We start from the raw sequence: 144,179 nt of genomic DNA, 5'->3' as shown, positions 1-144,179 counted from the left end.
ATTTTGGCATTTCCTTCTCCACAGTCTTTATCCAAACTCTGGCACCGTCATTTCCGAATGACATGCAAAATTTGCTTTCAACTGAAAAAATATTTCGGACGACTGAGCAACAGTCCAGTGCTGCTTCTCTGTAGCCCAGGTCAGGCGCTTCCGCCGCTGTTTTAGGTTCAAAAGTGGCTTGACCTGGGGAATGCGGCACCTGTAACCCATTTCCAGCACACGCCTGTGCACGGTGGCTCTGGATGTTTCTTCTCCAGACTCAGTCCACTGTTTCTGCAGGTACCCCAAGGACTGGAATCGGCCCTTCTCCACAGTCTTTCTCAGGGTTTGGGCACCTCTTCTGGTTGTGCAGCGTTTCCTGCCACACTTTTTCCTTCCCACAGACTTGGGAACCGCCTATCCGCTCAGAAATTTCTTTTTGTGTCTTAGCCTCTTGCTTGAGGGTGTCAATGATGGCCTTCTGGACAGCAGTCAGATCGACAGTCTTGCACATGATTGCGGTTTTGAGTAATGAACCAGGCTGAGAGATTTTAAAAGCCTCAGGAATCTTTTGCAGGGGTTTTAAATTAATTCATTGATTCAGATGATTAGGTTAGTACCTTCTTGAGAGTACCTCTTCATTGATATGCTAATTTTTTTAGATAGGGATTCTTGTTTTTTCTTGACTTTTTTGCCAAAATCACCAATATTAAAACAATAAAAGGCTTGAACTACTTCAGTTGTGTGTAATGAATCTAAAATTTATGAAAGTCTAATGTTTATCAGTACATTACAGAAAATAATGAACTGTATCACAATATACTATTTTTTTTAGAAGGACTAGTATATTCTTCATATGAAACTTACAATCCTTTTCAGAGATCTATTCTATGAACATCTGTTAACGTTTTTAAAAACATTAAATGGCAGTTGTGGAATAAAAGAACCTTTTCACGAATTGAACAATGTGTTTTCAATTGTTTTGCTTCAGTGAGTAACCATGTTTACAGTGTTTCCTTTTTTTAAAGCTTCGAGCTACTCTTTGGTGTAAAAGTTTGAGTTTTGGAATGAAAAGTGGTGTTTATGTACCTTTAGAAAACTATGTTGTGACATTGGGGAAAATGGAGGAGGCATTTGAGGAAAAACTGTAAATTTTGACACATCCTGAAAAATAACAGTATTGGAAATATGTAAATATAACTCATGAAACACTAGGTCTTAATCTTGGGGTGACTTGTAACTTGGGATGAGGAGGAAACAGAAGAGTTGTTAATGGAAATTGAGAAGTGTATTTTATATATAGTGGATTCAGTGCCAATTAAAAGAACTTCGGTTTTATTACAGTTGAGAACCAAATAATAGAGAACCAAGTACTTATTTCCTGTAAACAATCAGAGAGGTGAGTGGAAAGAAGGGTAGAATTACTGAAGGTTTAGTAGACAGGCAGAGCTGGGTGTCATTAATCCTTCTATTGATTATAATTTGATGTACAGTAGATGAGCTAAAAGAATTTCCTTATTTGTGAAACTGATTTTAAAAAACACAGATGTTATGGCAGGGCAGGCGAGTTTGAAGCGGACCAAATTGTGACCAGAAGGCAGATTGAGAGTGAAGAGATTTTATTGAAACAAAGAAAAGGTGCTCAGCGGTGGGCTGGGTGAGGAAGCAGGCAGTGTCTGTGGCAGGTGACGACTATAAAACAGAAGTCTTTTAGGTCCTGGCAGAGCGGGTGTCCTGATGGCAAAAAACAAGAATTAGTAAAAGGTAGTGATGCAACGAGATGCGCTGAGTCTTCGAAACATGTGTCGAGTAAAGAAGGCACGTTTCCCTGATGCGCGTACCGAGGCTCGCTTCATTTGAGGAGCTTCCGAAAACGATGATATCCGAAGCCTCGCTGGCCAGCTGTACCACGTGATTGCTTCATGGAGTGCTTGAGATTTTGCCGTGCAGTTTGACAGCTCGCTGCAGTAAATGAACATCTCTGCTCTGGCTGGATTAAAAAGGTAGGTGTTTGAAGGAAAGTTGTGATCAGGCAGGACTTTGAATGTAGTTTGGAGAGAGATTTAGGAGTGAGGAGAGAAGGATTAGTACAGTAGTTAATAGGATGGAGTCGGCAAGAAAGAGGACTTCCCCTATTTGACCCAATCAAGTACATCAATGTTTAAGTTACACAAGCGCTTTTACTCTTCTCTGCCTGACTAAACTCATGCCAATTTCAGGAAAAGCACTGCACAACTTGCCATATTATGATAATACCGTTTGGGGGATAATTTTCACACACACACTACACTCAATTTCCTACAGTGTTCCCTCACTACTTTGCTGCTCAACTTTCACACAGTCAGTGCATCCCTGATTTTTTAATCTTGTCAAAAGTATCTTGTTATAAGAATAGAAAAGTTCTAAAGACATACAGTGGGGAGAAGAAGTATTTGATAAACTGCCAATGGGTTTTCCCATTGGCAGTGTATCAAATACTTGTTCTCCCCACTGTATTTATGAACACTTTATTTTCCTCTATGTATTTATTTACGCTTACAAGCACCTCCACACATGTATGATATGAAAGAGTGAGAATGAATGTATAGTCTGTATTATTTATACATTACTTTATGTATGCTACTTGTATCATTAATATTCTATTTACGTTTCAAACTGTAATATTTTAATATTAACACATGCATTTTTAGGGTTTTATATATATTCAGCGGTACCTCTACATATGAAGTTAATTCGTTCCAGGACCTTGTTTGTAAGTCAAAATGGTCATATGTCGAGCAGGATTTTCCCATAAGCATACATTATAATTCCATTAATTCGTTCCACAGCCCGAAAACCTACACTAAATCCTTATCCTTAATAAATAATGCTGTTACTATTGCAAATAGCAATTACAAAGAGCAAAACAAATACATTATGAATAAAAATAGGAATAATAATATAATAATAGTAATACTAATAATAATACCTGTAATAATGTAACAAATCAAGTTCTAATGTGGCAATCGTATTTTGTGTGGTGTACCTGAACGCACCACGGGGCTGACAACAGAGTGAGAGTACAGCTGAGATAATCTTTTCACTTTTAACGTCCTATTGTTGCGGGCAGTTGGCGTGTTGTGTTGAACAAGTTCTGAAATAAATGATTAAAAACCTAACGAAGCAAGCGATCTCTTTGGCAATGGTTGTCACCGTTACTTATAAAGACTGGCAAACGGAGGTCGGAGGAGAATTGTCACTGACGCTCACCCCACGCTCATATTTTTCCATTGGTAAGCCTCACTTCTGTTTTTTGGAAAAGAGCCAATCTGATCCAGAGGAAGCTTTTTTATCGACACCTTTTACTTGTGTGCATTGCTTTACGCCACTGAAAATGACATCCTCCTGTTTCAACAGGCTATCCTTTACGACCATATGCCCTGTCTTTCCTATATATGGTATCCTCTGGTTGTCTTACGTCTCTGACCATTACATCTCTGACCGTTCTTGGGGGTAGTTTATACAGCTATTTTTGTGTAGCGATCGCAAATGCTACTCAGTGACAGCCAACGAACACTTTTACTTTTTTCATTAATAACAAATAATAATTTTATTAATCTATTTACAATTCCCCACACTAAAGTTGTTTCTTTACAACAGAAAATGTAACAACAGTGGCAGTCAGATACCATTTAAATTTTTTTCAGGGCATTCATTGTCAGACAGAAGCAGCACGGCAAAACGCCATGCTAAAAAAAAGGTAAAAATATTAACATGGCTTACCACTTCGGGGCAGGCAATGGATCAGCATTGGCATCTGTAGGACCATGGGCCCCAACAAAATGTTTACTGCATGTGAAGGTGAATTGCTACATCTTGCTGTTGTTAAACTGGTCTTTTGAACGTCCCCACAAGTTGATCCATTGTTCACATTTTTTTCCTCTGAGTTTTTGGCTTCGGGAAACGTATGAAGAAAACATCCTCCATATGTTGTAATGTGTAGAGTTATTTCTACAAGTTCCATAGCAGCAGAGTGAACTCGGCATGTTCTTTTTTGAAAGATTCCCGGCAGAAAACAGGCAGTACTAGCATGGGTTGTATGCGAGCGCGCTTCTATGTTGACCCCCTTCCGTTTTACAATGGTGATGTCACGCAGCCTTGCGGTCTAAAAATACCATTCGTGAGGTACGCTATTCTAGCTAAAAGACAGTTGTTCAAATAATTATTTGCAGCAGTATTATACAAATAAATTGTAAAAAAAAAAAAAAAAAAAAACATTCACTGTGATTTCTGGATTTTTTATATTGTTTCTCACAGTGGACAAGCACCTACCATGAAAATTTCAAAGCCCCCCATCATTTTAAGTAGGAGGCAGTAATACTCAAAATTTAAGTAGAAAAACACACTACAGGCTGATCAAACATACTACCGAGCCTCATACTGACTTGTTTAAAAGACATTGCATCAAGGTTGGATCAGCCTTTAGTGTGTTTTTCCGCTTTAATTTTGAATATACAGTAATTCCTAATCCAAACCTTCAAGGGTTGATACGTTTGAATTACATGATAAATTTTGTGTTATTTGTTGTCAGCATATTCAACTAAAGAAAGAAAATAGTATTTAATAAGAACATTTTATTCATTCAGATCTACAATGTGTTACTTTAGTGTTCCCTTCATTTTTTTGTTGCAGTGGATCCTCAGTGATCCCTCGTTTTTTCCGGGTTAATGGGGAAAAACCACAAAGTAAAAAAAAAAAATGTGTGTGTTCAATGTATTTATTCAGATTTAGCATCGGAAAGAGAAACATATAAGACATGTTTTTTTCACATTTCCCCCAAAGTATAATTAAAAAAAACTTTTATGTATATGTATAATTTAATAAATGTTTTTTAGGCACTTCAAACGTTTTAAACATGTTGCCATCCCACCTAATTATTTTTAAACAAGTACAAAAATGCTTGTCTTTATTAAATGCTTCATTGAGTGAGTCCACTCAAATCCGCTCCATCTCCTCACTTAAACACAATGAGTTGCCACAGTAACTGTTTAACAAGTTAAATGATGAATGACGCATGCGGCTGTTTGATGCTGAGGCTTACAGGGATCTGTGGCAAGATCAAACAGAAGACGTCTAGCAGTCATTGTTGACTTTAATAATCAACTCCAGTGCATTGTCTGAACAACAAAGAGCAGGGATGGAGGGTGAGACTACGCGATCTGCTCGGGACAGTTCATCTGTATTTATTTATTTTTTTTTTTTAATTGAAAAAAAATCTGCGATGGATTGAGGGCGCAGTTTGAAGCGCAAAGTAACGAGGGATCACTATGTACATACATACATATACTGTATATGTATATATTCACTGCTGGCCAAAAGTATTGGCACCCCTGTAATTATGTCAGATAATGCTCAATTTTTCCCGAAAATGATTGCAATTACAAATGGTTTGGTAGTAATATATTCATTTATTTTGCCTGCAATGAAAAAACACAAAAGACAATGAAAAAAAAAAAATCATTATCATTTACACAAAACTCCAAATGGGCCGGACAAAAGTATTGGCACCTTGAGCCTAATACTTGGGAGTACAACCTTTAGACAAAATAACTGCGAACAACCGCTTCCGATACCCATCAATTGCCACGTTTACATGGAGCCAAATATTCCAATTACAATCGGAATATTTGTTCAAACCGAATAAATGTGTTCCGTATAAACACCTCATTCGGAATGAACAGGCCCAAACCGAATGGAATTTCATTCCGATTCACAGGGGTGGAATATTCCTTTTCCCAAACCGATTAGAAGTAAAATTATATCATGTAAACAGGGAAGCGGAATGGTGTCTGGTTGCGTTCTTTCTGCACATGCTCCGTACTGACGTGGTGACGTCACTTTGTGACGTAAGTAACGTCACTTGCAACATGGCTTCCAAGCACAGCGCACCTAATTGGAGTCTGGCGGAAAGATTGTATTTAATTCAAACTTTAAAAGAAATGAATATAATTGCTCGCTTAGACGGGCGTAAAACGAGGAACAGTAAACTATTTAAAAAAGTTCACAAGAGGTTACACGAAGCCGGAATAGACCGGAGCGTTGACCAGATTAGAAACCGGTGGAAAACCGGCTACTACAAGGCAAAAGAGCAAAACAGCAGAAGCGGATACGACCCCACAAACGCAACAAGTGGGTTAAAGTTAAAACAGCAGCATTCCGACGATCGATCTCCATGTTTTGCAACGTGACGCTTTGTTTTGATTAATCTGCGCATGTCAGACGGCAGTTGTCAAATGTCCTTTCGGAATAAAGGCAGTCACATGTAAACGCTGGATCGGAATAGATGAAGTGACATGTAAACAGCTGATCTGAAATGTCCATTTGGAATGATTTGAATCGGTATGAATAAAAGTCAGCATGTAAACGTGGCTAATGACTTTCTTACAGTGCTCTGCTGGGATTTTAGACCATTTTCCTTTGGCCAACTGCTTCAGGTCTCTGAGATTTGAAGGGTGCCTTCTCCAAACTGCCATTTTCAGATCGCTTCACAGGTTTTCTATGGAATACAGGTCTGGACTCATTGCTGGCCACTTTAGAAGTCTCCAGTGCTTTCTCTCAAACCATTTTCTAGTGCTTTTTGAAGTGTGTTTTGGGTCATTGTCCTGCCGGAAGACCCATGACCTCTGAGGGAGAACCAGCTTTCTCACACTGGGCCCTACATTATGCCTCAAAATTTGTTGGTAGTCTTCAGACTTGCCATGCATACGGTCAAGCAGTCCAGTGCCGGAGGCAGCAAAGCAACCCCAAAACATCAGGGAACCTTCGCCATGTTTGACTGTTGGGACCGTGTTCTTGTCTTTGAAGGCCTCGGTTTTTTTTCCCTGTAAACTCTATGTTGATCCTTTTTCCCAAAAAGCTCTACTTTTGTCTCATCTGACCAGAGAACATTCTTCCAAAATGTTTTTGGCTTTCTCAGATAAGTTTTGGCAAACTCCAGCCTTGCTTTTTAATGTCTCTGGGTCAGAAGTGGGGTCTTCCTGGGTATCCTACCATAGAGTCCCTTTTCTTTCAGATGCCGAAGGATAGTACGGGTTTACACTGTTGTACCCTCGGACTGCAAGACAGCTTGAACTTGTTTGGATGTTAGTCGAGATTCTTTATCCACCATTCGCACAATCTTTCGTTGAAATCTCTTGTCAATTTGTCTTCTCCGTCCACATCTAGGGAGATTAGCCACAGTGCCATGGGCTTTACACTTGTTGATGACACTGCACACGGTAGACACAGGAACATTCAGGTCTTTGGAGATGGACTTGTAGCCTTGAGCTTGCCCAGGCTTCCTCACACTTTTCTCCTCAGGTCCTCAGACAGTCCTCAGTTCTTAGGTCTTCTTTCTTTTCTCGACGCTCAATGGGGTACACACAAGGATACAGGATAGAGGTTGAGTCAACTTTAATTCATTTTAACTGGCTGCAAGTGCAATTTAGTTATTGGCACCGCCTGTTATGTGTCACAGGTAAGTAACAGGTGCTGTTAATTACACAAATTACAGAAGCATCACATGATTTTTCAAAGGGTGCCAATACTTTAGTCTGGCCCATTTTTGGAGTTTTGTGTAAAATGATAATGATTTTTTTCCCCATTCTCTTTTCCTTGCTGTTTTTTTAATCGCAGGCAAAAATAAATGTAGATATTACTGCCAAAGCATTTGTAATTGCAATCATTTTCTGGGAGAAATTAGCATTATCTGACAGAATTACAGGGGGACCAATACTTTTGGCCAGCAGTGTATACGTAGATATATATATATATATATATATATAAGAGATGTGACCAAAAATTTGGCACCGAAAACCTTCGGGTGAAAATAGCTAAAATTGCATTTTCGATTTTCGTTTAAAAGGCTGAAAGTTTACCACCAAAAAGTGTGAAGAACCATAGTCCTCTTGTGATGACGCAATAAAAACACGGCGAGCCAACATGCCCGCCATTTGGAAGTATTTTGAGATATCAAAGAAATACTAGTATATAAATTATTAAATGAAGGAAAATAAAATAAATTGCCTAATCACTTCTACGCCCCTTGAACAAAAATGTTTGCATCATTTTGCTACATCGCTGGGGCAAAAATGTCTGTTTAGCTTCATTATTGTGGCAGCCAGTTGTTGTTTCGGCCTTGAAAACCATCTACATTGGACTGCTCTTGATAAAGAAGGGCACAATGGCGATCTTTTCATTGGGCTCAAATTCCAATCACGTGATGGGAAAGATTATCCTCACCACTTGTTAGTTGATAATTACGATTGTGTCCTGTTCATGTGCTTTTATTGTCCAAAAAAAAAAAAAAAAAACATGGCAGACACAGACTTTGTTTCAATTCGGTGCACGTCAACATGCATACTGTAAACAAGTGCATTTACGTGAATGTTTTACTCAGACTGCCAACCAAGTGGTTACCTGTGTCTTTCGCTATGTCAAACCAAAATTGGTTGCAAACTCGTGGTGAAAAAAAATGTTTTAAAAATGTGTGCGCTAAAAAAAAAAAATGACAGTAAATCATCTTTAAAAACATTGTTTCTTACCATTCACAAATTTTTGTTTGCATCATTTTGAAAAGTAAGGTCATCCCAAATTGGAAACCCGGGTATCATGGTAAAATCCCAGTTCTTTAGTAGAAATATGACTTTAGGGGCTATTCAAGTGGAATTTTCAACTCAACAAGTGGTATTAGAATAGAATAGAATAGAATAGAATAGAATAGAATAGAATAGAATAGAATAGAATAGAATAGAATCTTTAAAAAATTTAAAAAACATGCTGCCTTGACATTCTTCTTTCAAACATTTTTCCGATTGCATAGCCCCATACTTCAGATTATAAATACTTCTCTCCAAACAGGAGAGTTCCCACAGACTTTAAAAACTGCAGTAATAAAACCTCTTCTAAAAAAACCTAATCTGGATGCCTCAACCATGGGTAATTATAGGCCAATATCAAATCTGACATACCTGGGGAAAAATTATCGAGAGGGTTGTGTTTGAACAGATCCAGGTTTTTAATTAATCTTTTTAATTAATTTCAATCTGGATTTCTGCCACAACACAGCACCGAGACCATGCTTGTCAAAGTCCTAAATTATATTACCGTATTTTCCGAACTATAAATCGCAGTTTTTTTCATAGTTTGGCAGAGGGCGCGTCTTAAACTCTGGAGCGACTTATGTGTGAATATCTACAGTCGGGTCGGGCCGACTTCTCTCTCGCTAACTTTATTTAAAAAAATAAATATATATTCATATATTTATACTAAAACGATGTATGGATGTTAAATAAAATAAATAATTTGGAGAAACAGAGAAGACGCTGTGCATGCCTGTGCACGTGAACGGTCTCGCTCTCTTTTTAATCCCCCCCCCCCCCCCCCCCCCCCCCCCCCCCGCGAGCATCCTGGTGTTTCCTTTCGATATGGAGCAGCTATAGGAGTGAAAAACAAACTAAAGACAGGGGAATTGAAAAGAAAACAACTAGGAGTCGGATATGAAAAGGATTCAAATTGATTGTTGAAGATGCTATAGAGCCTACCCACGTACCACGTGCTCGCTGTATGGTTCCGCCCACTTGTCCGTCATTTTGACTCTGTATTAGCATTGTTTTCAATTGATGGCGGAATTTAAAATGCATTTCATGGAAGACCCGGTGCTTTCTGATGCCGCAAACTCACTGGATCTGTTGCATAAAAGGCGTTATGAGGAAAAGCTTCGTTCTATACAGTCGCCAGATCCATATTTGATGCCCAAATCGATGTTTGTCGACCCACTGTCTTCGCCCTGTCTGCCCGACATCTGCTATGCAGATATTTACAATTATCTTGTCCACACTAAATCAGCCTATTCTCACGAAAATATGAAAAACTTCAAGAGCTTGGAAGCATATAAATACTTCGTTGCTGGTTGGGTGAAGCAGGTCCTCGTCCACGAAAATTCGGCAGGAATCTATCTTGTGCTTGGAAAGGTGAGTTACAAAATTTTCAATTCAAAATATTTTGTCATTGATAACATCCACTGTCAAGTCTAATGTATTTCATGTCGTTTGTCAATGGAGTTAAGGCTTTTAATGTTTATATGGTTTAGCGATAGCACTCTCACTAAATACATACGTGTATGTTGTCGGCGATTAGCCTAGCAATGATCTTAATTGTGGTTATTTGTCAGCCCCGTAGACGAGGCCAGTTTCTTTCACTTGGTACCAGCTAAATATTATTCAAAAAATAACGATGGTGGAAGAAAGGGAAGTCACAAACATCTTGAATTTGAAACTATGTCGTACTACGTCGTATGTTGTCGGCGATTAGCCTAGCAATGATCTTAATTGTGGTTGTCAGGCCAAAACCCTCTAAATATATATTAAATGCATCTTACCGGATATAAAATGACTACTACATAGTCTGTGGTGATTTTTTGGTGTCCAGTTTTCACGTCGAATTGCAGCCGTCCATTTCGCTCTCCTCTTTGGATCCCTCGGAATACGGTAAAACTTCAAGTCTCTCCTTCCATCTTCTCTGTTAGTGCAACCGACCGCCACACACGCCGTCACCATTTTGATTATTAATGTTAAGGAGCAGAAAAACACGCCGTAAATAGGAGAAATGTACGTAGCCGTAACAGGTTAACACTATGTTTTGACGGACAAGTGGGCGGAACCATACAGTGAGCACGTGGTACGTGGGTAGGCTCTATAGGAAACCTGTGTCGGCTTCGCTGAATGTAAACGAATGTGGCGCTTTGGTCACATACGAGAAATATATTTAACAAACTTTTCCAGCATTATTTCGTTGTGTAAATGCATTTATAATGATCATAAAAATAGGTATACTACTGAAACATTGAGAAAACTTGCGTTTTTTTTTCTGCCAACTCGAGCAGATGAAAATAAATGTCAAATCCACTATCCGCCTGTTAGAACAGACACGCAAATATAAAAGATATAAATGCTTATTGAATATCCATCTTACAGTCTTGTCTAACTGGGAGAATTCATTACAAAAGACAGGCTTTAATTTGTTGTCATTATGCATGTACTGTATGCACCAGCATCGTCACAAACTTGATCACACAAAACGCAACCACGCATCGCATCCCCATATTTCCTCCTTCTCCTGAGTCCTCACAAATAAAACCTAAAATTTCGGGGGGGGGGGTTCAGCCTCGTGCCTACAAATAAAACATAAAATTAGGGTTTTTCGGGTTTGGGCAAGCAAATTAAGTTAATTGATCGGGCTCGGGCCGCGTCGTGTTAGGGCCTCCGCCCCTCCCTCCTTAGGCCTGACCTACCTGGGGCAGGTGTGCATGTTTTGGGTGGGTGGAGCGGCAACAGCTGAGAGCAGTTAACATCAGCCAGCTTTAAAAGCCCAGCAGACGCTCTACCTCACCGCCCGATCAACTTGTCTGCTTTACACGTCAGTTGTATCTCGCCTTGTATATTATATCTTTAATCTCCGGCTTACGACTACATTGTTTTCGTCCCAGGTCCTGCTTTCTGCGCACCCCTTATTGGATTCCATGCCTGCCTCCCTTCCGAGCCTCCTCAACTCCGTGCCAAGCAATCTAAACCCATGATCGTGTTGTGATCATCACTAAAAGATTGCTCATTTCACCACTGTGTGTCCACTCTGGGATCCTCTATAGACCCTACCCACGTGACGTCACAAGTCCGCCCTCCTGACTGGTGCCGCCCAATTGTCCGTCAACACATCGTGTTTACCTGTTACGGCTACGTACATTCCTCCTATTTACGGCGTGTTTTTCTGCTCGTTAACATTAATAATCAAAATGATGAAGGCGTGTGTGGCGGTCGGTTGCAATAACAGAGAAGATAGACGGAGAGACTTGAAGTTCTACCGGATTCCGAGAGACCCGGAGAGGAGAGCGAGATGGGCTGCTGCAATTCAACGAGAAAACTGGGCTCCAAACGATTACCACAGATTATGTAGTAGTCATTTTATATCTGGTAAGATGCATTTAATATATATTTAGAGGGTTTTGGGCTGACAACCACAATTAAGATCATTGCTAGGCTAATCGCCGACAACATACACGTATGTATGTAGTGAGAGTGCTATCGCTAAACCATATAAACATTAAAAGCCCTAGCTCCATTGACAAATGACATGAAATACATTAGACTTGACAGTGGATGTTAGCAAGAACAAAAGATTTTGAATTGAAAATTTCGTAACTCACCTTTCCAAGCACAAGATAGATTCCTGCCGAATTTTCGTGGACGAGGACCTGTTTCACCCAACCAGCAACGAAGTATTTATAAGCCTCCAAGCTCTTAAAGTTTTTCAAACTTTCGTGAGAATAGGCTGATTTTGTGTGGACAAGATAGTTGTAAATATCAGGGTAGCTAGCAGATGTCAGGCAAAGACGGCGAAGACAGCGGGTCGAAAAACATCGATTTAGGCATCAAATATGGATCTGGCGAATGGATAAACTGAAGCTTTTCCGCATAACGCCTTTTATGCAACGCATCCAGTGAGTTTACGGCATCCGAAAGCACCGGGTCTTCCATGAAATGCATTATAAATTGCTCGATCAATTGAGACCATTGATAATACAGACACAAAATGACGGACAATGGGGCGGAACAATACAGCGATCACGTGATTTTGTGACGTCGGTGGGTAGGGTCTAATGCTCTCGCACCCTTAACAGCGTCGGGCTTTAAAACTCGCGGGCCGGTCGGGTCGGGCTGGATTTTTTAGGCCCGATCTAACTTCTAGCTTCATGTAATGTTAGCATACTGTACACCTATTGAGCCTGTTGTTCTCTATTAAATTTTAAATTGCCTTTCAAGATGATATGTCTGTTCTTGGTGCTGGATTCTATCAAATAAATTTCCCCCCAAAAATACAATTTATACTCCGGTGCAACGTATATATGTTTTTTTCCTTTTCATTGCAGTTTTTGGGCTGGTGCGACTTACACTCAGGTGCGAGGTATAGTCTGAAAAATACAGTAGTTGGAATACTGATGCAGGCAAATCATCTGTTCTGATGCTACTATTGGAGCTCAGTGCCGCATCGACACGGCTGATCACAATATACCACTAAGCAGACTGGAACAGTGGGCAGGGCTCACTGACACTGTTCTTCAGTGGTTCACATCTTATTTACATAATAGGGATTTCTTTGTATCAATCGGAAACTATCAGTCAGAACGAACCAAATTCTCGTGTGGGGTCCTTCAAAGGTCCATTTTTGGCCCGCTCTCATTTAGCATCTACAGTGCCCTCCATAATTATTGGCACCCCTGAAAAAGATGTTTTTTTATATATTTTTTTAAATTCAAATAATATGGGACCTTAATGGGGAAAAAAAAGATATAAATCCAACCTTCAATACAAGTGCATTCATTCAGTGGGGGAAAAAATCCCACATAAAGAAAAAATTATTTGACATCAAATAATGTGTATCACAATTATTTGTTATGTTATTGTCTTGCTGAAAGACCCAGTGATGACCCATCTTCAGCTTTCGGGCAGAGGGCAACATATTTTGATTTAAACACAAAAATACACACGGTCCCAGGCTTCAACTGGGACCGTGTGCTTTAGTCAGATAAGACCAAGATTGAGCTTTTTGGCAACAAACACTGTAAGTGGGTCTGGCGTGCCACGAAAGATGCGCATGCTGAAAAGCACCTCATATCCACTGTGAAGTATGGGGGTGGGTCAGTGATGCTGTGGGGCTGTTTCACTTCCAAAGGCCGTGGGAACCTTGTTAGGGTGCATGGCATCATGAATGCTTTGAAATACCAGGACATTTTAAATCAAAATCTGTTGCCCTCTGCCCAAAGCTGAAGATGGGTCGTCACTGGGTCTTTCAGCAAGACAATGACCCTAAACATATGGCCAAATCTACACAGAAATGGTTCACCAGACACAAAATCAAGCTCCTCCCATGGCCATCTCAGTCCCCAGACCTTGTTTTGTTGGCAAAAGGTGGTTGTACAAAGTATTAACACCAGGGGTGCTAATAATTGTGACACACATTATTTGATGTCAAATAATTTTTTCTTTATGTGGGATTTTTCCCCACTGAATGAATGCACTTGTATTGAAGGTTGGATTTTTCTCTTTTTTCCATTAAGGTCCCATATTATTTGGATTTTTTTTTTTTTTAAATATTAGAAGCTAAAAAACACATCTTTTTCAGGGGTGCCAATAATTATGGAGGACACTGTATATGCTTCCCCTAGCTCAGATCATGGAACAGTGTGATATCTCTTATCATATCTATGCAAATAACACAACTCTACATTTCTGTGTCCCCATATGATTATAGTCTCTTAGTCTCCCTGAGTAAATGCATTCATCAAATCAATGATTTTCTCCAGCTAAATGTAGAGAAGACAGAATTCAATTCAGTTTCATTTGTATAGCCCTGCATCACAACAACGTTGTCTCAAAGGGCTTTGCAATATGATACACAATCAGAAACAGCAAACGAAGCAACAAAGATGAATAAATAAATTCAAGTCCTGGGTATCCCCCATCCTTAGACCCTCCATGTCGGCAAGGAAAAATTCCAAAAACTCCAGAATCTTCGGGAGAAAACGAGAAACCTTGGGGAGTACCACAGTCAGGAGGGATCCACTCCCAGGACGGATAGACAGGAAGCCCCAGGACCGCTAATGGGAATTAGCAGGCGAAGTTACAGTCCGTAAAAAATGCGGTAGAGTAAAGGAACAAGAAGAGGTCCATCTAGCCCAGGGGTGTCCAAACTTTTTGCAAAGGGGGCCAGAATCGGTGTGGTAAAAATGTGGGGGGCCGACCTTGACTGACATCCCTTACGTAGAACAATATATTTATGAAAATTTTAGCAAGCCATTCTGTGTGTTATATTTGCTTTATTATTTCTTTTTTAATTAATAATTTCCACAACATCTTGCAACTAGCCTTTGTGGTGTTCTCTTTCATCTCTTGAGCTCTTGTGAAATACTGCTGCTGTAAAATTAAACTAGCTTTAAGTTGCTTCAATTTCTCGCTACGTATCTTCCCTGTAATCTTGTCGTACATGTCAGCTTGTCTTGTTTAGTAATATCGCCTCACAGCGAACTCTTTAAAAACAGCGACTGTCTCTTTGCAAATGAGGCAGACACAGTTTTGCGTATTATAGTGAAGAAATAGTCCAATTTCCACCTATCCTTGAAGCGTCGGCCGTCACAGTCAACTTTCTTTTTTTTTGTTGATTGTCGTCATTTTAGAAAATTGGTAGTAAAGGGTCACGCGGGGTAATGTTGCTTAGAGTGCTGCTGCCTTTTAGTGGGTAAATGAGGAGCAGCATTTAGTGTGTAAGCTACTTCATATGCTGGTAGCAGTACTGCTGACCAATTTATTAGGTCTGTGTGCGGGTCAGACATTATTGATTTTATGACACAGGCTGGGGGCCGGATGAAATTTGACCACGGGCCGCATTCGGCCCCCGGGCCGCACTTTGGACATGTCTGATCTAGCCAGATGAGACGGGGGTAGCAACAAGGACGTCACTCCAGCTTGGGGTCCGGACAGTCAGGAGGCTGCAGCTGAAAAATAGACCCTCCCCAGAGGGGAGGGGGGAAAGGGGACACCGGGTGACTAGTGATGAAGAGACTAGACAACTAGATATTAACACTGGAAAATAGAAATAAAGTAAGATAAGTGGTAGGTAGAGTGAGAAAAAGGAGATAGAACTCAGCGGCTGTACTTCCCTCAGCTTTATAGCTTCTAGTGCAGCTTAGACTAAACTTTGAGTCTACTCCGACTTCAACTAGCCTGATCATAAGCTTTGTTGAATAGGAACGTTTTTAATCTAATCTTAAATGTGCAGACTGTCTCGGCTTCTTTAATATTAGCAGGAAGCTGATTCCATAAAACAGTGGCTTGGTGGCTAAAGGCTCTAGCTCCGACAGTACTTTTAGAAACCCTGGGAACTACCAATAGACCTGCATTCTAAGAGCGGAGTGTTCTGTTGGGGCGGTATGGAACCAGAGCATCGGAGAGATAAAATGGCCCCAACCCATTAATGGTCTTAAATGTAAGGAGGAGGATTTTAAATTTAATTCTAAACTCGACTGGAAGCCAGTGAAGGGCCTGGAGCACAGGGGTGATGTGCTCTCTTCTATTGGTTCCTGTTAAAAGTCTTGCTGCTGCGTTTTGGACAAGCTGAAGACCTTTTAGAGAACTTTTAGGACAAGCTGCAAGTAGGGAGTTACAGTAATCCAATCTCGATGTAACGAACGCGTGAATTAATTTTTCTGCATCGCTTTTAGATAAAATATTTCTAATTTGGGCTATGTTGCGCAGGTGAAAGAAGGCCGTTCTGCAGGTTTGTTTAATGTGAGCTTTAAACGATAAGTCAGGGTCGAATAAAACTCCTAGGTTTTTAACTGTGGTGCTGGAGGCTACACTTACATTGTCCAGAGTGACTATCTGGGCAGCTAAAGAGTCTCTCACACTTTTCGGGCCTATTATAAGGACTTCTGTCTTTTCAGGATTAAGTAGAAGATAGTTAGTGCTCATCCAGGTATTTATATCTCGGACGCAGGTGCTTAGTTTGTCCACTTGCCTGATCTGCTCAGGTTTAATTGATAAATACAGTTGTGTGTCGTCAGCGTAACAATGAAAGGTAATGCAATGTTTTCTGATGATATTACCTAGAGGAAGCATATACAGCGTAAACAAGATGGGCCCGAGGACCGATCCTTGCGGCACACCATAACTAACTCTAGAGTACGGTGATGATTGCTGGTTTACATTGACAAACTGGTACCTATTAGATAAATATGATTTAAACCAGCAGAGGGCTGCTCCTCTAATGCCTATGTCACATTCTAATCTCTGCAATAAGATATTATGGTCGATTGTGTCAAAGGCTGCACTCAGGTCCAACAGAACCTGGATCGAGACTAGTCCAACATCAGCGGCTAGTAACAAGTCATTAGTTACTTTGACTACTGCAGTTTCAGTGCTATGATGAGCTCGAAAGCCAGACTGGAAATGTTCAAATAAACTATTGTCCTGTAGGTGCTGACAGAGCTGTTTAATTACCACTCTTTCAAGGACTTACAGAAGTGATCATTTTGGGCCAAAAAAGGAAAGGTCAAAGACAAGCACGCACCTTAGCACAATGTCACTTCCAGCTACAAATCAAGTCAGAAATCTTGGCGTAATTATTGACTCAGTTCAAAGTTCGTCACTTAATCTGCTTATTACCACCTAAAAAATATTGCCAGAATTAAGGGGCTTCTGACTCAACAAGACATGGAAAAACGTATGCATACATTCATTTTCAGTAGATTGGACAATTGCAGTTGTATATTTACAGGTCTTTATAAAAAAATCAGTCAGGAAGCTGCAGATAGTACAGAATGCTGCTGCCAGAGTCCTTACAAATACAGGAAACTGGACCACATTACATCGGTTTCAAAATGTCATACTGGCTTCCAGTGAGTAAAAAAAATAGACTATAAAATACTACTGCTCGTCTATAAAACACTTAATGGCCTTGGACCAAAATACACGCTTGATTTGTTGGATTTCTATGAAACATCTAGATCCCTAAGGTCGTCTGGAACCGATCTCCTGTAGGTTCCAAGAACAAGAACCTGGCAGGGTGAGGCATTTAGTTTTTATGCTCCTCACCTCTGGAACAAATTTCCTGAAGGTCTGAAATGTGATCAAACTGTTAGCTCCTTTAAATCAGGGCTAAAAACGCTTTTATATAGCACAGCATAGCCATAACTGTCCATATATTTCAAGCTATTTGCTTTCTATTCCTCTTGTGCTTTATCTCCATTGCTGATTTCAAATTTTTTTTTTTTTTTTAATTCTATCCATTTTTAATGCGGTTTTTATGTATTATTTTATTTCCTCTTTCGATTGTCTTTGTTTTAACTTTCTTTTGATTTAAAATGATTATTATTTCCTGTTTCGATTGTCTTCGTTTTAACTTTCTTTTGATTGAATGTGATTTTTATGATCTTCATGTGATGTAAAGCACTTTAAACTGCCTTGTATTGAATTGTGTTATACAAATAAATTTGCCTTGCCTTGCCTATATACCACAATTACGACACTAACTGAAGGCAGCACTTAGATTACAATGTCATACGCTCTGTTTCGGCTTCTAGTTTTATTACATGTTACTGTATCCTGATAAAAATATGTAAAAGTTCACAGGAAATCCAGATGATTTGCTGCTAATGGCTTTATTTTTCAACAGGGGCAGCGCAAATTCAGGATACACAAGAATTTTAGCATGCTCAGTCTGCAAAAAATGAGGCATACATTTTTGACGACAGCTTTCTTTACAGAATGTAGCAAGGCTTGAAAATTACTCATTGAAGTTGTACATTACCTTTGTGTTATATATGCCTTTTCTGTGTGTGCAGATGAGTAATAATTTTCTGCATGGTTGAAACGTTGTGAAAAAAATCAATGGGAGAAATTAAACGCTACGGCATTGGCGCCATAATTCGCAATATTTACGTAAAAACAATGTTAACTGCCCGGTTTTTTGTTTTTAACCAAGAACCAAGACGTTTTTATGTTCATACCTATAAAGAATTCAGGGATTTATGCATTTATTCACAAGAATTTTTAACGTAAAAAGCTAATTGTGGTGATAAGGCGCTACAGTGGCTTAAAGACTAGCAGCACATTCGATATATTTACGTAAAATAAATGCTAACTGCCCGGTTCTTTGCTCTTTTAACAAAGAATTGAGACTGTTTTACGTCCATATCTATGTAGAATTCAGGGATTTAAGCATTTATTCACAATAATTTTTAACATAAAAAGCTCTTTGTAGTGATAAGGCGGAGCTACAGTGGCTTAAAGACTAGCAGCACATTCGACATATTGACGTAAAATAAATGCCAACTGCCCGGTTCTTTACTATTTTAACAAAGAATCGAGACTGTTTTACGTCCATATCGATAAAGAATTCAGGGAATTTGCGCATTTATTTACAAGAATTTTCAACGTAAAAAGCTCTTTGTCCGTGTTTCCACTCGGTCAGCTTTGACGGAGATAGGCCCCCTATTAATCGGCCCCGCACCCCATGTCCTGTCAATATATTATGAAGTCTATGGCTTGGTCATTTTTTTAGGTTCAAAATTGACTTCAGAATCAAAGAGTTGCATGCAGGAGCGGACTGAGGGGGATTGATTGGCCCAGGAGTCATTGAAAGACTGGCCCAGTTCACAGACAGTTTTGGAAGCCATCCAGCCAGCAACACAACTATCTGTACCTGTAACAAAAATTATATACTAAACAATAATCCGAGCCCTTAATTAACCTACAGTAAAATAATTACAACGGTGTAGTGATTTAAAATCATGTAGTGATTTTTTTTTTTTTGCAAACAGGTCATTAATACAGTTGGAGAACTGTAACCTGATCAAAGTACGCATGATTTTAATTCAAAATTTTTAAAAATGAATAGTTTTGATTTTTTTGAGTAGTCAGAGTTCCACTAGATACATGTACCATATATATATACTGGACTGTCTCAGGAAATTAGAATACACAATATTCTAATTTTTTGAGACAGTCCTGTGTATATATACACAATATTCTAATTTCCTACAGGACTGTCTCAGGAAATTAGAATACACAATATTCTAATTTCCTGAGACAGTCCTGTATATATACACAGGACTGTCTCAAAAAATTAGAATATTGTGTATTCTAATTTCCTGAGACAGTCCAGTATATATATAACAACTACTACTATATTTACCAACCTTGGCTAGAATTTATTCAGAGTAGTGGATTTACAGGACCACTAAAATGAGAACTATAACCTGTAACCAGTTCAAAGTTCCCATGTAGGACATCTAATTCATTTTTGTAAATACTGGTCCGTAGTTTAGTGGGAGTAGTTGAAGAGCAGGGCTGGGCATCGTTTGAATTTGAACAGTTCTGGTACCGATTTCGATTCCAAGTATGGATTCTGGTTCTAAACAATTCTTGATTCTGATTCATTTAATAGGCACGGTAAAAGAAAAGGCATAGTTCATACTAATTTCTTAATTATGTTTTAAATTACACAAACTTTCAATTAGTTATGAATTTCTCACGGGACTATTTTTAACTGGTATATAAATATCAGTTTTCAAACTTGAATTTGATGAAGTTTCTTTCCACGGGAGTGCACTTTCACAAAGATGTTTATTTTTCAAAAGCTCACAGAAAAAACATTTACCGGTGAACATATTCTTTTGCCTATATTTTAGAATGTCTTATGCTGCAGGCATTTTTACATGTTACTGAGCTCCCACTAATGGGCCAACCTGGTGCAGAATATGATATGAAATAAACAAACAAACAAACAAAAAACAACTTGTAAAACCCAGTCCAGATTAGCAGCGGATACAGTAAAAAATCAGAAAGTTTTTTTTGAGGAAAATGGTCATATCTGCTCTCTTAGGTGCAGTAAGCGTGAGCGTCCTGGATAGATAGTGTCTCCTGCAAATGAGAACACACGTTCACTGGGTGTAGATCGGGGGTGTCCAAAGCGTGAGCGTCCTGGATAGATAGTGTCTCCTGCAATGGAGAACACACGTTCACTGGGTGTAGATCAGGGGTGTCCAAAGTTTTTGCAAAGGGGGCCAGATTTGGTGTCGTAAAAATGTGGGGGGCCGACCTGGGCTGACGTTTTTTACGTAGAACAATTAGGGCTGTCAAAATTATCGTGTTAACGGGCGTTAATTAATTTTTTAAAAAATTAATCACGTTAAAATATTTGACGCATTTAACGCACATGCCCCGCTCAAACAGATTAAAATGACAGCAAAGTGTCATTTCCACTTGTTACTTGTGTTTTTTGGTGTTTTTCCGCCCTCTGCTGGCGCTTGGGTGCAACTGATTTTATGGGTTTCAGGCTTCAGAACGATAATTATTATTGACATCAACAATGGCGAGCTACTAGTTTACTTTTGATTGAAATTTTTGTGCTGCTGCCTTTTAGTGGGTAAATGAGGAGCAGCATTTAGTGTGTAAGCTACTTCATATGCTGGTAGCAGTACTGCTGACCAATTTATTAAGTCTGTGTGCGGGCCAGACGTTATTGATTTTAGGACAGAGGCTGGGGGCCGGATGAAATTTGACCACGGGCCGCATTTGGCCCCCGGGCCGGACTTTGGACATGTCTGGTGTAGATGAAGCTTGAACACATAAATATAAGAAAGCGAGAAAAAGCATAAAGCAAATACTACGTAGGAGTAAGGTAGCTTTGAGCCGCTACCCACTTTACATACATGTACCTTAGCTGGGAGCTACGACGAAGCATAAATATAAATTCTTCTATTGATTATAATTCGATGTAAATGAGGCAGATTATAAGGATTTTCTTATTTGTAAAACCGATTCTAAAACTAAAGATGCTTTTAATACTGTTGTTTTTAACGGAGACGGCAACACGCTACGTGAAGTAGGTAGCTGCTAAAAAAGCTACATTAGCCCGATGTAATAATACGACTTATTCTAATACTATTCCTTCCATCCATCCATCCATCCATCTACCACTTAACCCGGGGTCAGGTTGCGGTGGCAGAAGAAGACAGACGTAATTTATTATTTTACTTACCTGGTTCTGACTGGTTAGAGGACCGGTGTAGCGTGTCAAATATGCGGCACTCGTCTATGCACTACTCGGCACTTGTATTCCATGAAGACGGGGTGTTTGATCATATTGGTCATGCAGCCACCTTTGCATGATATACTGTAGCTGTGTTGCAAATGTTGCACTGAGCTGACTAGTCATTTTTCTTCGTGAAGTTGAACCAAACTTTTGAGCGCCGCTGCACCGTGTCCATGGTTGAAATCAAGTTGCAATGCACAAACACACACTTCATGTGGCTTCTCCTTCTGGGTATTCGGCAGCTTTTTTTTTTTTTTTCAATCGGCAGTCAGGGTACCGAAACATGGAATCCAAATTTTAAAATTTGAGCGGTTCCGGGATCATCGGCGTCTTGGTCCCGGATCCCATCGATCCTCGTTGCCCAACCCAATCTTAGAGGTCTGATATTAATATTCACCAGAACCTATTCAGATTTGTAGATTTACAGTGCCACAAAAATGAGAACTGTAACCTACCATCTACTAAAACGACCCGCTACTAAGGGGAGTCACATAGGCCTACTAGTAATATTGTACTGACGTGACAGCACACAGGTAACGCACATTTAGATGGAGTGGTTTGAAGATCAGGTGACTTTATTTCTTTAATTAAATGATGACAATGGTGGCGTTATGCAGTATATTTGAGAGTTTTGAGAGTGTTTTAAGAGTTGGGAACAAAGCTAGCACACAGAAGTCAAGTGCCTTGCCGCTCGGTTGGAATGCATTTACCGTAATGCTTGGATTATACGGGTGAGCTAATTTTAGGGTCCGCTTATTTGACCATGGGAACACGAATGGAGTGTGACCTTAGTCACCAATTCCTACTTATTTTTCCCGTGTACGTGTAAAATATGTAGGGTCGTAGTTCGCCCATGGGAAGTGACACCAAACTTTTTTTTAGAAATTATGACTACCTATTTCTGCCGACACCTGCCCATTGGCTCACCGGGCAAATCCCTGGCATTCCCAAATGCCTGTACGCCCTTGGTTTCATGTATCGGCTCTTTTTGCCTAACTTGCTGTTCCCAAGGAACTGAATGGCAAAACTGTTGGCCAAAACTATTGGCACCCCTGCAATTCTGTCAGATAATGCTCAATTTCTCCCAGAAAATTACAAATGCGTTGGTCGTAATATGTTAATTAATTTTGCTTGCAATGAAAAAACACAAAAGTGAATAACTCTATTTTTTAAATCATTATCATTATTATTATCAACTCCAAAAATGGGCCAGACAAAAGTATTGGCACCCTCAACCTAATACTTGGTAGCACAACCTTTATTTATTTATTTATTTATTTATTTATTTTATTTAAACCTGTCCTGTTCAGCTGTTTGACACGGAGAATGGAAATGGAATGGTTTTTTAGCTATCGTTAAACTTGCTAGTAGTGGACGGGCTTGATGGTTAGAGATATTCACTGTATTCAGATCACTAAGCAGACAAAGAGTTGTAGACAATGGAATCCTGCAGTTCAATAGGAAGGAGAGTTTCTTCGTTACCTGTGACCAAAATTCTTGCACTGGTTTACATTGCCAAAGAGCATGAAGGTGTATGTGTCTGAAGTATCTTCATTGCAGCTTGTACATTTATCTAATTGGGAGCACCCCATTTTGTACATTTTAGATTGAGTAATATGCCATCTGTGCAGTATTTTGAACTGTATAAGTTGAAGGTTCTTATTTTTTTTTCATTGTAAATGTATTTTTACAGATGTTGGACCAATAGTTATTATCTAATGTTACCGAGAGTTTGTTGTTCCATTTTTCGATTGGTAGACAAGTAAAGTTGCTACATCAGAAGGCTTTATATACTTTTGAGATTATTTCTTTTGTAATGTTTATTATTTTATTTTTTATTTTATTATTATTATTTTTTTTTTTATGTTTATTATTTCATATAGGTGGTGGGTCTAACGTACCAGTTAACAGGGGTGAAAGTGGGCCAGAACGGTCAGGAACGCAGTTCCGGAATAAGATTCAGGCCAGAACACAGTTCCGGTATAAGATTCAGGGCCGGAACGCTGTTCCTGTATACGGTGCTTTGATTCCGAAAATATGACGGCAACTGTCAAAACACTATGTAAAAATAAAAAAATACAAAGCTGCCACACATGCATTTCATCTCCAACAAGAAAATAATCTACCCACATCAGATTTACATACACAAGTATTAACAACAAGCATAATAAAGTGCTTGTGTAGCGTAATCCATTTCCACCGATATTTCTTATTTATTTTATTCCACGGACGGCATGAAGGTTTCCCCAGCTGCTGCAGTTATCTGAGTCTGACGATGACGAGTCACGTCAATGTGTGGATGCACGCAGCAACATCAATGTGCGGATGCACGCAGCAAAGCAAAACGCCCGGACTCGTTTATCCGTTCAATTGGCTGACATACTGACATGTGACCACCAGACACAGTTAGCTCTGATTGGTTCAAATGTGCATGTTTTCTGAAACAGAAAAAAAAAAAATCATTGCAACAGAAAATGGATCAAATCTTTAAGAGCTAGGAAAGAGTTGAGGAAGCTTATTTATCATATTTAGTTTTATTTGCTCTGATGGGGAGGTTCAGAACATCTTAGCTGTCAATGTGCACTTTGGTCTTATATTTGTTCATTTATGTTAAGCTAGTTATTCATTTCCTTATAATTTGAAAAAGTCAATGTTTGCACGATCTTCAAAATATATTCCATTTCACTCTGCATAATATAAGTCATTTGTACTTATTTTTCTTAATGTAGGTTACTTATATCCTTATTATTAACTAATTATTTTTAGGTGTAATACTGGATGAACAGTTGAATTGGAAGTCACAAATAAAGAGCATAAAAACAAAACTGGCAAAAAGTGTTGGACTACTGAACAAAACAAAACCCTTTTTAAATTATAAAGCACACCATATCTTGTTCTCTTAATTAGTAATGCCATACCTCAGCTACTGTGTGGAAGTTTGGGGCAATACATATCCCAGCAATTTACAGTCACTTGTGGAATTTCAAAAAAAGGCAATAAGAATAGTGCACAACGCTAAATACCTCGAACATACAAATAGACTGTTCTTGGAATCCAAGCAGTTAAAATTCCTGGAGCTAGTCAAAGTCAAAACGGCCATAATCATGTTTAAGGCACGGAAAAACGCATTATCTGGAAATATACAAGTTTTGTTTTCAAATAGACAAGGAGGGTATAATCTGAGAGGGGAGTTAAACTTCAAAAAGCAATATCACCGTACAACAAAAATGAGCTTTTGTCCTTCAATTTTAGGTGTGGACTTGTGGAACAAACTTACTGAGGACCTAAAGAAAAGCGCTAATTTGAGCGTGTTTAAGAGTAAATACAAAGATCTTGTTTTCTGTAATTATAGAAATGAATTATAGTATTTATGTTGAGAAAATGTTGAGTGATGCCAACCATTGTTCTTCAGGCATTATTGAACTGTTGTGAATTGTATTTGTTTTGTCTGATTCATGCTGATGAGTATGTAGCGGACAAAGGGGTAGGATTCATATAAGTTTTTTACTTCTTCCTACTCCTTTTCGAATCTTATGTTTTGTTTGTATTCTTGTATATCCATAATGTGATGCATGTTTTCGAAATAAATTCATTCAAAAAAAAAACAAAAAAAAAATTCTTCCCCAAAAATGTTTCTCTTGTAAGAGCATTCTATAAGTTCTTTTAAGAGTATTCTATAAGTTTCAATTGAGCTTAGTAGTCTATTTTTTTTCCTCTTATGAAATTCCATTTCAAAATCATTTTTGTTTTACCTGTTTTCCCAAATTTTTCCTCAGTTTTATCCTAAATAACATAAGGGAAAAGCTGGAATATTCCCAGCTGCAATTACAACCTTCCCCTATAATTAATTTGGGCAAAAACCCAGCGGATGCCGTCGAGGACCCCATGTTGCAAATAGGGGCCACCGAAGGGCCGCACTCCTCATGTTGAAAAACTTCTAGTTTTTTCCTATTTTGCCCAAAACTTTCTCAGCCCTACATTTTCAGCTCCTTCTTGTCACTCCGGACGTCCACCAAACAACCAAACACATTCGCCACCCATCTTTACTTAGACTTACGGTTACCTCTGTCCTCAATACAACCTACTCAGACTTTCAACAGCACAATTCACCAATTATCACTATAAACATGAAAAATCATGAAAGAAAGACACAACGCAGCCTCATAATCGGTCACATAACAACAACCATAATTATCCACAATGACTTATCATACAAGACAGTACAATTTCAAATACAAATCAAAGTCACCATACATTCTACCTAGTGGCTCACACCAGACCAAAAAATAAAAATATACAAACGATTTGAGTTCAATGACAACCTGTCAACACAGATCCACAGAAATTCCTTTTCACAACCGAATTCACCTTTCGTTTTTCCCGTTCTTTTCCGTTTCATCATTTTCCGGTCTATCTTTTATTGTTTTAGCGACATTTTGACCCATTTTCGCAAGTTTCATTGTTTCAACGACCTTTATTTCACGTGATTTCGATTTTATTTGCCGTGCACGGTCTTTGCGGGTTGTCTTTTGCCTATTTTAGTCGTTTTTGCAAGTTTTTATTTTTGATGTCATAGGCACTTCAAAATTGAATTTTTCGTTTTTCAGGCCCGCTTTGTTGTTTTACGTATTGGGCGGGAGCTCCCTTCATAAACCGTTTTAGCAGCGATTTTGGACGTTTTTACGATTTTTGGAGAATTTTCGTGTTTTTCTTATTTTTCGCTTATTTCTTGTACATGCGCAATTGAATCGACCGTTCGTTCGGTATTAATTGGTGTTACGAATTGTTTGTGCGGATCTTTTAAACCTTTTTGATACCCGGGTTTGTCCGGTCTCTGACTCCACTCGAATTTTACCTTTTGAGATATCTCTACGGGACACCCGTTAACCCGTTAACCTGTGTAAGTTTTTCGACTTACTGGAAACCTGCAAATTCAATTTCCTCTATTACCTTTACGGATTTACTCTCATCGGGTTTTCCGTTCCCAGTTAGATGTCGCTATACGGATTTACTCTCATCGGGTTTCCGTGTCCCGGCAAGATGTGGCTATACGGATTTACTCTCTTCGGGTTTCCGTGTCCCGGTAAGATGTGGCTATACGGATTTACTCTCTCCGGGTTTCCATGTCCCGGTATGATGTGGCTATACGAATTTACTCTCTTCGGGTTTCCGTGTCCCGGAATAATTACAATTCAAAACACATTAATTGCAATTCTTCCTACCTGAAGTCATTCGCCCTGGTTCATCGGGATCCGTCACCGGAGATCTGGGTAGCCGCAGGACCAAGACAGATGGGCCCGTCCTTCGATGGAGGACGCTGTCGACAGATTGAAGTGGCCCGTTGATCCCGCGTCGGTCCAGATGGCCGGGTTCTTGGATCCCGGGTTTCGGCACCAAAAATGTTGGGTCTAAAACTCGTTCTTTAACTTAGTTATTTACCCAAGGCAAGCTGACAAAAGGCAGGGCATGGTGAGACAGAGTCAGAGAGTTGACATTTTTCAACCTGCAGGTTGGGAGAGCCAGGAGACATGTTCCGCGACCAATGTCTCATCGAAGTCTCTCTCCGAACTCCCCCGCGCTGCTAACTTTTATCGAGGGCTTGTTGATGGGCGGAATACAGTTACAACACTGTTGTCCAACGTGGCAGTATTCTAGTCATTGATTGAACAATCACGACTCTTGAGTGAATTAACAGTCACACTCCTGAGCATGCAAGATATCTTTGTTTTGAACACACATTTGCACTCAAAGTACTGTAGCTTGGTGGAAAAGTACTGAGACGTTGTGTGATGAATCAACATATATGTGTGTGTATCTATTTATCAGCAGAATGTGAGCAATCACCGGTAAGCACATGATTATGGGGTAAAACTGTATTCCTCATAATAGCTTGGGAGTGCGCATATAATAGCTGTGGGAGAGCAAACTGGCATAATATATTTGGCATACAACTTATCTTACAAGTGAGTTTAAAGGGGATCATTGAGAGCAAATAATTTATTTGTGGTAATATTTTCATTTTGACTGTCACTATCCGGCCCAAATGTGAGACGGGTAAATTATTCCAGTGTGTCAAATCTTCACATATTTTTGCTAAGAGAGGAGTATGATTTAGCTTAGTTAATTCTGTAAGTTTTGGTGAAATGTTGATTCCAAGATACTTTATATTCCCTATTGGAATATTGCAATATAGATTTTGATCTGCAGGATTCCACGAGTTTGTTGATAAGGGCATTATAATTGATTTTGACCAATATATGGCATAATATGATATTTGTGAAAAAAATTTTATTAGTTCAAAAACCTCATGAAGGGAGGATTCTGTTTTTTTCTAGATATAATAGTATATCGTCTGTGTATAAGTTCATTTTGTGTTTTGATGTTTGCGAGCGGATCCTTTTGATATTAGAATTTTGTCTTATTGCAATTGCTAATAGTTCAATAAATAGAGCGAATAATAGGGGTGAGAGTGGACAGCCTTGTCGGGTTCCCCTTTGATGACAGAAACTTTGTGAAATGACCCCGTTTGAGTTGACAGTGGCTTTTGGGGCGTTTTAGAATGTTTTTATCCAACGGATAAATGGTTCACCAAAGCCAAAATTTTTCAAGATTTTAAGAGAAAAAAACAGTTGACTTTGTCAAATGCTTTTTCTGCATCCAAAGAGAGGATAATTGCTTTTCTTTGTAATTCTGTACTCTATTAATGAGATTTAACAGCCGTCTTATATTGTTTGTAGAGTAGCATAACCTTTAGACAAAGTAACTGCGAATAACTGCTTCCTGTATTCATCAATTAGTTTCTTACAATGTTCTGCTGGAATTTTTGACCATTCTTCTTCGGCCAACTGCTCCAGGTCTCTGAGATTTGAAGGGTGCCTTCTCCAATTTTCAGATCTCTCCACAGGTGTTCTATGGGATTCAGATCTGGACTCATTGCTGGCCACTTTAGAAGTCTACAGTCCTTTCTCTCAAACCATTTTCTAGTGCTTTTTGAAGTGTGTTTTGGGTCGTTGTCCTGCTGGAACACCCATGACTTCTGAGGGAGACCTAGCTTTCTCACACTGGGCCCTACATTATGCTGCAAAATTTGTTTGTAGTTTTCAAACTTCATAAATCCATGCACACGGTCATGCAGTCCAGGGGCGGAGGCAGCAATGCAACCCCAAAACATCAGGGAGCCTCCGCCATGTTTGACTGTGGGGACCGTGTTATTTTCATTGAAGGCCTCGTTTTTTTCCCCTGTAAACTCTATGTTGATGCCTTTTCCCAAAAAGCTCTACTTTTGTCTCATCTGACCAGAGAACATTCTTCCAAAGCGTTTTTGGCTTTCTCAGGTAAGTTTTGGCAAACTCCAGCCTGGCTTTTTTATGTCTGTGGATCAGAAATTGGGTCTTCCTGTTTATCCTATCGTATAGTCCCTTTTCATTGAGACGCCGACGGATAGTATGGGTTGACACTGTTGTACCCTCAAACTGCAGGACAGCTTGAACTTGTTTGGATGTTAGTCAAGGTTCTTTATCCACCATCCACATGATCTTTCGTTGAAATCGCTCATCAATTTTTTATTTCCGTCCACATCTAGGGAGGTAAGCCACAGTGCCATGGGCTTTACACTTATTGATGACACTGCGCACAGTAGACACAGGAATATTCAGGTCTTTGGAGATGGACTTGTAGCCTTAAGATTGCCCATGCTTCCTCAAAATTTTGCTTCTCAAGTCCTCAGTTCTTTGGTCTTCTTTCTTATCTCCATGCTCAATGTGGTACACACAAGGACACAGTACAGAGGTTGGGTGCCAATACTTTTGTCCGGCCCACTGTTGAAGTTTTGTGTAAAATGATAATCATTTCATTTTTTTTCTCCATTCTCTTTTGTGTTTTTTCATTGCAAGCAAAATAAATGAAGATATTACTACCAAAGCATTTGTAATCATTTTCTGGGAGAAATTGAGCATTATCTGACAGAATTGGAGGGGGTGCCAAAACTTTTGGCCAGCAGTGTATATACATTTTTAGTCTTCTTTGTATAATAGCCACATTTATTCAAAATGTAATTTCCATTCCATGGTCTCAAGAGCTATTTTCAAACGCTATTTTTCTTAATTGTTGTTCTTCACTGTTTTTTTTTTTTTTCATTGTATTCTGAAAAGTCTCTTTTCTAGCCTTAGACAGACTGTGCTGTCTTTCTCTTATTTATCTGAGCCATTTGTTGCTTTCTTTTCAAATCAGAAATCATGGAAATGATCGACTGGTCAATCAACCAAATTGCGAAAAGATAACTTTGATGGCAGCCTGCTTGACCCGACAGAACTTTTTCCACTGAGACGGGGAAGATGTCTACATACATAATTGAACCCTCATAGTAGGTTATCTACTGATTGGGGCTGGCGGACTTCTGACCTTTCATGAATTTCACAGGGCATTGGCATCAGGCTCAGAATTTGATAAACTGCTCATTTTATTGGAAGGATCGGGATGGCCCGCCAATGCTCAGACTCTGGACCTAAACCGTACGCTGGTTGTGGCACATGCATGAACTCCCTTACACATGATTGCATCTAGGAGAAGTGGACAGCTTGACCCTATTTTGCTGGGCAAGGAAGCCACTTTTAATTTAGATTAATTGATGACCATTGTGAATAGGCAGACTTGCAGCAGAGGGGAAAACTAGCGCTAATCCAAAACAATGCTAATCAGTTGGCCTTGTATTATCTTATGAAGGGAACATAACCTGGACCCCTCAGATCCTCTTACTTTACGCCACGACCTTCACTTTCGTCCCTAATTCCTCACTGGAAACTGTTATCTTGGCAATTGTCGTGTCCCGTCGTATAGCCACCTGACAGACAATTTGGTTGAATGAAGCGCAAATTGTCTGATTTTGTCATACATCAGCTGCCTGGAATCGGAGAGAACAGAGCGGGATTGGGGAGGAAGGACAGAGGAGGTGACGCCCTTTCAAACGCGATCATGATTGGCTAGGCGGGCGAAACATGCCCTCATCCACACGCTGTCTCACTACACGTGTAACATCTATGAAGTAATTACAGTCAATATAACTATGGACCAGTGCTAGGTTTGACTACTGAAGCAGTAATGGCTTACTGCGCGCAAAACGTCACTTTTGCCCATTAATATTCATGACATTAGCAATTATTGCTAGGCGGGCCAAGCTCGTGTTTGTACCTAATACTAAATGCATGGAAATAGTGCACGAACGAGATGTTTACTGAGCTAAACCTACCTATTCTGTCCGAAAATGATGTCCCTGGTGCCAAATTCACTGGTAAAGATGTGGAAGAACATACTAATGTTCAGTTTAAGAGATGACTTGAGTGTCGAGGGCTGAAAAAGACGGGAAAAAGAACCGACCTGATCCAGAGGTAGCTTTTTTATCGACACTTTTTTCTTATGTGCATGGCTTTACGCCTCTGACAATGACATTCTCCTGTTTCAACAATCTATCCTTTACCACCATATGCCCTGTCTTTCTTACATATTATATCCTCTGGTTGTTTTACATCTCTGACCGGTCTTGGGAAAAATTTACATTGCTATTTTTATGTAGCGATCGCAAATGCTACTCAGTGACAGCCAAAGAACACTTATAATTTATTAATTCATAACAAATCTTAATTCTATAATTTATTAAAAATTCCCCTCATTAAAGTTGTTTTTTTTACAACAGAAAAGGTAACAACAGTGGCAGTCTGATACCGTTTTTTCATTCATTCATTCATTCATTGTAAGACAGAAGCAGCACGGCAAAACGCTACTCTAAAAAATAAGTAAAAATATCAAAATGGCTTACCTTTTTGTCGTCTGTAGGACCATGGCCCCCAACAAAATGTTTACTGCATATGAAGGTGAATGGCTTCATCTGGCTGGCGTTAAAGTGCCTAAACCCGGGTTTAAAAAGTCTTAAATAGCATTATTATGTGAATTGGAATAATATTTTGCGACGACTCGACTATATACAACAATCTGGCAAAGCGCAGATGACGAGAAATTAGTCTTTTAATCCACCGTTTAGCCATGGCAACCATTATAGGGCTCTAGCGTCCCCAACAGGAGGATGACGTCAGCTGGGTCATTATTTCTTCTGATATGGAATTCAGCCCATTTAGGGGGAATTATTCAGAATGAGGAAAATGTGACCAAGAGAGCCGCAAAATGTCATTGTCTCAGTCTCTCTACTCCAATATTTTTACAGGATATTCTTTTCATCGAAGTATATTTCCCCAATTGCTAAATGAATGGTATGGTCATTAAAAATAACAATCTTGTGCTAAATGGAATATGAAATATTAAAAATGCATTTATTTAGTAGGACATGGCAAAATTACTCCATAATATTCAAAACTGTCGACTTCACCTTTACTGTCGCACCTCCTTAACGATATTTTATGCCACCGTAGTTAGTCCGGCTTTTGTCATTTCCCTGCCCCGGCTTCGAAGAGTGTAGACAAACCAGGAGGCATGACAGCTAGCAGACATGCTAACCCGAACCAAGTCTATTCTCGGCTTTCGAAGCGAAAAATAACTCAAAACTACCCGGAATCATGTCACACGGCAGCGGGGTTATCGATTGTCTTCGCCGATCAGCAACCCGCCCGGCGGCGAGCAAGTTACAACTCGTCCCCTGCTGCGTGCAAGAGAGCATGTTTGCTGGGGAAGCAGCTGGAGAATTCCCGCCGGACAAATCGGCCGGTGTCGGAAAAGCTCGTAGCTGTCACGTGGTCAACACGAATATGGCAAAAATTAATGCTTAACTACACGGCGAAGACAAACAATAAGAGAGGGGATTGCAGTTTTTGTGCAGCTAACATGGCAGGATGCGTCTGAGGAGAACTTTTCTACATGGAACCCAAAAAGGCTCACACGCCTGTCCCTGGTACAGCAACAATTTTCTGCACCACATTAGGCTGGTGTGATACGAAAAATAAACGAATTAATCCGCAAAATCAGCTGCATCTGCAGTCCATCTGAATGCTATAAAGCAATGCTGTATTGTGAGATGCTGACCCGGGTGACGTCACATTCTCATTCGTCCTAAACCCGAGACTGGAGCTGGAAGTTACTCATTTTCATGGCGCGGGATTAAAAAATGTAATAGATAAAAGGATCGCTTCCACGCACATCCAAGTGGTCCATTTCATTCAGGAGCATAAAACACCGCATGAAATATGAAATAAACATGCTTTTGCATGCATATGACACCAAAAAGCATGCAATATCGGACAATCATTGGAAGCGGATTTGTAGAATGGTCCATTCTTCCTCCATCTGTGCTAGACATTTTCTATTGCAGTGCAAAGTAGTTTTTAGAGTACATTACACCAACGCTCGTCTCGCAAAAATTTACCCCACTATCATTGACAGGCACAATAGATGTAAACAATCACCTGCCAATTATACGCATATGTCTTGATCGTGTCCCAATCTCGCTGGTTTTTGGCGGCAGATCTTTGATACTCTGGCACAAACTTGGGGAGTAACCCATGCATGCATGGTTGGCCTCCTCTATCACCTGTTTTATCTGCACCAATATGCCAATCACTTTCACGAAACCTACTAGCGGGACGTCTTATTTTATTCAAGTGGAAACATGCACCTTCCCCATCATATAATAGTTGGCTAGAAGAGGTTCTGACTCATTTTATGCTAGAGAGGATTAGATTCTCACTCTCAGGTAGGGGAAGTACTTTCCACAAAACCTGGCAGCCCTTTAAAGACTACCTGGATGGCCTCAAAATCTCCCAAGAAAGCAACTAGAATCCCTCCTCCTTCCTTCCAGCCCTTCCCCTTTTATTTTGTTAAATTTAGTTAGTTTAGTTAATAATTTTACTTTTTGTTCATTAAAATATCAATGTTACCTAATGTACTATTGAACTGTGTGCTTTCTGTGTTTTTTGCTTTATTTTATTGATTTTTCTGTGTATTTTGTTTCATTAGTGATGTATGTGTGGTTTGTGTAAAATAGATGGAGGATTTGTTCACGATACAGTGGATCATAACTTTGTCTTCCCTTGGAATTATGGTAAAGACTATTCACCCTTTTTATTCAAGTTCACCCTTTTCTTCTTACACCAAATAGACCATGAAAAAGATTAATTGAATTGTTACTTCGGGACTGGCTGAGATCTATTTATTCGAGTTCATGTATCAAAAAGCTAAAATAAAAAGATGTATTCCAAAAAGAAAGGAAAACGGATTCCCGTTTTGGTAATGTTTAAATTTCTATTTGACCTTTACTACCTTTTAATCAGTTAGTTTTGATTATTTGTAGGATCGATTTATCAACCCAAGTTGTTTTTTCCCCCAGATTTCTATTTTTTTAATCAATTGTTTTTTTTTTCTTTCAATTTCCTTAATTTTATATACAACGTATGGTTTCTATTTTGAGTTTTAATATTCAAATTTTCGATTCAAATGTTTTTTTTGTTGTTGTTGATCAACAAAATTTTAAGTCAATAACACTTCAAATATTAAAGACAAATGCACAAAAAAATAAAAATGACAAGAAGAGTATACTCAAAACCAATTCAGCAAAAGGCTGAACAGCTCCAATAGAAAGGAGTATAGACAAGTTTCCGAGGTACTTCCGCTTTACTTCTGCATTTCTGCTCGCGACTTCCATTTTACACTTTCTCCATCCAAAACAACAGTGAAGCTGAAGTAATAATACTCATCAAAATCCCTTATAAAGACAATTTGGAAATACTGCAATTATCTGCCATCATCACGACACGTGAGGACAACATGTTCATGAAGGCAGATGTAGAACCAAGCCCGTGCCACCACAAAGACCGGGTGTTTATGTAGCCATGTTGCCGATGGTGTTATGTATGTATGTTCTTCCTATCCCTGCATTTTCATGTGTCTGGTGCTCAAAAAATACTAAAGCTAAATAAAAAATATAATAAAATAAAATATACTAATACTTAAATACTTAAAACCAATGCTAAAATATTGCGCATGAAAAGACTTGTTGTCTTTGATACTGTTACTACGATGATAATGGTAATTATGATGATATTTAGTATTATTTACTACTACTACTGTGCTGTGGCTGCAACACATGCTATCTGCTGCTAGCCTGTTGCTAATCACTACGTGTAGGATGTCACAATTATGTAAACGCATAAATGCAAGTGTTTCAAGTTTTTTGCTCATTTTTTTTTTTTTTTTTCAAAGGGAAGACCGAACAACACTAACTGTACGTCGATGGACATAAACTGTATCGCGACAATGTACTTTCTACTTTGATGATGAAAGGCTCGACTTATGCACCACTTTCGTTAATATTTTCTAAGAATTTTTATAAATTGTGACAGGCCCGGATCTAGGTGTACCCACCAGAGTGGGCACTAAGAAATCTTGAGGGGGGCCCCCCCAATGCAGGCTTTTTTTCACCCTTTGCATTTCTTCGGGCTTGGGACCGGCACAAGTAGGACACTGGCTTGTGTCCCGTTGAGGGGGTTGTTTTGGGGGTTTGTTTATTTATTTATTCATTTTTTATTTTTTTCATCTACTTATTCTCGCAGTCGGCGTGATGTCACGATGATGTCATCTCACATAGCAACGTGTCGCCATTTTGAGATGGGGGCACGTACAGGTAAACATCCGTAGACAAACGTCTGAAATTGATATATTTCAGCTGTGTTTTGCGTCTTTTTTTCCATAAAAACGTCTTAAACATGACTTATTATTATCACGAGTCACTGCCGACAGACGCGAGGAGGCGATACAACTTAAAATTAGCGTGTATTGGCCTGCAAATCTGCCCATACAAAGTCGCACCCGATAGCTGGATAAACAATCCAATTGCCTGCAGTGGAGTACGGAAACATCTACAACTACCTCATAAAGTCACCCAGTAAGTTGACCTTTATCAATTACGTGGAATATGTACTGTGTGGAACTAAGAAAGCGGGTAGTATATACGGAGTGATTATTTCTGCCGTAACCGGTAATTCGGCTCCAAGCGTTATTTAGCCGTGAACACGTCACGGCAAAATAACCAATTCCCACCAGGCCAATAATATACCACCACCTGGCTGACTGCTGGTACTGTAGCTGGCCCCCAATCCGGGTGGCGCTCACCCTGACCAGCTGCTGCCATGGTAGCAGCCTCCTGCCTCGGCTTGGCTGGCTGTCAGTGAACCTGGCTTGCTGCTGCGGCGCTAGCATCCTGCTGCACCTGGTCCTGCCTGTTACCATGATCGCTGCAGCTGCCCTCATCGCCGGTTGTTGCCTTTCTGACTAGTTTTGAACCGTCGTCCTTATTTTTGAAAAAATACATAACTGCAACTGTCATTTTGGCATGTTGAAATGCCGTTTGATCCTGGCTGCTTGCTCCACAGATACCGCAATTTTATCTTTTTTTTTTTTTTCATGTCAGGGGCTTGATTTCTTGGTCCAGCTTTTCAGAGGCATCAACAAATCGCCGACTCTTTCAAATGACGTTAAATTTTTATAAACAACATGCAGTTCTTGGGATTTGTTCTGTAAATGAATTTATGCATATTATTATTTTATTTTATACTGTAATGTCCGTAACTATGCAGGGTCCCTTTCAGAGACGCTGGGACTGGAAGCTGTGAGGTAGTAGGAAGCGAGGGGAAGATGTAAGAGAAGCAAAAGTTTACACTCGAATATGGCGGCAGTCCACTGTTATTTCATTGTTTTCTTATTGTTGCCACAATAAAGTGGAGAAAACCATCAAGGACTCCTCTCCTTAATCACCCCCCCCGCCCCCCCCATTCGGGGCTATTCCAATACATTTTTTAAAAACGTTTATATATTATTATTATTTTCTATACACAAGAGGTGCCGGATCTGCCCAAATAAGTCCCAGAACACAGGGAGGTCAAAATGAAGAGTTGCCGGATCTTGCCGGAAGATCAGGCACAAATTAACCCCTGCCGTTACTATGGTGATGATATCATAGGACATATGAAAAATTAATGAATGAATACATCAGGTCTGACTACCAGACCCGTGCCGCTCATAAGGCGATTTAGGCAACTGCCTCAGGGCGCAGCAGCATCCTAAGGGCGTCAAGAAAAATATTCAAATAATATTTGATGATAGCAGTATTCAAAAAATTAAACAAAACAATAAAAAAAAAAACAACAACAAAACCGTTCATAATAAGTCTTTCAATAATAATGAAATCATTTTTCTAGTGTGCCTTCTGCCCGTTTCACTTTTTCCTGTGATGCGATAATTTCACCACAGACCCTAGTCTACGTAGACGAGCGAGCTTCCTGAAGGTGCTATTTTTAGCCTCTGCAATTGAGCGACGTTACGGTGACAAGTCAACTTCATGAAAAGACAAAAGCCCTCTAGGTCGGAAGAAAAAGAAAGAAGAGACTATAAACGTGAAGAAGAACAGAGGTTTGTTGTGATGATTTTTTTTCAACAGCATAAGCACGTAGACTTAGCGCAACTGCAAGCTAGCGGTTATTTACATAGAGTTTATATGACTTAGTGCCAGGAGTGAAGGTGGGCCAGAACAGTCAGGAACGCAGTTCCGGTATAAGATTCAGGGCCGGAATGCTGTTCCTGTATACGGTGCTTTGATTCCGAAAATATGACGGCAACTGTCAAAACACTACGTAAAAAAAAATAAAAAATACAAAGCTGCCACACATGCATTTCATCTCCAAGAAGAAAACAATCTACCAACATCAGATTTACATACACAAGTGTTAGCAACAAGCATACTAAATTGCTTGTGTAGCGTAATCCGTTTCCACCGATATGTATTATTTATTTTATTCCACGGACGGCATGGAGGTTTCCCCAGCTGCTGCAGTTATCTGAGTCTGACGATGACGAGTCACGTCAATGTGCGGATGCACGCAGCAAAGCAAAACGCCTGGACTCATTTATCCGTTCAATTGGCTGACATACTGACATACCAGACCAACCAGACATAGTTAGCTCTGATTGGTTCAAATGTGCATGTTTTCTGAAACAGCAAAAAAAAAAAAAAGTGCATTTCAACAGAAAATGGATCGAATCTTTAAGAGCTAGGAAAGAGTTGAGGAGGCTTATTTATCATATTTAGTTTTATTTGCTCTGATGGGGAGGTTCAAAACATCTTAGCTGTCAATGTGCACTTTGGTCTTATATTTGTTCATTTATGTTAGGCTAGTTATTCATTTCCTTATAATTTAAAAAAGTCAATGTTTGCACGATCTTCAAAATATATTCCATTTCAATCACATAATATAAGTCATTAGTACTTATTTTTCTTAATGTAGGTTACTTATATCCTTATTATTAATTAATTATTTTTAGGTGTAATACTGGATGAAAAGTTGAATTGAAAGTCACAAATAAAGAATATAAAGACAAAACTGGCAAAAAGTATTGTACTACTGAATAAAACAAAACCCTCTTTAAATTATAAAGCAAGCCATATCTTGTTCTCTTCATTAGTAATGCCATACCTCAGCTACTATGTGGAGGTTTGGGGCAACACATATCCCAGCAATTTACAGTCACTTGTGGTACTTCAAAAAAAGGCAATAAGAATAGTGCACAACGCTAACTACCTCAAACAAACAAACAGACTGTTCTTGGAATCCAAGCAGTTAAAATTCCTGGAGCTAGTCAAATTCAAAACAGCCATAATCATGTTTAAGGCACGGAAAAACGCATTACCTGGAAATATAAAAGTTTTGTTTTCAACTAGACAAGGAGGGTATAATCTGAGAGGGGAGTTAAACTTCAAAAAGCAATATCACCGTACAACAAAAAAGAGCTTTTGTCCTTCAATTTTTGGTGTGGACTTGTGGAACAAACTTACTGAGGACCTAAAGAAAAGCGCTAGTTTGAGCGTGTTTATGAGAAAATACAAAGATCTTGTTTTCTTTAATTACAGAAATGAATTATAGTATTTATGTTGAGAAAATGTTGAGTGATGCCAACCATTGTTCTTCAGGCATTATTGAACTGTTGTGAATTGTATTTGTTTTGTCTGATCCATGCTGATGAGTATGTAGCGGACAAAGGGGTAGGATTCATATAAGTTTTTTACTTCTTCCCACTCCTTTTCGAGTCTTATGTTTTGTTTGTATTCCTGTATATCCATAATGTGATGCATGTTTTCGAAATAAATTCAATCAATAAATCAAAAAATTAAAAAAAAAAAAAAAGTACATGTTTACATTATCTTTAATTTTAATATACATCCTATGTTGTTAAGTAGTTAAAATTGAGATTTGGCATTTAGTATGTGAGTAAATGAGGGAAAATAAAAATTAGGAGATGGAGGTTGGGGTTATAGCTGTTTTTGTTGACTTTTATTTTGCAAATCATTGAAAAAATACAATTTTGAATGAAAATCAGTTTTTGTATTTCTTATAGAAATAACTGACCAAAACAGTTGCATTTGAGTGGTTTTGACACCCCCCCCAAAATAAAAATAAAATAAATAAATAAATACATAGATAAATAAATAAATAAATAAATAAATAAATAAATAAATAAGTTCCGGCAAGAAATTCTAACCACTTTCACCCCTGCTTAGTGCTAAATAAAGCAAAATTATACTGTATCATTAGTCAGGCTATTGTTTTAGAAATATTTTAGGTATTCAGCCAGCTGTTGATTACTTTCAGTAATATGTTGCAGCTCCACACATGGAAGTCTGCCAGTGTATCTTTTGAGATTTCAACTTTTATTTTCCTTCGTTGTTGCGTCCACAAGTTCACAACCACACTTTCATTTTCTCTCCCCTCCAAACACACGAGGTGCGTTTTTGTGCCTTCGGAAATTTCACTCTAACAAACGATGACTTCAATTGCAATGCGGAAACACAAAAGAATTAGACAGAACTCAAAAATGTATTAACACTTGTGAAAATCCAATACACAGACCATGTCGGCAGCATGTCAAACCAATCACTATCTCCTACATAAATTTACTCCCCCTCCAATTTTTAAGAAATTTGGACAAGGTCTATGGGCGACTAAAACTGTCTTGCTTACTTTCATGTGATGTGAACCACTTTTACCTTGTGTTAGATTGTGCCTTTCAAATAAATTTGCCTTGTCTAAAAGTCCCAAGGTTAATTTGATAAATACACCATTAAATATGCAATTAATAATGTCAAAGTTCTGTGGTATGGGGGGACTAAAAGTGCCATGGATTTAAATGCAAACATTTGTTTTTAAATGTGTCATTAATTCATTAAAATGGCGATCACGTTCATGTAAAAAAAGATTCAATTTATTTATTTTTTTGCTATCGTTTATTATTTAATTCATTATTATTGGATAGTCCTGTGTAGTTGCAGTGCTTGAAGAATTTATTTTCTTTCAACTACGCCCATCAAAGATAGTGACCGAATCCAATAGACAGATACAGTAGGCTGCAAGAATTTAGGTGCTATTATGGTTATGTCATGCTGGTTTCACAATCAGCAGCTATTTGACTAATATAATGTAACTTTCCACTTTCTTCTCTTTGTAGATGCTCTTCTGATATATTTTCCTTCTACTGTACCTCTCCACATCCTGGGCCATCTTTTACAGTAAACCTATCCACATCAGCACCAAGTCCAAGCCCACCAAGTCCAGGAAAGAAGTGCACCTTCCAAAACAACTGTCATATGAAAGCGCAATAGATGCTTTTGCATCAGTGAAGACAATGTGAGTAAGGTTATAGGTCAAGGTGAAAAAAAAAGTTGCATTTTAAAGTGTTCTGTCTGTCTTTATATAGGTTTGTGTTGGTGGGTGTTAATCATATTGTAATAACAATTCTAATTTATTTAATGCATTTGTTTTTGAAGTGTTTTTTATTGGTACTTTTGAATAGTTACTAGCAGTGTTGTTAATAACGGCGTTACAATATTTTTCAGTAGTGGGTAATCAAATTAATTACTTTTCTCATCTTGGCAACGCCGTTACAGTTACTGAGGATGGAAAGGCTTGCGTTACTATGCGTAGTATATTGGTTGAATGACGCGATAAAAGTCTGAGGGAGACGGACTCACCGAGACGACAGCAGAGCAGGAGTGGGAAGGAGGCAAAAAAGTTGTGACGCCGACCAAACGCGATGCTAGGTGGGTCCAATAAAACCTGACTATTGCCGATAGCCTACAAACTATGCACGCATGATATGGTAGATATGGTAGACATGGTAGATATCGCATATATATAGAACTAGATGCGAAATGACAGACACGGGGGCGTTCGCAACATGTACAGTATAGGAACTAGATGCATTAGTAAACAGCTGCCATCTTAAAGCAGTAGACTTCTTAGGAAGGCTCTGTTGTAGAGAACCTTCCTAGCGAACCAAAGTAACTTATCTAAAATACTCCTAAATCGGCAAAATCTTGACTTGAATCTATCTTTAAATGATGAAACAGTTTTAAAACTTCCACATATCAAAAGTACACAGAAGGGAACTAATGCAATAATGGGAGCAATTTTAACTACTTTTAACGGTTGATTCAGGGTAAAGGGTAAATTAGGGTAAAGAATTGGGCTAGGGCCAAGTGTCCCAAAAACCTTTTAAACTTTACATAGTGTGACCTATATATTTTTTTTATATACTTATACTTTTTTTTTTTTTTTTTTTTTTGAGGAAGAAAAAAAAAACATGAAAATTATCACCAGTTACTTTGCCAAGTAACCAATTACTCTTACATTCAGGTAATTGAGTTACTAACACAATTACTTTTTGGGAGAAGTAATTTGTAACTATAATTAATTACTTTTTTAAAGTAAGGTTAACAACACTGGTTATTAGAGCATTTTTCTTTTAATTTCTGCACTTGTTCGCTCTTTTTTTTTTTGTATTATAAATTACAAAGTGACAACGTGCTTTTTCAGTGTGAGTGTTTAAGTATATGTGGTTGAAAATAGGGGAGGGGGGGGCAACAAATATGTTGCTTAGGGCACTGTGGTGGCTACCATTACCACTACAAGTTAGTGTTTCAAGATTTAGTTAATTATGTGATATTTTTTTGGACATGTATTTTCTAATGGGTGCACACTTTAGTTAATATTTGTCTGAATGCCTATTAGATTTTATTTGCCAATTTGAGTTAATGACCACAGCTGGGTAAGATCTGGCACCTACCATACTGAAGGGGGTTATTTAAGTTGATTTAATTTTGATTGTTTGGAGTAAAGTTTTCACTGTTTGTTTAAATGCACATTAGTTATTGTTTGAATATATGTATATTTTCCATCTGTTGTTGTTTAGTAAGTTGAAAATGTTTGGTTAATTTGGCATACCTCCTTCAGGTGGTCGTTAGTGGAGTCCGCCCTGATTTAAACAGCCACACAGATGTGTCTAGAGGTCAGGTCAGTTTGGTTGAAGCCTTTTGTTATGTTGGCCTCTGTTATGTTGGGCCCAAGGTTTGTGTTAAACTGTTTATTTTGTGACTTTATTAAATGGAATTTTTACCTAAGTTAAACACCAGTGTCCGCGTGTATGTCGGTCCACTACAGGCACCAAATCAGTCAGGAACGGCCCTGCTGACTACAATACTGTATCTTTCGACACATCATTTAATTTTACACTTGATGTTTCACACTTTTTTCACAAAACACACACGTTTTGTTGAATTTTTTTTTATTCGCAGAATACATTTCAAAAATGTTTATGGGAGCCACTCTGTAACTTGACAAAATTTGTTTTGCAGTAGTTAAGACATCGTATATGCACTAAGGCATAAAATGATGGCGTTCAGGGTTATGACTGCAGACAAGTCCGTGCAGCATCCCCCCAACCTCTTACTTAACACCTTTCTATTGTGTGCACAGCGTGGTTGATTTCGGTCTTGTTAAACTTAGCATGTGTAAGCAAATGCTATGTAAGAAAATGTATTTTATGTACTGTATACATGTCAAAGTACAAATATATGTTTGGACTAAAAAAAAAAGAAACATTTCTATCACAATGATCAATGGATGTTCTTAAAACAACAAAATAAAAACAAGATGTAAGACGAATTCAGAAACATTGGATGACATATTGCTGAGGGTAGCAAGAGACATTAACACTATGTTGTCAGTAAACATTTTTAAAAAGGCAGAAATATGTAGAATTAATGGGTTAATTTGTAATTAAGAAAAGATGAACATTTTCACGTTTCTATGCAACAAGCATTATTCAAATTTTGATTCAGCAATTCTGCCACTTTTTATTATACAAAAAGTATGAATTCATGTATCAAAATCTGTCCATCAAATTCCCCTAAAATCTGTATCTTAAAGAATAAGAAGTCTAACATGCTGATATGTTCAAGGCAAAATGTGCCAATTTTTTGTATCTTTAAAAAATAGGCGGGTCTAGACCAGTGTTTTTCAACCGGTGTGCCGCGGCACACTAGTGTGCCATGAGAGATCATCAGGTGAGCCGTGAGAAATTTTCCAATATCGTATTTTTTTGTTTGTTTTTTATGTCGTCGGGCGGAGTTGCAGTAGGATGGAAGGAGTAGATAGAAGGTTTCAGTTTCGCTCGTGTGCAGATGAGCGAGATATTGCGCGGGTCACGTTCAAGAACTGCTAGGATTTCTAGCCACCAGCCACCTTGTTGTCCGCGACAATGTGGACCCCAGCACGTCTACTGTCCATCATTTGATTAAACTCGTCAAGTTTCGAAATACATGAAAGTGTCCTTTCCATTTAATCCATATGTGACAACCGTCAATCCTCCCCCTGTGTTTTATTCCAACACATTGTCGAAAACAGCAAGGTAGCTGAAGGCAGGAAATCCGAGCAGTTCTTGAACGCGACACAAGCAGCTATACAGCAGCGCCATGGTGCCAAGCAAGCTTAAACTTCATCTTCAAAAGAAACAACCGTCGCTTCAAAACAAGTCGATGGACTGTCAATGTAAAAACGTGCCGTGACTCAGAAAAGGTTGAAAAACACTGGTCTAGACTATGGCCTGCGGGCCAACTGTGGCCCGTCTGGTTGTTATTGGCCAGTAGCAAATTATGAAAATATCATTGAATGTGGCCTGCACAAGCTTAAATTCAACCTACATTGTGTTGCATTTCTCAGCTTTAACCCTAGATAGAGCTGGTCAGTTAAATAGTGCCTCTCCATTAGCTCAAGAGTCAAAACCTGACAACACAGGGGCGTTGGAAGTCACTCACAGCAGAGGGGTGCTGAGGATTTTATTTAGTTTTTCCCATCTAAAAACAGCCTTTTCTATCCAAATTTGTCATACTTGCGCTTTTTCTCCACACAAGGCGTGCACAATGGCAGTAGCTACACGTGCATGCTGGATAGTTTACGTACAACTACTAGACTACTACAAAGACAACGTTCTATTTCACCTACAGTGTGTGGTGGAGTTTTTGCATTGGAAATAAAAGCGCCTGTGTATTATAATGCAAATCCCCGCAGCTAGATGGCGCAATGACACACACATTTGAAAACTTAAAGGTCCAAAAAGCATCAGTTTTACAACACTAAAATAGATTGCACACGAATATCCAACATTGCTCTGCATGGCTGCAGCTCAACAGCAACAACAAACAAAAATATGGCTACAATGCAAACGTGTCGTATCTATTTGAAGTTCTCAACGGTCTAAATCTGCAACGAACCTTTCCTCGCTGGGCACTATTATAAACGACCATCATCATCTTCATTTTCGACTTCGAATTCAATTTTAGAAAATTTTGCAGTTTTTGTAAAGAAATTGGTGTTCGTTTTTGCGCTATGTCAACACATCCTCCGTCAAGTTAACTTTTCCATTCCAATAGCGTCTTTTCCAACGCCACCCGGTAGCAAGCAAGGTGTCAGGTGGTGACTATGTTATTGACAAAAAAAATTTTTTTTTCAAAATACAGTGAATCACAAAAGTGAGTACATGGGACAACACTGACAAAATGACACTTTGACACAATGAAACGTAGTCTGTGTGCAGCTTATATAATAGAGTTAATTTATTTTCCCCTCAAAATATAGCCATTAATATCTAAACCCCTGGCAACAAAAGTGAGTACACCCCTTTGAAAAAACTTACATCCCTAAATGTTCAAATTGCGACTGCTTGTCACTTTACCTCCAAAATGTCATGTGACTTGTTACAGGAGTGCTGTCAGCATTGCTGCAGAGATTGAGGAGGTGGGGGTCAGCCTGTTAGTGCTCAGACCATACGCCGCACTCTACATCAAACTGAAGACAGTACACAAGAAAGCCCGCCCATCTCATCAGACCATAGGACATGGTTCCAGTAATCCATGTGCTTTGTTTACATGTCTTCAGCAAACTGTTTGCGGGCTTTCTTGTGCACCGTCTTCAGAAGAGGCTTCCTCCTGGTCTGACAGCCAAGCACACCAAATTGACCCTCCACCTCTTCAATCTCTGCAGCAATGCTAACAACACTCCTGTAACCAGTCACATGACATTTTTGAGGGAAAATGACAAGCAGTACTCAATTTGGACATATGGATGTACGCTTTTTCAAAGGGGTGTACTCACTTGTGTTGCCAGAGGTTTAAATATTAATGGCTATATTTTGAGTTATTTTGAGAGGAAAATAAATTAACTCTATTATATAGGCTGCACACAGACTACTTTTCATTGTGTCAAAGTGTCATTTTGTCAGTGTTGTCCCATGAAAAGATATACTTTAATTATCTGCAGAAATGCAAGGGCTGTACTCACTTTTGTGACACACTTTAACTAATAATCCACCAAAACACAACAACACCAAGGGGCGCTGCAGCACCCTCAGCACCCCACTGTGACGACATGTTGAAATCAATGTAGGAAACCATGTAGAATTTATTTTGTTTCACATAAATAAACTTACATAAAAAATAATTCAATCTGATTAATTGAGGCAATCTTAATTGCAATTCTTTTTAACTTTATTGCTGTTACTTTGTCCGTCAGTAGCATTGACTGAGCATGTTTCACTGCCACTGTTGACGATAGACATCCAATCCAAATTGAGTCCTAGTCAAAATGGATTGTGTATCACTGTCAATAGCAACCAATGAATTAAAACTTGAAAAAATAAATACCAATATATCTTAAAAACCCAGTCTTTTTTTTTTTTTTTTTTACATCCGATTCCGATCCTCTGTTTAACAAATGAAGTGGAACGATTTCACTTCGGCCCTTGCAAATTTTTGCGAAGCAGCTCTCAGAGAAAAAAATGTGGACATCCCTGCTTTAAAAGAACACAATGGCAGGGATGACATGTGCTGGATAAACAAAACCGTCATTGTGGAGTTAAGCCTGTTATCACATGAATTGTTAAATGTTGAGTGAAAATGAAGTAGTAAAAACACAATTTAGGAGTTAGTTAAATGAGCCAAAATATTTTCTATTCATGTCATAAACTGCCATAAAACAGGCAAAATAGTGATTTGTTGCAAAATCTAGTATTTTAGAGTTTGCACAGCTGCACTAGAGCTTACAAAGGTATATATGATGTGTCGTATTCCTGTTAAACATGATATTGTGTTTAGATTTTGGTTTCGTTATAAATTCTTATGAAAACATTACAGCAGCACCACGATGCTCACACCGAAAATGTTCCCACCTGCTTGTTGGCAAACTGACAAATGAAAATGATTAAAGTGAACTGTATCTATTGAAATGCAATAACCACTAAGTAATAACTGGAGACATATTAAGAGACGTCTCATCTAGTGGCACAAGAACTTAAAACCACACAGCTTGCAAAACTTTAAAATGTTCATGGTCTCATACTTGCGCCTCCATTTCAACTCCACCGCTTCCCTTGCACTCATTGGCAGCAGGAGCGAGAGCTTTGTTGGGGTTCAGTGGGCATTGCTCAGGTTGCTTTGCAGAGTCGAGGGACTTGTTTTCTGGACGACAAAGCTGTTTGAGATTCTGCGAAGAGACGTCGCCAAGGATTAGAAACAAAAACATACATGCATTTCTCTATGTTACTAAATTAATGCCTAAAGTATTGTAGTTTGACAAAAAGAAACAATTGAAAAAAAAATAAAACTGAATGTTTTTTTATTCAAAATCTTTCAAAAGCGAAAAAAAAAAAATGTTTTGTTTGTTCAGTTACAAAGTTGATATTTTCCGGTTCAAAGATTTTTTTTCACTTTCAGATCTTATTTTTTCAATTGCAAATCTTTTTTTCACTCTCAGATCTTCTTTTTCATTTTCAAATTATTTCTTCACATTCAAAATATTTTTCTCACTTTTTAGATCTTTTTTTTTTTCAGTTTGAAAAATTTTGGTCGTGTTTTAATTAGTGTTGCACGGATACCATTTTTGGGCCCCGATACCGATACCTGGCTGTGCAGTATCGGCCGATTCCGATACCACTTCTTTGAAATGATATATATATATATATATATATATATATATACACACACACAAAGTGAATCCAGTAGACTTTTTATTGCATACCTGGTATGGGTGACAATAGTTAAATAAACCTTTGGCTCTCAAAGGCCAAAATAGTGCTAAATTTTTAAAATTAAAACATGTATAATTGCAGCCCCACAGTGAAAAAGTAAAAATACAATGAATGAACTGAATGAACTTTTTTAAACCCTGAGTTTTGGCTCTCAAAGGCCAAACAGTGCAGCTTTCATGAAATTATAAGTAACAATAATTGACCACAGCATCCCGTCTCTCTATTAGCCTCCCTCTCTGTGCACCAGCTGCAACATACACTTAGCCACTTAGCTTAGCTTACTTCTACAGCACTTTTGAATAGGCTTGCCACCTGTCCTTTGAAATACGGAATCGTTCCACATTGGGAATTAAAAATTGTGTTCTGTATTGAACCAATACGGAATAGATACATTTCTATGCATTTTAGGAGTTTGGGGATGTCCCTTTTAATCGTCCCCTGCACGGTTTTGGGCAGGAGGGTGGAGTGAGTCCCTAGTCTGAAAGGTGGCGACTCTACTTTGGAAACACGTCTCAAATTACTGCAGCATTTCTTTCAGTAAAAGACTCTTTGTTTTCGTTCATCATTTGTCTTCAAATGTTTTATCAGATTATAGTTATTGAAACTGAACGATTTAACTCCACCTCTCGAAACTTTCAGGCCGCAAATGCTGGATGCAGTTATTGTACTCGACGGAGATTATAAACTGAAATATGTCCAAACCGCCGACATTTTACTCTTGTAGTTTGTTTTTCCTACATATGAAAAAGCTGCCCCGTGATTGGTTAAGAGCGGCTACTGGCCTCTCATTGGTCTGGAGCAGGTCAATAGCGATAGCTGATGGCATGCAAAGCGATCACATGTCATCACATAACAAAGAGACAGAGTGTAGTGAGCATCAGGAGAAAAAAAAGGCTGCGGAAAAATGTTATAATACTGGACCAGTAAAGGGTATCGGTGCCCTCTTTGTTGATAGTCGCAGATACCACCATTTCGGGCCAGATCGGCCCCCCCTTCCGGTATCGGTGCATCTTTAGTTTTAATGGGAGGCGGGGGACCGTGGCCTTGACGAGAGGCGTGTTGGCTTGTGAAAGAGCCTATCAAAGCAACCCCAAATGATGCTGCCTTCAGGAAACGTGGGTACGACATTTCGTTTCTTTTTTTCAGATTACAATACTTTTGGCGTTGATTTAGCACTATATTTCTCCACATAGGACGACATGATCGAGATACGACAATTTACTACAGCGTCGCAATTTCATTGTTTTCCCGCAAGACGGCAGCATGTCGGATTTTCTTGGGAGATAAATCATCATGTGTTCCAAAAAGGTGGCAGTAGTGGTGAAAAAAAATAAAAGATCCGTACCATTGAAATGAAGAAAGAAATCATAGAAAAATATGAGCCTTGTGTGCGTGTGAGTGGACTGGCTAGACGATATGACCGGAATATGTCTCCTGCTGTCTCATCTGAGCTCCATTTGCCAGTGAGTTATGGTGACAAAAAAACAACCTTTTTTTCTTACTTACATCATTTACTTGTTTTTATATGTGTCTAATTGAATGCATTTGGTAAATTTGGTCAAAACACAGAACCTCTGTTCGCCAGTCTTGATAAGTTAAGGTAACAATAAAACCACTAAAAGTCACAGCTGAAAGTATTTTGCGTTGAGGAGAGGGGCAAACTTTCTTCAGACCGATGTCAAAGACTCGTAGTTGGCTACAAAAAGCGTCTCACTGAAGTTATTTCAGCCAAAGGGAGTAACATTAGCAATGAGGTGATAGGGTGTTCTAACTTTTTCCTCAGTTAGAATATGCATTTTTGTTGATAAATTTGGTTTAATGAGTTAAACGATGTTAATTTTTGTTGTTTACTTGCAATGAAATCACTTTCTTTTCCAGAGATAAAGAAAAACAAGATCAGACATTGATGTGTGAACATTTATTAATAAAGAACTGAATATGTAATGGGGTGTCCTAATTTTTGCATACATGACAGTATGCAACGTGATTAAATTAAATAAAATGCTTAAAAAGGTGTTTTTCATTGTACATGCATATAAGCTTTGTGTTTTTACAAATGAATGAACCTAGTGTTGTATTGATGAAAAAGTATTGCCTTAGACTTCATAATATATTGACGTGACACATTCCCTATTCACTGCGTCACGCCTTCCCGAAGGGGGCCGTTCCACACTCTGCTTCATTTACCAGCAGTCGGTCACATGCAGCTATCTAACACCGGATTTAGGTTGAAAAAGTATAGGAAATATATTTCATTATATATTATATTTTTGTACCATGCATGCATTTTGAAATGTTGTGAAAAGAATTAATGGGAGAAATTACTCGCTACAGCGTTGTCATTATGCTTCGCAATACTTACATAAAATAAATGCTAACTGCCCGTTCTTTTTTTTTGGCTATTAACCAAGAATCGAGACTGTTTTACGTCCATTTCTATAAAGAATACAGGGATTTAAGCATTTATTCATAAGAATTTGAAAACGGAAAACGCTCTTTGTCTGTGTTTTCACTCGGTCAGCCTTGACGGAGATAGGCCCCCTATGAATCGGCCCCATGCTCCGTGTCCCATCAATACATTATGAAGTCTATGGCATTGCTTAATATACATGTAACATGATTGCACAAATTGTATGACTTTTGTCCCTCTGAGGTTGCTGTACACAGCAAAGTCTACGGAGTTGATTTTTTGGTTTCAATTATTTTTCAGTTGATTGGTGTTGATTTGGGTGTCGTTTTAACACTAGCAATATCAAGATCTCTGTTGGCGCAGTGTCAATTAAGCGAGTTGAACACAGACACGCCTGGCAGAGTTAAATGTATTAATTTAAGTGCACGTGTCAGGAAACAAAGCTGGCGCAAAGACTTGTGGGTGAAGTGCCACCTTGACTATAAGTAGTGTTGTCTGTAAATAGCTGGAGTGTGTTCGGTTGAAAAAACACATAATAGTGAGTCTGACTTCTGTGCTTACTTAAAGTGCCTATGACAGGATGAAAAAAAAAGTCTTCAATAGCGTTAATATATAAATTAGAATCATATTTTGAGACGATTCAACTACATACAACAATTTGGCAAAGCGCAGATGAACAGAAATTAGTCTTTTATTCTGCCCTTTAGCCACGCCTACCATTATAGGGCTCTAGCGTCAACAGGAGAATGACGCCGGCAGGGTCATGGTTTCATCTGATTTACAAATTAGCCCACTGAGGGGGAATTATTCAGAACGAGGAAAATGCGACAAAGGGAGCCACAAAATGTCATTGTTTCAGTCTCTCTACTCCAATATTTTTACAGGATATTCTTTTTATCGAAGTACTATATTTCCCCAATTGCTAAATAAATGGTATGGTCATGACAAATAGCAGTCTTGTGCTAAATGGAATATGAAATATTAAAAATGCATTTATTCAGTACATGGCAAAATTACTCCATAATGGTCAAAACTGTCCACTTCTTGCACCTCCCAAACTATATTTTATCCCACCAGAGTTAGTTCGGCTTTTGTCATTTCCCTGCCCCGGCTTCGGAGAGCGTAAACAAACCAGTAGGCGTGACACCTAGCCGACATGCTAACGCGAACCGAGTGATGTTTCAAAGTCTATTCTTGGCTTTAGAAAGCGAAAAATCACTCATAACTACCCGAGATCATGCCACACGGCGGCGGGGTTGTCAATTGTCTTCGCCGATCGGCAACCAGCACAGCGGCGAGCAAGTTACAGCTCGTCGGACTCGTTTCCCTGCTGCGGGCAGGAGAGGTTGTTTGCCGGGGAAGCAGCTGGAAAATGACCGCTGGACAAACCGGCCGACGTCGGAGGAGCGCAAAGCTACCACATGGTCAACACGAATATGGCGTAAATTAATGCTTAAAAACACGGCGAAGATGTAAACAGTGAGAGAGCAGTGTGCAGTTGTTGTGTGCAGCAACAAGGCAGGATGTGTCTAAGGAGACCTTTCCTACATGTCTGTCCATGATCAACCGTAAGTAAATATTCCTTTATTTAAAGAAATTTTGTAGTGTTCACTTTGTAATCGCTGTATTCGCGGCCATTTTTAACACAAATTTGCACATTTCTGATGGGGTGGAAAATTTGACAGAACACAGGGCACACGAAGAGGGTAATAAGCAGTGTATGGAGCTCTCTTGGTGGGGGCGGGGGGGTGTGACAAGCCGCCGGTTGTCGGCCGAGTGGATACGGAGCATGTCAGCCACAAAATGCAAGCCACCTCTGTATTGAAACGTGTGCCATGATCCCAGAAATTGACATATTACAAAACACGATGTTTACTCACTTCCTCGTAAGTCCAATGGTCCCACAGTTGTCGCACACTTGTTTTGGCCGATATCGGGGTGAACGGGAACTTTCTGAAATCCAAAAAGGCTCACATGCCTCTCCCTGGTGGGGCTACAAAAGCCTGCAGCCGTTTGGCTGGCTTGATGCGATAAATAAACGAATTAATCTGCAAAATCAGATGAATCCGCAGTCAATCTGCATGCTTCAAAGCAATGCTGTATTGTGAGATGCTGATCCGGGTGACGTCACATTAGCATTCGTCCTAAACCTGACACTGGAACCGGTAGTCACTCATTTTCATGACGCGGAATTCAAAAATTGAATAAATAAAACGATCACTTCCACACACATCCAAGCGGTCCATTTCATTCAGGAGCATAAAACACCGCCTGACAAATGAAATAAACATGCTTTTTGGTGTCATACGCACTTTAATTAAGAGATGCAATGTCCCTCAGGTACCTCTTGCGAAGCAACAGTAGGGTATAATTGCCAGTTAGGCCCATGTTCTGCACTAGTGTCTCCGACTCATCCAGAATATTAACAACACTACAATCACTATTTCAAATTAACACTCCTATTGTAAGAAAACAAAAGGTTGTTACACATTTTGCATGTAAAAGGTCTGAATAGGAATTGCTTAACTTGTTCAAGTACTTTATTAAGTTTTACCTAAATCACTGAGGCATTTTTCATTCAACTACATAACTTAATAGTTACTTTACGCAGTTGTGTGAAACCACTTGAAATAAGGTTCTTACAAAAATATCATGTTTCTATTTTTTTAATTAACAGTTTCACAGTTATCTGGGTAAAAAAAAAATGCCACAGTCAAGCTGACAAAGCACACAACATTTTTGATTGGAAAAGCAGAAAAACAAATGTTGTTTATCAAATGAAATGCTGTACATTGACGGGCAGGGTGTGGTGGAGCACCTGTTCAGTACATTCCCCAACTGACTCTTCTGCTCTCTCGTTCTCACCCCCTGCGTGCATTTGTCCAATATTTTTATTGTGAGCACAAAGAGAGGTGCGGCCGGATTTTGCGAGAATAGCACACGCTTTGCTCATAAGATGAGTTCAATAGACAAGTTTGAACTTGACATTTACAAAACTCTTTTCATAACAGCTTTTCATAACAGCATTGAAACTTTAATATGATCATGAATATTCTAACCCCAAAGTAGCTATGAAACCAAGTTTTGGGTGTTTATTTTACACCTGAGTGTGTGTACAGTAAGTGTGTATGCACACACAGAGAAACTGTTCAGCTTTTACTACAGTTTGATTAGGTTTCAGTTCCTTATCATTCATTATTTACTTAGTTTGAGCAGTTTTCCCTTGGTTTCCTCATTATTCTTCATTTATTTTGGACAATAATTTTCATTTTGTTGCATCTCTAGAAAATTGGAACTTCACTTTTGCTCTTCATGGTGCGTATGTATTGAAATAGGCATTGGAAATGGAACACATTTGCAATTCATAAATGAGTGTGTGGGGAGGGTTTTTAAAAAAAAAAAAAAAAAAAAAAAAAAAAAAAAAAAAAGCTACAATGCTCAAGTAGGTCCAAATCCAGCGTAGGGCTACTGCACCTTAAAACATGTTTTGTTTTCTCCTTGAGATATGTTGTTGTGCTTTGGTCTAAACAAATAAAAGTTGATTTGATTTTATTTGGCTTAGAACACATCCATAACTGAACAGTATGGACATGCAGGTGACAAGGTTTTTTTTAGGTAACCTATTATGGTTCCTCGGTTTTATCATTATTATTATTATTATTATTAGTTATTCTTTGTTCCGCAGCCACTTTGAGCTTAATTTGACCCCCTTACAATGCTTCAAAATGGACCAAAATCGGCAGGCAGGTCAAGATGGGTGCAATCTTTGATACCGTGTAAAGACAAATTCCTACTTTGACCCCCTCAGAATGCTTCAAAACTCACCAAACTCAACAGCCAGGTGAACACTGGTGAAAACTTTGATAAAATGTAAACAAAACAAAAAAAAATTCAAAATATGCCTAAATGTGTGTAGCGCCCCCGAGGAACAAAACCAAGTTTATTTCTTTTTTTTTTTTTTTAATTGGAAGCGGAAGTAACGCAAAGGTTAAAACTTAATACACATCAATACTATATGAATGGGATACCATACGCAGTGGCCAGACTGCCATTAGTACTACGTCCAGTTTTCTTTGGGTGGGCAGAGCGTGTCCGTGGGTGGGCACTGCCCCCCCCCATCAGTGGCTTTCCGTCTGGCACAATTGCAGCTTCCACATTTACTGAATTTGCCGTCGAGTTGTGCCGCCGGGTTGCAGTCCACGATTCCCCAAATACATCCTCTTTCGCATGTTTATGTCTTTTATTTTACTTGGGCTTTGTCTAGATTTGACAAACAGCCGGCCGTGAACATTTATGCAATGTGGCTGGCAGACAACGGTGTCTTGTGCAGCACCGGCTTCAGTTCTGTCTAGCGTCCACTAAATTCCTAGCATAAAAAATTACGAACTTATTAGACCTTATTAATTAGCTTTTAAAAAAATTTTTTTTTTTTTTTTAATTCAAACTTCTTTGACCCAATTAAATACTTTATTAATGCTGACTTCTACCTATAACACCTTTCAAACATACGCTGAACTCTGGTTAAATTCCGGCATTTAAACGGCTAGCCTTTAAGTCGGAAAGCAATTTCGCAGTTCAACTGACACAGACATTAACCGGGTCGCATCCTACCATAATGTCCGGGACTTACCCGGGAAACAGCATGAGTGAAAGAAGCCGTTTAATTCCCGGGTCACAGTGCAACGCTGATGACGTTAATATCATGGCGGGCACACATTCCATCCTTTCTTCGCAGTAAGACGTAAAGCGGTAAACAAACATCGCAGTTATCAACATGGAAAACTGGAAAGATAGCAAAATTATACTGGAAACAAAACGAAATTAAATTGCTACTGGATCTTAGAGCCGAGGAACAGACAGTCCATTGTTCAGCGTTGGAAATGTGTGTTTTATTTTGTTGCCGACGACAACCAAAAGCTATGTAACGGGTTATAAAATGCCTTCCTCCGCCTTCCCTGCAAAGAGCTCCGAGTTGCCAACACGGGACAAGTCTGAAAGTGTCCAACCAGGGTAATTCCCGGTACATCTCTCTATGTCTGAAAACCATGTTGCGGGTAAACCCCGTTTCACCTTACACAGAAATTTAGATGGATATGCAGTGCTGGCCAAAAGTATTGGCACCCCTGCAATTCTGTCAGATATTGCTGAATTTCTCCCAGAAAATGATGGCAATTACAAATGCATTGGTAGTAATATCTTCATTTATTTTGCTTGCAATAAAAAAAACACAAAAGAGAATTTTAAAAAAAAATGTAATCATTATCATTTTACACAAAACTCCAAAAATGGGCCGGACAAAACTATTGGCACCCTTTGAAAAATCATGATGCTTCTCTAATTTGTATAATTAACAGTGCCTGTTACTTACCTGTGGCACGTAACAGGTGGTTGCAATAACTAAATAACACTTGCAGCCAGTGTTTTTATATACATATGCCCAAATTTGTTATAAAACAACTTGCTCTTTCCATTCCATTATCAGTTTATCTGATCATCATGAAAGAAAGTGCAATGTAGACATTTTTTTAAATAAACTGTAAATCCATTTCCTCATCGATCTAGGAATCAACACAAGTTTGTGATTCATCAGAACGTGCAAATTAATGTGTGAACTTTTCATCTTTTTTCTTGTTCCCGACTCTTGTAAATGTGTACGTAAAATAAATATGATGTAGGGCTGTGATTTTAAGTGATTTTCACAGTTTACAGTTTATGTTCTCAACATTCAGACTCCTGATGCAGAGTTTTTATTTCTTTTGCCATGTTATTTGCTGTTGTGCTTTTGAAATTGCCGTTGTGTTTTTTGATTTGCTGTTGTGTTTTGCACTTCAGGGCCACCGTACCTTTCAAACTTACAGTGCTGGCCAAAAGTATTGGCACCCCTGCAATTCTGTCAGATAATGCTCAATCTCTCCCAGAAACGATTGCAATTACACATGCTTTGGTAGTAATATCTTCATTGATTTTGATTGCAATGAAAAAACACAAAAGAGAATGACAAAAATCATTATCATTTTACACAAAACTCCAAAAATGTGACGGACAAAAGTATTGGCACCCTCAGCCTAATACTTGGTAGCACAACCTTTAGACAAAATAACTGCAAACAACCACTTCTGGAATCCAATAATGAGATTCTTACAATGCTCTGCCTGAATTTTAGACCATTATTCTTTGGCAAACTGCTCCAGGTCTCTGAGATTTGAAGGGTGCCTTCTCCAAACTGCTATTTTCAAATCTCTCCACAGGTGTTCTATGGGATTCAGGTTTGGACTCAATGCTGGCCACTTTAGAATTCTCCAGTGCTTTCTCTCAAACTTCTCTTTTTGAAGTGTGTTTTGAGTCATTGTCCTGCTGGAAGAACCATGACCTCTGAGGGAGACCCAGCTTTCTTACACTGGGCCCTACATTATGCTGCAAAATTTGTTGGTAGTCTTCAGACTTCAATATGCCATGCACACAGTCAAGCAGTCTAGTGCCAGAGAAACATCAGGGAACCTCAGCCATGTTTGACTGTGGGGACCGTGTTCTTTTCTTTGAAGGCCTCGTTTTTTCCCCCCTGTAAACTCTATGTTGATGCCTTTCCCCATTAAAGCTCTAATTCTGTCTTCCATCTACTTCTGTCTGTTTTTGGCTTTCTCCACTATCTGCACAATCTTTAGTTGAAATCTTTCGTCAGTTTTTCTTTTCCGTCCACATCTAGGGAGGTTAACTACAGTGCCATGGGCTTTGCACTTATTGATGACACTGCGCACAGTAGACACAGGAACATTCAGGTCTTTGGAGATGGACTTGTAGCCTTGAGATTGCCCATGCTTCCTCACAATTTTGCTTCGCAAGTCTTCAGACAGTTCTTTGGTCTTGTTTCTTTTCTCCATGCTCAATGTGGTACACACAAGGACACAGGACAGAGGTTGAGTCAACTTTAATCCATTTTAACTGGCTGCAAGTGTGATTTAGTTATTGCCACCACCTCCACCACCATGTACCACAGGTATGTAACAGGTGCTGTTAATTACACAAATTAGAGAAGCATCACATGATTTGTCTAAGGGTGCCAATACTTTTGTCCGGCCCATTTTTTGAGTTTTGTGTAAAAAATAAATAAATAAATAAATAAATAAAATCATTCTCTTTTGTGTTATTTCATTGCATGCAAAATAAATGAAGATATAGTAACTACCAAAACATTTGTAATTGCAATCATTTTCTGGGAGAAATTGAGCATTATCTGACAGAATTGCAGGATATTTATTTGAATTGCAGCATATCTATAGTTGTATAGTAATAAAGTGTTATTAAGACACTTGCCTGTAGCAACATACACATTCCATAGCAGTTCACACCTGCAACTTCTCACCTGTAAGTTTTGTTTGGTAAGCCTCTTTGATTGACTTAGTCAGGCAAGGTGCCAATTTAAGCTATATGTCTGAACCTCCTTGAGTATTTACGAACCACCCGTAAGCCCAAAACGCAGGTGTTAAGTTTTTGTAATTTTTTTTTTCCTGTTACGATTTATCACAACCTATTACTGCACTGCATTCTTGAAGTGTAGGGGTTGCTGACCCACATTATAGTTTTCCTGCACTCCTTGAAGGAAAACAGCATGTTCTCTCCAGGCCGAACACATTCTGATGGGGTCACTCTTGTATCTCATAGTCGGTTAAGGCTTTCCGCATGGACGCCAGGCAGTATTGTACTTGAATGAGTTCGAAAAACAAAAGTTTGTGTTCGTGGACGAGCTTGTAAATTAGTTTATTCTGTTGCCAATGACGTGATATTGAACTGCAGTTGATTTTCATTCAAAAGTGCCAGGTTTCGCTAGGTGAAAAAATGCCTAAACACCCTGTAACCGGCCTCAATATATAGGGGGAAAAAACACAGCTCCTGGCAACTCGCGGCCATCAACAGTGTCATGGCTCACGCATCACCAAAATTTAACTCATGCTTGGAGGAGGGGGAAAGCACAATGAAGCGCTTTTGAGAGCATTATTAGCAGCTCCTAATGATAATATATGAGGGTAAGTCAATAAGTATCTGCACTAGGGGTGTGACAAAATATCGAAATGGTGATATATCGTAATACTTTGTAACCCAAAAGGTTATCGATATGCTCCTGCCAAGAATCGAGATATCGTTTTTAAAAGGTGTCAATGTTTAAAAAAATAAAAATAAAAAGGAACCAACAAGTTGCTACCAAAATCTTCTATCATAATAGTTTCTCAGTTAACTCTAAGGCTGCATTGACGGTGCACGACGCCCAATTGTTTTAGAATGGGGGTTTTCAGGGCATTTACTTGCGGTTCATTTTAGGGCATTTATAGGTCATTTCCTGTTGAGTTTGAGTCACTGCCTATTCATTTGGGTGATTCCCAGGTCACGTCCTGTTCTGTAACTCAAAATCAACAGGAAGTGACCCATAGAATACTCCAAAATCAACAGGAAGTAACTGAAGTTCAACAGGTAAATGACCTTAAATGGCCCCAAATTACTTTAATTAATCATTGCCTGGCATTGGCTGCCACTGACAGCCATAGACGTTCTATCCATTTGAAGTGGCGAATGAATTCGCTGCCATCCCTCCCACTTCAAATGGATTGGACGTCTACTAGTGATAAACTCACTCCATTCATAGCAGGAGCTTGTTTTTCTGTTTATTAGTTGTTGCTCAGAAAATCATTCTAGGATATTCTACAAATGTATCGATAATCGTTGTATCACCACATCGTCAGATAATCGTTATCGTGAGCTTTGTATCGCAAATCGTATCATATCGTGAAGTACCAAGAGGTTCCCACTCCTAATCTGCACTCCATTTTTTTTCATTTGATCATTGTTGTTTTCGTCACCAACTATTAAAAAAAATACAACAGAAGAAAAAGAAGGTAGACGAGGGTAATGTGTGGCGAGGGTTAAAATTGGGGTAGCGGCAAAACAATGGCGAAAACGACAATAAGTGACTAATTTCTTTCCAACAAACCTGCCGGCACTGTTTCAAAGGAGGCTTACGGGGAGAATAATTCCGATTCAGGGGCTCAACACACAGGAGACGATGAGCAATGGCGAAATGTGAAAGTCATCGCCATTAAAGCTGAAAGCCAACACAAGGGGCATGATGCGACTGCAGTGGCAAGCGACCTGCACTGCCCTCTACCTGTGCGTCATCGCTCGATTTTAAATTTTCCGGTCTTTTCTAAGCGGCAACAACTTCCCATTCTGCTGTTTTTTTTTTTTTTTAATTATTAATGTCCCGGAAATCATCCTCCATGTTGACTAAGTATCGCGTGTGGGTGTCAATTTCCGGGTTGGCCAGTGTCCTCGCAGGTGATTTGTCGATCAATAAATTTGTTGCTGATTGGTTGTAGTGCCAGGTGACAGCAACAGAAATAGAACAAAATTCTAACCTAATTTCTAAGCAGTATACTGGTTGATATCAAAACTGATAGAGAATAAAATATACAGTGCTATGAAAAAGTATCTTAACCTTTTGGAATTTCTCACATTTCTGCATAAAATCACCATCAAATGTGATCTGAACTTTGTCAATATCACACAGATGTAAAAACAATGTCTGCTTTAACTAAAACCACACAAACAGTTATAGGTTTTCATATTCTAATGAGCATAGCATGCAAACAATGACAGAAGGGGGAAAAATAAGTAAGTGAACCCTCTGTCTAAGGAGACTTAAAGAGCAATTGAAACCAATTTTTACCAAACAATTTAAGTCAGGTCTCGTCTGTGCCCAATCACCGATGAGAGGTTTAAACCTGCCCTGGGCACTACAAAACACACACCTGGTAAGAAATGTCTTGATGAGAAGCATTGTCTGATGTGCATCATGGCTCTGCCAAAAGAGCTGTCTGCGATCAAGGATTGTTGATTTGTATAAAGCTGGGAAAGGATACAAAACCATCTCTAAAAGCCTGGATGTTTATCAGTCGACAGTCAGAGAAGTTGTCTACTAATGGAGAGAGTTTGGAACTGTTGCTTCTCTCCCAAGGAGTGGCCGTCCTCCAAAGAAGACGCCAAGAGATCAGCGCAGAATACTCAGAGAGGTAAAAAAAGAACCCTAGCGTGTCTGCTGAAGACTTACAGAAATCACTGGAATAGTCCAATATCTCTGTGCACACATCGGCTATATGTAAAACTATGGCCAAGAATGGTGTTCATGGGAGGACTTCACAGAGGATTCCACTGCTGTCTAAAAAAAACATTGCTGCTTGTTTAATGTTTGCAGAATTTTGTGGACTGATTAAGACTGATTAAAAAAAAAAAGTTGAATTGTTTGGGAGTAACACACATCGTCATGTGTGGTGGAAAAATGGAACAGCTCACCAACTTCAACACCTCATCCCCACTGTGAAGTATGGTGGAGGGAGCATCATGATTTGGGGCTGTTTTGCTACCTCAGGGCCTGGACAACATGCAATCATTAATGGAAGAATGAATTCAAAGGTTTCTCAAGATGTTTTGGAGGAAAACCCGAGGCTGTCTGTCAGACAGTTGAAGCTAAAAAGAGGAGGGATGCTGCAACAAGACAATGATCCAAAACAGAGACGTAAAAAAAACTTCTGAATGGTTTCAGAAGAACAAAATACACTTTCTGGAATGGCCAAGTCAAAGTCCAGACTTGAACACTATTGAGATGCTGTCGCATGACCTAAAGACAGCGATTCATGCCAGACATCCCAAGAATCGGACTGATCTACAGCAGTTTTGTAGAGAAGAATGGGCCAAGATTAGTCCTGATCGGCAGCTGCAGGAAGCGTCTGGTTGAAGTTATTGCTGCCAAAGAGGGGAGCCACAAAATATTAAATGTGATGGTTCACTTACCTATTTTTCCCCCTTCTGTCATTGTTTGCATACTATTAGAATGTGAAAACCTATAAATGTTTGGGTGGTTTTAGTTAAAGCAGACATTGGTTTTTCAACTGTGTGATTCTGACAAAGATCAGATCACATTTAATGGTGATTTTATGCAGAAATGTTAGAAATTCCAAAAGGTTCAGATACTTTTTCATACCACTGTAGATTGATAAGTTGTAGTTTTATGCATTTATGATGAAGGTATTTATCAGTTAAAATTGGAGGAAAACTTTGCATGTCCATTTACAGTGTAAGCCCCTGAAGTTTGAAGTTAGGGGCCACTGGGCTACTAGTAAAAAATGTTAGTTTGAAGCCCTGTAGTAGGTTACGGTATTTAGTTGTGGTTTTACTTACTAATCCACTTAATATTACCACTATTGTACCTTTATGGCCCAAGTTCTGAAAGGCTTGGGTTCTTTGGACAAATACGTACAAATGAAATTGCAATATTGGGAGCAACAATTGGGAGAAAAGCATCATGAACTACTTGATTTTTGGAACAATGAACTTAAGAGTAAATTTGCTAGGAGTTGAAAGTTTTTTTATTACCTGGAAAATACTACATGATTGAGCAGCTTCCTATCTTGCTCACTTAGTAGTACCTTACTTGGCCATAGCGGAGAATGTTCGACACGATGCCTTCTTTGTCGCTAATTGTGGAGTCGAATGGCTTGCATTTGGCGTTTCTGCATTTTGAATGTAATTCTAAAAGTAAAGTAGAGAACTGTTGAAGAACTAGACATGATGTATGCTCTGAGTTTTCCAACTCAGCTGGTCTCAGTCGAGTCGAGTTGGACCCCCCGTGCCTGACCTAGTCAGTCTGCAGTTTTTACCTTCAAGCCCGAGTGGAGTTGCAAGTCGTTAAATTTGTGACTTTAGTTGACTTGAGTTCGAGTCCTTATGACTCAAGTTCAATTTTCCATGATAAGGCAAATTTCATTTTAACACACTATTGCGATAGGTTATCATGGTAACAATAACAATTAAATGCTGAATTTGCATGTTGCAGTGAGTTGGCAAGCACCATGTGGATAAAGTCCTGCACCGTGTTGATGAATTCCTGCTGGGACAGCTTATTTTGAAACTCAGCAACTATTCCGTCATCTTTGTCACTTTTGTCTTTATTAAATTCTCACCATATTGTAATCATTAAAGGCTCAGACTGGTGAAAAAAAAACAACATAAATATGCTTAGCATTTTAGTAATATGCGTTTAAAGAGGGATGAGGCCTTCATGTTCCTTTAGTTTCTTTTTTAACAAAAGAAAAAAAATACTCATGATGCTAGAAAGATAGTGTATCTTAGCAAGTCTAAAAGGATCAAGTGCATGGAATAACTCAATGGAATTTAGGCAGGGCTATTTTCCTAGTAACCCATTTGAGTTTGGTGCTTTGTTTTGTTTCTGGCGCTGTGCAGCACTGAGGCCAGAGGAGTTAATGTTCTTTGGTTTAGTCGTCAAGCTGGGCCACAATAGGCCTGGTGGAGCTTTAATCATTTCTCTGTCACCAGTGATAGAGATGCCAAACCCAGGGGGTGTAGGGTCACTTTTGGCCAGCCTTGATGTTGCCAAGGCAACAGTGCTGCTCATTCAAACCCAGGGGTCTGCAACCTGCGGCTCTAGAGCCACATGTGGCTTTATGATCTTTATGCCATGGCTCTTTGTGAAATTGGAAAATAAATGAGTATTTCATTTAAAATAGATCATTCATTTATACATCAAATTCTTACATCATTAAAATAAAACCATATATTTTGGCCACTTAAAATATGCATCATAAGCCCCATTATGTGACACATGGCACCAAAGTCTGAGTCAGCTGACCAATTTGGCAAACCATGGATAAATCCAAATAAAGACAGATTTAGTTTATTGCGAAAGCATGTGCTATATGAACTACAGTAGATCGAGAACTAATAGGGTTGACTGCTTACAATTATGTGTGAAAATTAAGGTGATGTCCACAATCCTGGTTCATTAAAATTAAAATGATCTGGACTAGTTTTACTCATAAGGTGGTGGAGCCTATCCCAGCTGACAATTAGCTATTACTAGCTGACTGCCTATCGCGGGGCACTAATAGACAAATAACTTTTTCACAACTTTTCAATCAACCAAAGATGCACGTTGTTGGGAAATGGGTGGAAATAAGAGTACCCGGAGAAAACCTACATAGGCATGTAGAGAACATGCTAAATCCACAAAGGAAAGCTAAGGCAGAGGAGAATGCTAACCGGAGGTGGGTACCAAAACTCAAGTAAGAGTAGAATGACTTCTTAATAATATTAATCAAGTCAAAGTAGTCATTCAAAAATTTACAGAAGTACAATTAAAAAAGTATTCGTTGAAAAGAATACTCGAGTAATGAGTAGGGTTGGGCATCTTTTGAAATGGAACGATTCCAGCTCCGATTCCGGTTCCATGTTTCGATTACTGTTCCAAATGATTCTCGATTCAGATTATTTTAAGAGGCAGGGATAAAAAAATAAATGAATAAATAAATAAATAAAGGCAGGGTAAAAAAAAAATCGATAGTTTAAAAATTTATTAGTTATTATTAGGGCTGTCAAAATTATCGCGTTAACAGGCGGTAATTAATTTTTATAATTATTCATTGTTAAAATATTTGACGCAATTAACACACATGCCCCGCTCAAACATTAAACTGACAGCACAGTGAAATGTGTACTTGTTGTGTTTTTCGGAGTTTTGTCGCGCTCTGCTGGCGCTTGGGTGCGACTGATTTTATAGGCTTCAGCACCCACGAGCATTGTGTAAGTAATTATTGGCATCAACAATGGGGGGCTACTAGTTTATTTTTGATTGAAAATTTTACAAATTTTATTAAAACGAAAACATTAAGAGGGGTTTTAATATAAAATTTCTATAACTTGTACTAACATTTATCTTTTAAGAACTACTGTGGTGGTCCTAGCCCACACTCCCCTCTACTGGCTTTTATTGTTGTTACACTTCCTGTTTTATGTGGAATGAGTTCAACCTTGGCAGACCTGGGAGCGCACCTGCACCTCATCACAATCAACACTACTTTTAAGGAGTGGCATGGGCAGCAAGCAGGTGCCAGATGATTCCGCCAGTCACCATTGGTACATCGGCCAACTAAGCCTGTAGTTTGTAACTCTCGTCTTGGAACTCTTAACTAATTCTGTTTTTTGCCATCAGGACATCCACCCATCACAGCCCTCGCCACCGCCACAGCCACAGCCATTGACCATTCAACCCACCAGCTGCTCAACACCTTGCCCTTGTACAATAAATATCACTTCACACTCCATCTGTTTCCGGCTCGCATTTTGGTCCACATCAACTTTACCTACCTTGCCGTAACAACTACAAGTCTTTCTATCCATGGATCGCTTTAACAGAATGTTAATAATGGTAATGCCATCTTGTTGATATATTGTTATAATAAGCAAATACAGTACTTATGTACCGTATGTTGAATGTATATATCCATCTTGTGTCTCATCTTTCCATTCCAACAATAATCTACAGAAAAATATGGCATATTTTCTAGATGGTTTGGATTGCGATTAATTGCAATTAATTACGATTAATTAATTTTTAAGCTGTAATTAACTCGATTAAAAATTTTAATCGTTTGACACCCCTAGTTTATATCAATGTCTTCACTTCTCGATTTTTTTTATAACTGTATGAATTTAACATTTATTATTATTCATTTGAATTTAAAAATTATTATTATTATTTATTATGAATACAATTAATATGAAATTTATGACTTATGTGAACTTCTCACAGGGTTATTTTTAACTTGTATATAAATATCAGTCTTTGAACTCATGTGATGAAGTTTCTTTACACAGGAATGCACTTTCACAAAGTTTTTTTTTCAAAAGCTCACAGAGAAAAAAAATCCGTATATTCTTTTGCCACACATGCACCTTAGCTGGGAGCTACAACGAAGCACTAGTATAAATTCTTCTATTGATTATAATTTGATGTAGATGAGGCAAAATAATAAGGTTTCCTTATTTGTAAAACCGATTCTTTTGTGTTTACAGACACATGCAATGTTTATGTTGTGACAATACCAGTTAGGCCAGTGAGTGGCGCTGTAGGAGTGTGTACGTATAATGCGGAGAAGAAGAGATGAGAGCGTCTGGCTAGGATGCTTTGTGATGTGATGCTATGTTTTCATTGCTACGAGTTCATTAAAAAAACTAATCGAATGCTTCATATGGCTGCTTCTTTCTAAATAAGCAACACAACAGATTCTAAAAGAAAAATCCTTTTAATACTGTTGATTTTAACAGAGGCGTCTACTGCTTTAGGTTGGCGGCCGTTTACTAACGCCAGCGTGTCTGTCATTTTGCATCTAGTTCTGTTTACATGTGATATCGACCATAGCCCGACGTAATAAAATTTATTCTCATACTATTCAATCCATCCATCATCTACTGCTTAATCCGGGCTCTGGTCAGACGAAGACAAACGTATTGTATTGTTTTACTTACCTGGTTGTGATGCATCAACGTGTCAACTACGTAGCACTCAGCTAGCTTTGCACTTGGCACTTAGGCTATATTCCATGAAGCTGGTCGTTCATAATTGGTCGAGCAGCCACCTCTGCATGATATAGTTGTGTTGCAAATGTTGCACTGAGCTAACTGGTCTTTTTTTGCAAAATAAGCTAAACTTTTGAGTGCCGCCGTCGCCGCATGGTGTCCATGATTGTAGTCAAGTTCCAATTCACAAACATGCGCTTCATTGTGAGTAACTGCTTACAATGTGTGATTTTTTTTCTTTTTTAAATTGTTTTTTTTTTTTTTTTCCTCAGAACAACTTAATCTATAAGAACTGTTATTAATCTACTGTACTATAACATATAACATCACCTCATTAGGCCAAAAGGATGACACAAAAATCATCGAATTCAGAACCAGAACAACATTATGAAACACCTGTCCAAAGAGCATGAGTGCCCTCTGGTGGAGAAAAAACATTGTTACCTATGATTGGTACAATGGAGTCATGGTTATGATTGAAGCGTTTCATTGGTGAAACTGAGACAGCCACTGTTGGCATCTCTGGCATAAAATAAAGTCAATATGAAGAATAAAGAGGAAAAATGTAATGACTCTAGTGTGGCCCAAAGCAGCAGAGTAAGAGTAGCGTTTGTTCTTCACTAATCTACTCAAGTTAAAAAAAAATGCATGGTAAAACTACTCTAAGAAGTAGGTTTTTCTCAAAAGGTTGCTCAAGTAAATGTAACGGAGTACATGTAACGCATTGCTACCCACTTGTGGTGCTTACCAGTCATCCACCATGCCACCCTCTTATGAATTATAACTTGTAGACGGACAGTGCAGCACAATAAACTGCGCTTCACCTAGACGGCAATAGGCATAATTAGATCATCATTATTTCAGTATACAGAATATACTTTGGGTGACATTGTAGCTTTTCTATTTTGAAGTATTGAAGTATAAAAGCCTTGGCTCACCCAATTTTCATGTTTCTAGTTTAAGGACGTTAAATGCTGCTAAAAGTCTGGCAAGTTTGTATTGTATATTCATTGCATTGAGTATTCATGTTAAAATCGCATGGGACAGTCAGCAGTGTCATGTACACGAGTGATTTAAGGTTACAGATTAGACTCTATGGAGCAGGATGTTCGTGTAAGAGGGATGGGTAATACATTGCAGTGTATATCCTAGGTCGGCAATTTACTTATGGTGGTCAGGCAGTGCAGGGTGGCACATAAAGAGCTTTACCTGTACACAATGCTGTTTTGGTAACATGAAGAATTTATTCTATTACTTATCATTTTGATATTTTGATATTATATATGAATGTACACAAGTGATTAAAGTAATATGAACAAGTACAAAAACATATAACACTAGGGATCAATTGAAAAATTGGGGGTGGTGGTGGGGGGGGGGGGGTTTACAAATTTTGGATTAAAGAACAAAGCGGTTACTGAGGCATCCGTGAGGCATCATTTGATTAAATCTGAGTGTTTTATTTCATCCTCTCAGCAGGCCTGTAAAAACAGCATGTTAATTCTGCTTTTGTTTTGCTGCTGTTGTTGACAAACTGACAAACCCACAAGCATCAGTACCTCAGGAACTGGCATCTGAGGTGTCCTGTAATGATTCATTAATCAAGTACTAAAGATTAGACTAAAGACTGTGTGCAACTCCAGATCAACAATTGTTACACTAAATGCCTCCCAAAATGTCCCCCACATCAATCTTAGACAGTTTAGCCTCCTGGACTATGCCACTTTAATAGAAATTGTGTCAAAATTAAAGCCCAGAAAATACTGCCTTGACATCCTTCCTTCAAACTTTTTCAAAACTGTTTTTCATTGCATAACCCCAGACATATGTACATCAGATTATAAATCCTACTCTTCATAATGCATTTGTAGCGGCCGATAGTTTTGTGCGCCAAATTTTCGGTCACATCTCTACTTTTAACATTGAACAAGATGAACCAAATGAACCAGATGTTATTTAATTATTTGACCAATTACAATATTTTCTCGGATTTTGGCATGAGATGAATTAAGATGTGATTGGCCATGTCAGAGCAGACACTACTCTTTCTTACAATGAAAGAATCTTGAAAACCCAAAATGAGCAATTGCAGACTGGAAGGAGATCAAATTGAGAAATATTTCTGACAGGCTAAATATAAATATTGCTGGAATATCCTGGAAAAAGTAAATTTCACATGAAGACTCAATTCAAAAATCACGATCCTCCTTTCACATAAATTTAAACACATTTTGCATTGCTAAAGCACAAGTTGCAAAAGAACTTTGCTGATCTTCTTACATTAAAGCTCATGCAATGCAAAATGCTTGCCAGAGTAAGCAAAACCTGAACACACTTGGCTTCATTTGTTAAACAAAATGGCTAAAAGTTGAAGACACTAGCCCCAAATGATGTGATCACACCTATAAAGTCAGTTTAGAGTGCAGTTTGCTAAAAGGTTCCAAATGAACACAATGGATGGTGGCAGAGTCGGGGGATTACTGCAATAGATTTGCAGACTCTTTTAAACAACAAACCTTTGCAAAACAATTTGCCACGGTGCAATACAAACCCAGCATCCCATGTGCAATACAACTGTTGTGCAATACAACTGTCATATTCAATAAATCATTTATATGTATCCATGCCGTTCTCTTTATACTTAGACCTGTACGTTCTTTAATTTTTATTCATTCATTCATTTCATTCATTCATTTTTTTTTTTGTATTTGTATTTTTATATTTAAATTTTGTATTCTTTTTACTAACATGGAGAAGCTGCAATTTAATTCTGCATCTTGTGAAATGACGATAAAGGGTGTTCTGATTCTGTAATGTGCGTGTGCACTTGTGTGAGAGTATGTGCACATGCGTGCATGTCTGTAGGCGCGTCTGCTTGTCCGTGTGTTGTACATGTGCATGTGAGTACGTGCACATGCATGCATGTTTGCAGGTGTTCTACACGTGCGTGTGTGTGTGTGTGTGTACTGCCATAGGCCCAAATACAGTAAATCACAAACTTCACACCCTGAACATGTTTTCGTTGAGTGCTGTTGTGTCTAATGGGCCTATCAAAAAACCACGCCCCCAAATCAGAAAACTCTGACACCAAATGCAGAGGTGTATAGGAGTGCACTGTGTGGTCATGACTGAAAACATATTGTTTGTAACTATAAAATGACAAAAACACGAGGATTTAACACTGTACCTGTAATTCTGACACCAGTTACCCTGAAAGATTGAGGGGAGGAAAGCTCACCAAATGCAGGCTATGGATAAGGCTCTGTCGTCGACCACATAAACAACTCATTGTCAAGACAGTCAACAAAGACTTGCTGAAAGCTAAGTTAATTATTGATTTGTACAAAAAAAAAATAATAATAATGATAATTGCTAGCATGTAGTAGAAACGTAGACTTAACTATTAACGTTTGCTAACATTTGACTGCTGACTTATTTACTAGCCTCTCACTACACAAATAGAATAAAATGGAACTAATCTAAGCTGTCAAGACCCCAGCACTAAAAGGTCCACAGTAAACACCGCAAACTTTCTGAAGAGAAAGGAATATGTACTTACATTTGGTCACGGACGCACATGAAGGAAAGTTCCCCTCACACACACCTAGCATGTGGCTGCGGTCAATTCGACAGCACACCGCTCTCTCAACGTTGAGCATTTATTTAAGCATTTATTCATGTTGCACATGTATGTTTATGATTTAAGTTGTTTATTTAGCACGTCTGGATAATATTGAAAATCCAAATGAATGTAAAAAACTGCTTATTCATCCTCACAGAATATTTGAGAGAAAAAAATCTGACAGAACATATGAGATTTGTATATGTCGCCCTCTAGTTGTTGGCCGCCATTATTGGGGTGTTTGCACGCCTATTGCAGCCCAGCGTTAGGCAATGTAAATACTAACGTTAACTGATGTTGGCTGTGTGCTGCGGGCGGCACACTTTAGCAATGGCGGACGGGGTACTTCCAGTCGTTTTGCTTGGATTAGTCACTTACTTGATAGATATTCGGCCTGTGGGGTTTCTCGTTTTAAAGTTGCGAGGAGTAGCATTTTGCTTTGATTATAATAATGTTCTCCTCTCTGTAAAGTTTAATGCCATTGACATACCGCTCCACTGCATACAACAACTCTCCCTGCTTCAAGACGAATTCAGTTAAAAACAAAAAACAAACAAAAAAAACATTTAATTAAAAAAAAAAAAAAACTGGTCTATTGCCATCTGTGGTAGTACAAATTCAGAAATTTGAACTCCCGCCACCATCCATAAATCGTTTACTTTGTCACTGTCACTGAAAGAATTTAACACAGCCTTGGGTTGTCAGAGTTTACCTATGGGTTGGGCCTTTGCAATAGGTCCATTGATTCCCTGTTTTTGCATAAAGTTGTGTAATTTGTTACAGTTCAGCAGTGCACATACAGCATTTTCTTCAGAATTACACTCTTACAGTATCTGTAACTCACAAATCTAAATGCCCGATCCTCAACGGAGATGTATTCTAAGAACATCAGTTAAGTTTCTAACATTATGCATTGGAAGTTGTGAAACAAAGAACCTTCTCACACATTGGATATTGGGTTTTTGTAATTGTTTTGCTTGCTGTATTGTGTATTGATGTGTTTACACTTTTGAAAGCTTTGAGCTGCTCTTTTTGTGTGAAACAGAGTTTTGAAAAGACTGTGGTTTTGTTCACATAGCTTTAGAAAATTGTTTTGTGTTTAAAGTATGGAGTAAATGAGGAAAATTTTGGGTTTAGCAATTGAGAAGAACTGTAAAGAAAAACAAGCTCAAATATCAGAATTTATATCGATACTGACAGATATCCTGATTTAGGTATATATTTCAAATTGGAAATGAAAAAATCGGTGCACCCCTAGTGACACTATACTGTAAACATACCTGCCACACTGTGCCTTTCATCTGAGTAACTTTAAAGAGGATCCACAGAGGCACCAGCAGAACACAGAACAGTCCAAGGCACCAGCCCAGAGCGTAGGCCCAGGTTGGGTAGACGTAGGTTTTGTTGAATTTGAGAGGCTTGTATCTCACCAAGGAGAAGACAAAGGTACCCTAGCAAATAACAAAACAGATTTAAGCGCTCGTCGGTCATCTTGCTTTCATCATTACTCCAGTTATGTGGGGCTCAGGGCTGCAGTTTCCTGTAAATTTGGAGACGTTTTCCTTGAGATTTCAGGATGATGAGCAAAGGAAACATTGCGGTAAGCTCATCCAAGTAGTTGGAAACTTTGTATAGGAATAATTTTTAAAATAATTTTGGACAATTTTGATTTGCTGAATCCAAATATTATATTGGTTTTGCTCAATTTTTTATCAAAGGCTAGAATTTTCACATTTTCGTTTACTTGTGAAGGTGTTTTTGGTAACAGGGGTTGTCAATTACAGTAACATTTGGAAAGTAGGGAAGAATGAAAATCAGATTTTTAAGAAATGGAATTAACAAGACAATTGGGGTGCCATTTTCAGATTCAGCAATGCAAAACGGTCTTAATAGAAGTGGAAAAAACACACACAAAAAACCCTATTGGACAGTATGTTTTTTATCGTCAGAAATTAATTTAAATGTAAACTGTATTTCAAAACATGTATAATATTAGTGTTTAGTATTTAGATGTATTGGTTGATGTGCTTAAGACAACAAATATCTACATTTGGCTAATCAGTATACTTAATTACAGAAAAATGTTTTGTTCTATGTTCTGTTACGAGGAAGACTACAGAACATCCATGAAAAGTTTCCAAATTCTTGGATTTTTCAAGTGTTGGGTGTTAACAAGTCATTCCCTTAAATGACATGACAGCATGACCGCACACATGAATGACAAGACACAACTGCTATAGCTTTTTTAAGCTGTGTTTTGTTAACCTAAATTTTAAAGGAGCTACCCAGAAGGTTGTAAAACCATGTGGTTGCTCCGGGCCAATTTAAATCATGAAAAATTTTGACACTATGGATCCAAGGGGTTCTCAGTTCACGACAGTTTCAACATGTTGGGATGTTACGAATGTCGTTGAATAAGTAAGGAGTAAGTGTGGAGTAAGTTTCTGAACATGTACTAGTAGTTTTTAGTTTTCAGTGCTTTAAATGATCTCCTCTGAATGGAATGCCCTCCTGGGGCTCCATGCAAGGCGGACTATGGACTATTATTATTCAATTCTTTTATTTATTTATTTATTTATTTTACTTTTTTCAGAAAACAGTAGAGACAAATTACAATCACAATCAGACACAACAAATTCATCAAGAAAATGTATAGTTGCCTGAATGTATCTTTTGCAGATTACCATGACCTGTATACGGCTGTTTTTTTTCCTTAGGATTTTTTGTTTTATGGCTTGGCCAACAGATGAGATTGAGGTTGTCAGAGATGACGTGATCCGCAGTGAGAGCACGAAGCTGTTCTTAAATTCACCTCCAGGTGCTACTTGGACACATCATCAGTAATGAACCAGAGGGTTTTTTTGGGTCTTTGATCATCATCAACACTCGCTCTGGCGACCCAGCCAGGGTTGATCAGCCCCCGACTTGTGTCCAAGCGGCCTGCTACTCCAAGGATCCCCCCTCTGGATCCAGCGTTCGTGACTGGCCAGCAAAACCTCGACACCCCACCTCAACTGGTTCGCAGCGGGCTTTCCAGCCATTGCTCCGGCACTCGGTCACCAACTCCACATATTTAGCCTTTTTACGTTTGTTGGCCTCCTCCAGTCTGTCTTCCCAGGGGACATTAAGCTCAACCAGGACCTCATGCTTTGTCGACTTTGATATTAACACCATGTCTGGACAGAGCAAAGTGGCCAGGATGTTCCCTGGGAACTTGAGCTGTCTCCCCAGGTCAACTTGGAGTTTCCAGTCCTGTGCGGTGGTGAGAAGCCCCCCAGCGATACTTGGCTTATGTTGTGCCTGTTCCCAAGCTCTGACAAAGCAAGTACAGTGGGGCAAATAAGTATTTAGTCAACCACCAATTGTGCAAGTTCTCCTACTTGAAAAGATTATAGACGCCTGTAATTGTCAACGTGGGTAAACCTTAACCATGAGAGACAGAATGTGGTAAAAAAAAAAAAACTGAAAATCACATTGTTTGATTTTTAAAGAATTTATTTCCAAATTAGAGTGGAAAATAAGTATTGGGTCACCTACAAACAAGCAAGATTTCTGACTGTCAAAGAGGTCTAACTTCTTCTAACGAGGTCTAACGAGGCTCCACTCGTTACCTGCATTAATAGCACCTGTTTTAACTCTTTATCGGTATAAAAGACACCTGTCCACAAGCTCAGTCAGTCACACTCCAAACTCCACTAGGACACCAGAGACAAAATTGTAGACCTGCACCAGGCTGGGAAGACTGAATCTGCAATAGGTAAAACGCTTGGTGTAAAGAAATCAACTGTGGGTGCAATTATTAGAAAATGACATACAAGACCACTGATCATCTCCCTCAATCTGGGGCTCCATGCAAGATCTCACCCTGTGGCGTCAAAAGGATAACAAGAACGGTGAGCAAAAATCTCAGAACCACACGGGGGGACCTAGTGAATGACCTACAGAGAGCTGGGACCACAGTAAAAAAGGCTACTATCCTGCACTGCCAGACGTGTCCCCCTGCTGAAGAAAGTACACGTCCAGGCCCGTCTGCGGTTGGCTAGAGAGCATTTGGATGATCCAGAAGAGGACTGGGAGAATGTGTTATGGTCAGATGAAACCAAAAAAGAACATTTTGGTAGAAACACAGGTTCTCATGTTTGGAGGAGAAAGAAGCATTTAAAAGTCCTGGAGTGGCCTAGCCAGTCTCCAGATCTCAACCCCATAGAAAATCTGTGGAGGGAGTTGAAAGTCCGTGCTGCCAGACGACAGCCCCAAAACATCACTGTTCTTGAGGAGATTTGCATGGAGGAATGGGCCAAAATACCAGCAACAGTATGTGAAAAGCTTGTGAAGAGTTACAGAAAACGTTTGGCTTCCATCATTGCCAACAAAGGGTACATAACAAAGTATTGAGATGAACTTTTGGTATTGACCAAATACTTATTTTCCACCATTATTTGCAAATAAATTCTTTAAAAATCAAACAATGTGATTTTCTGTTTTTTTTTCCCACATTCTGTCTCTCATTGTTGAGGTTTACCCATGTTGACAATTACAGGCCTCTCTAATATTTTCAAGTGGGAGAACTTGCACGATTAGTGGTTGAATAAATACTGATTTGTCCCACTGTACATGTAGAGGCAAATGCACTAAAATGCTTAGGGCTAAACATCCTGAGTAATGGCCAGAGCAATATATCTGGATGTCCCAGATTCCCTTCCTCGTGACATCAGTAAGACCCATTGTCCCATTCACCTACAAAATTTTATTATTATATATATTAAAATTTATTATAATAATATATATTCTACATAATCTAAAATGTTTTTTAACACGTAAAAAAAAGAGTGAGTCTTAGAACATATATTTATATATACTGTATATACGTATGTATTTAAGATATTTATCAGTAAAATAATGACTAGAGGATTGTCAATTGGGAGATATTTGGCTGAATTTATTAAGTTCTATGTGCGTTTTCGTTAACATTCCTTTTAAAGGCCTCAGCTTGTTTTTTTTCAACCCTTCAGATGTAGTTTTTTAAGCTACATATATCTTGAATTGTCTTATATGAGACCTGACCGGAAAAAAGGATGATGCACGCATGCTACAAGGGCAAGCTGGATGACAACTGGTCACTGGAAACTAGTACCCAAAGCTGGGAGCTAATGTACAGAATTCAAAGCTGCTATAACTTAGTTAGCCAAATGGGAAAGTCAGTGAGCAGACGATTACCCCAAACTATGAGTAAAAGGCTGTGTACATGCTTCGAAAGTTGAAAAATAACGTGACAAAGTGGCCGTTGTCAAGCTGAAGTTATGTAACATTGTAGCTTTCCAAAATGAAGGGTGCTTCTGTTAACACTAAAGGACTGTGCAACGCTGCTGGCTGTGAAGGTGGTTTTGAAACAACGTAAGGTTGCCAACAGTTCCTTGAAAAACTGAATCGTTCTATTGCCAGAAACAAAAGTATGCTTCCTCATTGAACTTACAAGAGCTTTGTCCTGTATTATCCTGAAACCCGAAAACAGTGTTTTATTTGTAGAATGAACGAATACTGTTCGGGTGAATTTTAAGAATATGTACGAAACGTAGTCCCTGCCACTCCTGCTTTGTGATCATTGAGCTGACAGAACACTCACATTCGAGTATGACAATACAAAAATCCTACACATCTTACTGGTCGAAGTACTGTCGCTTGTCATGAAGATAACGGAAGACATCATTGCAAGTTTACGTTGGCACTTTTTTGTAGTTTTTATTTACCTTAGTTTAATGTTTGCACTTTTCTTACTACACAATATCGTCTGCCTTTGAGTCCCATGATAACGCCAGCCTAATTAGTAACTTGGTGTCTCGAAAACGCTGTAATTTTTTTTTTTAACAATTACTTATTTTTAGAGCTGCCATTATTACTCCAGAGTGCGGACTTCAAAGTCCAAAAAGTTTTTATTTGGCACTGATAGGCAACAGAAAACCAGAAATATGATATTTATCCATGCCTTTGTGCGCACGAGACACTCGAGGGCAATTATGCTCTTGGGATTGGATGACTATCTCTTCACATCTGTATACCTTTCTAGTCGGAATTGGAGGATTTTGGTAAGAAAAAAATGACCTAATATGGTAATGCAATAGGTTATAGTGTAATAAAAAAGTTTATATAAATGACTTTTAGCTGAGCAAAATATACCAAGTAGGATACCCAGGGCATTCTAAACATTTTACAATGGTATATAGATAGAGATCATAGACTTCATAATGATATTCACAGGGCACACTCCCCAGTCACTATGCCACGCCTTCAAGAAGGGGGCCGCCCCAAACGCTGCTTCAGTCGGTCGCAGTTATTCTCAAACACACGCAGCGATCCAACACTGGATTTAGGTTGAAAAAGAACGAAAGCTGTACATACAAACAGGAAGAATTGTCTCAGGAGGGATTTGTTTTCAAGGTGATTATTATATTTTTCGTACCATGCATGCATTTTAAAACGTTGTGAAAAAAAAATCAATGGGAGAAGGTAACCGCTACGGCATTGGCATCATAATTCGCAACATTTACGCAACATAAATGCTAACTGCCCGTTTTTTTGCTTTTAACCAAGAATCGAGACTGTTTTACGTCCATATCTCTAAAGAATTCAGGGATTTAAACATTTATTCACAAGAATTTTCAACGTAAAAAGCTCTTTGTGGTGATAAGGTGGCACTACAGTGGCTTAAAAAATAGCAGCACAGTCGACATATTTACGTAAAATAAATGATAACTGCCCGGTTCATTGCTCTTTTATCAATGAATCGAGACTGTTTTACGTCCATATCTATAAAGAATTCAGGGATTTGAGCATTTATTCACAAGAATTTTCAATGTAAAAAGCTCTTTGTGTTGATAAGGCAGTGCCACAGTGGCTTAAAGACTAGCAGCACATTCGACATTTACGTAAAATAAATGCTAAAACCCGGTTCTTTGCTCTTTTAACAAAGAATTGAGACTGTTTTATATCATATATTTTATATCATATCATATTTACAAAGAATCCAGGGATTAAAGCATTTATTCACAAGAATTTTCAACGTAAAAAGCTCTTTGTCTGTGTTTCCACTCGGTCAGCTTTAACGGAGATAGGCCCCCAATTAATCGGCCCCGCGCCCTGTGTCCCGTTAATGTATTATGAAGTCTATGTAGAGACATAAAAAAAAAAAAAAAACGCTCAGGATCTTAAGGGTTGCAATTATCCCATTTAAATATACTGTATATATAAACAGGGCAGATATTTGATTGTCGTCATTTAAAAACAAAATGTATTGACCCTTTGATGCATGCATTATGAAATCCTTGGGGTTTTTATTCTTCCTAGGACATTAGAAAAATATTTTTAGTAGCTGTCCACTGTAGTGTCCGCTATGCACTAGAGTGTGAAAAATACATTGCAGATAATTTTTGCTTTTCGATGTGCTAATATCACTCAAATGTGCTCCTACCCATATTTTTTGGACTATTAAGTCGCACTAGCCAAAAATGCGCGATGAAAAGGAAAAGAAACATATATAAGTCGCACCGGAGTATAAATTGCATTTTTGGGGGAAATGTATTTGGCAGAATCCAGCACCAAGAACAGACATTATCTTGAAAGACAATTTACAATAAAAATACAAAAGAGAACAAAAAGGTGAATAAGTGTACGGTATGCTAACATTACATCACGCATAAACAACAAACTGAGAACCTGCCTGGTATGTTAATGTAACATAGAGTTAATGAGATAACTATAGCATACAGAACATGCCAAGAAGCAACGATTATATAATAATGTGTTAATAATTTCACACATAAGTCGCTCCAGAGTATAAGACGCACTCTCTGCCAACCTATGAAAAAAAAACTGCGACTCATAGTCCGAAAAATACGGTACTTACTTCAGGTTTGAATCAATCTAGGAAAAAAATCACTTTCGGTGTCAGTTATTGGGCCAGCCGGCTCTACTAATGAGGCGTCTTTTTTTTTTTGACAACCCTAACGCCAAGTAAGACAACTACAGTATTCATTTCTTCTGCAGTAACACTATTGTGTATATCTACTTGGTGAACAAGATACAGTACATTCACTGGCCAAAAATGTGAATTATACTCCGTTGCGACCTGTATGTGTGTGTTTTTTTTTTTTTGCCATCATGAGGAATTTTTTGAGGAATGTCCCAATCACATGATCGAAAATCGGGCCGATCGCCCCATTTTTCAGAGGATGTAAATCAGGTGAAAAGGATCATGTTTTTAATTTAAAATATATATTTATGTTTTTCTGCTTCATGCTCATACAACGCCACACCTTCCCTCCTGCAAAGTAGTGCGGCCAAATTGCCCAGTGCAGCTTGCGTTTGGTACTTAAAGTAAATGATGATTGACAGGTTTGTAGCTTTGATCTTGCCAGAAAAGCTTGGTAGAGCTACAATCAAAGGCAGAAATGTGTCAATCATTGTTATCTTGCAGCCCGGTCGTAAGTGTGCTGTGGCAACTCATTAGTTAAGTGAGAGGCTGTTCTCTGCAGCGTGAGTGAATTTGCATGGACTCACTCAATGAAGCATTTAATAAAGAAAAGCATTTTTCAACATTATTCTTGTTTGAAAATAATTCAGACAGGGACAGTCCTGTAACACGTTTGGAATGTTTGTTCAAAATAAAAATAAAAATTTAAATTAAAAAAGTACTGTTTTAAACTAAAAAATAACATATGGTAACATTATTTTTCAAAATAATACTCATTATCGTATTTTTTTTAAATTAAAAATGAATGTATAAATTAATACAGTGGAAATAAAACTTAATAAATGAAGTTATAACAAATAAAAATAGAAATACACACTGCTTATTGTCCCAAGTAACACTCTGACAATATATATTTTTTTCATAGTATTTGTAGTAGTATATTCATAGTAGGGGTGTAACAAAATAAAATATTGAAATGGTGATATATCTTGATACTTCTCCGATACTTCTCCGATACGTGATACGTCTCCCAAAAGGTTATCGATATGCACCTGCCAAGAATCGCTGTATCATTTTTAAAAAAAGGTTTAAAAACCTTTTAAAAAATAAAAAGGAACCAACAAGATGCTACCAAAATCTTCCACGAGAAAAATGTTTTTCAACTCGATGGCTGCCATTGACTGTGATAGACATCCAATCAAGTTAGACTGGGAGGGGCGGATGAACGTTGGCTCAATCGGACTTTCACAGGCTATTTTCTGTTCATTTTAGGGCATTTACAGGTCACTTCCTGTTGAGTTTGAGTGACTGCCTATCCATTTGTAGAGATTCCTGGGTCACTTCCTGTTCTGTAACCCAAAATCAACAGGAAGAGACCCAGAAATGCCCCCAAATCAACAGGAAGAAACTGAAAATCAACAGCAAAATAGCTGAAATCATCCAAAATTAAACTCATTGGCTGCCATTAACCGCCACAGACGTCCAATCTGTTTGAACTGGGAGCTCCCAGTTCAAAAGAATTGAACGTCTACTAGTGAAAACCTCAATTCAATTAACAGGAGAAGGATGAAACAAGTTTACTTTTCTGTTTATTTTTTTGTTTTGTAGACTATACTCTGATGATTTCCTGACGCATTTATCGATAATTGTTAAATCGTCATATTGCGAGATAATCGTGAGCCTTTTATCGCAAATCATATCTTATCGTGAGGTACCCAGAGTTTCGCACCCCTAATTCATAGTATAGCATGCCATTGATGGTGATAAGACGTCCAAATCATTTGGACCAGGAAGGACTAGCTGAAAATGCTTGTGTTTCAGTGTTATTGACGGCAATAGACGTCCTTTACATTTTGACTCCCAGTCAATATGGATTGGACGTCTACCGCCGTCAGTGGCGGCCATAGAGTTAAATGAATGTCATGCAAGGTATAAAAAAATCTAATTTGTGCATGAAATGGTTAAACTAGTGTGCATCAGCAGTGGACTGCATTTTATCAAGTTACAGTGGGGCAAATAAGTATTTAGTCAACCACCAATTGTGCAGGTTCTTCTACTTGAAAAAATTAGAGAGGCCTGTAATTGTCAACATGGGTAAACCTCAACCATGAGAGACAGAATGTGGAAAAAAAAACAGAAAATCACATTGTTTGATTTTTAAAGGATTTATTTGCAAATCATGGTGGAAAATAAGTATTTGGTCAATACCAAAAGTCCATCTCAATACTTTGTTATGTACCCTTTGTTGGCAATAACGGAGGCCAAACATTTTCTGTAACTCTTCACTCTTCGCTTGGTGTAAAGAAATCAACTGTGGGAGCAATTATTAGAAAATGGAAGACATACAAGACCACTGATAATCTCCCTCGATCCATGCAAGATCTCACCCCGTGGCGTCAAAATGATAACAAGAACGGTGAGCAAAAATCCCAGAACCACACGAGAGCAGAGAGCTGGGACCACAGTCACAAAGGCTACTATCAGTAACACAATGCGCCGCCAGGGACTCAAATCCTGCACTGCCAGACGTGTCCCCCTGCTGAAGAAAGTACACGTCCAGGCCCGCCTGCGGTTCGCTAGAGAGCATTTGGATGATCCAGAAGAGGACTGGGAAAATGTGTTATGGTCAGATGAAACCAAAAAAGAACTTTTTGGTAGAAACACAGGTTCCCGTGTTTGGAGGAGAAAGAATACTAAATTGCATCCGAAGAACATCATACCCACTGTGAAGCATGGGGGTGGAAACATCATGCTTTGGGGCTGTTTTTCTGCAAAGGGACCAGGACGACTGATCTGTGTAAAGGAAAGAATAAATGGGGCCATGTATTGAGAGATTTTGAGTGAAAATCTCCTTACATCAGCAAGGGCATTGAAGATGAGACAGGGCTGGGTCTTTCAGCATGACAATGATCCCAAACACACAGCCAGGGCAACAAAGGAGTGGCTTCGTAAGAAGCATTTAAAGGTCCTGGAGTGGCCTTGCCAGTCTCCAGATCTCAACCCCATATAAAATCTGTGGAGGGAGTTGAAAGTCTGTGTTGCCAGACAACAGCCCCAAAACATCACTGTTCTAGAGGAGAGCTGCATGGAGGAATGGGCCAAAATAGCAGCAACAGTGTGTGAAAAGCTTGTGAAGACTTACAGAAAACGTTTGGCTTCCGTTATTGCCTGTTACGTGCCAAAGATGGCTCGCGAAAGGCGTAACATAAAACAATCCACACAAATGTACAAGTGGACACAAATTTATTTACACAATAATCAAACTCACAATGAATATGTACAAAATGCAGAGGAAGCGTGACTTCAGGGTAAGCCCAGGCCAAAACAACAAACAAAAGGAATTACACTCAAACCCCACCCGCTAACTAAGCCCTGATCATTTAAAAGGAACAAAGAAAAGACAGCTTCTAACCTAACTTCCTATTCTATACAAAACAGGAGAAAACGGGTTGAACAGAAATGGCGACATACCCTTACTTGCTTCAGTGCTCTTATTTACAGTGGTGAACAAAAACGATCCAATAATGAATAAACACAAAAGACCTCACCGAAAAAGCGGGAGTGTATCAAACTAGCGATCAAAATGCAAACGAGCGTGAATGGCGAGCAAACAGCTAGCGAGGAGGAACGCGACAGAATGCTGCCAAATTGCGACCTCCCAGAACGTTGACAGTGGCAGGTTTAAGAAGCTTGGCGCCTTTTTCCGTGGCCAATCAGCGGCGGTGACGTCGTCTGTCCGTCCTGCGTCGATCAGCTGTCGTCACAGTGGGAAGGGAAGCAGCCAGCTGGTGGAGGTGACGATCAGCTGACTGGAAGAATCTCAGAAAATTAACTATTAAACGGCCAGGGCCGTCACATTGCCAACAAAGGGTACATAACAAAGTTTTGACATGAACTTTTGGTATTGACCAAATACTTATTTTCCACCATGATTTGCAAATAAATTCTTTAAAAATCAAACAATGTGATATCCTGGGGGGGTGGGGGGGGGGGTGTTCCACATTCTGTCTCTCATGGTTGGGGTTTACCCATGTTGACAATTACAGGCCTCTCTAATATTTTCAAGTGGGAGAACTTGCACAATTAGAGGTTGACTAAATACTTATTTGCCCCACTGTATGTAGCCGCCAAAGAACAAAACTGTCAAAAACCGAGGACCCCGGGTGTGCAATATGATTTTCTGGGGGTTAAGGCTTCTCAGTCCGCTCTCATGCTGAGTGACAAATTAAAGGGAATTCGTTGTTGCTAAGCGTTTATGTCTGAATTTTCAACAATTAGCACAGTATACCACAAATGATGTGCAGCAACAGTTACAGTACATGATTCTTACCCACTTACAGCAGACAGTATGCATACGTTTCTCTGTGTTCTCTGTGTTCCCTTCACTCTAAACCCACCTGGCACTGACACCAGCACCTTTCTCAAATTCCTGACGTCACAAAGTTTAAATCCTTAATTTCTTCTCATGCACCTCTTCCTTGCTCCTCTTCTCATGTCATTTCAAGCATGTCATTTCAAGCTTGAGAGAAGAACAATGACAAGATGAAGCTTTGTGAGAAATAAAAAACTCCAGACATACATACTGTTCATAAATTGGATTTTTGAGCTGGGAGGTACAATGTTCACCATATGTGAATTCATTCTGGTTGTCATGGAAATCACTCGCAACTTCAACGTGATTTATGGCACTCACCATACAAACAGCGGGGGTAATGTAAAGCCAGCAAATCTTCATAAGTGGCCATGGACGATAGCCTATCATTTCTTCAATGTTGTCATAGAGACGATCTGCACCTGTTCAACAAATAGTAAATTATAAGTCTGTTCTGTCAATTGGTAGAATTTAAAAGGCGTACACATTTCATGAAAAACGTAATCCAATCAAAAATGTATTTACAGTTTGCATGTGCATTTTTTGTATTACAATTCACAAACACAGTTTCTAACTTCTAATTAAAATAAATTCTACATGAATGTAAACAGCCACAATTAAAAAAAAAAAAATAATTAACTCAAAAATGAAAACTGTTATCCTGGTAAAGATCAACTTCTAATACAACCGATGTTTTGCATCTCGTTATGTTGACCTAATTAAGTGGCAGATGACTGAATTCGTGTTGTTTTTTTCCCAGTGTGACGCTCCCACCACTGCCTAAAAAAGAATCCTAAATAAATTCTACTCCAAACTTTAAAACCCTCTGGGTTTTTAACAAATCCCTGTTAACAAAAGGGTAGAACAAAGTATGAATGCATGTCAAGTAAAGAGCGCAAAGTCCTCCTTGGAATCTAATGGCCCCTCAGATTTGGATAAGCTTAACCAGGAGTGATGGGAAGAACAATAGAGGACAAAATATTTGGCAGCTGAAGTGCATAATAGCCACAGGACTGTGATACTTGGATAGCACTCCACGCCAAGTTTTCCAGGCCAAGATACATTAAAGGAATGTGGGCAAAGTAAAGGGTCTTAATACCCTCTGCTCATGAGTTCATGTATGTATGTTGTATGTATAATTATAATAAATACATTTAATTTATACCTTACCAAATGTATTTTTGCTGTAGCATACACACTAATAGATTAAATGCATTGTTAAGTGTTTTCCATACAGAGTACTTCTCAAATAAATAGTGCGGCGTTCCCCCCTGGGGTTCGCAGAGCGATGGCAGGGGTGGCGCATATGACCTCGGGGAACATACTTGGCAGTGCGAGTGGGAGACGAGGAAGGACCAGTCTTTTTGCTGTGTCTAAAAATGTTTGCAGCGGACAGCAGGAAGTCAAATCAATAAAGACATTAGACCTCAATCACATTGATAAGCCGCTTGATTATTTTTAGTTGTTAGTATCATATAAGGTAGAATAGCAAGTTGCCATGTGCAAAGCAACCCTATGCCGATCGGGTCCAATCACGTCATTTTCAAAGTATCGGAATTGGCAAAAAAATATCGGCCATGCCTTTTTTTAATATACATATATATTTTTTAATTAATTCAATTTCAATTCAATTCAATTTTATTTGTATAGCCCTCAATCACAACAATTAAATCGTTTCCTAATTGTATTTAACATTACAAACATAATATGTTACACTCATCCCGAGTCATTAGTTTAGGCTTAAGGTAGGGTTATCAAATTTATCCTGATAACGGCGGTAATTACATTTTTTAAAAATGTATCACGTTAAAATATTTAACACAATTAATGCATGCGCTGCACGACCCACTCACGCATTGTCGCGCTCAATCTGTAATGGCGACGTTTTACCTATATAGAGAGATAAAAGGCAGCTTAAAAGGAGTAGAGTGAATTTTGGCAGCCTTTGGGGCCTTTTTTTAATTGGCTAAAGCCTTACAATACCTCCCCCTACGATTAGAAATATCATGGGAAGCAATGTGGGGAAGCAAAGTAGCAATTGATCTTTTTCTTAACAACTTATGTTATTTCCCAACGCAGAGAAGATATATCAATTGGTAGCACTACGCAGAGTCATGGTTCCACTTCCCATCATGCCTTTGGGCATGGCTACAGTATCACTTAATGAAAGCTCAACAAATACACTAGATGGCAATATTTAGTCACAATATACAGTCACAAGTCTTTCTATCCGTGGATCCCTCTCACAGAAAGAATGTTAATAATGTAAATGCCATCTTGAGGATTTATTGTCATAATAAACAAATACAGTACTTACAGTATGTACTGTATGTTGAATGTATATATTCGTCCAAGTTTTATTCATTTTTTTCTTAATGCATTGCCAAAATGTATATGATCGGGAAAAATTATCGGGAATGATTGGAATTGACTCGGAAGCAATAAAAACCGGATTGGGAAATATCGGGATCGGCAGATACTCAAACTAAAACGATTGGGATCGGATCGGGAGCAAAAAAACATGATCGGAACAAACCTACCCCACACCATATCCTGATAAAGCCTGCAGCGAAAATAAAAACTGTCCCTCTTTCCAAGCAGTGAGTGAGTGAGTGACAGCAATGAGAGAGGATGTATCCGCAAGTCAATGGAAATTAAATACGCCGAGTTTTGGCTAAAAGACAACTTATTCTCCGTGAATTCTTCCTACGAATGCAACGTTAAGCTGCAAACACCTCAACAGGTTATGGGCCCAGGAGTCATTCGAAGGTAAAGTCAGTTTCCACCGTGTAGAAGGTCGCGAAGGACAGCGTGCTCACGGACTGCTGATTAGCGGAAAAAGCTAACAAGCAACATGGATCCACGAGGAACAAGTAGGTTACCTCGACTGGCATTTGACGGAGATGAAGCTAAATATGAACTCTGGGAAACTAAAATGTTGTGACATTTTCATCTAATCGGGCTAAAGAAGACAGTGCTGGTAGGACCAACCACTGAAGCCGAAAGAGAAAATGATGAAATGAAAAATGCGGACGCGTATGCTGAAATGATACAACTTCTTGATGATAAAAGCCTCTCGTTAATAATGAGAGATACGCCAAATGACGGAAGAAAAGCTCTGAAAATATTAAGAGAATATTATGCTGGGAAGGGAAAACCCAGGATTATAAATTTGTACACCATGCTAACATCTCTTCAAAAGGGAACCGAAGAAAGCATAGTGGACTACATAATAAGAGCTGAGACCGCCATCACAGCATTGCGAAATGCAGGTGAAACAATGGGAGATGGTCTACTTATCGCAATGGTCTTGAAGGGGCTGCCAGAAAGTTACAAGCCATTTACTATTCATGTGGCGTATAGCGATGAGAACATGACATTTGCAGAATTCAAAACCAAACTCCGAAGTTTTGAAGAAACGGAAAAATTAAATGCAGCAGAATCAAGCGACAGAGTGATGAAGACTCAAGCAAGAGCTTAAAAGCAAACCATAAAAGCAAACGCTCGTGATCGGATCAAAGACGACACACAGTTGGTGTGCTTCAAATGTGGGATCAAAGGCCACCGTGCAAAATCATGTCGAGAAAAGACATGGTGTAGTCAGTGCAAAACGGACACGCACAAAGACGCCACTTGTAGACGCAAGGACAAACCGGACGGAGCGAGGAAAATTGCTGAAGATGGAGATCCTGACTTCGCGTTCAAGGTGAGAGATGAACAGCCCGACACCAGGCAGCAGGATACACACAGCATCCGGGAACGAGGCCTGATGGTGGACACGGGAGCGACTCTCATATCATCACCGACGTGACCAAGTTCAAAAGCTTCCAGGAGACATTCAAACCAGAGAACCACACCGTCGAGTTGGCAGATGGTACTCGGTGCAGTGGAGTCGCACTCAAAAGAGGAGATGCAGAGTGCTACCTGATTGACAACAGAGGACAGCAGCGCAAGGCAACACTCAGAAACGCACTCTTCATACCATCGTACCCACAAGACATCTTTTCGGTGAAAGCAGCAACATCGAGTGGAGCCACGGTACTTTTCAAAGATGGTGAAGACGCACTGATAACCAAAGACGGTACGAAATTCAATATTCATGTGTATGGCAAGCTGTATTTTTTGCATACAAATGGTGAGTCTGACAAGTGCAATGCATGTTATGATATCCACACATGGCACCAAATATTAGGCCACTGTAATTATGAGGATTTGATCAAATTACAGAAAGTAGTTGATGGAAAGCAGATTAAGGGAAAAGAAACAAGACCTGAACAAACGTTTGAGATATGCATACAAGGAAACTTTATCCAGACTCGAAATAGAGACCCAGATACTCGAGCAGATACACCCTTAAAAATGGTACACTCAGATCTTGCGGGTCCTATAACTCAAGAATCGATTGATGGTTACAAATATGTGCAGTTATTCACAGATGATTACTCTGGTGCAATTTTCGCATATTTCCTGAAAAAGAAAAGTGACACTGTTCTAGCAACAGAAAAATTTCTCGCAAATATAGCTCCTTATGGGAAAGTTAGGTGCATCCGATCTGATAACGGGACTGAATATACTTGCAATGAGTTCCAAACATTGTTGAGAAAAAGTGAAATAAGACACGAAACATCAGCGCCGTATTCCCCACACCAGAGCGGGACAGCTGAAAGAGGATGGCGTACACTATTTGAAATGTGTAGGTGCATGCTAGTCGAAAGTGGGCTACCAAAATACCTATGGCACTATGCAGTACAAACCGCAGCAATGGTACGCAACAGATGTTATAATAGACGTACAGGGCAAACTCCTTACCAGATGTTGACAAACAAGAAACCAAATATTTCCAGAATGAAAAAAATTGGGTCTGTATGTTACACATACAAACAAGACAAGGGAAAATTGGATTCTAAGTGTGGCCAAGGACAGTTTGTTGGCTATGACAAAAACAGTCCAGCATATCTAGTCTACTATCCAGACACAAAGAAAGTACAAAAACATAGGCTGGTAAAGTTTGTGAACAAGGAAGTCATAGAAAAACAAACACAGACATGTGACATGGATCAAGATGAAGATTACAACATGATAGGGTTGCCAAGGGCTGATCGAGCAAGTGTAGAGGTGAAAAACAGAACTGAAGATCCTGTACAACCAAGTGCACATAGTGAGAGTCCAAAGGAAGTGACACAATGTGAACTTGAGAGAAGATATCCCTCAAGAGGGAGGAGTAAACCGAGTCATTTAGAAGACTTCATAACAGAAGTCAAAGATAGTGATGGAGTTCATACCACTGTAGACTACTGCTACAGGATGGTAGTTGGTATACCTCAAACATACCAGGAGGCCATGAGTTCCAATAATTCAAAAGATTGGTGAAAAGCCATGGATGAAGAAATTCAGTCACTAAACTAAAATAAAACATTTACCTTGACAACATTGACAAAAAGGCAAGAAAACAGTGGGGGTTAAATGGGTTTACACACTCAAAAAGGATGAAGATGGGAGAGATAATGGTACTTCCAAAAAGAGCCTTAGTTTCAAAAGAGACGACAATGCAAAACTTGGTATTCAGGCATATAGTGATGCTGACTGGGCAGCTGATACTAGCGACAGGCGCAGTACTTCAGGATACTGTGTTTTCTTGAGCAAGAAGAGTTCTCCAATTTCTTGGAAAACAAAGAAACAACCTACAGTCACACTATCTACCTGTGAAGCTGAATATATTGCACTGGCTTCAACCATACAAGAATGCCTATATTTAGAGCAACTACTAGGTAGCATTGATCATTATCAGTACACTCCAACAACTGTACATGAAGACAACCAGGGGACAATCGCTGTTGCCAAAAATCCTGTTAACAGACAGAGATGCAAGCACGTAGACATAAAATATAATTTTATTAGATCTACTGTAAATCAGGGAAGAGTCACATTGATGTATTGTCCAACGGATGACATGATAGCTGATATCATGACAAAACCTGTAACAAAGTTAAAATGGAAGAAGTTTGACAGTGTTATTTTTGGAATTTGAAATGTAAAGTTTATTTGGTTGTTAAAAAGGCCATCAACATGAGAACAAGTGGGGGTGTTGAGAGAAATGGTGGAGGAAATGTTTTGTATTCATAAATGTGTCCTCAGTTGATGTGGAAATAATGCTCCTATTGCTTGTTATTATTGACATATTAACTTTTCGCCACAAGATGGCAGGATGGGACTTAACTGTCTAAAGTGCTACTTTTATTACTTCTTTGTGTTTGACTTTGATTACTTTGATTTGTGGGATTGCCTGTGAAGACAGCAATGAGAAAGGATGTATCCGCATGTCAATGGAAATTAAATACGGCGAGTTTTGGCAAAAAGACAACTTATTCTCCGTCAATTCTTCCTACGAATGCAACGTTAAGCTGCAAACACCTCAACAACTAGTCTTTAACACTCAAAACAAGATGGAGAAAATTATTTGGCTAGATTTAAGAAAATTAATATGATTAAGACGTTATAAATTTGCAGTGTATGCAATTTCATGTCTGAGCCCATAATAATGTATTTAGGAAGCACTCCCGTTTTGAAAGTTGTTGAATGGATGAGTAAAAATGAAAGTGGAATGTTAGAACAAGAAAGAGAAATTTCAAATTTGAGTCATTATCATTTAAACAATAACCATATTGGATTTTATTTATTTTTCATTTACGGTTAGTGAAACATTGCTCTTCATTGTAAATTCTTAATCAAAATTATTATTTATTGACACTAGAATATTATATCAACAAACGTTAATAAATCGTACAACTATGGCACGTGCAGTGGGAGAGTTAAGTTACACGGATAATGTGTGCATGTGGATATGAAGAATGTACATTACTTGCAGTTATGCTACCACAAATGTTCTTTTTGACTCGGTAACGCTACCCAGATAGCAGACTGACATTGAATAATTGTTGATTTTCCATTAAAATAATCAGTATGGTTGACATCGAAACTTTCGACAATAAACAATGTAGAATCAATGTTGCAAATACCGATGACACATGGTAGTGACGTTGAAACAACGTTGTTCTATGGTATGTAAGGTGATGGTTGGGTTAACGTTTTATTGTTGATGAACTAATGTTGACAAATAGTTGATTTATAATTGACTGATAATTGATTGATTGAATATGATTGAAAAGTCATTTAATTATGGATGAGCGGGAGTTTTGGTCGACAAATATTTGTGTTCTTGGTTGACCGGGAAGACAGTGAATCACCTCAAATGAACTCCACTGGAAACGCCTCATTTAAGGATAGCCACATTTAAAGGTAAGCCTGCTGCGCTTTTTCAAAGCCTTTAAAAACAGTGATGTCTTACCGGAGAAACAACCTAATTTGTCATTATTACTTGTATTTGTAACCCACCCTTAAATTACCAGATAATACTTTTTTAATCAATGTGTTATTTCGCTATGCACCTGAATGCACCACAGCGTAATGAACGCCATCTCTTCTCTGAGAGCAGGAACGTCAGATGTTAGCGAACTTTTCAATGCGTTTTTTTAGCATTAGCACATGAGCTGTTGCTTGTAATAGGAATAATGGTGTTGACTATATCAGAGTCCAATATACATACGGCGGAAAACACAGACAAGACTGAAAAAGCAGTTTCTGCTCTTGCACTCCTCTGTAAAAGAAACTGCTGTATTTTAACCCAAAACAACTTTTGTGTTTGATAGAACATTATGTCTATATGCTCCCATAGCAGATTCATGGCGCATTAAGCCCCCAAACTATTTTTAATTTGTCCGTTTCACCCTGGAAACCCAGTTTACAGACGTCACACAACCGCTTTTGTTTCAACCCAGCCATAAAACGAAGGTCATTAATTTTCTTCATTATTCAAAATGTCATTTTTAGCTTTGAATCATGAATTGCTAATATTTCGTTCAAAAAAGAAAAACAACTTTTAAAAATTATTCACACGCATATGTGATTCACTCAAGGATTTGTTGCTACCTGCGGTGTGGCCTGGACTGAACCCCACCAACAAGACGCCACCAGAGGCGTTGGGAAAAAAATGCCGAGGTGAACACTCACGTTCCACAACTACCTACATTCCTTGTGAATGCTGTTTTGTTTGGATTCTGCTGATTCACTGAAGCGGCAGATGGGAATGGACGTGTCAGAATATGCATTCGCTGCTGTTGTGCAGAAGTGGCTATGCTATGCCCCAGATTCCGTTGGTTGCAAGGTTCGCAGCGAAGCTCGTCAGACTGAAGATGAGTCTTAAGTTTTAAATGTTTACTGAACGTTGTTAAAAATTATTTGAAATCTACACAAGTTTCGATCTTAATTATTTATTCAGTATACTATTTTATTAGTCAGCCTAGCTGTTTCTTCTGTCTGTAAATAAAGCAGGACCTCTAAATAAAGGCACAATTGAAAGCAATGATAGCATCATTGTTGAAATTGAAGGAAAACATAACATTGATTTAGCGATGTTCCAATATTATTAATAATTGAAATGACGTTTGGGTTTTGTCAGGATTTCAACGTTGAAACAAAATTAATTGAGGGTGCAAAATTATTATTTATTCCATCCATCCATCCATTATCTTCCGCTTGTTCCGGGGTCGGGTCGCGGGGGCAGCAGCTTTAACAGGGAAGCCCAGACTTCCCTCTCCCCAGCCACTTCAACCAGCTCCTCCGGCGGGATCCCAAGGCGTTCCCAGGCCAGCCGAGAGACATTGTCTCTCCAGCGTGTCCTGGGTCGTCCCCGGGGCCTCCCGCCGGTGGGACATGCCCGGAACACCTCTCCAGGGAGGCGTCCGGGAGGCATCCGAACCAGATGCCCGAGCCACCTCAGCTGGCTCCTCTCTACGCGGAGGAGTAGCGGCTCGACACCGAGTCCCTCCCGGATGACCGAGCTTCTCACCCTATCTCTAAGGGAGAGCCCGGACACCCTGCGGAGGAAACTCATTTCGGCCGCTTGTATCCGGGATCTTGTTCTTTCGGTCACGACCCAAAGCTCGTGATCATAGGTGAGGGTAGGAACGTAGATCGACTGGTAAATCGAGAGCTTTGCCTTTCGGCTCAGCTCCTTCTTCACCACTACGGACCGGTGCAGAGTCCGCATTACTGCAGACGCCGCACCGATTCGCCTGTCGATCTCCCGCTCCCTCCTACCGTCACTCGTGAACAAGACCCCAAGATACTTGAACTCCTCCACTTGGGGCAGGATCTCATCCCCGACCCGGAGAGGGCACTCCACCCTTTTCTGACTGAGGACCATGGTCTCGGATTTGGAGGTGCTGATCTTCATCCCAACCGCTTCACACTCAGCTGCGAACTGCTCCAGTGAGAGTTGGAGGTCACGGCTTGATGAAGCCAACAGCACTAAATCATCTGCAAAAAGCAGAGATTCAATGCTGAGGTCACCAAACCGGACCCCCTCAACGCTTCGGCTGCGCCTAGAAATTCTGTCCATAAAAGTTATGAACAAAATCGGTGACAAAGGGCAGCCTTGGCGGAGTCCAACCCTCACTGGGAACGAATTTGACTTACTGCCGGCAATGCGGACCAGACTCTGACACCGGTCGTACAGGGACCGAACAGCCCTTACCAAGGGGCTCGGTACCCCGTACTCCCGGAGCACCCTCCACAGGATTCCCCTAGGCACACGGTCGAACGCCTTCTCCAAATCCACAAAACACATGTAGACTGGTTGGGCGAACTCCCATGCACCCTCGAGGACCCTGCTGAGGGTGTAGAGCTGGTCCACTGTTCCACGGCCGGGACGAAAACGACACTGCTCCTCCTGAATCCGAGATTCGACTTCCCGACGGACCCTCCTCTCCAGTACCCCTGAATAGACTTTACCGGGGAGGCTGAGGAGTGTGATTCCTCTATAATTGGAACACACCCTCCGGTCCCCCTTTTTAAAAAGGGGGACCACCACCCCGGTCTGCCAATCCAGAGGCACTGTCCCCGATGTCCACGCGATGTTGTAGAGGCGTGTCAGCCATGACAGCCCTACAACATCCAGAGCCTTTAGGAACTCCGGGCGGATCTCATCCACCCCCGAGGCCTTGCCACCGAGGAGCTTACCAACCGCCTCAGTGACTTCAACCCCAGAGATCGAAGAGCCCACCTCAGAGTCCCCAGACTCTGCTTCCTCAAAGGAAGTTATTTGATTATTATTTATTGACACTTGAATATTATATCAACAAACGTTTATAAATTGTACAACTATGACATGTGCAGTGGGAGAGTAAAGTTACACTAATAACGTGTGCATGTCAATATGAAGAATGTACATTACTTGCAGTTATGCTATCACAAATGTTCTTTTTGACTCGGTAAAGCTACCCAGATAGCAGACTGACATTGAATAAATGTTGATTTTCCATCAAAATCATTAGTATGGTTGACATCGAAATTTTCGACGATAAACAATGTAGAATCAATGTTGCAAATACCGATGACACATTGTAGTGACGTTGAAACAACGTCCTATCCTATGGTATGTCAGGCGATGGTTGGGTTAACACTGTTTTATAGTTGATGAACTAATGGTGACAAATAGTTGATTTATATTTGACCGGGAAATATGACTGAAAAGTCATTTAATTATGGGTGAGCAGGAGTTTTGGTCGAAAAATATTTGTGTTCTTGGTTGACCGGGAAGACAGCGAATCACCTCAAACGAACTCCACTGGCTCATTTAAGGATAGCCACATTTAATGGTAAGCCTGCTGTGCTTTTTCAGACCCTTTAACAACAGTGATGTCTTACGGTAGAAACAACCTCATTTGTCATTATTACTTGAATTTGTAGCCCAGTGTTAAATTACCAGATTATATTTCTTAATCAATTTGTTATTTCGCTATGCACCTGAATGCACCACAGCGCATTGAAAGCCATCTCTTCTCTGAGAGCGAGAATGTCAGATGTTAAAAAAACATTCCAGAAGTTTCCACGTAAGTTGTACAAAAAAAATAACACTGTGATACTTTAAAGTTTGTCATTCACATTTCATTTTAAGCTAAAAGGTGTTGGAGACGAGTCCAGTGCATACTGAGCCAAGGAGAGGAAATTGTGTTAAACCAAACCTATCCAGGTGAGTTTCCTTATGTGCCAATTTGGGCTAGTTGTTGATGTTTGCTAGAATCAATGTTGATAAATAAATCCAGACAGAATTATAAAACCGGCCAGGACAATACTGTTATTATGGACAAAGATTTGTGATACGAGTTCAATTGTTATGTCAGGTATGTTGAAGACTGGTGAAAAAAAGAGTTTAAGCGAACTTTTCAATGCGTTTTTTTAGCTTTAGCACATGAGCTGTGCTTGTAATAGGAATAACAGTGTTGACTACAGTGGGACAAATAAGTATTTAGTCAACCACTAATTGTGCAAGTTCTCCCACTTGAAAATATTACAGAGGCCTGCAATTGTCAACATGGGTAAACCTCAATCATGAGAGACAGAATGTGGGGGACAAAAAACCCAGAAAAACACATTGTTTGATTTTTAAAGTATTTATTTGCAAATCATGGTGGAAAATAAGTATTTGGTCAATACTAAAAGTTCATCTCAATACTTTGCTATGTACCCTTTGTTGGCAATAACGGAGGCCAAACGTTTTCTGTAACTCTTCACAAGCTTTTCACACACTGTTGCTGGTATTTTGGCCCATTCCTCCATGCAGATCTCCTCTAGAGCAGTGATGTTTTGGGGCTGTCGTTGGGCAACATGGACTTTCAACTCCCTCCACAGATTTTCTATGGGGTTGAGATCTGGAGACTGGCTAGGCCACTCCAGGACCTTGAAATGCTTCTTACGAAGCCACTCCTTTGTTACCCTGGCTGTGTGTTTGGGATCATTGTCAAGCTGAAAGACCCAGCCACGTCTCATCTTCAATGCCCTTGCTGATGGAAGGAGATTTTCACTCAAAATCTCTCAATACGTGGCCCCATTCATTCTTTCCTTTACACAAATCAGTCGTCCTGGTCCCTTTGCAGAAAAACAGCCCCAAAGCATGCTGTTTCCACCCCCATGCTTCACAGTGGGTATGGTGTTCTTCGGATGCAATTAGTTATTCTTTCTCCTCCAAACACGAGAACCTGTGTTTCTACCAAAAAGTTCTATTTTGGTTTCATCTGACCATAACACATTTTCCCAGTCCTCTTCTGGATCATCCAAATGCTCTCTAGCCAACCGCAGACGGGCCTGGACGTGTACTTTCTTCAGCAGGGGGACACGTCTGGCAGTGCAGTATAGTAGCCTTTGTTACTGTGGTCCCAGCTCTCTGTAGGTCATTCACTAGGTCCCCCCGTGTGGTTCTGGGATTTTTGCTCACCGTTCTTGTTATCATTTTGACGCCACGGGGTGAGATCTTGCATGGAGCCCCAGATCGAGGGAGATTATCAGTGGACTTGTATGTCTTCCATTTTCTAATAATTGCTCCCACAGTTGATTTCTTTACACCAAGCGTTTTACCTATTGCAGATTCAGTCTTCCCAGCCTGGCGCAGGTCTACAATTTTGTCTCTGGTGCCCTAGTGGAGTTTGGAGTGTGACTGACTGAGGCTGTGGACAGCTGTCTTTTATACCGATAATGAGTTAAAACAGGTGCCATTAATACAGGTAACGAGTGGAGCCTCGTTAGACCTCGTTAGAAGAAGTTAGACCTTTTTGACAGCGAGAAATCTTGCTTGTTTGTAGGTGACCAAATACTTATTTTCCACTCTAATTTGGAAATAAATTCAACATAAATTGAGGGTGCAAATGTGATGACATATAAACGTCTGGTGTCAACGTTGATGCAACGATATAAGATCAACAGCCGAATGTTGATCCAACATCTTTTCAACGTCGGATTAAGAGCGAGCTGTGCTACATACACTGCTTAAACACACATCCTATAACTATTTAAATTCCCTTGTTTTCAGTGTAAAAATAAGTGCCAGTGCTTCAAGTAAATTTTACTCAGATTTCTTGAAATAAGAAAAATAGCTGGTTGAAAATAATCTCAATAGATTTATATCAACCAATAAATTTGTATATTTAATCTTTTAAAAAAGCTTTGAAATGTCGAAATGTTTGTAATTCAATAATAGCTATTGTTCAAAACATTATTTGAAAGCATTTTTCTCTTGATTTAGGAGAAAAATTACCAACTTTTAGATGTATGGGCTTAATTAGAACAAATGGTAATTTTTACTTTAAGTGGAATAATCTGACGCATTCATCTGCTAACTAGTTTTTAACTGTCAAAACAAGATGTACAAAATTATTTGACAAGATTTATGAAAAATAGTCTGCTGCCCGTAGTTAGCTGGGATAGGCTCCGGCACCTCCGCGACCCTCGTGAGGAAAAGCGGCATGGAAAATGAATTAATGAATGAATGTGTCTGTTTGACATTCATTGGGTTTACCTTATTTTGCTACTTGTAATGTCATGCGGTTTGTGGGTATATTCAGTGACCACACTTGCACCACTAGAGGGAGCCTGCCTATTACTAATGAAATAACACTGAGAATGGTTTCCCATAAAATAATTATTGAGGAGAAATGCATTTAATTCTGAATTAAAACCTTTGGTCTGAGGTTTAAGGTTTTATTTCAAGCATTATTTGCTACATAGAGTAAAAATGCTTGAAACTCAATTTTGTGGGACTTTTTGGAAATGTGTCCAATTTGCAAATCTCTACTCCCATCCTATAATAACATAAAAGACATGAAGAATGCATGATGAAGGACAACCACAAAGACTTACCATATATCCATCCAATTGCTATGGACTGACACACTGAAAGGAGGAGAAGGTTGTTGCCGCTACAGACGTAGTGGTCAAAAAGCTGAAGGAAATACAAGCCCCCCTGGAAGAAGGACACAGTGTCAATGGAACATGAAATAACATACTGTTTACAGGCATTGAAATACATCAGTGTACCACAGTGCAATCATTTGATTACTTAACTACACAGAGGGTATAAACAACAAAAGATAAGGACAAGCGTTTTGCACTCACCTCAGTGACAAGTAGAAGACCGAGTAAGAAGCAAACGGTGCAGAGACAAAGCAGCAGCAGTTCTCGCCGATAAGCCCTCCGGAAAACAGTCGGGAACATATCTGTTACGGAGGTCATCAGGCACTCCAAGCTTACAAACTACCGGGAGAGAGAAACGTCAACACAAAGGAGAAAGACACCAGAAGTTACACGGGCTTATTTTCAACTGACCTGTGTGTCAGCACCCAGCAGGATGACCATGATAAAGAAGCATATGGCCCACAACTGAGGCAAAGGCATCATTGCTACAGCCCGTGGATATGCTATAAAAGCCAAACCAGGTCCTGCATTTGGACACACGATTGTCATTTTTGAACAAGTGAGACTGCTGCAACTCAATCCATGATACAGTGATACAGATACAGTGTTCAATCGTCAGAATCACATCATGAGCATAACATTGTCAGTTTTTATCAGAGGTGGGTAGAGTAGCCAAAAATGTTACTCAAATAGGAGTACACTGCAAAATTATAACATCTTAATCAGATTATTTTTCTTAAATCTAGCCAAATAATTTTCTCCATCTTGTTTTGAGTGAGACAACAGTTAACAAATTAATGCGTCAGATTATTCCACTTACTTTAAGAAAATATTGCTATTTGTTCTTATTAAGCAGCTCTAAAAGTTGGTTATTTTTCTACCTAAATCAAGCTAAATTTATCTTTCTTAAATTAAGAACATCTCTGACATTTCAAAGTTTTTTTTTTCTAAGATTGAATATACTAATTCATTTGCTTAAAATAAGCCTGTTAAATTTATTTTCAGCTAGCTATTTTTCTTATTTCAACAAATCTAAGTGAATATCATTTACTTGAAGCACTGGCAGATAATTTCACTTATTCCTAGTGGATTTACACTGAAAACAAGAGAATTTGTCTACTTTTATGGAGGTGTGTTTTTGCAGTGTAGCGTTACCTCAAAATAAGGGTGTACTCTCACCGTTACTTTTCAACCTTTACACTAATGATTGTAGGAATCCGTGTAGAAATAGACACATCCTGAAATATGCTGATGATACAGTCATTATCAGTTTACTACAGAAACATGAATCCCAGCATGGGCCTGTGGTGGACGAGTTGGTTAGTTGGTGTGACAGATCTTTTCTCCAACTCAACAGCTCTAAAACTAAGGATATGTTTATAGATTTTAGGAAAAAACAACCTGCTCCTCCTCAACCCACTCCTATAAAAGGTAGCAGTATAGAGGTAAGGTGGTAGAGCAGTGTAAATACTTGGGTACTGTGATAGACAGTAAACTCAAATTTGATGCAAATATAGAGACCATCTGCGAAAAGGTCAACAACAATTGTACTTCCTAAGGAAGCTTTACTCTTTTAATGTTGATAAGGTTATCTTGTCTTTGTTCTATAAATCTTTTATTGAATCTGTTCTTACTTTTGCTTTTATTTGCTGGTATGGAAGTATCACCCTGAAGGAGAAAACTAACATCAACCACAATGTCAAGGTGGCTGGTAAGATAATAGGCAGTCCACAGGTCTCCTTAACTGATATTTGTGAGAGGCAGGTTATGAGGAAGGCAAATGACATACTGGATTGTGCAGATCATCCCCTTCATTGTTTGTTTGAGGTCCTCCCTTCAGGCAGGAGATTCAGAGTCCCTTGTTTTAAGTCCAACAGGACAAAAAAAGTCTTTTTTTAACAAGTGTGATTAAGCTGCTAAATTTGCACAATTCTTGCACTGAGATGCAAAGCTGTCTATAGCATTTTTAAATTGTAGTGTTTGTTATTTTATGTGTATGTGTTATCTGTTGTTATGTTATCTGTGTGCTTACCTGCTGTAAGATAAGTTTCCCCTTTTAGGGAACAATAAACTTGAACTGCACTGAAATATTATTACTCAAGTAAAAGTAAAAATAGTCATCCAAAACATGTACTCACGTACAAGTAAAAAAGTATTTGGTGAAAAGAATACTCAAGTAATGACTAACATTATGAGAAACTGCTTAGGATGTTTGATTATTTTTTTTCTTAAACTGGTATTTTTTTTCCTCAGCACAAAGTTATCTACAGTATATGAAGTGTTATTGTTATACTGTACTATAACCTATTACATAATCACATTAAGCAAAGAAATTAAAAATAAAATCTGAATTCCGACGACAAAAAAAAAAAACTACAGAAATGAAGCATTAGGCATCCAAAGAGCATGAGTGCCCTATAATGGAAAAAACATATTACCTATTATCAAACTAAACATGTCAAATACTTTATATTTTTCAATGCTTTAAAGACGCCACGTTATACAGGCCGGTGTAATCACAGAACGGCAAACTTGAGTCTAATTGGGATAATGGAGTCATGTGATTATTATTGCGACGTCTCATTGTTGAAATTGGTAGAGCCACTTTTGCTAGCAAAAATTTTTTAAAAAAAGAAAAAAAAAGTAAATTCTAATATGTAGAATAAAGAGCAAAAACGTAACGACTAGTGTATACCACAATAGGGGAGTAAGATTAGCATTTCTTCTTCACAGATCTACTCACGTGAAAGTAAAAAGTATGGCTTCGTAAAACTACTTGTAGAAGTAAATTTTTTCTCAAAAAGTTACTCAAGTAAATGTAACATGTTACTACTACCCACCTCTGTTTTTTATAAGCATGACTCAAAATAACAGAATAACAAACTTGAAGTGCATTTGGTATAGTTATCATCATGTTATGATGTTTAGGAATGACAAATAATTATGAACTATAATTGAACTCTTACCTGAAGCTGCCACTTCAGATATCGGCAATCCTTGTTCGTAGGACATGAATCCCAAAACCGAAAAGATGGCAAAGCCAGCCACAAAGCTTGAGCCACCATTCACCAAGCACAGAACAAATGTGTCCCTAAAGAAAAACAACAGAAATATTGTCATCAGCCCTGTCAGCCCATAACGCATAGGTTTTGTCCGTTTGTCAGGTGCTAAATGTCACAGGTGTCAAACTTAAAAGCCCGAAGGCCCAACACATGATTTTGTGTGGCCTGTAAAGTGTGAAAGGGAATTATGCCCATCAAATTCTTGCCCCTCATTGCAGAATGTTGTCACTTTAACCCAGGGGTCGACAACCCGAAAACATAAAACAAATATGTCTGGAGCCGCAAAAAAATTAAAAGCCTTATACAGTATAAGGCCATATTAGCTATATTAGCCCATTATCAAAACAACTATGTTGGCTACAAATGCATAATAAGCCTTCATGATTAAATGTTTATATTCCCTGCAGTGTATCCTAGAGAATGACGCACCATGTGACTACTCTGCTGTACGATACTGCCTAACTTCATTACAATATTAATGAATTAGAAGAATGTTTATGTCGTGTTTGTCCACCAACAGAAGCCATATTAAAACAAAAAATATATTTTCCTCCTCAATGTTTTTATACAGTATATATTTTTTTAAAAGCGCCAGGGAGCCACGAGGGGAGTGCTTCTAGTGCTTGCTGACCCCTGCTTTAACCCTTTCATGCACATATTATGATTTTTTTTTTTTTTTTTTTTAAACCTTACAATGCGCTCATTAAAACTTGGCTGCCAATGATCGCATTAGATGTCCTATCCATTTTGATTTATTGATAATTATAACTAACGATTAAAATAAAAAAATACAATAAGTGTTAATAATTTGACAAATAATACAACAATAATTGCTAAAATAATTAAAAAATACAACAAGTGTTAATAATTTGACAAATAATACAACAATAATTGCTCAAATTTAAGTGTGTTTTTTTCTAATTACAAAAAATACTCACTGGTCTTACACTGCAAAAACACACCTCCTTAAGTAAAAACTAGTTAAATTCCCTTGTTTTCAGTGTAAATCTACTACAAAATCTGCTTCAAGTAAAATTTACTCACTTAGATTTCTTAAATGAGAAAAATAACTAGCTGAGAATAATCTTAACAGACTAATTTTAAGCAATAAATGAGTATATTTTATCTTTAAAAAAGTTTGTTTTTCACGATTGTTCATTTTTATTAATATGTTATTAATTTGCAGTGTATAAAGTGTCAACCTTTGATAATTGTCCACTGTAGTGACACTGACCACTGTCCCTGAAAAGCTTAAAAAAATGTTGAGATGTTGCTAGCACTGATATAGATTATTTGTAGCAAGTTAGCAACAAACATTTTTCATACATATCATACACTATAAAAAAAACGAAAACATTAACAAGCCTAGTATGCTGCGTGTTAAATTAATTAGCTCCTATAGTAAAAATATTTTTATATTTTATTCCTGGCTTTTGGCAGTCATTCCTAATAGCTAGCTAAAAGGTAGCTGTTTTTCAGAGCATAGTAACATGGGTTCCTGGTAAAAATGTGGCTTAGTTTGAACCAATAACTTTTTTTTCTAATTAACTTTTCAGTTACGGCGTAGTTTTGTCAAATGTTGCGCCCTTCAGTATAATTGAGTGACGCTGGGCTGCTACTGATGCGTGTAAATGGCAGTAATGGCGGCAACCACTAGAGACCACCACAACTCGAATTAGTCAGTATGTATTAAGGAATAACTCGTCAGCAAGCTATCCAATAGCCTGATAATTATCCTAATTATTTGATTCAGGTGTGTTGGAAGAGGGAGACGTGGAAAACGAACTGGACAGGTGCCCTCGAGGACTGGTGTTGGTGACCCCTGCTCTAGAAAGACTTTTCTGCTAATAATGTATTTCATTTACATTTATTTCTTACATTTATTTGCATACTAATTTCATGAAAATATTTTGCTAGTTCAACATGGTACAACATAGCACTCCTATGGGGTTCAAACATCTATGATACAGCATTTTTGCCTTATTTGTATCTCAAACTGATGCTGTTGATGTTGTTCACTGTTCAGTTAAAACTACAGGTATTCTTAAACTTACGTTGTTTGCATATTACTTATTTTGGACTGATACCCTTGTGTTCTTCACTAATCAGTTAATACTGAACTTGAATTCATACTATGTGGAAAAAATGTTTGCATGCAATTTATGTTGGGCAGACATCTGGTTAAATATTAAATTTAATGAGCAAACTGTCAATAGAAACAGCTGACAATCAAATGTTTCTTGTCTACAAGGACTTCAGGGTAAAACAAACCTAATCTACAATAGTAATAATTAGGTTGATGTTTAAATTCTTATTAAAAAAACATTCAGTAAAATATACAATACAATACAATACAACCATGAGTAAATATTACTCAATTTTAATACGTATTAAGCGATATAATCTTTTTCAAAAGGTTAAGTAAACCTAACCCAAATTATTTAAGTATATTACCGTATTGTTGACACATTTAGGTAATATTTACTAAGTAAAATTGGCTAAACCTTACACTATCAAACTGAGTGTAAATTGTTACCTCAATTTTATTGAGTAAATTCTATAGGCTGTTTTTTTTTACAGTTTATACAGCATAAAAGTCAAGCCTAATGAGCAAAAACCTCTTCAACAAGTCACTCTGTGAATAGTTTTAAGGTGAAGTGAAGCGTTTTAAACAGCACCCAGAGCAGCTGGACTTAGAAGAGAAACGACCTTGAAAGGTCACATCCGGGCTTTTTATAAACAAGACAGAACATAGTCCTTCAACGTGCTATGAATTAAAATATTTTTGGAACTGAAAGGCTAAACAGAAAGAAAATATTGGCCAAAGACCAGAGACAAATATGATATAGAACTTACTTGTAGCAGTTATTATTAAACTCGTTGTAACTGCCAAGAGCTGTCAAACTTCCTTGACAAATCCCAAAAGAGAACAGAACTTGTGCACCTGCATCCATCCAAACCTGAGTGTGTATGTCAGAAATGGAAATATTTACTTTCTTGATCAAAACATTCAAAACTAATAAGTAAATTCAAGAGAATGTACAGGATTTAGTCTATGTAGATGTCGGTCATCCCGTCATGGTGATTTGTTGATTTATGGATTTATTTTGACCTGGCGCTTTATTACTTACTTGAGGGTCCACCAACCTTGTCGGGTCAGGATAGAGGTAGAAAATGATGCCGTCCATGGCACCGGGTAAAGTGAGTCCACGAGCCAACAGAACAACCAACATGACATAAGGGAAAGTGGCTGTAAAGTAAACTACCTGTCAACAAGAGACACGTGAGGGTTAATACATTTGAATTACTGTCATGAAATAAAAATTAACAGGGCTAAACTCTGCTCAAGGCAAACCACTGCACAGTAATAATCCATTTGTTTATACAGAACATAACTAAGGCAGTTGATTGCATCCCAGCGTTTGTGGTTTACCACTGTGCCTTTACTTGCTGAACCCTGTCAGCTCTCTCATATGAATGTAATCACTTGGCTTCTTCTGTAACTCATATGTGTGCATGTGTCTACAAAATTATAGAGCGGTACCTTTCCAGTGGATCTCACTCCTTTCCAAACACAGAAGTAGCACAAAATCCAAGCCAACAAGAGACACAAGGCCAGCTCCCACCTCAGGCTTCCAATGTCTTCTATTCCCGTGGAGATACCCAGAACTCGTCTCCTTGAAAGACACAAACACATAACAAACAGAAACAGTAAAACATGTCATACTCTGTACTTTCAGTAAAGGCACTGGAATTTAGAGTAAAACATAAGTGCTTACAACTTGTCAACAAAATTGAAGCATCAAAAACTCATTTTTAGGCAATACATGGTTTGCTGATTTTCAAATGAATAAGCGACAATATTTAGATTCCCGCAGATCGCAAACGTACATATTTGTTGGAACAAAAGCTTAAGAATTTATACAAAATGAAACAATATTTTTACATTGTAAACAACTACTACATGACACTACACATTTTTTTTGTGGAAAGCGCTAATGACTCACTAATATAGGAACAAGGGAAAACATTAGGTATATTGACAAACTCAAATGATATCCATATTGTGTCTGGACAAAGATAACGTTGTTTGATTTGCTATGCTTTATATGAAGAAACCCCCCGCAAAAAAACAGGTTGATGGACTTTCTGTGTATGCTGCGCAAACGGGCATAAACACGGATTCATAATATGATGGATTTAAAATGATTTTTTTTTTCTTTTATGGTTTCTCTTTGAAAACAAGTAAATGCATATCATTAAATTTAAGAAATATGAAGGAACGTAAACACTACATGAATCATCAACATCGAATCATAGACTTCATCATGATATTCACGGGACACCTTCCGCAGACACTGTGCCACGCCTTCAAGTAGGGGGCCGTCCCACACTCCGCATTAGTTGGTCGCAGTGATTCTCAAACACATGCAGCGATTCAACGCCGGATTTAGGTTGAAAAATTACGAAAGCTGTACCACATACAAACAGGAAGGATTGTCTCAGTAGGGATTTGTTCGAGGATTCAAGGTAATTATTATATTTTTCGTACAATGCATGCATTTTAAAACCTTGTGAAAAAATTCAATTGGAGAGATGAACCGCTACGGCATTGGCGTCATAATTCGCAATATTTACGTAAAATAAATGCTAACTGCCCGGTTTTTTGCTTTTAAACAAGAATTGAGACTGTTTTGCGCATCTTACGTATCATATCTATAAAGAATTCAGGTATTTACACATTTATTCACAAGCATTTTTAACGTAAAAAGCTCTTTGTGGTGATAAAGCGGTGCCCCAGTGGCTTAAAGACTAGCAGCACATTCGACATGTTTATGTAAAATAAATGCTAATTGCCTGTTTTCTTTTTTCTTTTTTTGTTTTAACCAAGAATTGAGACCGTTTTAAGTCCATATCTATAAAGGATTCAGGGATTCAAGCATTTATTCACAAGAATTTTCAATGTAAAACGCTTTCCGTGGTGATAAGGCGGTACCACAGTAGCTTAAAGACAAGCAGCACATTTGACATATTTACGTAAAATAAATGCTAACTGCCCGGTTCTTTGCTCTTTTAACAAAGAATCGAGGCTGTTGTACGTCCATATCTATCAAGAATTCAGGGATTTACGCATTAGTCCCAGAAGGCTGTATTTTCACGTCCAAAATAAGTGGAGACTCACCAATTGGAGAAATTGATTGCACAAATACCAGATTACACACAGAAAGAAATTCAATCTGTACTAATAATAATGATAAATCACATTATCTATGTATAATCTCTTTTCAAAGTAGAATCATGCTACACAATAATAATGATTCAAGTTTTGAGTTTTTCAAGATATGAGTGGTGGGGGCATTGATTTACAAGGAGAAATTTAAACCGCAAGGTGGCAGTAAATTCACTGAATGAACTCAATTCACAAAAAGTAACAATTTGGCAGATAGTGAATACTCCAAAAGAAGGCTTCAAGCAGTTTGTTGCCACATCAGCTTAAATTTACTGTCAAACTAAAACATAACGAGGACTACATGCTATTAATATACTGTACTTTATTATAATTAAACAAACAATGACATAAGGGGGGAAAAAAAGTAAATGAACCATCACATTTAATATTTGGCAGCAATAACTTCCTGACGCTTCCTGTAGCTTCATATCAGTCTGGCACATCGATCAAGACTATTCTTGGTCCATTCTTCTCCACAAAACTGCTGTAGTTCAGTCAGCTTCTTGGGATGTTTGGTATGAATTGCGGTCTGTAGGTCATGCCACAGCATCTCAATGGGATTCAAGTCTGGACTTTGACTTGGCCACTCCAGAACATGTGTTCTGTTCTTCTGAAACCATTCTGAAGTTGATTTACTTCTGTGTTTTGGATTATCGTCTTGTTGCAGCATCCCTCCTCTTTTTAGCTTCAACTGTCTGACAGACGTCCTCAGGTTTTCCTGCAAAACATCCTGATAAACTTTTGAATTCATTCTTCCATTGATGATTGCAAGTTGTCCAGGCCATGAGGCAGCAAAACAGCACCAAAATTCATGACGCTTCCTTCACCATGCTTCACAGTGGGGATGAGGTGTTGATGTTGGCGAGCTGTTCCGTTTTTCCTCCACACATGACATTGTGTGTTACTCCCAAACAATTCAACTTTGGTTTCATCAGTCCACAAAATATTTTGCCAAAACTTCTTTGGACTGTCCAAGTGCCTTTTTGCGAACATTTAACGAGCAACAATGGTTTTTTTAGACAGCAGTGGCTTCCTCCGTGGATTCCTCCCATGAACACCATTCTTGGCCATAGTTTTACATATAGTTGATGCGTGCACAGCGATATAAGTCTTTAGCAGACACTCCAGGGTTCCTCTGCGCTGAACTCTTGGCGTCATCTTTGGTGGACAGCCACTCATTGGGAGAGAACAACAGTGCCAAACTCTCTCCATTTGTGGACAACTTCTCTGAATGTCGATTGATGAACATCCAGACGTTTAGAGATGGTTTGTTGTCCTTTTCTAGCTTTATACAAATCAACAATCCTTGATCGCAGGTCTTCAGACAACTGTTTTGACCGACCCATGATGCATATAAGACAATGCTTCTCACAATTTTTACCAAGTGTGTGTTTTATAGTGGGCAGGGGAGCTTTAAACCACTCATCAGTGATTGGGCACACACCTGACTTAAATTGTTTGGTTAAAAAAAATGGGTTTCAATTGCTCTTCAAGTCTCTTTAGGCAAAGGGTTACCTGACTTACTTTTTCCCCTTCTGTCATTGTTTGCATGCTATCCTCATTAAAATATGAAAACCTATAAATGTTTGGGTGGTTTTAGTTAAAGCAGACACTGTTTTTACATCTGTATGATTTTGACAAAGATCAGATCACATTTGATGGTGATTTTTCGCAGAAATCTTTGAAATTGTTTTCATTTGCAAATCACACCTTTTTCTTTTTTGAATCACACATTTAATTTGCAAATTAAACTTATTTCTCTTTTGAACGGTTGTTTTATTTGCAAATCACACCTATATCTTTTTTGATTGACACCTTTCATTTGAAAACCACACTTTTTCTCTTTTTAGATTTGGCATGATGACAAAGTCCAAGGGGGGGCCAAATTTTGCATAGCGGTCACATCGCAGCATTCTGTGTGATAAGGGTGTATTGAGATGCAGTGAAAAGCTGTAATATTACCAAGTGGCCAGCAGAGGGTTCTGCTAACAACAAATGTAAAGCCTGATGTTATGGTAACTGTAAACCTTCAAACAACACATGGCGCAGCCAAGGGTCGTATACATATCGTCAAGTATGACAACTATTAGTCCGGAGAAGGGAAACAATTTCATGCCAGCATTTGATGTCAAGCTCTTGAGAATGCAATAAATACTTGCGGTAAACATTATGGTGTAATGTATACACAACAATTTGTGTTGCTTAATGTACTCTCTTCAAAATAGTAAGCATTGTATTTGTATTAATCTAAAATGACAAATGGATGTAAACAAATGAATGGAGTAATAGTTGTAGTAATACTTACTTATTGATCATGTATTTAACTCGAAATCCATTTCTATGGACGTAGATTTGTGGCCATATTATCCAGTCAAAAAATGTTGCTTCAATCAAAAAAAACAGTTGCTTCAATCAAAATATATATTTCCAATAAAAACAAAGTCACTTCAATCAGAAAAAAATGTGTTTGAATGCAAAAATAAATTTGAAACTCAAAAAATGCATTTGAAAACTATTTTCCTCTGAAGTTTTTTTTTTTTTTTTTTGATTGAAACAACTTTTCTGATTGAGGTAATGTTTTGCGTTTGGGCCATATTTTGGCTAGGACATTTGTGTCTTTATTATTCAATCAAAAAATCAAAAGTTGCTTCAAACAAACAAAAAAATTCAAAAGAAAAAACAATTAAATCAGAAGAAAAACAATTTCAATCACAGAAAAAAAAGTTTTTGAATGCGAAAAATATTTGACACTCCAAAATTTGCATTTGAACACTTAACTTTTCATTGAAAATGTTTTCTTTGATTGAAGCAATCCTTTTTGTGTTTGGGCCGTATTATGGGTAGGATATTTGTGTCTAAATCATTCAATCCCCAAAAAACTTGCTTCAATCAAAAAACAAATATTTTAAATCAGAGAAAAAAATCATTTGAGAAATAGAATTGCCCTCCTCTAAATTTTTTCTTTTAAATAATATTTTTATTTGAAATTTTTTTTTTTCATTGAATTTTCACCTTTTTTTGAAGTGCAAAAAGTCTTGAACTACCTTTTTTGACTGAAGAGGAAAACCTTTGAACTACCTTTATTTATTAATTTATTTATTTTTATTAAGGCAGAAAAAGTTTTGAAGGAACTTTGAAATTTTGAGACAAATGTTCAGTTCGCATTATTTTTGCATTCAAAGACATCTTTTTTTGATTGAAGTGACTTTTTTTGATTGAAAATATATATTTTGATTGACGTGACCTTTTTTTTATTGAAGCAACTTTTTTTTTTTTTTTATTGAATAATAAAGACACAAATCTACCTCCATACATTTCCTGCTCTACACTACAACCCCAATTCGAATTAATTTGTCACATTGTGTTAAACATAGAAACACAATATATTGATTTGGAAACCATGTTCCACCTATAATTAATTGAATATACTAGACAAGACAAGATTTTTAATGTTTAAACTGTTTATTTATAGTTATTGTTTTTACCAAATGTTCATTAACTTTTAACTTCATGGCTGCAACCCGTTCCAAAAAAAAAAAAAAAAAAAGATGACATGGTCATGTTTATCACTGTGTAACATAACCTTTTATTTCAAACTTTCTTTCCCATTCTTGTTTGATGTACAGCTCCAGCTCCAGCAAGCCTGGGTCTCCGCTGTCGTATTTTACATTTCTCAAATCACACATCTCAATTGGCCATAAATTTTGAATGGGAAACAGGTCTGGACTGCAGGCAGGCCAAACTACTACCCACACTCTTTTACTATGAAGTCACGCTGTTGTCGCACGTGCAGAATTCGGCAATTTTCGCATTGTCCTCCTGAAATAAGCAGGGGCGCCCTTGAAAAAGATGTTGTTAGATGCAAGCATTTTTCCCCAAAACTGAATACACTGTTCTGTATTGACTGTGCCTTTCCAAATGTGCAAGCTGCCAATGCCCAACACAATGACAATACAATGATGCAGCACCATACCATCACAGATCCTGGCTTTTGAACCGAGCGCTCTTAACAATTTCGGTTGTTTTTGTCCTCTTTAGTCCGGATAACATGATGTCTAGTTTTCCATAAAAAATTGGAAATCATGATATGGCTGACCACAGAACTGTTTTCTGCTTTGCCACACTCCATTTTAAATAACACGAATATATGCCTTCTAGATTCTGTTCCGAAATGGCTTCTCCTTTGAACTGTAGTCTCATCCGGCAACGGCAGATGAAACAGCGGATTGTGCTCCCCGACAACAGTTCCTGGAGGTATTGCGGAGCCCATTCTGAGATATCTTTTATCGTAGCATTGCTGTTTGTGATAAATGATGAAATCCCCAATTGCTAGCAAATGTACATTGAGGAACATTGTCCTTAAACTGTTCGACTATTTTCCCACACACTTCTTCACGAAGAGGTGAACCTCGCTCCATCTTGGCTTGGAAATGAATGAGAAATTCAGGGAAGTTCCTTTTATACCCAAAAATGGTTCCCACCTGTTCACCGGCAGGATATTCCAAACATGGTTTTGATGAGCCCAGTTCTTTTGAAACACGTTACAGCCATAAAACTTTAAGTTAATGATTATTTGCTAAAATCCATAAAGTTTATCAGTTTGAACATCAAATACCTTGTCTTTGTAGCGCATTCAATTAAAAACAGGTTAAATATGATTTGCAAATCATTGTCAACTGTTTTATTTGTTTAACACGACGTCACAACCTCAGGTGAATTGGGGTTGCACAACATATTTACATATGGGGAAACTTTCATTGAGATAAAATTGAAATAAAAATACTTTTTTTTTGTCCATGTACACTGACAGTTTTTATTGTGCAATAAAGTTACACATTTGTATTTTGAGTATTTTGTCATATTGTCACAAGAAAAAAAAAAGATTCAATGCCTGTGAGTATTGCCATTCAGTCAGTCAGCCATCATTTCATTCTCAGGGCATTGAATCAACTTTAAGGAAACATAAGTATTTTCTTACAAATATGTTGGGATGTACCAATTCATGTTTGAGCACTGTGTAGAGTCAATAAAAGTCATGTGCACATTATCTGTTGAGAAATCCTAAACATGACTGGGTATGAGTCATGTGTAAAAGGTCAAACTCAAGTTCAAGTTGTCTTAAGATAAAACTACCCGTCTCTGTAGGCTGGTCAGTAAGTTGCCTTTAGGTGTTGCAATGTCAAACACAACCAACATTGCAACACTGTTCCGGATCCTGATTTGCTATTTGCATGAGTGTGTGATATTTTGGGGTCCAACACTGTGCCCTCAGTGTGGGAGGGGAAGTTGCATTCAGGAGGGGGATTCTTTTGAAATGAAGCAGCCAAGGCAAATTACTTTTCTAGACGATAAGCTACTTCTTCTTTTGTTCATATTTCTGCATTTTAGACACAAAGCTCTGAAACAGCCCCTGGGAAACTGCACTTGGCCTTGCCTTGTAAGATTCCTTCTTAAACAAAATGATTTGCCAATAATCAAATTATGAGAGGGTGCTCCTTTTCTGTATGATAAATAAATAAATAAATAAACACTTTATTACTGGATTTAGTATTGTTCCAATAATGCCTAAAACCGTAATAATACAAAAGAATTAATTTTAATCCGATGAGGAAAAATGACCCACATAGTGTAGATTCTAATGACGTTGCAAATCTTACATATTTTTCGTTAATTTGTGCGGTTAACAAATCTCCAGCATGGTGAGTTCATCCAGGGTCAATTCTATGTCAGTGTTCATTTAGTCTGTATACTATTATTAAGATTTTTTTTTTTGCTTAATTGGTTAGTAGTTTCTAATTATAGTATTCTTATTGTGATGGTAAAAATAAAACCCCTTCCTGAATATTACTACACTGATGTTTTTGATGCCACTATTGTACTCGGTAAAATATTGTTGCCTAGAGGAGCCATAGATCGGTTCTATGACATCTAATGACATTTTGGCCTGTCACAACAGTTAAGACTGAACCATGATACACACAAGATCCTTCAAGAAACAATTAATCAACAAGATACAGTATTTGACACAGTGCACCCCCCCCAAAAAAACAAAAATCTATTGTCAGACATTAATACCGTAGTACAATAATCAATGCGGGGATAGGAATCTACAAACTAGGGGTGTGACAAAATATCGAAATGGTGATATATCGTGATACTTTGTATCCCAAAAGGTTATCGATATGCTCCTGTCAAGATTCGAGATATTGTTTTATAAAGGTGTCAATCTAAGAAAGAAAAAAAAAAAAAAAAAAAAGAACCATCAAGTTGCTACCAAAAATCTTCCACCATAATAGTGTCTCAGTTAACTCTAAGGCTGCCAGTGACTGTGCTCGACACCCAATCCATATATACTGGGAACGTTCGTTCATTCAAAACCAGAGCATTCACAGTCATTCGGTCCAATTGTCGGGGCATTTACAGGTCACTTACTTTTCATTTTAGAGCATTTACAGGTCATTTTACTGTTGACTTTTGAGTCACTGCCTATTCATTTGGGTGATTTCCAGGTCACTTCCTGTTCTGTAACTCAAAATAAACAGGAAGTGACCCACAAAATAACCCCAAATCAACAGGAAGTTACTGAAAATCAACAGGTAAATTACGTGAAATGCCCCAAAATTACCGAATTGCCTGGCATTGGCTGCCACTGACGTCCATAGACGTCCAATCCGTTTGAAGTGGGAGGGATGGCAGCGAATGAACCAGTTCAAATTGATTGGACATCTACTAGTGATAAACTCATTCCAATTCACAGCAGAAGCTTGTTTTTCTGTTTATTAGTTCTTTGTAGAATATCCTAGAATGATTTCCTGACCAATGTATCGATAATCGTTGTATCGTCATATCGTCAGATCATCGTTATCGTGAGCTTTGTCTCGCAAATTGTATCGTAAGGTACCAAGAGTTTCCCACTCCTACCTTAAACCTTCAAATGATGAGCAAAGAAACAGACTCTATTTAAATATCAGCAGTAACATTAAATCACCAAAAGGTCGAAATCTTTTACTGATTTATAAATGTCGACTTACTGTAAGTGCACACAGGGCTGTCAACAGACTTGCAGGGGCCCGGGGACAAGAGACCATTATAGGGCCCCCCCACTCCTCCCCTGCTACCGGCTTGTCGCGACAAGCCACGCAGTACTTTTAACGCTTTGCAAGCAATGACTGTAAATTTTCAAATTAATTAATTTGAGATGGACAGTTAAATTTAACAGACCGTAATGTGATGTGACACAATATAAACAAACAATTTCCATATATTGTCCCATGTAGGCTACAATACAATACAATACAATACAACTGAGAGTGCTATCCCTGCCTGCTAAGCAACAAAACAGTATAACTAAACATTCTGTGCCTGCCCCCTCCATATCCATGGGGTTATCAAGCCCTCAAACAGTGATGCGCCTAGATTTTTTTGACAGAAAAGTCATTTATAACATCAGCAGTGTTGTTAATAACGGCGTTACAATATAACGGCGTTACTAACGGCGTTATTTTTTTCAGTAGTGGGTAATCTAATTAATTACTTTTCTCATCTTGGCAACGCCGTTACCGTTACTGAGGACGGAAAGGCATGCGTTACTATGCGTTACTATATTGGTCGAAAAGTCAGAGGGAGACGGACTCACCGAGACGACAGAGCAGAGCAGGAGTGGAGGCAAGAAAGTTGTGACGCCGAGCAAACGCGATGCTAGGTAGCTCCAATAATACATGTTGTAGCCGATAGCCTACAAACTACGCCCGCATGATATGGTAGATATGGTAGACATGGTAGATAACACATGTACTGTATATAGATATAACTAGATGCAAAATGACAGACATGGCACTAAATGCGTTACTAGACAGCCGCCATCTTAAAGCAGTAGACTTTTTAGGACGGCTCTGTTGTAGAGAACCTTCCTAGCGAACCTAAGTAACTTTTTATCTAAAATACTTCTAAATCGGCAAAATCTTGACTTGAATCTATCTTTAAATGATGAAACAGTTTTAAAACTGTCATATGTCGAAAGTAGAGAGAAGGGAACTAATGCAATAATGGGAGCAATTTTAACAACTTTTAACAGTTGATTCAGGGTAAAGGGTAAATTAGGGTAAAGAATTGGGCTCGGGCCAATTGTACCAAAAACCTTCACAAAAAACTTCACATAATGTGGCCAATGTTTTTTTTTTTTTTTTTTTTTGAGGAAAAAAAAAAAAAGTAATTATCACCAATTACTTTGCCAAGTAACTGATTACTCTTACATTCATGTAATTGAGTTACTAACGCAATTACATTTTGGGAGAAGTAATTTGTAACTATAATTAATTACTTTTTTTCAGTAAGATTAACAACACTGAACATCAGTGAAATCCAGTTTTTGCGCAAACTCATGCTCAATGGAGAGCATGGTTAGATTGTTGAACCTACCCTGTGATATGGTGGAGCCTAGGTAGTTTTTTTCATTAATTTTCATTTTACTGAAGGCTCACTCTCCTCCAGCTACAGTCACTGGCAAAGACAAGAAAATGCGTCACCGGACCAGAGTCTGTTCAGCCTCGCGCGCTTGCTCCCCACAGACTAACACATATCCCTGATCTCCCATCACTCTCTCCCTCCTAAGCTCAACGCGAGCAGCATTTCTTGTCATACCGCCGCTCAATAGGCTACAAGCAGCCGGTAACAGACTCAAATCGGTTTTTGGTCACGGTGATCGCAAATGTAAGCATTCAGTGTTAGCGGCTGATGTTAACTTAGCGACATCACTGTCCAAAGCCAACTCTTGCCCTAATTCTCTGGCTTCTTGTCCCCCTTTTAAAAACTTTTCTCGTTCACCTCTTTGAACTTCATCTCTTTTTTCCTTTTCTTTTCTGCGCACCCGATTTATGACGACTCGCCATGTTTAGAGTTTATAACAATGACAGATTTTAATTTTCCCGCATCAGGGCACATACGTAGTGTAGCCTTGAGTGCGCCAGAGCGGGGTCAAACCATTCTCTGCTAAGACAGACGGGGCGGCGGGGGGTGTTGTGCAAAAAAGGAAAAAATATATATGTTTGAAATAGTCCTGTCAAAATTAGCGCGTAACGGGCGGTAATTAATTTTTTTTAATTAATCATGTTAAAATATTTGACGCAAATATATTTTAACGCACATGCCCCGCTCAAACAGATTAAAATGACAGCACACTGTAATGTCCACTTGTTACTTGTGTTTTTCGGTGAGTTGTCGCTCTCTGCTGTCTGCTCCGCTAGGGTGCGACTAATTTTATGGGTTTCAGCACCACATGAGCATTGTGTAATTATTGACATCAACAATGGCGAGCTACTAGTTTATTTTTTGATTGAAAATTTTACAAATTTTATCAAAACGACAACATTAAGAGGGGTTTAAATATAACATTTCTAAAACTTGTACTAACATTTATCTTTTAAGAACTACAAGTCTTTCTATACATGGATCACTTTAACAGAATGTTAATAGTGCTAATGCCATCTTGTTGATTTATTGTTATTATAAATAAATACAGTACTAATGTACCGTATGTTGAATGTATGTATCCGTCTTGTGTCTTATCTTTCCATTCCAAAAATAATTTACAGAAAAATATGGCATATTTTATAGATGGTTTGAATTGCGACTAATTATGATTAATTAATTTTTAAGCTGTAATTAACTCGATTAAAAATTTTAATCGTTTGACAGCCCTAGTTTGAAATATTTAATATGTTTAAGTTTATAAGTATATATCGAGTAGAACACAATATTTAATCAGACAATGATTGAAATAAAAAAGAAATATGTGAATGTAAATTAAAATCATTCAGGGGCCCCTATGGTCCTGCGGCCCGGGATAACATACCCCCCCGTCGACAGGTGTGAGTGCAGACATGGACAAAACTTTTGGTACCCCTCTTTTAACGAAAGACTGCTAACGTGCTAGACATGCTACCCAAATTCCTAACCTTCAGAAAGCGTGCCCTCTACTTGCTATAACTCCTAACTATGAATCGCAATTAATTCCTCTGCCCTGAAAACTAAAAAAAAAGTTTCAAGAATATCAGTCCCATTTCAAATTTAGGCCACTCCAGGACCTTTAAATGCTTCTTACGAAGCCACTCCTTTGTTACCCTGGCTGTGTGTTTGGAATCATTGTCATGCTGAAAGACCCAGCCACGTCTCCTCTTCAATGCCCTTGCTGATGGAAGGAGATTTTCATTCAAAATCGCTCGATAAATGGCCCCATTCATTCTTTCCTTTACACAGGTCATTCGTCCTGGTCCCTTTGCAGGAAAACAGCCCCGAAGCATGATGTTTCCACCCCCATGCTTCACAGTGTGTATGGTGTTCTTCGGATGCAATTCAGTATTCTTTTTCCTCCAAACACGAGAACCTGTGTTTCTACCAAAACGTTCTATTTTGGTTTCATCTGACCATAACACATTCTCCTAGTCCTCTTCTGGATCATCCAAATGCTATCTAGCCAACCGCAGACGGGCCTGGACATGTACTGGCTTCAGCAGGGGAACACGTCTGGCAGTGCAAGATTTGAGTCCCTGGCGGTGCTGTGTGTTACTGATAGTAGCCTTCGTTAGTGTGGTCCCAGCTCTCTGTAGGTCATTCACCAGGTCCCCCCGTGTGGTTGTGGGATTTTTGCTCACAGTTCTTGTTATCATTTTGACGCCACGGGGTGAGATCTTGCATGGAGCCCCAGATCGAGGGAGATTATCAGTGGTCTTGTATGTCTTCCATTTTCTAATAATTGCACCCACAGTTGATTCCTTTACACCAAGCGTTTTACTTATTGCAGATTCAGTCTTCCCAGCTTGGCGCAGGTCTACAATTTTGTCTCTGGTGTCCTTCGACAGCTCTTTGGTCTTGGCCATAGTAGAGTTTGGAGTGTGACTGACTGAGATTGTGGACAGGTGTCTTTTATACTGATAAGGAGTTAAAACAGGTGCCATTAATACAGGTAACGAGTGGAGCCTAGTTAGACCTCGTTAGACTTCGTTAGAAGAAGTTGGAGCTCTTTGACAGCCAGAAATCTTGCTTGTTTGTAGGTGACCAAATTCTTCTTTTTTCACTCTAATTTGGAAATAAATTCTTTAAAAATCAAACAATGTGATTTTCAGGGTTTTTTTCCATATTCTGTCTCTCATGGTTGAGGTTTACCCATGTTGACAATTACAGGCCTCTCTAATCTTTTCAAGTAGGAGAACTTGCACAATTAGTGGTGAACTAAATTATTATTTGCCCCACTGTATATAAAATAAATAAAGTAATGAAACAGGTCCGTATAAAAATGTTGGTACTTGTAACTTAATATTTTGTTGCCCAACCTTTTGAAGCAATTAGAGAAATCCAACAATTTCTGTCAATGAGATTTCTCTGTCAACGAGACTTGCACCTGTCAATAGCTATTTTGGCCCACTCCTTGTGAGCAAACAGCTCCAGTTGCCTCAGGTTTGAAGGGTGTCTTCTCCAGGGTTCTTTCCACTATTTCCACAGATATTTAATAGAATTTCAATCTGGGCTCATAGAAGGCTACTTCAGAATAGCCCAGTGCTTTTCGCTTAGCCATTCTTAGTTGTTTTTGGCTGTTTTGGGACATTATCATTTTTGAACACTCATGACCTTTGACTGAGATCAAGCTTTTTGACAGTAGGCAGGACATTTCTGTGCAGAGCGTACTGATAGAGTTGAGATTTCAGTGTACCTAGCACAGATCCAAGGAACCCTGTGTCAGATTTGCCAAAATAACCCCGAACATAACTGAGCCTATTCAATGTTTCACTTTAGGGACAGTGTTCACATCTTGGTGTGCTCATAAATTTATGAATTCAGACTTAAATTTGTGAAAATCCATATAACCAAACCATAAAGTTTCTGGGAGAATGTCTTTCGGACAGGTAAGACACAACCGGAGCTTTTTGGTCAGCCAGGTCAACTTCATGTCCTTACACATGCACACGTCTACCATTGGATGTTCAACACCCTGCGTAATGTGACTGATAGCATCCTTTTTGTTTTACTTTATTTACAACGTGTGCATTATTCACGTTGCAATTGCATTATTCACTACGCATTATTACTGCTCATTTTGCTGATTACACTATTGTATTATTTATCGCTTGCTACCAATCAGGCCCTCAATAAACTATTTTCGTTCCTAGCTCAGACATGTTTTCATTGGAGTGACAAATAAGCAAGTCCAAAAATTGAAATTTACTGTAATAGTTTGGGTAATGTCTAGCATTTTACAGCCATCTTGCATGCTGGCAAATACTAAAATATTAAACGACATCAAAATGTCATTGTTTTCACATCCCTCTGGAACAAAACTGTTCAAGTTCCTGAAATGACTTATCGAATGTGGCACAAGGCTATGTACTTAAAAGAAATGTCCAAAAATAAATCTGATAATGATGACAAACATTTGAAAATGGTTTGAAAATGTACTTACTCCCAGAATTCCGTCGCAGGGGTTGTCGCATTTACATCTGCTGTCCAATTGGATGACATATTTTTTTTGTCGAATTCAACACAGTTTTCTAAGGAAACAATGACAATGTTGGCGCAATATAATAGACCTTAAAAATCATGTATGTTGAAAAATTAAGAATAGAGACAGACAATATTTGATATTGTTAAATAGCACTAGGCAGTCAATTTTAAAGCCCCTGCTTTTGAATGAAATCTTCTTTGTAACATAGTCACAGGCAACAACAGATGAGGTCTACCTGTGTTCCAGAAGTTCCTGCAGCTGGCCCATGGAACCTCAGCATTGAAGGAAGAAAAGAGATAGAAGAAAGCCCAGGCCTGGATGACGATGTATGACACGGCAGCATAGGCAATCACTACCTGGGTTGCATAACCAATCCCTAAGGAGACAAGGTGAGTCAATGTACAGCTCATGCAAGCTAGTAAATTAGTCCTAAGCATAGGCCCTGTTCTATATTTCATTTACATGCCAGCCTTCTTTTTCCTTTGTTCTGTCATCTGGTACACACCTGCCCATGTTAACCGAATACCATATGGTTAGAGTTCATAATCTTCCTGACACATGAGATAGTGCTCTCCAGCTAAAGAAACCACTTGAATACGTCATCGATGCATATGGTTTCAACTCAGCCTTCAGGCACTTGGAGCAACTTGTTTTGTAAGTTCATTGAAATAGTCGTCAGCATACCGCAGTGATCCACAAACACCGGGCTTGGGGACCGGTACCAGTTCGTGGAGCATTTGCTACCGGGCCGCAGAGAAATAATAACTTGTTAACGACCGCAATCTGGCCTGTGCCTCTTGACACATCAATAAACTGTACCTGTCTACTCTATTGACTAATCCGAGTAGAGATTTGTGTAAGTTGCCCTCTAGTGGTTGGCCACCATTACTGGGGTGTTTGCACACCTATAGCAGCCCCGCGTCAGTCAATGTAAACAGTAACATTAGCTGCTCTTGGCTTTGTGGTGTGGGCGCCAATGTCTTTGGACAGCTTTTTCTACGGGGAAAAGGCCACCTGCCGAGCCAGAAGAGGAGCCTACACCAAGTCCATTCTGCACAATATGTGGCTAAAAGCTAGCAACCGAGGCAACAAAAACAAAAGCACTGACAGCATTATAACTCGTGCCGACCGTAATGCTAAAGCCAAGAAACCTTTCACGATCGGAGAAGAACTCATTATGCCTGCGACCAACGATGTTTGCTGTCAGGTTTTTGGAGCGGCAGCTGTTAAAAAAGGTTGATTCACGGATGGTGAGTTACATTTTCCCTGGACTTAATGTTCGTTATGTTGTGTTGTGTTATTTTATATTTACTGTCATTTTCTGTCACACATTGCCGGTCCATGAAAAAAAGGCCCGTATCACACCGGTCCGTGGTGCAAAAAAGGTTGGGGACCACTGGCATACCCCATAGAAAGAGCAAAAGGATTTGCATCTTAGGGCGCTTTCACACTAGTACTGTTTAAAACAGACAAGAGTTCTTTTTTGCAGATGGCCCAGTTTGTTTTGCAAATGTGAATGCGCATCCCAACTCTACTTCGGACCAAATAAACGAACTCTGGTCCGCTCAAAAATTGTGGGTCTCGATCCGCTTTAAGCGCACCCTGCTTCGCTTGTGAATGCAACTGGAGCAGGGTGCACTTTTGCTACTTTACGTGCAGCGTCACAGCCTGAAGGTGTACTGCTCCACACGTAGTGCATCCTTGGAAGCGGAAGTACAGTGCGCATGCTATTCAAAATCAAAAATGGCAAGATGACCAAATGTTGTTGTGCTGCCCTGAGTAGTTGCAGTTATTACACAGAATCGGGTTCTAATGTGGTGGTTGTGTTTTGCATGAAGTTCCTGAACACACCGTTTGAGAGATGAGAGAAGTGCGGTATATTTTCACTTTCTATGTTCATTTATTATTGGCTTCGGCTACAGCGGACAGTGGCCGTGTTGTATTGCGCAAGTTCTAAAATAAAGGATTAAAAACCAGTCGAAGCTGGCCACTTCCTTGTCCAGGCATCATTTTTCGGTTGCCCCCCCCTTTTTTTTTCCAGAGGGAGGCGGTGGGGGGTATAGTTCGGTTGCCGCAGTGTGAATGCTGAACCTTTTCAACAAGTCATTTGCAAGTGTTGTTGCGAGGTAGCTCTCCAACAGGACCCTGATCCCCTTGGTCTAATGTGAAAGTGCCCTTAAGTTTGCACTGTCTGTTCCTCCTTGAGTGTACACATTACAGCATGTCAAAAACAATCAAAAAGCCCTGAGTAATAGCTGTATTGCATGTTCCTTTGTCAGCATGTGCGTGGACACTGTGCTCCTTGAATACTATCCATCATACACCATACTGGTGCTGTAAATAACCTGTCAGAATCACATGTCATAAATTGAAACCAGCTTCCAACAAGTGCACTATTTATGAGCGTGAACATCTTCTAAAAACAGGGCCGAGCTCGTTTAGTTATTTCCATAATCTTGTCAGGTATTAATAGCCCATTAAAACTTTCATGTGTTCAGTTGGAAGGAATGAACTTGGGCAGCATGCCACAGATGGAAAAGTCAAAGGAGTGTTGACAGACTTGCACATTGTCGGCTTGTTAAGAATAGACAAAAAAAAAAATTCAGTCGCACCTATGCCAAGACCTACAGCTCAGTCGTTGCCCACGATTGTCTGATTAGCCACATCCCGTGTGAATTTCAAACAATGGAAATGTGCTTGAAGTTCACATTAGGCCGGATGGACCATTCACACTCTGCTATGTTCACTTCTTCTACCATGTTAAAGTCCAAAACAAAATTTGAGCAGGTAAGTCAAATTTTCCACTAAGAAACTCAAAAGACATACAGTATGTTGGATGACATGAATTACACTTATCCTTCCAAAAAAAACAACTGCACATTTTAATGTTTTTTTTTTTTTTTTTTAAGAAATAGATTTATTTATCTATTCAAATACTTTTTTTTCCTCAGTCGAGGAACACAATCAGATAGCTTTTGGATGAACTGAAAATTTAAAAAGTAAAGAATGTCAAGGCAATGTCATTATCAGTCAATTCCACGAGCCAGTCAAAAAGTAATGAACCCAAGTTTACATTTTTCTGACAGCTGACAATAAAACAATTAACAATTTGTAGTTTTAATACATTATTAAGGTTTATTTAAGAAAAAAAAACCTGCTTAAGCCTTTAGTCATCTTCTCAACCATTTTGAAAATGTGCCACTGTCTAGGTCTACTTGCAACCAATAACCCTTTGATAAGCAAGTTTTTTGATAGTAACTCAGTTATGCAAGGCCACGTAAACAGACCCCCCCCAAAAAAATTCAGTTTTTAAAAAAAACACCATTACTCCCTCTGGGTTACCCCATTTCTGAATATCTGGCCATGTAAACCTGCTGTGTATGGAATCACAGAAGTGCCAAAATTGATTTTTTTAAAGAGAAATTCATTAATAAATAAATGAAAATATAAAAGTATATGTTGTCATTGACTTTTTCTTTTTGTCCTTGAAAATCCCAAACGGAAAAAATAAATGACAACGAAAACGTTTGATTTTGTGTTTTTCAATGATAAAAGGTTAATATATACTTTTATTTTTTATTTTCCTTTTCATTCATTCATTAATTTCTCCTTATATTACTGATTTATTCATTTATTTATTCATTCATTCATTTTTTCATTTTGGCACTCCTGTGATTCCATAGCTGTCAGGCCAAGCACATTAAAAGGAGCAATCTGCGAATGTTGGTTTCGCAAGGAAACGTTTTTGTTTTTGTATTTTTCAATGATAAAAGGTCAATGTGAATGACAAAATATACTTTTATTTTTCATTTACCTTTTCTTTCATTCATTTCTCATTATATTATTGATTTATTCATTCATTTATTTATTTATTCATTCATTCATTTTTTAATTTTGGCTCTCCTGTGATTCCGTAGCTGTCAGGCTAAGCACATTAAAAGAAGCAATCTGCGAATTTACCATTTACCATTTGCCATAAAAGGTAAATGTGAATGACAAAATATACTATCATTTTTCATTTATTTATTCATTCATTCATTCATTTCTCCTTATATTATTTATTTATGCATTTGTTTATTTATTCATTAATTCATTTTTTAATTTTGGCACTCCTGTGATTCCATAGCTGTCAGGCTAAGCACATTAAAAGGAGCTATCTGCGAATGTTGGTTTCGCAAGGAATCTTGATTTTTAGTAGATTTGCATGAAATATTTGGCAACCAAAAATATTTGGCCAAAACATCACAAAAATTAAGGTTTTGTTAGGATAAACTTTTTTTTTTTTTTTTTATAAAACCCAATTGTGATGATTTGAAAAAAAACCAAATGCGCCCAACAACCACCGCATTGGCCAGCAAGCTAGCCCCCCAGGACACCGTACAAACCGGCCAGAGTGCTGTGGTAGCAATGATGTCCTGGTCAATGCTCTGAGCGCCAGACTGCTGGTAAACATGATGTAAGTAGGGGAAGTATTTGTTGCTGTGTAATACATAATGAAACACAAAGCAAAATGCTTTTGGAGCAAGGAGGAAACCTTGCCAATGCAGTAAGTCAGTTTTCACGGCACGCCTTTCATAGTTGTATATTTGTAAATGAATCACTGTGCCATAAAAATCCCTTGTTGGGTAATAGCTTCAGGTATTCAAGTATTTAAAGTTTTTCTGAATTATTTTATTTTACTGGATTTTCTTATTATTCGTTTATTTTAATTGTATTATTATTACATTTTTGCTGTATTGTTGTTTCATTGCTGATATAGAGGAACTTTATATAAAAGCCAAAAGAATTCAACAAAGCATAAAACACATTTTAATAAAGTATCAATTGAACACACGTCTATGCAAGACACATATTACACATCCCATTAGCATTTAGTTTTTGCATCATCCCATTAAACCTCCAAGGTACACAAACAACCAGCCGTCTGCCCATAGAACAGGTAATGATTCCTTTGAGAGCCCGACAGAAGCAACTGAACATCTTTCTATTGTGTAGTTGTTTTCCCTTGGAGGACTGAACGTTCCACTTAGCCTCACTGCACCCAGCAGAGGCAGTCTTCTTGGGGTACCAGCAGGCCAATGAGGGATTTTTGTTCTTTAGGTTCAAAAAAAGGTCGCTTTGAATGCCTGCAATTCTAATAACAGCCACTTTGCTGTAACCTTTTTATCCTGCCCACTGTGTCCTGGCCAACAGCCACATGCTGAGAAGTAAACTCTTGTTCTGCTCCATTGTCGTTTGTTAACATGTCTCGTTCTGACTGATGCGTTCAATTTCCAGCACTACTATATTAAACTGAAAAACCACCCATGACTAATTGAGGCTATTAGGTCTAAGTTCCGACTGCGCAGAGAAATCAGCTTTTTTTTTTTTTTTTTAATAATAATTGCTTTTCCAGTCGCAAGTTGCAACATGAAAAAAAAACTATACGTAGTTTGTTTGGCATGGTGAATGACTATTTACCACAGCTGCCTCACACTTTTAAGGTCCATGGCTCAAATCCAGGCATTAGCTGTTTTGTGTGTGGTTTTCTGCAGCCTTCTCTCAGAATTCCAAAAAAACATGCATGTTAGGCAGTGCTTAATTTGTAAATCATAAGGTGCCGGAACGCAAAGTACATATGACAGGGATGACGAGATAGGCACAGGTCCCGGAACATATGCAGAAAATGGTGCTGAAAACAACACGCAAATGCCCACTTGCCATGCTGTGGGATTTACAAGCCTCAATTTCAGATAATATCCATGGTATAAATGTTATGACAACAATTTACAAATATTTAGGCTATACTCTGCACAGCATGAGCAATTGCCCACATAACCACAGGTGGGACTCACAGTACACAGTCAGCAATTCGAGTCTCAACAGATCTAACTTGTAAAACATTAAAAAAAAAGTCAGATTACAATAAATAACACAAACCCATTTTTTTGCGAGTTTCATCCCCCCCGTCTTCTCTGGCACCAAATTTCCCACCGCCTTACAAATTGTGCTGCCCAAACCCAAATTTCCGATAAGGGGACTGGCCTGTTGCTCCGGCTGTTGATGGTCCACCTGGCTGACTGCTGGCGCTGTATCTGGCCCTCACACCGGGTGGCGCTGAACCTGACCAGCTGCTGCCACGGTAGCAGCCTCCTGCCCCGGCTTGGCTGGCTGTCGGTGAACCTGGCTAGCTGCCGCAGTGCTAGCCTCCTGCTGCACCCTGTCCTGCCGTTAGCATGATTGCTGTAGCTGCCCTCATCGCCGGTTATTGCTTTTCTGACTCATTTAGAACCATCTTCCTTCTTTTTCTAAAAAGACAGTAAATGCAACTGTCTTTTTGGCATGTTGAAATACCGTTTGATCCTAGCTGCTTTTTTTTTTTTTTTTTTTTTTTAATGTCAGGGGCGCGATTTGTTGGTCCAGCTTTTCAGTGCATCAACAAATCTCCGACTCTTTCAAATGACGTTAAATGTCTAAAAATGACATGCAATTCTTGGGATTTGTGCTCTAAATGAATGTATGCGTATTAATATTTTATTTTATAAATTTTTAAAAAATATATATTAATATTATTTTCTATACACGAGAGGTGCTGGATCTGCCCAAACAAGTCCCTGAACACAGGGAGGCCAAAATCAAGAGGTGCCGGATCTTGTTCCGGCAGGATCCGGCACAAATTAACCCCTGATGTTGGGTCATTCAAGGGAGACTCTCGTCATGTCAATGACTTGTTTCTAAATACATTAATTATGTTTGAAGATACAGCGGGACAAATAAGTATTTAGTCAACCACCAATTGTGCAAGTTCTCCTACTTAAAAAGATTAGAGAGGCCTGTAATTGTCAACATGGGTAAACCTCAACCATGAGAGACAGAATGTGGAAAAAAAACAGAAAATCACATTGTTTGATTTTTAAAGAATTTATTTCCAAATTACAGTGGAAAATAATTATTTGGTCACCTACAAACAAGCAAGATTTATGGCTGTCAAAGAGGTTTAACTTCTTCTAACAAGGTCTAATGAGGCGCCACTCGTTACTTGTATTAATGGCACCTGTTTTAACTCATTATCGGTATAAAGACACCTGTCCACAAGCTCAGTCAGTCACACTCCAAACTCCACTATGGCCAAGACCAAAGAGCTGTTGAAGGACACCAGAGACAAAATTGTAGACCTGCACCAGGCTGGGAAGACTGAATCTGCAATAGGTAAAACGCTTGGTGTAAAGAAATCAACTGTGGGAGCAATTATTAGAAAATGGAAGACATGGGGGTGGGGGCCGGGGGGTGCATGCGGCAGCCATGGTTCCCTCCCAGGTCCGCCCGGCCGGAGCCGCGTCTCCCTGTACCGGGTGCCGGGGAGGTGCCCTCTGGTGTCATGCCGCGCGCCCCTCCTGGCCCGGGGGTGGGTTGTGGGGGGCGCGCTTCCGTCCCCTTGGTCTGCTTCCGGCCCTGTCCGCCTCCCTGGGCCGCGGCGGCCGCTGCTGCCCCCCGGCCGGCGGGGTCGTTGGCGGGGCCTCTTGGGGCCCGCGGGGCCTTGGGTGAGGCTTGCTGTCCCTTGCCGGTGGGGTGGACGTCCCCTGGTCGCCGGCGCTTGGTGTGGCGCCTGCTCGGGGTGCGGGGTGGGTGCTCGGTGGGTGGGGGGGGGGGGGGCGGTCGCGGAGGCGCCGTGGGCGGTCTGGGGCGGGGATTGATCGGGGCCCTGACGCCTCTTCTGCCCTGCGGCCGGTGGTTCTGGTGGACGGGGCCACGCCCGCGGGAGCCTGCCTCTTAACTCACGCACTTCTCACTTCGGCACTGTAAATATTTTTCACCTTGGCACTTACATGCTCATACATTTCTCCGGGGAGAGTTGGGACGGGGCTTTACAGTCCCGGCCCGGCTCCCCCCTGTTTTTAATGCACCACACACCAAGGTTGTGGGATGGTTGGGACCTGTTGGGGGTGGGGGTACCTCACGGCTGCCTCCTCACCACAGGCCCCGCCATCTCTGCACCTTTTTTAAATGCACCACACATCATACTCCACAGGAGAGCTCTGGCAAAGGGCGGTGGGACGGGCGGCTGGGCAGAAGCTCCATGCTGCGGTCCCACTGCCCCAAGCCAAGCTCTCCTATTTTAATGCATACATTGCACTACCCTCCCCTCACACCCCCATCACGGTGCTGGGTGATGGCTGCCAGTCGGGAACCTGGCAGCCACAGTAATAGGGTGGTAGGTGGGTCCCACACTTTTTTATATGGCGTGGCTCCTGGGGTGTGGCCTCCCCTCTGCCTCGGCTGCCGGCCGCGGGAGTAGGTTGGGGGGTCGGGTCTCCGATCTTGCATCGCCCCGTGGCAGTTCCTGGGCGTTCTCCTGCCTCCACCTTCCCCTCTCTTCTCTGGCTGGGCATCCACCCTGCGCTCCGTCGCGGGTCGCTGGCTGGGCGCCGGTGTATCAGCGGGGTGTCGCCTGCACCGGCGGGGGACCCTGCCTTGCCTGGGGCTTGGTGGGCCGCTGGGGGTCCCGTGGCGTGCCGTGCCGGTTGGGGGGCTGCGGCTGTGGCTCGTGGCCCGGGTGGGCAGGCGGGGGTGGGTGTAGGCGTGGGGTTGGTGATGCGTCCCCTCCTGCCATCCCTGAAGGCCGGTTGATGGGTGCGCGGGTGGCCCGGGGGACCACCCTGGGTCCCGGGGGGGGACGATGGCTCCTTTGCTGGGCTGCGGGAGGAGGGATGGGCTGCGCATGGCCCCCCGCCCCCGCGCCCGCCCTCCCTCCCTCCCTCCCCGGGCTGGCTGGGTGGGGGCTGTGGCCCTGGGTTGGCGCCCGCGCGGCTTCTCCGCCCGTCTGCGTGGCTGTCGCGCGCCCGGTGGGGCCTGCGTGCTGCTGGATGTGGTAGGGCATTCTCGGGTCGGGGGTCCCGGTGCCGGGATTGGCGATGTGGCGGCGTAGGGTTGGTCGCCAACGGGCTTACTCATAAGAGATTCACACGATTACTGGGTTCTAGATCACAGAACTGATTTGTGTACACTCTACCCCTTTCAATCACTTAGCTTATAGGCTTATAGACACCCCCACCCCCATTCTCCTCTTTCACTGGCCAATAGGCCCCCACATGGTGTAAACCGGAAATACATCTCGCTGACGATAGCACCAGCATATTAGTAACTAGTTTAGATGTTCAATGTATTTCTAGTTGTTGTTTGTGTATGTGTTTCTTTTCCTTCTTCTCTTGTATTTCTTTTCTTCTGTCCCCCCATAATCCCTTCCTGTTCGCTGCTTTGTCATAATAAAAAGGTATTTTGAATGATCACAATGGGAGTATGTCAGACTCTCAATGTGAAACATTAAAACTGTTCAGAATCTGGGCACTTAGACTTCCATTCTCTGTGTCAAACAGCTGAACAGGACAGGTTTAAAAAAAAAAAAAAAAGAAAAGAAAATGGAAGACATACAAGACCACTGATAATCTCCCTCGATCTGGGGCTCCATGCAAGATTTCACACCGTGGCTTCAAAATGATAACAAGAACGGTGAGCAAAAATCCCAGAACCACACGGGGGGACTTCGTGAATGACCTACAGAGAGCTGGGACCACAGTAACAAAGGCTACTATCAGTAACACAATGCGCCACCAGGGACTCAAATCCTGCACTGCCAGACGTGTCCCCCTGCTGAAGAAAGTACACGTCCAGTCCCATCTGCGGTTCGCTAGAGAGTATTTGGATGATCCGGAAGAGGACTGGGAGAATGTGTTCTGGTCAGATGAAACCAAAATAGAACTTTTGGGTAGAAACACAGGTTCTCGTGTTTGGAGGAGAAAGAATACTGAATTGCATCCGAAGAACACCATACCCACTGTGAAGTATGGGGGGTGGAAACATCATGCTTTGGGGCTGTTTTTCTGCAAAGGGACCAGAACGACTGATCTGTCTAAAGGAAAGAATGAATGGGGCCATGTATCGAGACATTTTGAGAGAAAATCTCCTTCCATCAGCAAGGGCATTGAACATGACCTGTGGCTGGGTCTTTCAGCAGACAATGATCCCAAACACACAGCCAGGGCAACAAAGGAGTGGCTTCCTATGAAGCATTTCAAGGTCCTGGAGTGGCCTAGCCAGTCTCCTGATCTCAACCCCATAGAAAATCTGTGGAGGGAGTTGAAGGTCCGTGTTGCCCAACGACAGCCCCAAAACATCACTGCTCTAGAGGAGATCTGCGTGGAGGAATGGGCAAAAATACCAGCAACAGTGTGTGAAAAGCTTGTGAAGAGTTACAGAAAACGTTTGGCCTCAGTTATTGCCAACAAAGGGTACATAACAAAGAATTGAGATGAACTTTTGGTATTGAACATACTTATTTTCCACCATGATTTGCAAATAAGTTCTTTAAAAATCAAACAATGTGGTTTTCTGTTTTTTTCTTTCACATTCTGTCTCTCATGGTTGAGGTTTACCCATGTTGACAATTACATGCCTCTCTAATATTTTCAAGTGGGAGAACTTGCACAATTAGTGGTTGACTAAATACTTGTTTGCCCACTGTAAGTGATGAAAATGAGCAAATGCCTCAAACAACAGCAAGAAATACTTTTGTCTGCTCACGTACCAAATATTTTTGAGCAGGCCTAAAAAGAAGGCCAGATGGCATCACCTGGAACTTTTGCTTTCTGGCTCGCTCCTACCACTATATACAGCTAAGCGCACTGTCAGTTGTTGCTTTCCGCCCCGGCACAAGTGCAGCTTTCTCAGTTACTGTGCCATCAAGCTGTGCCGCAAAGTTACAGCCACCGACCCCCAAATACATCATCCTTCGCATGTACAGTATATGCGATTTATGTTATTTAGGCTTTGTGTAGGTGAGACAAACAGCTGGCCACGAACAACAAAGCAGCATGCCTTGCAAGCCACACAGGTAGCGGCACGTTGTGCAGCATTGAATACATTATGGTTGGCTCCAGTGCTACCGAAGGTCCGTGGTCAGCAGCACTGTGGGATCCCGCACAATGGATGTTTTTCAGCACCAGCCAGCAATGAATGGCTGAATACGGCTACAATACTGCCAAGGGCCCACTAAATTTTAAGGAAATTCTAGCCGACGGAAATGCCTATCATATTAAATTATCTTTTTCAAATATTCCTAAAATATTTTTTTTAATTAATTCAAATTTGGCAGGCTTTGTTAAGAACACTCGTTTCTTTGACCCAAGTAATTAATTTATTTATGTTGACCACTGGCGTATCCCTTTAAAGACTTTTTTTGTGCTTTATGTCATCAGTGGTTGGCTGATTGTCTGTCTGTGCCCTGCAACTGAGTAGTGAGCAGGGTTTAGCCTCCTCCTGCAAAAAGTCCGCTGCAGGCGTCAGCTCACCCATGGCCCTGATGAAGGTACGCAGTTTAAAAAGTGAATGAAGGGGATAAAAAAATCTTTAAAATATTTTTTAAAATCTTTACACCTGCCTTTTATAAAGGGAACACACACACCTGCACATCTTACAAATCTAACCTTCTTTGTCTTTGTGGGTGAAAAATGAATGACCATTTTCCCCATAACGTTTAATCTGAATACCCTGTTCTTCTTAGTTATTTTCTTCTTGTTTTTGTTTTTTTTTTCTTTGCTCTTTCTTTGTTGCTGCACTGTCAATTGGTTGATGGAAAAACAATTGCTGTACTACTCACATAAAAGAATTTGAAATAGTATCCTTGATAATCCATGCTGATTCAGCCCATGCAATGTTATGAATTTATAACCCTTAAATCTAATCTCGCAGCGTGGTGTCTTTTTCCATTGGAGTTTATGATTATAACATTATGCCTGTAACTTCTCACTGAATTTCCTCATTATATAAGCGTATTTGTTTTCAGTATGACTCTAATGTTCCTTCGCACCCAATCATAAATGCAATGTAGGTCAATTAAAAAACAGTACACAGACAAATGGCCAAAGTTCAAGACCTTCCATTGGACGGAATTTCTTATCATTTTTATTTTGATGATTAGGCGAGGAGGGCTACATTACACATACCGTATTTTTCGGACTATAAGTCACAGTTTTTTCACAGTTTGGCTGGGGGTGCGACTTATACTCTGGAGCGATTTATGTGTAACACATTATTTTATCCTTTCACGTGTTATTTTGGTGTTTTGGAGTGACACTGATGGTTTGGTGAACTTGTTAGCATGTTCTTTACACTATATTTATCTGAATAACTCTTAATAGCGATGCTACGTTAACATACCGGCCACGTTCGCATTTCGTTGTTCATGCATCATGTAACATGATCAAACTGTACACTTTTTGAGCATGTTGTTCTCTATTGTATTTTCATTTTAAATTGCGTTTCAAGATGACATATTTGTTTTATGTGTTGGATTTTATCAAGTAAATTTCCCACCAAAATGCGACTTATACTCCAGTGCGACTTATATATGTTTTTTTCCTCTTCGTTGGGCATTTTATGGTTGGTGCGACTTATACTCGGGTGCGACTTATAGTCCGAAAAATACGGTAATATATAGTTTAGGTCAAAAACTGTGTATTCTTATAAAGTGTGTGTGTGTGTGGGGGGGGGGGGGGTCCCAGAGTTTTTGTGCTTTAGTCATCAATATGATGGTTATGCCCAGTAGGCTGTTTGAATTGCAATCTGGGCACTCATGGCGCTTTGCCATGCGCAAGACAGACAGTCAAAAATGGATGAAGAAAGCATTACTTTTGCAACTGTATCATTTTGTACTTTATGTAAAACACAGTTTGGGATAGAAATGAAAATAGAGTTGACTGCTGCATCTAATGTGGCGTTTCCTTCCCTGCCCTAAATATACGGTTGTACTTTTGAGTTGTTATCTTATCTACTCGAAGTGGATAAAGAAAGGAATACAGATGCTTCAGTCCATCTGTGAAACACCTGTTAACCCACATGATGTCTGTACGTTACTCAGCCTGAGATTAATTCAAGTTTATGATAAACATGAGCAACTTTTTTTGGTCAAATATAAAGTAGAAAGGATCAAAGGTGAGTACTTGTATAGCCCATTTATGCTCACTTTTATTCACTGTGCTCAAAAGGCTTTACATTAGCTCACATTCACCCATCACACACCAACGGTGTTGCTGTGCTGCCAAAGCACTCGGGGCAAATTAGGGTTCAGTGCCTTGTCCAATGGCACTTCGGCAGTGGGCAGCCTTAGTCAGGTTATCCGGGGACAACTTGAGCCACCAACTGCGCCACGGACGCCCCAGTAGTTTACTCACACTAAAAAGACAAACACTTTTTCCTCCACTGCCTGACATGAAATCATATTTAAATGTTTCAGTTTGAGGTCATTTGGATAATATTTATATATTCCCTAGTTGTTAAAATTCAAGAATCTAAAAAAAACTTTGATTTTATTAATATTGTGTTGATGTTGGACACTTATTCAACACTTTCTTCAGTCACAAAGTCTCCAAGTGAAAAGCTAAGGCATAGCATCGGTGATGTTACCCGAGTCCATCAGGTATTTTGGGTCATTCGTAAATCAGATTTCCTTACTCAGGGGACCCAGCTGAGGTTGATCAGGCCTCAGTTTGTTCTCAGCTGCTCTGTATTTCTTGCCATTTCTGACATCTACCCCTGCTCTGCGACACTAGGTCTAAGTACCCATCTTGCAAGTACAACCTTTGTCATGATCTGCTGCTGGTTAGATTTTGTTTGTTTTCAGAGCCAGCTGTGGGAGCATTCGTGACGTCACACCGGCAGCAAGTTCCAGCTAATCAACACTAATATATAAACGGTGGTGAACCAACACAACGGTGCCGAGAGATTAGTTTGCTGGTCGCCATTCGCACATACTGCTTTCGAGCAGCTCTGTATTTGTCATCTAGTTCGTCAGACGTCTTAGCTTTGGGATCCTCTACCTTGTGCAGGTATCGAGTGTATTTTTGTTTGTCTTTTTGGCTATCTGCCCTTTGCTCAGTTTTCGCGTTTTTTGATCCCCGTCGACCTGTATGTCACGGACCCCTTTTGTTAGTCCCCTTTTTCCGCGTTCGCGAGTTTGTTTTGATTGTGATTAATAAATCCCCGAACGCTTCCCTTCTGTTGTCTGTTTTTGGGTCCAATCTTGTTCTCCGCATTCGCGGACTGTAACAACCTTAAACATATCCTCTATGGATTTGAAGGGTAGAGCAAACCTTTGATGGGGATGCTGCCCAGATTTTGGTAGTCCTAACCATCTCACGAGGTAGCAACTGACTCTTTGTGCTGATCGGAAAACTTATAGGAGGAGAAGTTGGCAGAATCAAATGGTGATGAATCCAGGTTTAAGGGAATTTCTGGAAGGCCTGACTTTTCCATATTCTTGAAGTAACACTCTTTCTTCACTCCTGGAGGTTGTAACCCTGTGGCTGTTGTCAACAATTTTTCAACGATGTTGATGTGCATCTCAGAAATTGACAGGATGGGTGTAATGGAGAATCAGATGTTTTCTGGTACTCTGCCCTTTTACATGAATAGATTTAGATGGATTTAATGGCCTATCCAATCAGTCTCTCCTCATCCCAGGATCTATCTGCCTCCAGGGATTGATCAATGTCACTATTAGGCATTGCCACTATCAGGTCTTAAAAAAGAATGTTTTTTGGTTAGCGGTTCCCAGTGTTGTTAATTTTACTTTAAAAAAGTAATTAATTACAGTTACAAATTACTTCTCCCAAAAAGTAATTGCGTTAGTAACTCAGTTACCTGAATGTAAGAGTAATTAGTTACTTGGCAAAGTAACTAGTGATAATTTTCTTTTTTTTTTTTTCCTCAAAAAAAAAAAAAAAAAGGTCACGCAATGTGAAGTTTAAAGGGTTTGGGGGACAATTGGCCCTAGCCCAATTCTTTACCCTCCACTTATCTAGAGGGTATTGGGATAACTAGAAAGTAACCTTTGCTATGTGTGGAAGTCATTTAAAGTTGTGAATCAACCGTTAAAGTTGTTAAAATTGCTCCCGTTATTGCATTAATTCCCTTCTGTCTACTTTAAACATATGTACGTTTTAAAACTGTTTCATCATTTAAAGATAGATTTAAGTTAAGATTTTGCCGATTTAGGAGCATTTTAGATTTAAAAAAAAAAAAAAAAAAAAAAAAAAAAAAGTTACTTAGGTTCGCTAGGAAGGATATCTACATCAGAGCCTTCCAGAGAGGTGTACTGCTTTAAGATGGCGGCTGTTTAGTAACGCATGTAGTCCTTAAAACATGTTGCCAATGCAGCTGTGTCTGTCATTTTCATCTAGTTCTATAATATGATATCTACCGTGTCATGTGGGCGTAGTTTGTCGGCTATGACTACAGTCAGGTATTATTGGAGCCACCTAGCATCGCGGTTGCAACTCCTGCTCTGCTCTCTCGTCTCCGTGAGTCCGTTTCTCTCAGACTTTTTTTATTCAACCAACTTAGTAACGCATAGTAACGCACGCCTTTCCCGCCTCAGTAACGGTAACGGCGTTGCCAAGATGAGAAAAGTAATTCATTAGATTACTCATTACTGAAAAAAATAACGCCGTTAGTAACGCCGTTATACTCTAACGCCGTTATTAACAACACTGGCGGTTCCCGGCTTGGACTTCACCAGTATATCCATCACCAGAGAAAACAGGATCACTGACACACGACACAGTGCAGTCTGTGATGATGTCCAGTCCCAATCTGTGCCAATCGGGCATCCTTGATCCTGTTGGGATGGTCAGACTGGTCTTATTCTCCTGGATGAAATTACACACCGGGGCTGAAACATAATGCCTTTGCAGAGTTTCAAGAACCATTTGTAGGGTATTGAAGCATTGGCCAAACAAAGCCACAACACCACCAAGGCTCCCCTGTTCTCCTCACTTCTCTGAGGAGTTGCATCACAACATACGTGTTCTAAACATCCTGGCCTGGCACAGAGAGGCCTTTCTGCAACAGTTAATGTACACATTCTTGAGGAACCAATCTGTTGGTCACTTAGCTACACTATGAAAAAAAAAAATTGCTGAGTAGCAGTAGTAGAAAATCGCTTTGCCCTCTACTTCTATATCCTATGATGTTCAGCTACGCACAGGATTAAGAGCCTGTTTCTTAGATTATTTGAGCTTTGCCAGTGCTGCCCTTTCCATTACTTGTTTTCTTGTGTTGTTTCTTCAGAACTTTCAGCTCTTTCTTTATTTTGCTGCTCTTAGCAGTCCTTTGATTCTTGGTCTAAGACTGCTTCACTCTCCTCTACTCCTTCATATCAAACCCCTTCCTCTCTTAGGGTGTTGCTTCATACACCTTGTCTGCAATCGCATAGATCTCTTGCAGTACTACTCTGGGAAGGCTTGAAAACTTCTCACTCAAAACTCACTCTTCTTCTCATGCTTCTATACCCTGTCCTCCTCTCTCACCAGGTACTGGAACCATGCAACACTTCCCTCCTCTCAGAAACCTAACCCAGAAGAGCCTATTTTTGGTCCGTCGTTTGTCAGGTTCCGCCTTCAAAAGGGGTGTGAATCCATGTCGAACCTGGTTACTACCTTCTGAGCTGCCAACTGTTTCTCCAGCTTTCACAAACTGGTTCTGGTAGTCATTTGTTTCACCCTCTTGAAAGTAGTAATGACAGTAAGACTACTATGCCTATGCCGAGGCCAACTTTTAACTCCATATGCAAAAAGGCAAGCAGAGGATGCAACTGTTGAGGAAGCATGACCTGCCTAAAGAACTGTTGAGGCTCTTCTATACAGGTGTTTTACATATTGAATCAGTCTTGTAAACACTGAAATACTGAAAAAAAATATGTCAAACATCAGACAGGACGTTCAAAGCTCAGGTGCAAATGTGTCTTCTAAAAAACTGGTTACAAAGTGGCTTAGGGATAATTGAGTCAATGATTTGGACTGACAATCGCAAAGTCCTGGTCTCATTCTTACTGAAGATATATGAGCAGAGCTGAAAAGGCAGGTAGCCAAAACCATGGCTGAATACACCAGTTATGTGAGTAGGAATTGGCCAGAATTTCTCTTGAATTGTTGACATGCATGTGGGAGCAATTTAAATAATTAGGGGTAGACAATAAGAGAAATTAGCCACAGAAGCCCCACTATCAAAACCACTGGCCCAGCTTAACATGTCAGTTATTCATCCCAATAATCATGAAAAAGAAAAATTTGCTTGAATAACATGAACAACATTTATTTTTATTTTTTTTAGGTAGATTCGATGAAAAGTGCAGCAAAACGGTGCAAAAACATGTATCTAATGCAAATAATCCTATTCCAATTCCATAATTATATCCATAATCACTCCAGTATAGTCAGTTCTTCCTTCATCTCCTCCTCAGTAGGCTGATTTTTGTGTCCTGATGCCCGGGTAGTCAATACAGGGCGTCCATTTTTGTGTTATGTTGGCATGTAACAAACTGCCATGTGGCGTCAGGATTTACCCGTTTTCAAATTTACGGGGTACACCAACCCGGAACACGAACAACCAAATCAGAAACATAAATAAAGCCAAATCGACTCCACTGACCACTTATACATATTTTATTGTTTCCGGGAAACAAACACACACACAAAAAAAAAAAAACATCTGCCCTCTGGAAGTCTCCCCCGGTTCAGTTGTCGTGGCAACAATTTAGAAGTCAAAGAGATGATTAAGGCAATTATGGCTAACGATTTCCAAGCGAGACCATCGTTGTGATATTATTTTCTCTGTAGACACCCAAAGGAATTATCACGTTACGTCCATTCCATAGGTTAACGTTAACTTTTCTCTAACTCTTTTGTCTGCATACGTGGGCACTGATCTGCACACATTATAGTAAACCTCATTTTTTGCCAATTCCAGCGGTCTCACTACTGGGCTGAAACTTTCACACCCTTTTCTTTTCATATTGGATTTCGCGTTCCCTCAAATCCTCCGGTGAATTTCTCTTTCTTAAGTTGTCTTTTTTCCCCCGGTGCTTGACCGTGTGCTGGGGGTTTAAGAAACACGTTGTCTTGTAGTATAATGTTAGGTGGGTACTGTGATACTGACAATCAATCAGCAGCAGTAATCTGATTGCGCGCGTTCACACGGGAGCGACCGAGGTGTGTTTACGCCCCACGGAGAGCAACGGTTGGGAGCATAGACTGTAAGGTTGTCTTTGATCAGCATAGCGTAATATCATCAAAACACGGAACCACTGGGAATTAATGTGAAATAAGATTTTTTCTTTCTTAATCGAAGCATTATTTTTGTTAGCCCCATCGGGCCAGTGGTTGGAGAATTCTGGTGGCCTTGACAGTTTTAAAAGTATGTCCAAACAACCGGGCCATTTATTGCCTGGCACAGCCAGACTATTCTCCCTGTATTTTTCAAACAATGTGAGAAATAGTCTGGGACCCAGCCCATTAACGGCCTCTCGAGCAACGAACAAAATCAATCGTCCAATCAGATTCATTTATTTGCGTGACGTGTTCTTAACGAGTAACGTCACTCTTGCGCGCCGAAAGTTGTCTCTACAACAACACAGATGGCGAACGGGAGAGCCGAGAATATGTTCCAATCCGCGGTAAAACCAGTTTTAAATTACCAAAAACACATCGAAACAAGTCATTGACAACAGTCAAGATGGCTCGCGCTAGCCATGTTGAATAAACTTCTCTATTCTCCGCTCACGCTAATTACTTGTCGCTTTAACAACGTCACGTCTGCCCGTCGCTGATTGGTCCACTCCGCAGTCTGTTTGCTGTGGCTTGCTCCGCCCTCGGAATTTGATCCGCCGGACGGTCGCCAGACTCAATCGCTGGAACAGCGGTGAGTCTGGTATACCAGGCAAGGCCATTTATATTGTCGACCCCTGAGTAATGTTTGACCCAAGTAAAACTTAATGATAGTTTTACTAATGCTATATGACCTAAACCAGGAAATATTACGATTTTTGGTTTTATGTCAGACCGTAAAGGGAGAAATGTGTGTTTGTGCGTGTCTTTTTATAGTGTTTGTAACCATCTCATTTTAACTCTACATCTTGAAAGTGGCACCAATGCTGAGCTTGTACAACAGTGACACTAGATATTATCTTTCGATTGCTGCCAGCCCCTCTCAGTCCAAATGGATAGGACTTTCCCAGTGAATAGCGTACCACATGAATGCTATTTTTAGACCGTGACGTCGCATCGTAAAGCGGAAGTGGGACATTATAACACGCCCTCGCATACAAACCATTATATTTCTGCTAGTTTTCTCCGGTAATCTTTCAAAAACGAACATGCCGATCAAACTAGAAACGACTTTAGACATTACGAAGGTCCACATATTAAAGATGTGTTCTTTATTCTTTATTTCTTTATTTTCCTTTCAGGCATGACAAACCAAAACAAAAATACAGCATTAATATGTGTTTACATTTAATTCAACCAAAAGAAAAGGGCAGACGTGAGAAGCCGAAGCTTATTGAATTCCGCCCCCAGTATACCATAGGACGCAGAAATTATCAAGTAACAATTTTTGACATTTCAGATTGTGTAGTGATTACAAGGGGTTTTTTTGTTAGTTTTTTTTTTTTCTCCTTCCCTTTTCTTCATACATTTCTCGAAACCAAAGACTCAAAGGAAAAAAATATGAACAATGAATAAGCTTGTGCGGATGTCCGAAAGACCAGTTTAACACCAGCAAGGTGAAGTCATTCACCTACAAAGACAATCCCGACCCATTGCCTGCCACAGCATCCCAGCATTTTTTAGCGTGGCGTTTTGACGTGCTGCTTCTGTCTGACAATGACTGTCCTGAAAAAAATTAAAGTGGTATCTGACTGCCACTGTCTTTAGTAAGGAGGAAGTGTAAATAAATAAATAGAATTAAGATTTGTTACAAATGAAAAAATTAAAAGTGTTTGTTTGCTGTCACTGAGTAGCATTTGCGATCGCCACACAAAACTAACAATATAAATTACCCCCCAAAATGGTCAGAGACGTAAGACAACCAGAGGATTTAGTATATAAGAAAGTCAGGGCATATGGGGGTAAAAGATAGCTTGTTGAAACAGGAGAACGTCCTTGTCAGTGGCGTAAGGAAAAAGGTGTGGATCAGCTCGGCTCTTTTTCAGCCCTCAACACTCAAGCCATCTCTTTAACTGAACATTTGTATGTTCTTCCATATCTTTACCAGTTAATTTGGCACCAGGGACATAATTTTCAGACAGAATTGGTAGGTTTAGCTCTGTAAATATCTCCTTTGTCCACTATTTCCATTCATTTACTATTGGTGACCAACAGCATGTCCCCCCTTAGCAACAGTTGCTAACGTCATGAATATTAATGGGCGTGTAGCGTGCGATTGGGGCAAAGTACTAAAACCTCATACTTTATTGAAAAAAGGTATATGAAGATACAGTAATTGCTTGAGATGCTTCCTATGTCCTAAAACTGAGTCATCACATGATTGTGGTGAAGGTATTGGTGTGTTCCAAAGATACTAGGGGTTAGGTAGTCTGAATTTACCGCCCCTGGCAGGGTCACCCAGAGAAAACAGGTGCTAGGTGAGGGACCAAACTAAGCACGACTCAAGTGATCCCTTCGGGTGATTAATACTGTATATATGGACACAGTTTTTTCTTGCACCGACTAAGGCCCCCCTTTGGAGCCAGGGCTGGAGGTGGGGCACAATCATCTGAGTACCTGGGGGCTGGGCCTATGCTCATACGGCTCGGCAAACTGGCAATGTGGGTCTACCTTCCGATGGGCTGTCCACCTCTGGGAGGGGTCAAGGAAGTTGGGTGCAAAGCAATCCGGGTGACGGGCAAAGCCTTGGTTGTGGCCTATCCCTGGCTACAGAACCTGCCTCTTGGGACATGGAATATGGAAAGAGCCCGAACTGCTGTGTGAGGATGAGAAGCTAAGACAAGACTTAGTTGGATCACCTCAACACACAGTTTAAGGTCTAGTTCAGTCCTTTTGAGCACTTTATTCCACTTATTATAACTTTACGGAGTTGCCCACAGAAAGAGGTACCTAGCAGGTGTGGGAATTAGGGATGAGGCTGATCTGATCCAGTATCAGTATTGCTTCCAATACCAGTTTACTTTACGGAGTTGCCCACAGAAAGAGGCACCAAGCAGGTGTAGGAATTAGGGATGAGTGAGATCTGATCCAGTATCGGTATTGTTTCCAATACCAGTTTAATTCAGGGATTGTATTAATCCAACCTGTGAAAATTTCTGATCCATTAGCTACATCTGCACCTTAAATGTTTTAAGTTGAAATGACTGGAAAATGTGGAAAAGATTACCTGAAAAAGGTCTATTTCAGTCGGAGACAGGATAATAACAGTTGTAGAGGTAATTTAGTTTTATGGTATCATTTTATCAATGCTCTATTTCGCAAACCCGGTGTGATTTCCTGGGTCTGGCCACTACTTTGAATTCCTATTTGCCTTTTCCTCTGACCATTTGCATGCAGTCTTCTCTCTGTAAAGTTTCAAGTGGCACATAGTACAAACAAAGAGGTATTGTTGTTTGTAACCAGCATGATGCTTTGGTGTGACATAAATGTGACCGTCGTTTTTAACCTTCATAGATAACAGAATGTAGGGCGCAATTTTAGGCAATAACAATACCACTGCTGTTTAAGCTGAGGTCAATGTATACATGCTGGAGAATTTGACACCGAAGGGGCTGGAATGAATTGTAGCGTCAAAATGTGCAGTGTGAACGACATCTGGTGTGGTCAGTTACACAGGTTTCTCAGGTTTGATGTTCATATGCTAGAATGCACAGGTGCCGATAATAGTGGGTCATTTTACCAAACAATAGTGCTTTTTGAGTTTTGGACCGTATTTGATGGTTCTCAGGTCACTAAGCACCTTTAATCCATGACTGGGTGATTGTTTTGTTTTGTTTTGCTTTTGTACTAATCCATCTGCCGTCATTGTTTATCCAGATTAAGGCCCTCCATAATATTAATGTTTTTTCTTGTAGCACCTTTTACTGTAAGAAAAAAATGTTCAGTTTTATTTGTTGAAATGCTACCGTGAGCCATTTGAATTGTGCGTAAAGTTTCTCAGAATGATTCAATTGAAATCTAACAAAAATGTATTTACTGTATGGGACAGTACAAGAAAATTTCCTTTTAGTTTAAGGCTCAGAGAACACAATACATTCAAACCACACTTGTGAAGCTTTTTCAAATGCTAAAAATAAAGTGTTTGTCACAACCAACTTCTTACAAGACAGCAAAACAACCAAACCAATAAATGAGAGAGGTGTTACTAATTTGGAGTATATCAGAAGTGAGCAGTCCGCTATAGATAGTGCTGTACACCTGTTAAATTATGTAAGTTTATGTTTAAAAATTCAGTGTCTCACAGTACTAACCTTCAAACAAAGGGCAGAAGTGTCTCCAGCATGTAATGCATCCCTGGGATGTATACTGGCCCATGGCTGTCTCCAGTAAGAACATTGGGATCCCACAGGCCAGAAGAAACAGAACATATGGGACCAAAAATGCGCCTGTGGGGGGGGAACCCAACACAGTTGATGTGAGATTTTGCTAGCAGATTTTAGCGTATTTACTAACAACTTCATACTTCGGTTATTTTGTTTGACCTTTCTCAGCAGTCCTCTAAACAACTGCAGCTTCATACTTCACTTGAGCTACTTCCTTCTCATTCTAATCGATATTATGACTAACTGCGTTTGTTCAACACAAAGCAGGAAACAGGAAATGAGAAAACGCGACTTAAATAAGCTCACCTCCCCCATTTTTGTAGCACAAATAGGGAAACCTCCAGAGATTTCCTAAGCCCACAAGGGTTCCTGCCACAGCCAGCAGAAACTCCAACTTGTTTGCCCACTTGCCACGGTCCAGCAGCTGAGTCTTCTTCACCAGACTGTTGCCTTGACCGGCCGCTTCACGGCTGCTTCCTTTCAGGAATTCCCTTGGCATTTTCAAAAGGAGATTAATTACAAATGGAGCGCAACCCGATCCCAAACATCCGTCACTCTCTTTGCATAAGGATGGACAAACACGGATGTATGCATTCAAGACAAAATTACTCAGATGACCAGTATTTGGCACCGCTCAGTCTTTGTTAATTTATTGGTTGAACTTGAGATTGCTGGATTACCAGCAATGGAAAGTTTCCACCAGCAACAAGTGTTTCTCAGAAAGCCGCAGTAACCATTAGAGCTAAAGTATGTCCTAGAAATAAAAGTCAAAACATTGACCATGAAGAATTAAAGTAAAATAGACTGAATACTTACCCCTCCATCACAAAGCCCCCTCCCCTGAGAGTTGCTTACAGCAACAACAAAGTGATCAGTATTCCTCTCGGATGGATGCACCACAGGCTCTATACAAACAAAAAGTCATGAGCGGAGCCAGAGTGAGAATCAAAGCTGCTATGGTTCCCCTCTCTGAGTCGCCTTGTTGCCAGACGCTGCGCTCTACACCATGCGGCCGCACTTGAAAAAGTGTTTGGCTCTGACAAAGGTTCAAGGTATACACCACTTCCCCGCTGTATTTTTCCACTGAGACAGGAGCAGCTCAAGTCACCGAGATTAGCACAGTTGCTAACAACTAAACCAAATCAGCTGAGCAGTCTCTGTTATGTCAGTGGCTGTAAACAGGCTGCATTTATCTGCCAACTGGGAATTTGCCGTGTTGAGCCGTAAATTGTGAGAAAAGAAAATAACGGCAACAGCCCGGTCACTATACAAACATCCTGCACGGCAAACAGCAGATCTTAATCATCATTTGATGTATCGCACAGCCCTTTTTAGCCAATGGGATTCATTTAGATGACATTGTATCTCGCTATAAATATTTCTTTTTTCATTAACCATGAGCTATGTTATCTTTAAGCTCTCAGGCTATCTGTTCTTTTTATAACCTACTACTTACTTCCTCTTTTCAGCTTTTATGGTCATGAACTTTTCCCCTCTACTGTGCCGCTTCCATGTGGTTTATCTTGAGCTGCTCAAACGCTTGTATTTATGTAATTACATAAAACATACACTTTACGTTGCTCGAATTTAGAAGGCAGTGCAAGGAACCTATTATTATTAAATAACCTAAATAACAAGCATGCATCAGCGTCTATAGAAAATTAACTGTTCTTGAACTTTTGATGTGCAACACAACAAAAATAATCACCTATGCATAGCTTTTTTTTTAAATATAATGTGTAACTGGTGAGTGAAAGCTGTTAGAGCACATCAAATCTTTTTTTTTTGTGGGTGTCATTCATTTTAGCTTACTTTTCATGATTAAATAGAATTCCAAAGTATGTTAAAATAATGATGGCAGTCACTAACTTTATGAACTTCAGTCATTTTAGATGGAATGTAGTAGTGTTTTAGATGTAGTAATTTAAATTTTGTTTGCCCTCTTTGTTTGGATAAGGAAAAAGCACTTAGTTCCTCTCCATGTTTTGAGTGATTATAGTCAAGACGTCCACCAGCAAAGATTTATGGGGCGGAAGTACATTCAACAGTTTTCCTTGTTGCCAGAACTGTGCGACAGCTGAGCTTCGAGCATGGCTAAATTAAGAGAAGGCTTTAATTGACTATTTTGGTCCCGAAGAGGACTTGTGCACGCGTAGTGACAGTTGACTCGACATTCACATGGTGTACAGTATACATAAGTGCTGTAAATCAAATTCCCTATGAACGTCTATACAATACCCTGACATAGAGACATTGTTTGAGATTGTCACAAATCTGTTTGTAGCTAAAACTTCATTTACTGAGTGAAAATATCAGATTCTGATATTTACCATAAACTGGGATTTTCCCCAGCTTCCTCACAACATGGACAGGCATTGTTCCCCACTAGCACAAGACTGAAAATGAAACCAATGAAAGAAACAGGTTCATTAAAGCAGCATTTGAGCCTCTGCACCTTCGCCATTTGTTGGAAGTCATGATTGAGCTTCTTTTTTGCCAATGCTGTCCAAAGTAAAGAGGGTGGGGCTACATGATGTTCCCAGACTTTTTTTTTGTAGCATCCCCCTTTTGGAGATGAAATTATTTTAAGACCCCCCCAACCACCCAAACACATACACGCAGTTTTTCCACTAAATACACAATACGCTTAGCTTGCAAACATTATTCTTTGGGAATCAACAATAAATTGAACAATAAACATAACCCCAATAATCATTTCAGTGTGGTTACTTTTATAGTTGCAAAAATACACTTGTGAGTTTACCATACCACCAAGAGCAAAAACTCAATGCTAGCGGTGAAAACTTGTAGTGTTTATAATATTATTTCACAACCCTCCTATGTGGTATTTTTAAAACGCTCCGAAGTAAAATTAGCCTCATTGCTGGTGTAATTTAACAATGAACGTGTTCATGGTAAAACTTTAAACATCCATAAAATTCAAATTATCAGGGAAATTGTTATATTGTCAGAGGTTAAAGTGCTCATTAGTCAATATGCCTACAGTGAGTGACGTGTGATTGCCGTTTCCAGGCATCTCGCCACCTTAACATATTCATTGCCATTGATGAGTTTTAATTACATTTTATTACAGGAAAGGGTAGAGAGTCTGATGATAATCCACTATGCAGCTGCAAAGTGCAAAGATGCACAACAAGGATTTAATCAACTTTAATGAGGCAAAGCCACCAATAGATGTTACCAGTTCTCCAATTGCCCTTGGAACACCCTTTTAAAAATGGTCGAATCCATTCGAATATTTGCCTATACCAGGGGTAGGCAACCTTTAACACTCAACGAGGCATTTCGACCAAGTTTCGCCAAAATAGTCATCACTAGGATTCACACGCACATAGTGACTTTTGAACTATATATAAATATATATCATAAAGTCTTTGCACCTGTGAATAGAGCAAAGACTTGTGGGTACACCTTACCAGTGACAACCTTAACTTTACATAGTTGGTGAATTAATGTGTTATATTAATGTTCTATTAATACACAAAACAGTGACTTGATCTGCCTTTTAAAGGGAAGTTAAACTTTTTTGTTAAATCTTGCAAGCCCTAGAATTAATTTCAATCAAATATTCATTGATCCAAGTAAAACTGAGCCGCATCAGAAGGTTCAAAGAGCCACATGTGGCTCCAGAGCCACGGGTTGCTGACCCCTAGCCTATACAGTATGTTGGTGTGACGTGCCTGACACGCCGACCTCGTGGCACAGGCATACAGTAGTACAGTAGGCATACAGTAGTAGGCACACCTACATGTACACAGATGCAGCAGCAGCACCCCAAAATAAAAAATAAAAAAAACTAAAACAAAAAAAAAAAAACATTAATCTCAGCTGTCATTTTCCTTCTTAAATCAAAATAAACCTCCATCCATAAATTAAGCAGTTAAGTTTGTTAAGGAATTGGGATGTAGCTACTGTACATCAGACATTATGCGTGTGCGTGTTTGGGGGTGTCAGTGCAGTGCGTTGTTCTGCACCGGGACGTGGGTACCAGGGCTGAAAGCTGGCGGGTGATGGTGAGTGTGGGCGTGACGAGGCAGGGTTGGTGGTTTATGCGCTCCCTCATCCTGTTACCGAAGGCTGCATTGTAAAAACACACCTCTTTAAAACTACTTAAATTTTCTTGTTTCAGTGTAAATATATTAGAAATTAGTGAAATTAGCTATTATTATTACTAGTGCTTCAAGTAAATTTTATTCACTTAGATTTCTTGAAATAAGAAAAATAGCTATGTGAAAATAAAACTTATTTTAAAAAATAATATTTACTTAAACTAAGTGGAATAGTCTGACACAATAATCTGTTAACTAGTCTTTAACACTTAAAACAAGATGGAGTTTTATCCATCTTATTTCACTTGAGATAAATTTAAAGAAAATAATCAAATTAAGACGTTATAAATTTGTAGTGTAGTCTGTTGTGACTTGGATGGGCTGGAGGACCGCCATAGGTCCTAGGGCAATTGCTGGTGCTCCATCGGCTATGGTTCATTCTCCACATGGCTAACACACACACATTACAGTGTGTACACGCATGACTAGATACCACTAGACATGTACTGATATATCAAACTGTTAGTGCCAGGATTGGCTAGTACATAGCAAAAAGTAGGATGTCAAATCATTAATGCTCACAGGTGATTTCTCCTAATACTGGGTTCCCCACTACACATTACTTAGATTGCTTGCGGTAACACACTATTATCTAGCCTATGTTCTTATCCTTCAGTCATCCCCTCCCCACATGCTGCCCACGCAGTAATATTAGTAATAGTATCGAGACCACAATGCTACTTACATTCAGTGTTGTTAATCTTACTTTAAAACAGTAATTAATTAGTTACAAATTACTTCTCCCAAAAAGTAATTACATTAGTAACTCATTTACCTGAATGTAAGAGTAATTAGTTACTTGGCAAAGTAAATGGTAATAATTTTCATGTTTTCCCCCCCTCAAAATTAAATAAATACATAAAAATTTAAATTAAAATATATATATATATATATATATGTGAAGTTTAAAAGGTTTTTGGGACAATTGGCCCTAGCCCAATTCTTTACCCTAATTTAACCTTTACCCTGAATCAACCGTTAAAAGTTATTAAAATTGCTCCCATTATTGCATTAGTTCCCTTCTGTCTACTTTTGACATGTGTAAGTTTTAAAACTGTTTCATCATTTAAAGATAGATTCAAGTCATGATTTTGCCAATTTAGGAATATTTTAGATCAAAAGTTACTTAGGTCGCTAGGAAGGTTCTCTACAACAGAGCCTTCCTAAGAAGCAGTGTTGTCAGTAACGCGTTAGTTAGTAACGCGTTACTGTAATCTGATTACTTTTTTCAGTAACGAGTAATCTAACGCGTTCATTTTTCTACACCAGTAATCTGATTAAAGTTAGTTTCCTTAGTGTCGCTACGTTACTATTTTTTCATCGCCTCATAACGTATGTAAAATGAAGATTATTGTAGTCATGTACGAAGAGCATTTGAATAGAAAATGCTCAAATAAAAGGTTCCCGGTACGTGTTTCCATGACAACCCCTTAGCTATTTCCTGTTTTGGTCTCGTGTCCCATGTGTTTTGGGACTGAAGGCGTGGGCCAGGCGGGTGGACATTGGAGTCGTGTGTTGACACGTTGCGAGGGAATGTTGATCTGTGGATATCCATGAATGAAGGTGAGTATTTTTCCTTCATTCTGGAGGGTATCAGCAAAAGGTTGGACTTCCTACATGCACGGCCGCTTCGTAGCTTTGCTGTAGCAACGACGGGCAGTCATCGCTCCAAGTTGGCAAGCTTTGTTTACATCATATGCGTGTTGCACATTTATGCCGTGAGGTGATGTGTTCGTTTAGCATCTATCGGATGTGTTGTATGTCCGATTGAGTGTAAAGTGCTTAGTTGCCGCCACGTTTTGTGGCCAAATTGACCGCGTGTGTGTTGAGAGGACTACTTCCGGGTTGTGGACGCGCATCCGCGCCCACCACCTTTGCAATTTTGTGCAGTCAGTTTGCATTGTTTTACATTGGCACTGATATGCTGTTAATCATAAGCCGAAATTCAGAAGTTTTGACATTAGGCCTAATCTTAGAGTTAGCGGGGTTTAAATGGTCGTTGGAGTTGATTTCAACAAATTCCAAGCAGTTTGTCAGATATTTCTTAGTTTCAGGGCTCCGGAGTGGCTAAGCTAGCGCGAAATTCTGATATTCCCCTTTAAATTCAATCATCGGAAAGTCAATTACATGTGATGACATTTTTCTGTTGTCATTCTTATGTTGAGGCGGCAAGGGGAGAAAAATGGGTAAAAAGTAACTGACAGATTACTTTTAAAGTAACTTAGTTACTTTGATAATGAAGTAATTAGTAAAGTAACGAGATTACTTTTTGAG

At 39.3% G+C, this 144,179-nt stretch overlaps 1 protein-coding gene across 3 annotated transcripts; it reads right to left on the bottom strand.

Annotated features, from left to right (window-relative positions):
* Positions 1–45,174: 45,174 nt before the first annotated feature.
* LOC130921276 (sodium- and chloride-dependent GABA transporter 2-like) lies at positions 45,175–139,064 on the bottom strand. Of its 3 annotated transcripts, XM_057844962.1 has the most exons (15): positions 138,592–139,057; positions 138,082–138,266; positions 137,704–137,838; positions 115,654–115,794; positions 115,377–115,464; positions 101,240–101,372; positions 100,827–100,961; positions 100,552–100,655; positions 97,600–97,724; positions 95,045–95,157; positions 94,835–94,972; positions 94,580–94,682; positions 81,152–81,252; positions 69,773–69,943; positions 45,175–46,499 (listed from the first exon to the last, which is right to left on the bottom strand). In XM_057844962.1, exons 1-15 carry the CDS (start codon positions 138,597–138,599, stop codon positions 46,350–46,352), a joined length of 1,830 nt encoding a protein of 609 aa, XP_057700945.1. In that variant the 5' UTR covers positions 138,600–139,057; the 3' UTR covers positions 45,175–46,349. The 3 variants fall into 3 exon arrangements, 2 of the variants coding, with proteins under 2 accessions (XP_057700945.1, XP_057700946.1); XR_009064323.1 differs by lacking the exon at positions 45,175–46,499 and having other exon boundaries at positions 69,798–69,943; positions 80,856–81,252; positions 138,592–139,064; XM_057844963.1 differs by lacking the exons at positions 45,175–46,499; positions 69,773–69,943 and adding an exon at positions 78,680–80,977 and having other exon boundaries at positions 138,592–139,060.
* Between the last annotated feature and the right edge of the window lie 5,115 nt (positions 139,065–144,179).

This window comes from Corythoichthys intestinalis, chromosome 9 (genome assembly GCF_030265065.1).
Source record: "Corythoichthys intestinalis isolate RoL2023-P3 chromosome 9, ASM3026506v1, whole genome shotgun sequence".
In the NCBI taxonomy this organism is placed as follows: Eukaryota; Metazoa; Chordata; class Actinopteri; order Syngnathiformes; family Syngnathidae; genus Corythoichthys; species Corythoichthys intestinalis.
This window is presented reverse-complemented; position numbering and strand designations above follow the sequence as displayed.

Excerpts from the sequence above, each read along its gene's own strand:
- LOC130921276 (XM_057844962.1), bottom strand. Across the intron at positions 115,465-115,653 it reads CAGGAACTTCTGGAACACAG|AAAACTGTGTTGAATTCGAC; the intron begins GTAGACCTCATC and ends TTGTTTCCTTAG. Across the intron at positions 100,962-101,239 it reads GAGTGAGATCCACTGGAAAG|GTAGTTTACTTTACAGCCAC; the intron begins GTACCGCTCTAT and ends TCTTGTTGACAG.